A 118,858-nucleotide genomic window follows, 5' to 3' on the forward strand; every position below is an offset into this window, starting at 1 on the left:
CGAGCTGCCCTGGGCTGGAGAGGATTTGGCCCGAAGGCTAGTTTGCCAGTTGCTTCTCTTGTCGCAGGGTATGATCCAAATCTAACCTAGCTCAGGAGGGCTGCAGAAATACCCGAACAGATGTTCCTTTTCCGTATGGGAAAATGCAGAGTAAAACAAAGAAATATTCTCCTGCTGAAGTCCAACATCTGTTTGAAGCTGTCTGGCTTGGGTTCAGACTTTAATTATTCTGACAGGTCTCTTCATGCCTTTAATTTCCCATGAAATCTAATTCAAGAAGCTATTTGTCTGCAGACTGCTCCTCATGTTGTGAAGAGTACGGGTGCACGTGACCCAGACGTGCCTTGCTGAAAATGAGCTGCTCGGGACAGCTTTTAAAAAAAAAAAAAAAAGAAAAGCGATGTTTTTTCCTTTTCCAAAATTCCGCCCGTGTTCTTTACAAAGTGCATTTTTAGCAACACTGTAATCCTCACTTCTGGAGCTCACAACTGTGCAATCCACTAGCAGGATGTCATCAATTAAGGCATTATGGTCACGCCAGACCTCAGGGGCATTGGCCCTGTGAAGGAATTTCTGTCCCTTCTCAGCCGTTAAAGTTGTTCTTTGAAAGCAAGGGAGAACCTTTAAATGAATTGTTAGCTGTTTTGGGACGGAAATGCTTATCAGTTTCAAGGCCAGATTCAGGCACTGTGGGGCTCCCAGGTGAACAATGACATGGCCCAGCCCCAGCCTGAAGCAGTGCCAGCAGATGGGCCCTCCTCCCTGAGAGATCAGAGGGGCACAGTGCTTAGCCCAGCAGCTGGCTTATCCGCTTTAGGGGGCTACGCCATGCAGGTTCCTCTGCTGGGGTGAGGTATAGAGTTAACCCCCTGTTGGGATGTGCTAAACTGGAGTGACTCATGCTTTGGCTTCAGACCTAGAGCACAAAGCAGAACATGGACCTGACTTTTAATGGGATTATGCTCTTGTTACCTGCCTTGGTAGGGATATACACGAATCAAGGAATTGCCGCCACCACCACCAGGCATTTGGTGAAGCCCTTTGGAGCTTTAATATCTGTGCAGAGTGATCCCTTTATTATTTATATTGCCGTAGCACCTCAGAACCCCAGTCGTGACCCAGGAGCCCATTATGCTAGGCACAGTACAAGCACAGATGATCCCTGTCCCCAAGAGTGCTCTTGGTCTATGGAGACTCTCCTATTTTTGGTGGCTTGGTCTGGTAGGGATATGTAAACAGGAGTCTTCAAGGTCAAGAGCCACAGATCAGTCTTGGCTTAGAGAAGCCAATAGCGTCATAGGGGGTGTACTTGTCTCAAACAAGATCCCAGGAATTTGGACTCTGTCTTCCCTTTTTTCTTAAGGATGAGGAAAAAAGACCTGGACCCCTCTGCCTGCAGAGAGACTTCTACAGCACCCAAGTGCTGAAGAGAAGCTACCCCTTCCTCTGCAGCTTCTTGGGAGAAGGGATTTCCCAAAGGGGATGGAGAAAGGCATGATTCATCCTGTCAAAATAAAGACGACAAACCAACCCAGAACCCTGAGAGTAAGGAAGCACGTGTGACAGGTACGATGAGTGAGGAACGGAGCTGAGTGAAAGTCAAGATTTCCACCCTACAGGAAAATAAATATTTCCACATTTGTTCATCCTGAATCGGGATGAAAAATCAAAATACCATTTTTTTTTTTAAATTTTTTAATGCAACAAATTCTGGAAAACTTCAAAATATTTGGTTTTCAGACACTTTGACATTACACTGCACTCATCAATGGGGTTGCAGTACTCATGGGAGTTGTAGTTTGGCTGCTTCAGACTACATTGTTCACTATGGACCAGGCTCCTTGGCTGGACTACATCTCCCATGGTGCACCACACAGCTGTCACAGGGGAAACTGCAGTGCCTCATGGGAGATGTACTCTGGCCAAGGACCTCAGCCCACAGAACAGAGGCACAAGACACCCAAACTACAAATCCCATGAAGCACCATTGCAGTTCAGGCTGTTGCAGTTTAATGTTGAATCAACACAATATGGAGAATTGAAATATTTTGGCAACGTAGACATTTTCCCACAAAGTTTTGGATTTTGAGGAAACGGCATTTTCCACTAAAAATCATTGACAGAAAATTCTCAGCCCACTCTAATGTTAGGTTAATGTCAAGAAGTGAATGAGAACTTGCTATTCACTAGCTAGTTTAACATGCACTGGGAGACAGGTGCAGAGATGAGCCATTATCACACACTTACCATAATGAGTTTTTTTGTTTGGTCTGCATTTTGGAAAGAATGGTGGGGGTTTATGGTTTAAATCTAAAGCCTAATTTATCCCAATTTGTGCAGCGAGATGCCCCTTGTAAAACAGACAGGCTGCAACCACGATTGAGCTAATATTGCTCTTGGGGCCTTGATTTTTACATTGCCTGGCTTTCTGTGATTTTAATTAGGCAAATGCATTGTATTAAAGTAACAATAGGATTTTAGTGTGTGTGCCTGATGGGGCATGCTGGGCAGGTTAAACACCTAGGCAGACAGACTGGATGCTGGATTCTGTTCTGTAATTAATTTAAATATTGGTTTGTGTTTGTTTTTCCTTGGGGCAGGGACATTTTCTTCTCCCCTCCGCAAGTCTTGGAAAAGAGCAGCACCTGGAATGACAGGGCTACCAAATGGCTCAGTCCTGCTGCCCTAGGAATGGAAACTGGCAGCCTTGCTGAGCAGGGGTGAGTCAGGCTATTTTCTACATATGACTATTTGCCCAACTGCTGCTGAGAGGGGAGACCATGTAGTGACCAGAGTGCTCCATTCCCAGAGCTGTTGGCACTACCAGAGAAAAATCTAGGGAAGGTGTGCCCCTAATTCCCAGGTGTTTGGAGCATTACTGCCTGCAGATGCCTCCTTCCTAATCAGTGTCTTCACAGCTGGATTCTTCCTTCCTCAATCTCTGCCAGGCTCTAGAGCAATGCAAGCTTAGTAGGGTTCTTGTGTGGAGAACCCCATCCTAACAGGGTTTAAAGCAGCTGGAGATTGGGATGTAACTCGAGCCCCTAAAATGCCCCCTCTCTGCCAGATAACGAGACACGGTATATGCTGGGGTGGCAAAGAGCTCCTGAGGATGGAGAAACTGAATCTCTCAGAATGTATTTAGCGCACCTTGAGATTCAGATAACCCCCTCTTCCACTCCACCCCCTCACCCGCCTTTCCAGGACAGGTGCTGTTCCGTGTTACTGGCCCAAGGAGGTGAGAGGGGCAGTGCCCCAAGGGAAGAAATGCTGGCTGAGGGGGATGTTTCTCTGGGGAAGGCTCCACATTGAACACGCTCACACAGCAAGTTGCAGCTGCAGTTTTATTTCCTTTTGTAAAAACATGATTAGAGGGGGAAATTTCCCCATAGACTTAACCCCCTCCGCTCCCCGCCCCCCACCAAATAATCAGGGGAGGAAATGGGGCAGATTGTGCTGGCATTGTCCTGGCAAGTCACACTCCCTCCAGGCTGGGGGCAGGAGTCTTGGCCCTCTCCAGGTTGGGGGATGTAGGCTTCCTTTGAGGGGGAGCTGGCCCTTTTCTGGGGCAGGGGTCCAGCGTTTCTCTTTTGTTTCTGGCACTGAGGCTCGCCGGGAATGGCTGTTAATGGGACAGCCTGGCTGGCTGGCTGGCATATGCTGCCCGGGTGGGGCACCGCTCAGATTTAGCGACACCCACCCTGCAAATACCGCAGAGAGAGGCTCCATCTTTACAAGTCCACATGGCTGAGACAAAGGCAGGAACAAACCGCTCAGCCTTGGCTCGCGTGGGATATTTGTTGTTCTTGGTTTTTGTTTGTTTTTAATAAAAACGGTCTTTAGATCGACTACTGGAAACAGCTCCGAGCATAAAGCACCTTCCTCCAGAGTCCACTTACAAGAGTTCAGAAAGGGTCAAATATTGACCAATAATGGTTTGGCTGCTTTTGAATCTCGATTGTGGCTTCAGCAATGTACAGCAGGGATGGCTGGGGAGGGCGGCTCCTCCTTAGTCAGCTGGCTTGGTGACCAGGGAGAGCGGCTGGGCCTGCAGCACTGCCAGGGCAGCCTGCGGGGAAGGAAGGGCAGCCGGGAAGGAAGGCTGCGAGGTCAAGAGAGCCGTGTGGGTCATTGTGGCAAACGGAATGGGTCTGGAGAGAAGAGGCGACGGGCTGCTAAGGCTGGAGGAGGAGACGGCAGCCTTACTGGACAGAAAAGCAGCTGAATGGAGAGACAGCTGGGCCCTGGCTTCCGGTTTGGTGGTGAGCGAGAGGGGCTGAGCTTGTTCAGAGTGGGTGGCAGCTGGGGCAGCGGGCGATGCCAAGGCTGTTGATGGGGTGGCAGGCGAATCCAACATGCTGCCATGGGAGGAAGCAGGACTATCGCAGGGTTTCTCAATGGGCAGGTACTGCACACATGGCTTTTTACTCTTGGAGGCCAGAGAGCCTGTAAGGGGCAGAAAAGACACTGGTAAGCCACACTTCAAAGACACTGTCAGCTGGTCCCCAGGGCCTGGGGTTAGGTTTAGTGGATTTGCCCAGGCCTGGAAAACAGAAGGCGCAAATCCCATCTGCGGCTGGAACCAGATTCATTAACAGACTGTTATTGCTCAGGGCAATGCTAATTCAATAGCCTGCTCTTATCAGCCTCAACCTTACATGCACAACCCAGGTCCATCTTCACTGCAGGGTTCACTGGGGTGAGCGGCACCTGGGTCTGAGCAGCCGCTCTGCAAAGCCCTGCCCAAGTTAAGTGGCCCCTCACTGGGGCAGCACTCCCCTGGGGGTGTTGCTAGGACACTTGGGGACGCAGCCCTGGTTCTTTGTGCTGTGGTCAGCTGAGCAGCTCTGTGATTCTTTCCCAGTGAATTGCAGAATGTGTCTGTTCTTCTGGGCACGGGGAAGGCGTTGAAGGACTACCAGCACTAGTGATTTAGCCTGTGCCCTCACTACAAAGTAGGTGGGCTACCAGCCCGAGTGAAAGCCTCACTCAGGCTTAACCCCAAGCCCCAGATGAGCCAGCTAGCCCAGGTTGGAAGCACCACCATGCTTGAGTGAGAGGGTTATGTGGGGATGGGAACAGCTGCATTGAAGCCAGACCTTAAGGTACTTACAACTTGCAGGGAGTCTGAGCAGGCCAATGGGGCAAAGAGCAACCTACAACTACCAACATTTAGTAACGGGGTCAAAGCGGAGGGCAAGGGACCCATGGGAATGTAACTGTGGCTGTTTTATTTCATACGGTGTGCCCCCGTGGTGCTTCCGAAGTGTCTAAATGCCCTAGGCTCCTAGATGGATCCCACTGAATTTCAGGGCCACTGAGGCTCCTTAGTCAATCAGGTGCTTTTTAAAATCATGTTTACTTTCCTGGGCTACAATTTTCCAACTTGATGAGGCAGCTAAAGCTGACAGGGACAGTTGGTGAATTCTCTACTGGCCCTATGGCTTTTACTCCCCTCCATATCAGACCAAAGAAGGGGAGCAGGCTGTACTTACTCTCTGTGTCCTGGATCTGCTGCTGGGGCTGTTTCTCTCGCTTTCTCTTCTTCTTTTTCCCCTGGAAAAGACCATCCCACTTGCAGCTTTTGTCATTGACTATCAGTTACCCCCCAACCCTCTCCACCATGATCCCCGAGAACTCGTGGGGCTCAGGATAAGGACAGGGCACCAGGTGGAACAGCCCCCAGGGTCTGAGCACCGACCAAGCAGTGCAAGCAGCAGCAGGAGTCAGTGATGTTGGGGGAGGAGGTGACAGTAAATCAGCCGTCAAGAGAACTGAGAATTCACACCTTTATACCCCCCACTCATTTCTCACCCCCCTGGGGTGTTCTTTAGACTGTAAGCTCTCTGGGGAAGGACCTGTCGTGTGTCATACCTCTAGTGCAGCAGGGCTCAGCCGGGTTGGCACTACTGTTAACAGACAATGGGGAACAAGACCCTTCTCTGGAGAAGGGGGCATGAGGCCGTACTGCACTTCTGCATTACCCTGTGGCTTCTCACAGCCACTGACGGGGGCCCTTGGAACTCTGAGCCAGGTTCAACCCCAGAAGAGCAGCTTGGTGAGGCTGCTAAATCGGACAGGGACAGTTTCTTCAGAAGCCCCAGTGTTCAGGAGACCTGCCCTTTATACTTGCTGTTTATTCTGTATGTACGACTCTGCCCCACAGTACAGTACTAGCTCGACTGCCATGGTTCCCCTTCTGCCTCCTGCTGACCTCAGTCACGTGGCTGGCGAAGGCAGAGGGAGGGCGACCAAAGCAGGTTCACGGGCAGGACCCAATGAACGGCCCCTGGGGGCCAGTTTTGCCCACTCCAAGGGAACAAGAATGGGGCCTGCTCTTCTATTAAGTCTGGCTTTGGCATTTGCAGGCCCCCAGTTAAAGGGAGGTCACAGGATCCCAAGCGTGGACACTAGCAGACCCATTAGGTGCCATCCAGCACATCCGCTCGGGGCCAGGGCAAGCGTGTCACTTACAGCACGTTTTCTAGGGCTGCGTCCTGTCCTAATGCTGCACAGTCCCTAACGGCGCACCTCCCCACCCTAGAAGGTCCTCCCCGATCTGGCACCCAGGGCCAGCTCAAACAATTGAACCTGCCTGTTCCTGGCTCTGGAGAATCAGAGAGCGGATGCCTCACACGCAGTTGCACGTGTAAGGATGTCCGATTTCATTTCGATCTCTGTGCACGAGACAGCAGCACCTCCCCGCTAACCCCACCAGGAGTGTGTCATCGGTGTGCAGCCCTTCTCATGCCAGGGCCCCGCTCCGGGCAGCGTGTTCCACCCCTCCGTTAAGGCATTTCCCATTTTCTCCTTAGTGGCCCCCTCTTCTGTGCTGGATGGTTATTGTCCATTTTCTCCCCTGCCTCGAGTCCTATTAGCACTCTGTAGGTCTGTGAACAGCTCTCACCTGGAAAGAAACGCCTTGATTTCCAGAAGCCTGCTTCTGCCACGACCCAGCCCTATGCCAGGTGTGCTGCCTTTGTATGAACTTCGACATCCGTTAGCAGGGCGTTGCGAACCAGAGGCACTATACCAAGGGCAGCTTCCTCCAGATGGGGTTAAGCAACATCCAGGCGTGGCTCCCCCCAGACATCCAATAACCACCCTGAGACTGGCTAAGGGAGCGGCAATGACTACTTCCCTAGGTCCCTCACCGCAGTGGCCCCAAGTTTCCCATCTCTATTCGTAGACCCTGGAGGCCAGATCCTGATTACAGCTTCATACAGAGACTGATAAGGCCAGGAAGGACCATTATGACCATCTAGCCTGACCTCCTGCACAGCGCAGTCCACAGACTGTCACCCAGCGACACCTGCACTGGAGGGGATAATTCAGTGTGTTGATCTCCCTTCCCTCCAGCAGTTATGTGAGGTGGCAACTTACGTAGTTATCCCGCGCAGACCAAGTGGGATAGAGCTGTGAATGAAGCTGTCGCTCCTTCCGGGCTAGCTCGTAGTACTTGGCTTGTTCCTCACGTGACAGCGAATGCCACTAGGAAGGAGAAAAGGAAAGCCAGAGCTGAGACTCGTGGGGGGTTACTCCTCACCCTCCGACGAAGGGCTGAATCTCACCAGTCTGGGTCCCTTGCCCAAAGCCCAGGTCCCAAAGGTGAGGAAGAGGTCGTTCTCCTCACCAGCTCCTCTGAACTGTGGCAGCAGGACAGTGAAGCTGCTGGGTCACTGTTCTGCACCTCTCAGGAGCAGCAGCCCAGGACCGGGGCTCAGTGTGTAACTCAGAGCAGCCTTAGGGGTGCTCTAACTGATGGCAGCCACCCACAGCCCAGAGTAGCTGGAGCACAAGGTGTACTGGCTACATCCTAGCCTGGCTGGGATGATTTAATTGGGTATGGGTCCTGCTTTTGAGCAGGGGGTTGGACTAGATGACCGCCTGAGGTCCCTTCCAACCCTGATATTCTATGATTCTAGGGCTGCCCCCAGGCTGACAGTGCAGCCTATAGTCAGCTCTGTGGGATTTACAGGGAAGAGGTGCCCAAGCTCCTTGTTTCAGTGCTGCTCCCAACCAGGATCCCCAGTCCCTCCAGCTGGTGAGCTGAGAAAACCTGTTCCACTCTGTCTCGATGGCTGGGATCGCTCTAGGCGGATCTCTATGATCAGAGTCTTCCAGGACTCTCACCAGCCATAGTGCCAGATTTTTCACAGTGTTTAGGTGACAGGGGATCTCCCAGGATGCTCCCCAGTTCCCAGGCTGGCCTGGCTGCAGATAGCAGCTGAGTGCTCTGCACTACAGGGGGGGATGCCAGTAAGAGAATCTGGCTAGGTGGACAATTGCAGAGAGCCAACAGTGACCCCCTATTGTGGGTCCCACTTACCCCCTTCACGTGTTGCTTTTCCTGCTACGCTCCCAGCCCCTCAAACTCAGAGGGGATGTGTAATCGCATATATAAAACGCCTTGGGGGAAGCAGATGGGAACCTGAGTCGAAGGGGGTTGGCTAATGAGCCCAAGGGCCTGTCTACGTTAAAGGGATCTGAAGGGGTGCAGTTCTCCTGATGCAACCCCTAGTGCAGACACGCTGCAGAGGTCCAAAACAGGCCCTCCTCCCACAGCCCCCGGCCAGTCAGAAGGAGCAAGGCTGCTCGACCCAGGTGCCACACACGGACACTAGGGGACTGCACCGGCATAACAATTTGGATGTGTTTGCCCCCTGCACCGACTTCTGCAGTGTAGACAGGATCTGGATTCACCTCTGAATTGGGCCCATGGAGTCTAGGGAACGGGGAAGAAAGGACAGAGGAGAAGGCGCCTTTACCCTTCGTCCCAGGATCTGGTTGATGGCCGCGCTCTCCTTCAGCGTACACTCTGCCACCACCTTGGCCCTCATCTCCTTCATGTACAACATGAACGCATTGAGCGGCTTCTTTATGTGGGGCTTTTTCTCCTCCTCCTTCTTCACACTGCCGGGGGATTTCCTGGAACCATCACACGGGCCAGTCAACACCTGCAGCGCCCACTGTTGCCGCACTGCAGAAGAGCTTCCCCTTGCTGCACGGTGTGCAGTTGTGTCTCTTTGTAATGCCCGCCAGACACCTAGCGCTCTGGGGGGACATCTTCTTATTGGAGAAGGTGAATGCAGACCCCTCCCCCCACCAACCCCTCTCCAGACAATGTCACCCTCTGGTTTTATTCTTCAAGGTGGATTTCACACCACAGGTAAGATGGAGAGGAGAGCGCGGGGCTGCTTATCGGGAGTGAAAACACGAGGCACATCCCAGGGGATGGCTAGGATCACAAGGCTGGCAATGAATTCATATGGAACATCTGCTTCCAGGAAAGTCTAGTGAACAAGCCTTTCTTGTTCCCGTCACCACAGAGCTTGCCTTGCCCAGCTAATGTGTTAAAACAGATGTATAGATTACAAGGGAAGGAGGACCCTCCGTGATCATCTACTCTGACCTCCTGCATAGCAAAGGCCATAGGACTGCCCTGAATTAATTCCTGTTTGAACTAAAGCAGATCTTTTAGAAAAACCCTCACAGTAGTTAACAGGTGAGTTCTAGCATGACCCCTAAGTCCTTCTCGTGGTCATTGTTTTCCAGGATACAATCCCCCAGCCCATACGTGTGACCTGCATTCTTTGTTCCTAGAAGTGTGACCTTGCTATTTCAAAACACATGTTGCTTGGCTGCACCCAGCTCACCAAGAGATCTAGGCCACTCAGGACAGCCGGGCTGGGCTGTACAGATCCCTATCCCATTTGCCACTTGCCCCATCCAGCTGGTGCTGCGCTGCTCAATTACTTACAAATTCCCTCCGGGGCTCATGCTGGCCTGCGTGGGCTCCTGTTTGACGATGGGCGAGACGATGGTGGGGTGTGGGATTCCCGAAGGGTGGAGGCCATGCGCGGGAGGCGGGACCATGTGGGGGGAAAACCGACTGGACATCAGACTGCAGCATGGAAATAGAAAAGCAGGACGCAGACGTTACAAATAAAGGCAACAGCCCCAGCCACACAGTGTGAATCTCTCCCTGTACCCAGCTCCTCACACCCCACCCACAGGTACATGCCCTCCCCTGGGGACTCCTCAACGTCCTACCCCTCTTCCTGCCCCGTGGCAGGGGCAGATAACTCAGTGTTGACAGATGCTGGACTCCTAGGTGAGAAATGAGCCCAAATAAGACACAGTTAATGCTGGTAGTGTGGAAGGGCTGGTGAGGATTAAATTAGCCTCCTACAATTTAGGGGCCTGGGTCCCTGCCAGATTCTGAGAGCACCCCAGTAGGATGAAGGTGGTTTTTGGGTGCAGAACCGTGCCACGCTTACCCAGCCCAAGCCTGGATTATTGTAATGCGCTCTCCATTGGAAACATGCTGTTGCTTCAGTGCAGAGCACAGGCTCTCCCGCTGACAACACACACACTCCCGGGAGCTACCGGGGGGATTTTCATCTTTAAACCCCTAAATGGTTCAGGATCCACGAACTGAAGATTTGCCTCTCCTCACAAACCATCCTGCCACAGCTACTATCAGGAGCTGGAAGGAATCCAAGGCATGTGACTACAGAGGGCATGGTGGAGCCCAGGAAAGCATCATTTATGTTTTCCCAATTTGACCCTGCCCAAGCTGGACTATCAGATATGGAGTAAGAGCCTCTCTGCCAACGTTTTGCCCTGGGCTACAGCCTTGAAGCTTGCTTCTGCCAGCTTGCTTCTGTAATAGTGGGGAGCAGTTTGCCCCACCCAGGGCAGAGTCGCCCAGATTCCACCGTCTGGGATGATGTGGTATTGTTCTGTTCTGTCTAGGTTCTGATACTGCCCTCATCCCCACAGTAACCGCACAACTCCCCATCGCATGCAGGTGTTGTGAAAAATGCAAATATCGTTGTCGGATGTATTAGCAGGAGTATGGTATAGAAGACACAGGATGTCATCCTTCTGCTCTACTTGGCATTTGTAAGGCCTCATCTGGAGCACTAGGCCCTGTTTTCGGCACTGCACTTTAAGAAAGACGTGGACAAATTGGAGAGAGACCAGCGGAGAACAACAAAACGTGTAAGTGATTTAGAAAACCACATTGATGAGGAAAGCTTGAAAGAATTGTGCATGTTTAGCCTAGAGAAGAGAAGGCCCCGGGGGTGGGGGACGTGGTAACAGGACAAGTAGTAATTGCCTTCGTTAGCAGCAAGGGAGATCTACGTTCAATCTTAGGAAAAGGTTTCCAACTACAAGGGGAGTTAGGCTCTGAAACAAGTTACCAAGGGAGGCTGTAGAATCCCCGTCACTGGAAGTTTTTAACAACAGGTTGGACAAACACCTGTCAGGGATGGAGGCTGGGTTTACTTGGTCTGCCTCAGCATGAAAGGAACTCTTGAGGTCCCTTCCAGTCCTACATTTCTGTGATTGATCAACATGGCTAACATGTGTCACGTGAGGCTTGTGCATCCATGATCCAGCTTCTATGACACAGCAAATAAAGGATTTCCTGCTCCAGGACTGGTCAGAAATGCTAACCCTCATCAGGCCTCCTAGCAATTGCTTGGAGTGACACTAGTAGTGCCCAAAGGCCCTCTGCCTTTGTCTTGGAATTGCAAGTACATTGAATAACTCATGAAATGGACAGGGACTGGACACAGGGACTGTAGGGCTGTCCAGCTTCTCAAACAAGGTAACAAACAAGCCCCCGAAACGCTGAGCGAGCAGACTGATTCCGTCGGTCACCGTCCCCTACTCTGGTTCCAGCTCCGTCACAGAGATGTGGACAGAACCCTATGAATTCTCAGCCTGTGGCAAAAGCTGTTGCTGTTTTCCTCATGACCACAGGAAGGTGGACAGGGAAATCAACCCTTCTTTGTGGACATGGAGCAGCCACTCACCTGATCCCTAAACACATTGAGATGCTGCACGTGAGCCCAAAGTCTTGTCTAGCCCAAAGTCTCTCGAGCTCCTGGCTTGAATAGGGGCCAAAGAAAGAACCAACCTTTTTGGTGCTGAGTAAAAGGACTAAGAACCAGATGAAGGGGGGAGGGATAGCTCAGTGGTTTGAGCATTGGCCTGCTAAATCCAGGCTTGTGAGGGCCATTTAGGGATCTGGGGCAAAAATAGGGAATTGGTCCTGCTTTGAGCAGGGGATTGGACTAGATGAACTCCTGAGGTCCCTTCCAACCCTGATATTCTATGATTCTGTGATCCCATGGGGGGATGTAGGCCTCCCCATATTTAAACTCTTAGGGACGGGATTTTTCGAAGGGCCTAAGTGACACCGACAATCCCACTATAGAGAGAGCAGACTGTTTGAAATGCAGCATCACATCCAAGACGGATGATGGTATGGGAGCAACTAAAAGTTCTGACACAAGGTAAGGTAAGGGCAAGGAGCCAACAGTGCTGTGTGTGTCTAGGATAAAGTAAGGACAGCTGGCAAGCATCTTCCAGTATGTAACATGGATCCAGCAATTTCTTCGTCTTGTTGTGGTGCTTCAGAGAAGGTCTGCAATGCTCAGGAGTTGGGGTGGGCAGACCTCTCTTGGTGCTCTGGGATGGGGAGTGAAGGCCTCATTCATAAGGAGAATGCAAAGGTCTCTCTCCCACTTCTCCCAAATCCCAGGTTGGCAAAAAGGGAAGGTAGTGCTCCCCCTCAAGGAATGGCCTTCAGCTAGTCATGCAGGATATAAATCGTGCTGGTCCTGTGTGCAGAGAGGCACATCTCAACCCCAACTAGTTGTAGGCTTCAGCCACAATGGCTCGAACCACAACAAGTCTGGAAAACACGTATTCACGGTTATTTTTCCCACTGAAAACCCCCACTGAAGCTGCTAAGAAGAAATACTGAGAAGTTTCATCCTGAGAACCTTCAACATGACATCCTTCGACAGGCAGAGGAAAGAGCAGAGCAGAGATGCAACCCCTCCCACAGGTAATGGCTTTCAGTGGTTCTAAGGTGCACATGGGAGTGCCCCTGGCTTCCAAAGTGGAGACAAATTCACACGACCCATCTCTGGGGCCTGCAGGAGCCACTGGACAGGGGCCTTCCCCATTCAGCTTGTGGGCCACAGGGATTCAAGCTGTTTAGTTGTTAGGCAGAACTTCGCCTGTTTTCCCTTGGCTTTTCTTTGTTCTTCTGCGCTCATGTCACAGACCTTCCCGTTTTCTCAGCACAAATGTTCTTCCAGAGAGACCCCCTATAACCATAACCCCTGCCTCTACAGGGAAGGGGGTTTGTCTGCTTGGCACTGGGGGTCTTAAGCTTTTGAACTCTCTAGTTCTAATCCCGATTGAACCCTACCCCTGCCAACATCCCTTCCGCTCTGATGTGTACTCACCTGGACATTGAGGCATTCATAGCTAGGGCAGGGTATGGGTGTCTGAATCCCCCGGGAGGAATGGAGTACACTGGCTGTCCTTGCCTAAAATGGATGAGCAAAGGAAAACAAAAAGTCCTTACTAGAAGCACAAAAGGAAGAAAAACCATCACGCATAGGGAAGCCACAATAACCAGTTTCCCTCTGATTATGTTCTGAAGGTGCCCGTCACAGCTCTGTACTTCAGGCTGACGTTTGTACTTAAAGCAGGAGTCCCCTTCTTTGTTAGGTGTGCCAAATACAGCATGTCCTGCACAAAATTAAAGCACTTACTCTTTGAACACAGAATATGTTTTCTGAGAATTTACAAGTAAATCCATTAATTTTTTGAGTTCAAGACAACTTTAAAATGGGTCTTTTAAGAACTGAAGGTCCCTCAGTCCTTTTTGAGTATCTCTTGAATTATCTTCACAATAAAACAACACAAGACTCTTCAAACCTCCCGCACAGTTAAAACTCACTGAAATCTTGTTTAGGGTTTGTGATCATTTTTTGCCATGATTCTCCACAATGGAAAGTTTCTTTTTCAGCAGAGGCTGAAGAATAACGTTCTACTTCATTCCACAAAGAACTGGTCTTTCGCAAAATGCTATCCCTCTCTTAGTGTTCTCAATGGGACCGAGACAAAAGGCTGCCCCCGCTCTGAAAATGCCTTTCTCCAAATGGCAACCATCTCACATTGTTCCTATGGGACCGAGGCCACAGACTGCCCTTACCAAGGACGACTCCTGCCTCTAGCCACCTGCTCATTTCCTCCTCCTGACACCCACAACAAAGGGGTTCTACTTTCTCCCCAAAGACACGATGGCTTCACTCCTACTGGCAACACTGGGAAGTGGTGGCCATTTCTAAAAGAGGGCATCTTAACTGAGGGCAGCATGGGTCCTTGATGCCGCTGGATGTGGCCATTTCAAAAGGAAGTAATTCTTCAAGTGTGTGTGTGGGGGGGAGAAGAAACAGTTCTGTTCCTTCCCAGGTGCTCTGGTGATGCAAAGCTGCCGTAAAGCCAGCTTACCTGGCCTATATGCCCAGGCTGCTTTGTGCTGCTCCAGAACAGCCTAAGGTAGCAACAGCATGTCCAAGACTCTTCCCCTGGAAGTTTACTTCCATATCGGGAAGGCTGATGCTGTACATCTTCAAATCATTCGAACTGTCACATGGAAATGTTATTTTGGGTTCCTGGTTCGGGTTCAGGGATGTAATTTTTAATAAGTTAGGAGGGAGTCACGGTTAAGCGTATCTGCTATTAGCAATTCACGGTAAAATACATTACAGGGCTGTTGTAATTAACACAAAAACAAGCACTCTAAACACCCCAAAAGTCCAATGTAAGGCTAAATTTAAAAGAAAACCAAACATTTTACGGTATAGAAATGCACAGGGCTCCCACACAACCGTATTCCGCCCTGTAGGACACAATAAGGAAGAAGAAAAAAAATCTAGTGTGTCTTTTAATATCAATTTAATCCAATACGGAATCGCAGATACTAAAATGCATCATCACGGAGGTTACAGGAGGCAATATAGAAGAAGGAGGGTTAAAATGTATTTAAAAAAGCAGAGCACTGAAGGTATAAAGATCAAATACTAGAAATTCTGTAAGTAAATCAGAAGCATTTACTTTACAGAAAGCCTATAAGAGGACCGGTGGATTTGCCAGATCATCAGGGTTTAAAAAGCACAATTAAGGAAGATAAGGGCATTACTGAGAAGCTAAATGACTGCTCGGTGTCAAAGTTGGAGATACCCCCATCCTGGTCCCGTTCTTGCCTGGTAATAAGGATGAGGTGCTATTAGTGACTGAGGTGGCAGAAGCAGAGGTGCTGGAATAAACTGATAGTTTAAGAAGCATTAAGTCACCAGACCAAGATGGTCCATGCGAGAGTTCTGAAGGAGTTCAAGTAAGAAGTGAATGAGCTGCTAGCAAAGATAAGCAATCTCTCATTAAAAGCAGCTACTGTACCAGAGGATTGGAAGGCTGTAAATGTTATACCTGCATTGTAAAAAGGTTCTACGGGTGATCTGGGGAATAACAGACCTGTCGGCTGTACCTGGTAAATTTGTTGAAAGAATAATTAAAAACAGAACAATAAAACGTGGAAGAGCGTGATATGCTAGGGTCTAACCATCATGGCTTCTCTGAGAGGAAGTTGTGTCTCACTATTTTGTTGCAATTCTCTAAATGTGTCGATGAAGGAGGGGATAAAGGGGAAGACAACATCATTTCTTTAGACTTTTTGAAAAGGGCTTTTGACAAAGTCTCTCAAGAGGCTACTACAGAAGCTAAATTGACATGGATCAAAAACTAGCAGGAGAAATAGTAGGAATAAGTGGACCAAAAAAAAGGTGAAAAGCTGGGGCCACAAGGCCCTGTATCAGGGCCAGTTTTGTTTAATATATTTATTAATGGTCAGGAAAAGGGGGTGAACAGTGAGGGGGTAAAATCTGTAGATGACAAAGTTATTCGGTTTGGTTAAATCCAGACAGGACTGTGAGGAACTTCAGATTGAGGTGACTGGGCAACAAGATGGCAGATTATGTTCAGTATTGATAAATGCAAAGTAATACTCATTGAAAGGCAACACTTTAATACACCGTACAGAGTTCTGTATCAACTCAGAAAAGGACCCTGGGTCTCGGTGTGTGTAACGCAATGGAGTGCTCTGCTCCAGGTGCGGCTGCAGTCACGCAAGTAACCAGGGTGTTAGGGCTGCACAGGGAACGGGATGGAGAATACTATAAAGCCATTACAGAAACTAATGGGATCTGGATCCTGTGTGCAGCACTGGGCACCCCATCTAAGAAAGGAAGTTGCAGAACTAGAGGGGTTCAGAGAAGGGTGAGGAGAACAATTAAGGGCTTGGGAAAACCTCTCCTACAAAGAGAGAGAGAGAAATTATTGGTTTCAGAGTAGCAGCCGTGTTAGTCTGTATTCGCAAAAAGAAAAAGGAGGACTAGTGGCAACTTAGAGACTAACCAATTTATTTGAGCATAAGCTTTCGTGACCTGCAGCTCACGAAAGCTTATGCTCAAATAAATTGGTTAGTCGCTAAGAAATTATTGGAGTTGTTTCCCTTAGAAGGGAGATGAATAAGAGGGGACAGGATAAAACCATATAAAATCATGACTGATCTAGAAGGGAGACTGGCAGCAACTGTCCTTCCAACCTCATAATGTAAGAGCCAGGGGACAGTTCAATAAAACAGAAAGGTGGACAATTCAGAACTGATAAAAGGGAATACTTTTCCCACATGCGATTAGCCTGTGGAACTCATTGCCATGGGAAGTCTTCAAGGCCAAGAATTTAGCAAGACAGAAAACAGGATTGGGCATATAAATGAGTAACAAGAGAAACCAGCGTTAGAATAATTAATTATACAAATATCTTGGGAGGGATAGTAATCTTAGGCTTCAGTTTTAACCCATTCTTTAACAATTAGGGACTACACGGGGGTGGGTGGGGGGGAGGTTATCCCAAAACTGCCTACTGTAGGGTCTCATGCACCTTCCTGTAATGCATCTGGTGCTGGTCACAGTTACAGACAAGATGGAGGACTAGATGGACCACAAGGCTGATCCAGTTTGGCAACAGCTTTGTATAAAAATATTGCTCGAGCATGCAGGGGTGTAATCAGGGAGGACAAAGCACAATTGGAGTTGCAGCTAGCAAGGGATGTGAAGAACAACAAGAAGGGTTTCTACAGGTATGTTGGCAACAAGAAGGTGGTCAAGGAAAGTGTGGGCCCCTTACAGAATAGGGGAGGCAACCTAGTGACAGATGATGTGGAAAAAGCTGAAGTACTCAATGCTTTTTTTGCCTCCATCTTCACAGACAAGGTCAGTTCCCAGACTGCTGCACTGGGCAGCACAGCATGGGGAGAAGGTGAGCAGCGCTCAGTGGTGAAAGAACAGGTTAAGGACTATTTAGAAAACCTGGACATGCACAAGTCCATGGGTCTGGATCTAATGCATCCGAGGGTGCTGAGGGAGTTGGCGGATGCAGATTGCATTGGCCATTATCTCTGAAAACTCGTGGTGATCGGGGGAGGTCCCAGATGATTGGAAAAAGGCAAATATAGCGCCCATCTTTAAAAAAGGGAAGACGGAGAATCCAGGGAACTACAGACGGGTGAACCTCACCTCAGTCCCTGGAAAAATCATGGAGCAGGTCCTCAAGGAATCCATTTTGAAGCAGTTGGAGGAGAGGAAGGTGATCAGGAACAGTCAACATGGATTCACCAAGGGAAAGTCATGCCTGACCAACTTGATTGCCTTCTATGATGAGATAACTGGCTTCGTGGAAATGGGGAAAGTGGTGGACATGATGTATCTTAACTTTAGCAAAGCTTTTGACACGGTCTCCCACAGTATTCTTACCAGCAAGTTAAAAAACTATAGACTGGATGAATGGACTAAAAAGTGGGCAGAAAGCTGGCTAGATCGTTGGGCTCAATGAGTAGTGATCAACAGATGGATGTCTAGTTGGCAGCCAGTATCAAGCAGAGTGCCCCGGGGTGGTTCCTGGGGCCCATTTTGTTCAGCATCTTCCTAAACGATCTGGATGATGGGATGGATTGCACCCTCAGCAATTTCGCAGATGACACTAAGTTGGGAGGAGAGGTAGATACACTGGAAGGTAGGGATAGGGTCCAGAGCGCCCTAGACAAATGGGAGGATTGGACCAAAAGAAATCTGATGAGGTTCAACAAGGACAAGTGCAGAGTCCTGCACTTAGGACGGAAGAATCCCATGCACCGCTACAGGCTGGGGATAGACTGGCTAAGCAGTAGTTCTGTAGAAAAGGACCTAGGGATTACAGTGGATGAGAAGCTGGATATGAGTCAGTGGTGTGCCCTTGTTGCCAAGAAGGCTAATGGCATATTGGGCTGCATTAGTAGGTACACTGGCAGCAGACTGAGGGAAGTGATTATTCCCCTCTATTTGGTACTGGTGAGACCACATCTGGAGTACTGCGTCCAGTTTTGGACCCCCCACTACAGAAGGGATGTGGACAAACTGGAGCGAGTCCAGCAGAGGGCAACGAAAATAATTAGGGGGCTGGGGCACATGACTTATGAGGAGAGGCTGAGGGAACTGGGATTGTTTAGTCTGCAAAAGAGAAAAGTGAGGGGGGATTTGATAGCAGCCTTCAATTACCTGAAAGGGAGGTTCCAAAGAGGATGGAGCTCGGCTGTTCTCAGTGGTGGCAGATGACAGAACAAGGAGTAATGGTCTCAAGTTACAGTGGGGGAGGTCTAGGTTGGATATTAGGAAACACTGTTTCACTAGGAGGGTGGTGAAGCACTGGAATGGGTTACCTAGGGAGGTGGTGGAATCTCCTTCCTTTGAGGTTTTTAAGGCTCGGCTTGACAAAGCCCTGGCTGGGATGATTTAGTTGGGGACTGGTCCTGCTTTGAGCAGGGGGTTGGACTAGATGACCTCCTGAGGTCGCTTCCAACCCTGATATTCTATGATTCTATCACATGGTGTACTTCAGGGCAGAGTTAAGGTTGTTTGAATATCCTATCTGCATTTCCAGACCTTAACATGCTCGGATTTCTTTTAAGATAAAGTTGGTATTTCCTGGGTTTCTCATGCTGGTTTGGGGACTACCCACAAGAGCCCTGTAAGGTATTTGATCCTAAATGACTCAGGTACTCTCCACAGGAACTATAAGTTAACATAGTTTTTGTCTGTAATATTTAAAAAAAAAAAAAAAAAATCGTGATTGTGGAGGTGAGGGGGAACTCAGCGGACGCTCGAAGTGTGTGGAACCTCGTCCAACCCATGGCAGGCCCAGGGAACAACAGCACGGAGCTGGGAAGGGTCCAGCTTTAGCAGCAATTCCAATTCAGTCAGCTGGCAAGGTGCAGAATTCTATGCTCGCAGAGGGAAATCTGACACTGTAGGTGACAAGCAGGAGGAGCGAGGAAGGGAAAGGTTGATCCTTACTGTGGTACCAGCCAGCCCAGTGCATGAGGGATTTGGCCAACAGCGCCAGGAGACAGCGGGTAATAAGGAGACAGTTCTGAAGGGTGAGGTGGTCGTGGAATTCCTATGGTGGGGGAGAAGAAAAAAGCAGGCATTAAATCACCGTAATGGCATCCCGGGGTCACAGCTGTCAGGCTAGGAGGCTCGCACTCCTGCACTACCTCCCCAGGACCTTGTCCCTACGTTCAGTGCTCTATAAATGGGTGTGCATGCTCCCACACCATGGCACGATATTTCTTCCTGGCTAGTCCTGGTAATCTGAGCTGTTATTTCCTGGCAATCTACTCAACACGGGGAGATGTTCTTCCCAAAGGGGCCTTCCAGGCAGGATGGCCGAGCACTGAGCTCACTGCAGAAGGAGGAAAGACCACCCCCTTATACACGCATAACAACCTTTAATGCTGCCCAACCAGGACCTGAGACTCAAAGCTACTACGCACTTTGCCCTCCCTCCCCACACTGCCTGCCTTGTGCTGGTTATCAGGGGCCAGGGAAAGCCGTGGGCACGGGAAGTACATCGGTTCAGAGGGTGTGAGCTCTCCGTTACCGCAGAACTTGCTGATTTCTACACAAACAAGAAGCCCCATGGCCACAGCCAGGGCTTTACAAGCCCTGCCCTGGACAAGATGCAGAATCAGGCTCCTCCTGGGTGTGAAGGAAGCAGGGAGGGTGCAGTACCCCACAATGGGCAAGCAAGCCCGATGTGTGGGCGAGATGGCAGCAGGGAAAATCCTACTGCCCTGGTTTTGCAGCCATCAGAGGAGAGGGCACTTGTGGGTACTCCCAAATCTGAAATGTACTGCCGCTCTTCTGGTAAAGAGACAAAGGACAATCACTTGTCCACAGAGAGTGCTTTGAGCTGAACGGCATATCCCCTTTGTACTGTCACCAGGAAACAGACCAGATGTTCTCCAAAGAGAACGGATAAGGGTCTGATGGTAAAAACCGTCCCAGGCTGTCGGCTCCCTGTCTGACGCTAGCTGTGTGTTTTGGCCAACATCCTGCAGGTGGTTGGCCTGCATACTGCTGCTCCAACTCAACTCCTTCATTGGGTGCGTTTCCTGACAGGGTGAGGAGAAGCAGAGGAAAGCTGGGCGTGGAAGCATGTGTACCACTTCCAGTAGAAAGGCTGTGTCAAGCCAAGCAATCTAGCCATGGAACCGCCGAATTAACAGCTGGTCCCTCAAACGGCAGGTAGCTTCATGTGCACATTGGCTGCCCATGCTGTGTCCAGTGAGGCCTGGGCAGCCTTCCGGGAATGACATGACTAGGCTGGATCCTCTCTGAATGGGAAGTGCTTGACCCAGAAATAAACACTTGTGCCAGGATGGCTTGGTGACTTGCGATCTTCATGGCTAACCCAGCCAACAGGTACATCCCCTACCACGTATGTCAAGCTTTTCTGCGTCCTCAGGCAAACTGGGTCTCGCATCTCCCACGGCCCACTGCTGCTTTAACGTCAGCAGAGCCAGGACCACAGATCCCTTTTGTGTAGCTTGTGGGATTTGGTGGGCTTCCCTTTAAAATCTGATCCAGCAGAAGCTCACTGGGGACGATTGTCCCTGAGTCAGATAGTTAGTACCAGGTGGCATTGCAAGAGTTAGGAAAGGCAAAAAGCCTCTGCAGCGAAGTCTCAAATCTGGAAGGGAAACCGCTCAAACATTTCTATGGTCCTTGCTCGTATCCTAGTACTCTGCCCCATCTGTCCCTGTGTCTGACCGACTCACTCTGGGAACCCCCTTACATGCCAGCTTCTGTGCCCCGACAGCTCACCCGTCTTTGGGTCGATCTCTGGCGAGAGGTGGGAAGGAGGTGAGCCGGGGGAGAAGTGGTCGCTGCTGTACGTGATGAGTGGGGTCAGCGGGTGCATGTGATGTGCGTGCTGCACCACGGGTACTTTGTTCGACTGCAAGAGAAAAGGAAGAAAGCATTTGGACTTGAAAAATAAATGCATAACCCTCTGCAGAAGGAAACAGAAGAGCAGGATCCGGGTACAAATTTCAAAAGGACCCAAGTGACTTAGGAGGCTAAGTCCCCCGTCCAACAGCGATTTAGGGTAAAATTATCAAAGACGGCTCCGTCCCATTTCCAAAGGTGAATTAGACGTTTAGGTGTCCGAGTCCCATGGACTCTCAATGAGATTTAGGCTCCTCCGTGGCAAAGCCACTTTTGAAAATGGGTCTTGGGTGCTTTTGAGAACGTTACCCTTGCTGACTGCAGTTTAGCTGCAGGGTTGACGCATCCCAGAATCACTGCCGCTACACCCACCAGAATCCCCCGCTGCACTCAGACGGTTTCATCTCTAAGAGACTCCACTCCCTCTCACAGCACAGCTCCTCTCCTCACGTCCTCCTGGAATGTTCACTATGTTTTGGTAAAGAGATACCGTGGGGTGCTCTGGAGGTCACCTCCCTTCACAGACTCAGCTCTCTGGCACATCAGGTCCTCCGTTTCTAAAGTTACACCAACCCCAGATCTCACACAGCCGGAGATCTCCACAGTCTAGATGCCTTGTGCCATCCACACCATCTTCACACCAGCAGGCGCGTCACCGAACAGTTCTCACCATCACCACCCCCCCCAGCTGTCTGCATTCCTGATCCACTCCCCGATCACACTGGCCTCTCTGCATCTCCCACCATAACAGCCAGACTGGGTCAGACCAAAGGTCCATCTAGCCCAGTATCCTGTCTTCCGACAGTGGCCAATTCCAGGTGCCCCAGCGGGAATGAACAGAACGGGTAACATCAAGTGATCCATCCCATTGCTCATTCCCAGCTTCTGGGAAACACCATCCCTGCCCATCCTGGCTAATAGCCTTTGATGGACCTATCCGCCATGAACTTGTCTAGTTCCAACTGTGTCCCCCTCCCCTGGAGCAGCCCCTCGGTGCGTGAGGACTCATCAGCCTCCACTAGCGTGGTCGCAAAGAGGTCCATCCCACCTAGATGCCCCTCCGCCATGAGACTGGCTCCCTCAAGCAGCAGTCAGGGATGTTAATTCAGTGGTCTACTCCGCAACGTCTTCCTATGCCTCCTCTGTAGACAGTTCCCTCTCTCTGCTCCTCCAGCTCACCACCTCTGCTCTCCAGATGTTGCACTTGGGCCCTGCAGGCCAGGAGCTGCTCGCTCCGGGTGCATACGTATGCCACTTGGCCACAAGGCAAACAGCTGTTCATTCTGCACTCAGTGCAATTCACTGTGGGCTGGTGGAGCTTACGAATTCAGATGCTGCATCCACAAAGCTTGCCAACACTCCACTAGCTGGCACATGCGCCCCAGCCCATCCTCTCCTGCACATGCACTGGATGGAGTTGTCGAGGGGGCATCTCTGTTCAATCTAAAGCAATTCTTTTCAGCCCAGTCCTGCTCTATCTCACAGGAGATCTACGTCCAGGGCAAGTTCTCAGGTTTCAGGCGTGACCCTTCCCCTGTAGCCTGCAGAGAAGTGTGACGTTAGTCAATCTCCTAGAACTCAACACGCCTCGAGGGATTTTACTCAAACGTACAAGAATGAAAAATTCACTTTGGGCAGCGGCCAACCCTGGAAAACGCCAGGCCCAGAGGCAAACGCTTTGCAGAGCTCACAGCGAGTGGGAACCAGGGGTTATAACGACAGCAGTTTTGCAACCTTAATGATAAAAGATAGAATAAATAAGGGCTGGCAGGGGATGGGGATGAGAAGGGGACCAGTGAAAACACTGCGTGGGATGGGGGGAAGCTGACCAAAATACCAGAGTATCTAATCACTTGTGTGCACGGAGGTTTCCAGTGACAGGTTTTGAATCATGAACTCTCACAGCACAGAGCGAACCGAACAGCCTCAGGCACCAGGTGAGTCTGTCCAGCTGCAGGACTGAAACAGCCATCTCTTGGAGGAAGGGCTGGATTCTCCAGAACAAATAGAGATGGGTATTTCTGTATTCCCTCTCGGCTTCCTCCCTAAGAAAATTATTCTGAACGCTCCTTAAAAGGTCACCAGCAAAAGAAAAATTTAACCAGGGCTTGGGTCCTTTTTAACTCCGTTACGATGCTTATAGAATGCCTAAAAGATTTCTTTTTTTCCTGCTTGCTTTTTACATTGGAAATACAACTCTTGTCTGCCCTGGAAGACTTGATGGCCACTGGAGAATTAGTGAAATTGCGACCTCGCAGAAGAAAGGAAACTGGAAGCCGACCAATTGAGAGGCATTAGGAAATACCCTTCTTATTTGCCTTTGGAGAATTCAACCCTTAGTCCAAGGGATCATGGCCTCAACCCTGCAGTTGCATTTTTAGGTAGACTGATTAAAACTCTTGGGTTTTAATTGTTTTTGTTAACCTCTACTTTGTTCCAATGTTTAATGAACAACTTCGGAGGAAAAAACATCGTCGTTAATTTCAGAACCCTCGGCTTTCAAAGAACAGGGGAGAGTTCAGAAGAAAGATCTGATGCCTCACAACAAAATTCTTCAGCAAAACTAGGAGAGACCAAATCGGTACAATGCCGAGAGTTTAAGAACCACCACCAAACCCGCCCAGGCCTCTTCCTGCAGCATAAAACAGCAAAATAAGGCCCAAGAATAATTACAAAAAATTATTTTGCAGCCACTACCAGTGATTAGTATTTGGCCTGGGCTTGGCAGCTCCTAAGATGGAGGGACAGACACACAGAACCTTAGAGCCTTGCTAAGTGCTGGGAGACTCCACAGAAGAGACTGTCTGGGAATGCAGTTTATGCCACTCCACCCCAAGCATGAACACATGGGAACCCATCTGCCTACTATCCCCAAGGGTCTAAGGACCACTGACCTTACGCCAAAATGCTCATAACTCGGATGCCTGAAGTTAAGACACCTTGAACTCACACAATACTTCAGCACCAGCATAAAACTGGCCTGATTCTCCAGGGCTTGGAGCACACACAGCCTCCACTAAAGGCAGTGGGAATTGTGCTCTCGCCATCTTTGAAAACCAGGCCTCTTATTTAGGTGCCTAATTTTAGGTGCACAGATTTGAAAACGTCATCCTTAATGTGTCATTGCAACCCTTCATCTGCCTTTATCTGTGACCCAGGCTGATCACTGGGTACCGCACCAGCTGTAGGCACCCACAGAAACCTCTTCTTTCTCCTCTTCTGTTGTCTGCAGTCTTGTAGCCATATTGGTCCCAGGATATGAGAGAGATAAGGTGGGTGAGGCCATATCTTTTACTGGACCAACTTCTGCTGGTGAAAGAGACAAGCTTTCAAGCTCCATAGAGCAGAAGAGAGATCACCTCACTTGCCTGGTCTCTCCTTTTCTCCTGTCACTCAGAACTGATGCTGACATTTTCACTTCCTGTTTGACATATTCACAGATTCTAAGACCAGAAGGGACCTTCACAGTCATCTGATCTGACCTCCCGTGGGGCACAGGTCAAAGAATGTCACCCAGCTATCTCGGCATCCAGCCCAAGAACTCCTGGATGAACTAGAGTACATGTTTTAGAAAGGTTTCAGAGTAGCAGCCGTGTTAGTCTGTATCCACAAAAAGAAAAGGAGGACTTGTGGCACCTTAGAGACTAAAGAGATTCCAAATCCATAAATGATTGTTCCTCTGGTTAATTACCCTCATTTAAAACTTTGCTCTTTATGATGTGATTTCAGGAAGGTGTGCACGGTCTGGGGGATAACAACAGAGACCAAACTGGGGGCGAGTGATGGGTGGAGATTCTGCCTGTGATTTGTGCCTGGTCAGGTGGACCAGGTGCAGCTGCAAGAAGAAAAAGCAAGCTGTCTAGAAAATGCATGCAGGGAGTCCTCCAGCCAAAACTGTTCAGGAAGGTTTGAGTACAATCAAGCAGACAAGCACTTACTAAGTGTGCGGGCGATGGAGATCTGCTGTCTTTCAGCGTAGCACCAGCCGGAACGTCAAGAAGCGGCCACTTCATCTGCAGGTACTGGAAGAAACCCAGATTTAAAAGGATGAAACAACATCTCTGTGAGGAAAGGGGACTCCCCGAAGCCCAGCTGTGTTCACAAGAGGGAGTTGTGGGACATGTCAGAAGTTTGGTATTTAAAACAATTCTGATACTGCAGGGCCTGTGCCCCTGCTCTGGTCATTCACTTCCAAGGTCAGTGGAGGGTTACAATAATATAGTAATGCCAAACTATAGTCACAAACAGCCAGCTCTAACCACAGCAGGCCTTGAGGAATTGTGAGTCTGTGAGCGTCTCTTAGCCAGCTCAGCTAGGAGCAGCTGCGAGGCCTCAGCATTGTGCACTAGGGTGATACACTTCTCTCACCCAAACCCTCCTCGCCCCCACCAATCAATGACTCAGCCACCCTGCTGAAGGTCTGGAAAGGACATGGGAACTCAGCGTGCTCCCTTATCTCAATCTGCCAGCATCAAGTTCCCCCTAGCGGATCATTCCAGAACCTCCTGCTCTTCAGTAATAGGCTGTGATTAGCTAAGCTCTTGCCACCCCGGGGCAGATAGGATCTACAGGTCCAGTGTGAACCACCCTACCAGTTACGTTCTCATGTACCGTACCGGAGTCCCAGGTCTCCATGCACCATGGAGCCATATACAACACAGACCCCAATTCCCACGTCTGGGAAACTGTTTCACAATCCTCCCAACTACCCCATCGCCATTTAAGACTGATGCATTTAAGGGCAGCCTGTAAAATCTGCACACAACCCCGCTCCCTGAAAATCTGGCTGGCGACCACGGAAGTGCCGTGGAGGGGACCCTCTGTTCAGCAGCGCACGACACACTTGGCGGAGTTCTGCAGGAGGTCGTGAAGGCTCAGGCATCCTCCAGCAGGACTGAGCGAATGGTCAAGGAGACTGTGTTCCCGTGGGATCTTGCCACGCTGGCTCCTCGAAGACACTGGCATTGTGTCTCAGGGACTCAAGCAGAGTCCTCTGCAGGATTATTTTTTTAAATCCCATTCCCACCCGCTCCTGTGTTGTTTCTTGCATTTTTAGTCTGACCCGCAAAAACCTTAGATCTCATAAATCCCACAAGAGAGAGAGATTCCCCCATGCTACTAAAAAAACCCCAAACACTCAGTTAATACTTACATATACACACACACACGGAATTCAGACACAATTTTTACCACTAAAAGAATAAAACAAATTTTGCTTAAACCATATAAAAAACTACTTTAACTCCTGTTATAAGGGACACCAAATCTCTTCCAATCTCTCGCCTAAATTTAAGTATTAAAACCCTAATTTAAAAAAAGAAAAACTGGCTTTCCAATCGCTGAAATTCTACTTATGACAAACTGACGAGAGATTTAGTGTTTTCACGCAAATTACCTCAGTCTGGGGTTTTTGCCTACCCAGTCCTGCTCACAAGGAAGTACATTTTACCTGCTCCTGCTATTATGGCAGGGGGTCCTGCAGGACCTGCGGGATCCCAGCCTAGGGTCTAGAGCCAAGTCCAGCCAGGCAGCAGACAGCTCATTGGCTCAGGCGGAAGGAGGAGTTTAGACTGAGATCTTTCAGCCTGGGACCGCTGCAGGGCAAGGCCTGGCTTTGCGTATTGCCTAGGGTGGGGCACATGGTCAGTGCTAAAACACAGAGAATTTGAATAAGAGACACCCCCAGTAGAGGATGATGCAGCTGCACCAGCCTGTGCACTGTGCGGAAGCTCCGGCAGCCTGGCCGCTCTTGCTTCATTCCCTGCCCTCCTCTTCCTTCTCTGGGGAGCGATGCTGAATGGGGTGGTGATGTTAAATCGCTGTACGAAGGATCCCCCCTAGAAAGGAGCTGCCTGGCTCTGAGGCGGGAACAAAGCAGGGGCATGGCATCCTAGCACATCAAACTACAACCAGCAAAGCTATTGCTTCACTCGTTCTTTTAGTCAACCCTTTCCCTCTTTTTGCAAGTTGTCCACACAGACCACGATTACAACTTACTTGTTTTTTGTACCTGATTAAAAACTACTACTAGGAACCCTTTACTCTTCTAGAGTGCTCTTCATCAGTAGACCGAAAAGCGCTTTAAAAAGGAAGTCAGCGTCATTATCCCTATTTTACAGATGGGGAAACTGAGGCATGGAGCAGAGGAGTGAGTTGCCCAATCCACTCAGCAGGCCAGGAGCAGAACAAGGAACAGAACCCCGGTTTCCTGAGTCCCAGTCCAGTGGTCTGTCCACTAGGCTACACCACCTCTAGCACAGCCAATCACAAATGTTATAAAATCATGAGTCATCAGCAGCCACACCCACCCCATTACGAGATTGGCTTAAAAATCATGAAATTTTAAGATAATGCATTTTAGGCTCTATTTATTTGCCTTCTGGGTGGGTACTTTTTTTGTTTTGTTTTTTTGAGTCTTAGGGTGCACTGGGGTCACATTTTCAAGATTTTCTCACCAACCAGGAGAGCCAGAAACTTATTTCTAAAAAAACAAACAACCACCACCTCAAAATGGAGATTCTTATGTATTCACATGACTCCAGAAGTTGAGGCTTTAAGAAAAACACCAGTCATCATAAGAACTGCAACATGCTTATTACGGCTGTGTCTAAGGGCCAACCCTATTGTGCTAGGTGCTGTACAAACACAAAGTAGTAGACGAGAATTAGCAACACAGAGTTTTTTATGAATGGACTGGGCTGTTCACCAGTGGTCCCTGGAGTAGTCACTATTCTGGCTGTGCGTTACCACCTAGCTCTCACAGCAGCCCCCGCAGGGCGAGAGGACTCGAGAGCCAAAACTATTTCCAGGATCACTTCCAAGTCCTAATAATAATTGCTGTTTGTGATACTGCTGCTTGACCCTCTCTCCCCAGGGCTCTGGGGACTGAGGGCAGCTGCCACTCTGCTGTGGCAGGCGTCCAGCTGTTCCGGGCGGGTGTTCGGCCAAACAGTGAAGACTGCAGCAGGACAGACGCTTGTGGCCTGAGTGTACAGGAGCAAACCCCTGATTGTGTGTCTGGCGGAGCACCTGCCAGGCAGGCATTACCAACAGCAGGGTCAATGCCGTGCCGCGCAGATTGGAGAAACACCGCCCTGAATGCTGCATGCTCTCCCTGCTGATGCCCTCCCTCGCTCTCTCTGGGTTTGTGGCCTCCAAGAGAAGGCAGCATGCCATGGGCCGGTCCCCCCAGCACAGCCTGAAAGGTCCTCACGCACTTCAGCTGGTCTTAGGTGCATGCGGGATTCTCGCCCGTCACACGGCTCCAGCTCTCCCTGCAAAGCAGGCTCTCACCTGACATGCCTGACCAAGTAAACCTCCATCCCCTGGACCCATGAGCCTAGGAAGCAGGCTCCCTGCACAAACAACCCTGTGATCAATCTGCCTCTAGCAAGAAGGGCTCGGCTGATCTCTCACAAGGCCACCTGAACCAGCGGGCTCGCACTCTGGAATGGGCTCTGGCATTCCTCACTTGTTTGGTTTAGCTGATAGAACACAGTTTGTCCCAGGGACGGCAGAGAAAGAGATTAGGGAAGAATAGATCATAAATCCAAACACTCTGCCAAGGTCTCCTGTTTTCTGTGCAGATGCCACTTCATTTCCAAGGAGGAGGATGGCCCAATGTTTAGTGGCTATCCTAGGAGTTGGGAGACTTGGGTTCAAGACTCTGCTTCACCACAGACTTCCCGGGTGACCCTGGGCAAATCACTTAATCTCTCTGTGCTTCAGTTCCCCACCTGCCCAATGGGAACAGCATTTCCCTACCTCTCGGGGGTGTTATGAAGTGTGACAACGTTCCTGCTCTACCTTGGTGGGTCTTGCACTTATTGGCGGATTTGCTCGCCTTGGAGCTTCACGGAAGCCCTCAGCTTGGCCATTTTTCTGAACCCACAGTCCAGGTCGACTCCTCCTGTATCTGACCAGGAGTTGGGAGGATTTGGGGGGAACCCGGGCCCGCCCTCTACTCCGGGTTCCAGCCCAGGGCCCTGTGGACTGCAGCTGTCTAGAGTGCCTCCTGGAACAGCTGTGTGACAGCTACAACTCCCTGGGCTACTTCCCCATGGCTTCCTCCCAACCCCTTCTTTATCCTCACCATAGGACCTCCCTTCTGGTGTCTGATAATGCTTGTACTCCTCAGTCCTCCAACAGTCCGTGTTCTCGCTCTCAGCTCCTAGTGCCTCTTACTCCCAACTCCTCACATGCACACCACAAACTGAAGTGAGCTCCTTTTTAAAACCCAGGTGCCCTGACTAGCCTGCCTTAATTGATTCTAGCAGCTTCTTGATTGGCTGCAGGTGTCCTAATCAGCCTGTCTTAATTGTCTCCAGAACAATCAGGAACCTTCCCTGTTACCTTACCCAGGGAAAAGGGACCTACTTAGCCTGGGGCTAATATATCTGCCTTCTGTTACTCTCCTATAGCCATCTGGCCCGACCCTGTCACAGAAGCTAGATCCATTAAAGGCTGTGAGGTGCTCCGATACTATGGTGACTGGACCGGATAAATACTTTAGACCAGGGGTGGCCAACCTGAGCCTGACAAGGAGCCAGAATTTACTAATGTACGTTGCCAAAGAGCCACAGTAATACAACAGCAGCCCCTTCCCACTCACCGGCAGCCCCATCGATCAGCGCCTCTCCCTCCCTCCCCATCAGCTGTTTTGTGGCGTGCAGGAGGCTCGGGGGTGGGAGGGAAGGGAAAGGCAGGAGCGAGGGCATGGCAGGCTCAGGAGACGGGGCGGGACGGGGTTGGGGCAGGGCCTAGTGGCAGAGCCAGAGCAGTGAGCAACCCCCCAGCACATTGGAAAGTTGGCACCTGTAGCTCCAGCCCCGGAGTCGGTGCCTGTACAAGGAGACGCATATTAACGTCTGAAGAGCCGCATGTGGGTCCGGAGCCCCAGGTTGGCCACCCCTGGGTTAGACAGATTCTGAGCGCTGTAGCCCCAGTTTGATCTTTAACACAACCACTACACAACCCTCCACAGTTTGGTAGGACGTGCACTTGAGCTACCAACACATGGAGTATGTTCCAAGGCACTCACTCCTACACACAACACCCTGCTTTCCCCTTCCTTGACACCCACACGTCTCCTCCCTCCTACTCACAACCCGAGCTCCACCCACATTGTAACGAGACAGACGTGCACGGTCTATTGCTTTGCTCTGCTCTCTACACGGGACCTGGCGCTGGACTGCAGCCCGGTGGTGGGACAGGGCGAGTGAGGAGAGGTTATTGCTGGGAATTTGTAAGCACGTGTTGTAGTGGCTGGAGAGCGAGCAGGAAGAAGGGCTTGGTTTGCTCATGCCTGGGACATTCCTTCAGGCCCGAATCGATCAGTAGTGATTTTAGGGCCGTCTGCAGTGGGGTTAAGACAGCACGCATGGGGTGAGTATGGGGAGAAGGCCTGTGTGGCTCCCGGGGACGCGATGTGGCCAGACCAGTACGTGGAGGTGGCAGTGTAGCATGTCGGGTGAATCGTGTCCATAGCTGGTGAGATTTCATTGGTTTTCACCACACCTGGGGCTAGGATGTGCCTCTGAACAGCCTTAACTGCGAGCAAACGACCTTTTCTGGGCTGAATTTCCCAGTTTTTACCATAAGCACAACAGTGCATCAACAGGGATGGCTACATATGGGCACAGAGTCAGGGGCATGGCCACGCCCCACCCGCTTAGCAGCCAGGCCCACCCAAATCTGAGCAGGGGTGTAGGGCTGCCACAGCAGCCCGCAGCGTCCCTTGGGCCCCTGAAATCCAGGACAGAGCTCTGCGCTCGCCCTTCAGAAAGCCACGCTCCGGCAGCTCTGCCTTGCCGGGTTCTGAGCTGCCTCGTGCGCGTGCCCAGCCCGGCAGGTGAAGCCCTGTGCCTGGGGGCACCAGGGCTCGGAAAAGGGCGTGGCGTCAGCGGAGAAGCTGAGCTAGCGCTGTCTGTCATTGCCCGTCTATCCGAGAGTCGGGGCCCACCCAAATTTCCACTCCTAGCTACGCCACTGGACAGAGCTTCACGTTCCCCATGCCACCTTCCTGCCCCCACCCCCGCAGAGCTGCACTGCTCCTGAACGTCCCCTCCATTGCTCCATTCCTTAGCACACTCATCCCTGCCAACCTGCCAGACCTCCCTTCCTCCTCGACAAAACGCTCATCCATATATTGCTCCAGAACAGCGTTTCACAGGCGAACACGGAGGAGCAGCCGCCAGCGTGGTGAGTGGGAATGCGCAGGGAGAAGCGTTGTGTTGACAGGACATCTGGCTAATCTGGAAGGGAGAGCAGAATACTGCGCTCTATTTTGGGTGTGGTCTGGGGAACACACGTGGGGGATTTCGACTTGTACGTGGTGCAATAGGGAAGAAGTACTGTGGGGGCGAAGGAAAACACAGAGGAGCTGTGTTCTGATGAGCCACCATAGTTCTCTGTGCTGATGTTCTTACACCCCAGCTGCAGCCCCACTCCTCCACCATGATGCACCCACAAAGCTGATCTCCCCCAAGGGCCAATAATCCCCGGCCACCATCCCTTCTCTCTGCTTCTGCTGCCACCTGCTGGGAGGGTGATGGCAGAAACGTGGGGTTCTTAGCATGGGATTTCATGTGCTGCGGTGGGGCTGGCTGACAGGGGCCCAGTGCCTCTGCATTGAGTTGTCAGCACTCAAACAGCATTCCTGCACACACAAAAGCACCGTCTTGGGGCGCTTTTGGTGCCCTCGGGCCGGCTCAGCTGCCTCGGTGCTGGGACTCTGGTCTCTCACTCTTCCCCGAGGCTCTGCGATAGAGCAAGTCAGCATGCATGCACACGGTGCTTTGGAAGGGCCAATTTCACAAGCTGAAAACAATTATGAGCCAAATCAGATGGGAGAAAAAAAATTTAAAGAGAAAAATGTCAGTGATAATTGGGAACTTCTTAAGAATATTTTTCTAAATGTCCCCAAAGCCATAATCCCTCGATGTTTTTGTTGTTGTTTTTTTTAAACTGCCTAACTTAAAAGGGAAGTGAAAGCAGGAATACAAAATAAATAAAAAACGTGTAACAAATTAAAAAAAAACAATGTGTGACAAAAGGGGAAGTTGATAGCAAGGAATATAAATTGGAAACTAGGAATTGTAGAAAATTTGTAATGGAAGAAAAAGACACAAGGAGAAATGTATGGTTAGCAGAGTTAAGGACAATAAGGAGTTTTTAAAAAATGTATCAGAAGCAAAAAGAACCCCAAAGATGGAAATGGTAGAATTGTGAATAATAATGCAGAAAAAGCAAAAGTGTTCAATAATATTTCTGTCCTGTATTTGGGGAAAAAACAAACCATGTATTTATATCATATGATATATTTTCCATTCCAACAGTAGCTAAGGAGGATGTTAACAGCAGCTACTAAAGTTACACATTTTAAAATTGGTAGATTCAGATTACTTGCATCCAAGAGTTTAAAAGAGCTTCCCAAGGAGTGTTCTTTTAATAAGTCTTGGAACACTGGGGAAGGTCTAGAAGACTGAAGAGCGCTGATATTGGGCCAATATTTTCAAAGGGTAAATGGGATAACCTGGGTAACCTGTCAGCCTAACACTGATCCTGGATAAAATAATGGAGTAGCTGATATGGGACTCGATTAATCAAGAATGAAAGGAGGGTAATATAACTAATGTCAATCAACATCGGTTTATGGAAAATAGATTTTAACAAACTAACTTGTTTTTAAAGAGATTACATGTTTTGTTGATAAAAGGAACAGTATTGATGTAATATTCTATGAATAGACTTTTGTAAGGCATTTGACATAGTATTGCACAATATTTTCATTAAGAAACTATAAAGATACAAAATCACCGTGGCACACATTAAATGGGTTAAAATTAGCTAACCAATAGGTCTCAAAAGGTAACTGTCAAAGAGGACTCAAGCAAGCAGTTTTCTAGTGGGGTCTCCTGGGGATCGGTTCTTAGCTCTATGCTATTTAACTTTTTTATCAATGATCTGGAAGAAAACAAAATCATTACTGACAAAGTTTGGAGATGACAAAGTTTGGGGGAGTGGTAAATAATGAACAGGGCAGCTCACTGATACGAAGTCATCTGGATCACTTGCTAACCTGGGCACAAACAAAGAATATGCTCTTAAATACAGCCAAACATGAACTCATACATGTAGGAACAAAGAGTGCAGGCCATATTTACAGGATGGGGGACTCTAAGGTAGGAAGCAGTGACTCAGAGACTCATGGGTCATAGTGGATAATTAGCTGCACATGAGCTCCCAGTGCAAGGCTGTGGCTAAACAGGCTATCGCGATCCTTGGATGTATAAACAGTAGGTTATTTTACCTCTCTATTTGGCACTTGGGCGATAGCTACCACAATATTGTATCCAATTCTGGAGTCCGCAAGTCAAGAAGGATTTTGATAAATTGCAGAGGGTTCAAAGAAGAGCCATGAGAATGACTAAAAGACCAAAAAACCGGCTCTACCTTGAGAAACTCAATCTATTTACCTTACCAAAGACAAGGTTAGGAAGGACTTGATCACAGTCTGCATGTATCGGTCTACCTGGGGAACAGAAATGTGATAATCGAGGTCTCTTCAATCTAGTGGACAAAGGCTGACAGTAATTAACCACCGGAACATCTTAACAAGGGTTGTGGTGGATTTTCCACCACTTTCAATTTTCAAAATTGGATGTTTTTCTAAAATATATGCTCTAGTTCAGTGATACTCAGACCTCGGTGGTTCAGGAGCCAAATTAGCAGTCAGCATTAACCAAAAGAGCCACAGTAGTAATGCGAAGTCACTGTTTCATTTACTATCGCACTATAGATTCATATTTAAGCAGTATGACATGGGCAATATTTGGTTTGTTTATATATATATGGTTCTCACGGAAAAATGACTGACCAAGTATTATCATTTTATCAACTACAATTGGTTAATAAAGTAAGAAATGCGTCCTGACTGGGTTAATAATGAAATCACGTTTTAATAACATGTGCTGCAAAGAACACGTTAAAGAGCCAAATGTGGATTGGGAGCCTCAGTCGGAGTATCACTGGTCTAGTTCAACCACAGCTACTGGCCTTGAAGCAGGAATTAAAGGAAATCCTATGGCCTGTGTTATGCAGGACACCAGACTAGACGATCATGAGGATCCCTTCAGGCCTTGGAATCAAGGAAACTACTTTACCTAGCTCAGTCACTCCTTCCCCATCCACACACACAACCCATGTCCCCCCTCCGGTCACCCTGCACATCCCCATGCAGCCTTCTTATACTGCCCCAAAGCCCACTGACCCCTGCTCCCCACATACCCATGTCTGCCCTGCACAGTATGGCCCTCATCCCATTGGCTCCCCATCACGGCCTGTGGCACCTGAGAACTAGCAACAAGTCCACTTCTCCAGCCTTCCCCCTCAACACCCACCTCCCACTTTTTCTCCACCCCCTTACCGCTCCACTCTGCGAGAGCCCCATCTCACTCTCATTCCTTGCCAGAGACCACCTCCCCTGCTGGCTCCCCAGGGTCTCTGTGCTGAGCAGAGCAGGGGCTTGGGGTTGCAGCAGAGAACAGATGTGTGACAGCTACCATTTTGGCCAACACACTAGGGACTGAACCGGGAACCTCCCGAGCTTAGAGCAGAAGCTGTTACAGCTTGAGCAAAGGAGCCAATTTTCCCTAACTGGGGCTGGAAGAGAATTATATCCTCTGTGGTTCCGGCACAGAGGCGGGCCTGTAACAGTACGATACAGAGGCAGTTATATAGATACATCGGCTCTTCCTTGCAGAGAATCAATGGCTTACAAAGAGTAAAGGGAACGCTCTCTTTTTTTCTTGTTAAACCTAAAATTTTCAAAAAACCCCAACACCCCAGTCTTATCCCTGAGCTGTTCTGAACAACATGTGTGTAAGAAGCTTAGAGTTTACTGTGCTCCTTGGGCTAGAAAAATCCAAAACACCAAGATACCCAGGGGGAAAATGCTAAAAGGAACCTGAACATTTTTTGATTGGCCCTTGAAGAGGGAGTGTCTTAACTTTGGAACCCATACTCAACAACTGAAAAGTAAAACAGCAAGCATAAATTAAAAACCTTAAGTGCAAATTTCATTGCAACCTTTATTACAGAGCTGCCTACTTCCCTAATGTCTCAGCACCACTGGTTTCTGTCCTCTCTGCCACATGCTGTTATGCTGGTCTTGCATACTTGGATATAGCTTGGAGACAAAATAAAGGTACAGTGAATAGTCTTTTTCAGTGGAAGGAGAAGTTCCTTTCACACCAAACAGTTGGATGGAGCATGTCCTGTGAAATTCCGGGATTTGGGAATGTGGAGTGGATGAGTTGCAGCTGTGCATTGGAATTTCCCAAACATACAAATCTTCATGATGTAAAACAGCTGGGAGGAAATCCCAGCATGCCATGCTCAGAGACAGGACAACCAATAAGCTAAATGGAAGATTAACCCTCCAGCTTCTTCCTTTGACAGGCAGTGCTGCATGAAGTGCAGATGTATTGTGTACCATGAGCAGGTTCCACTCAGAAATTGCCATGACATAACGAATCTCCTTAAAAAGCTCAAGCTAGCAACTGCAAACCCACAGCATGAGCAGCTTTGAGCATAAGCAGAAGATCAGCTTTGCCTCCTCCAATGAGCTGCATGCCTCTCTCCACCAGGTCCAATCAGACTAGAACCGAGCAGAAAGTGCGGTCCTTTGGCATCCCGTCGAACCCACTGAATATGCAGCACTGCACACAGGAAAGGTGAGCCCGTCACCGACATACGCCCAGGTAACTCGCACCTATTTCCCTGACACCTCTCTATTTTTTAAGAGGGTTAAGAGGTACAAACTTGGTACAAAGAGGCTGTTTATGAAAAATCCTCCCCATTTATTTTTTGAATGATAAAAATCGCACATTTCGCCCCCAGGGTGTAGGGACAAATATTAAAAGGCAACAGTATCAACACCGCGTAAGCCCTCTTCAGCTAAACCACAACACCAAATACTTGTGTCATGCCTCCAAGAAGGAACATGCCTTGAAATGGCTCAGGTCCCTTCCTTTCCCCCAGAAGGACCCTTTGGGTTCAGTCTAATGCTTCCTCTTCCTCCTCCACAGCTCTCATCTGTGGAGTCCCACAAGTCTCTATCCTCTCCCCCATGTTACACACTACCTAGAGGAAGCCATTGGGGCCTGCTGAGACAACACGGGCTGACGACGGCTTTGGTGAAAGCGTCATCCCAGCAGGACAAGGACAATTCCCAGTTCTATACACTCTCCTCATCAAATGGGAACAGCACCATCTCTCAGCTCGCTCGGTGCCTACCCAAAACCAGCACTTGGATGAAGAGCAACTGGCCAAGCTGAGCCCAGGCCAGATGGAGGTGATGCTGGTTGGCAAGGGGAACACTTTGGAGAACTTGCTTCCTCTCTAATATCGCTATCAGAGGCATCTGCCCTCAGGTTGTTAGCTCAGTCCATGACCTTGAGCTCCTTTCAGGCTACTCTTCGGACCCAGGTGCTCCAACAGCCAGGGAGCCAAAACAAGCCCACTTCTGGAGATTGTCCAGGAGATTGTGTCTGATGGGACAGGGCACAGCCCTGGCCACAGAGACACCACATTCAGGGCTTCCAGCGTCACAGCTCCACATTTAGCTCTAAGGATGAAATGCCCTGAAAGGCCTCCCGGGGACCACAGCAGCCTGTCTGCTTAAGGAAACCCCAGAAGCACTTCAGCCAATGCACTGGCTCCCCTAATCAGAGACCCTCTGTGGGATCCGCCCTAGTTACCAGAGAGACGCCTCTCCCTCCAAAGACATGACCTGCCAGAACAGCTCTCTCTCTCTCACTGCAGCCATGAACCTGCCGACCACCCGGGGAGACTAGAGAGAGCGGGAGCCAGAACAGTCACCGGAGACTGACCCTGTCTACGGAACTCATTGCCAGAAGACACCCCAAATCTCACCATTGAGAACTTAATGCAGAACTCCCTTCTTCAACTTAGTTTCCCTTCAGTAAGTTCTCTACCCAGACACACAAAACCTCCATGAACTAATTAGACTATTTTTCCTTCAGGCTGGGAAGAGGGAGGGGGAGAGAAAGAGACTTATTTCTATTTTCAGTTACTTGAACTATGCCTCTGTTTCTCCCTCACTATGGGGCTGTGCCATGCTCAGCACATTGGGCCCTGTAGCGGGGTGGTCACCTGCTCCGGCCCTGAAAGGGTCCAAAGCCAGCCCTTGGGGAGGGCTGGGGCTGAGAGCTAGTAAACTGGCCTGATTGGGGCATGGCCCAGCTGTAGCTGCCTCCCCAATCAGGCCACAGCTGGCCTGTATAAAGGGGCTGTGCACCAGGCACTCAGGCAGTCTCCCTCTAGCTGAGGAGGGAGAGGGGCCCAGCTGCTGGGGAAGCCTAAGGGTACCTAGAGTGAGGCAGGGCTGGGGAGCTCCAGGCCGGCAACTCCCCAGGCTGCAGGGCCTTGTTCAAGGCCCCACAGAGGTACTGGGTTGCAGAGGAAGGCAGCAGGTCCAAACCTCCCTTGCCTGTGACGACTGGCTTGTACAGACTGCAGTCAGCTGCAGTGAAAGGGGGCTCGATGGTGACTAGCAGTAGCCCATAGGCTGAGGCAAGGTGGGGATAGAGGGTGGGGGTTCCCCAGGGAGGGGAGACCCAGGAAGCATGTGGGGGTATTGCAAAGGGGCAAGACCCCAGGTAAAAGGGCACTGGGGTCCGGGAGGGACATGGGGGCGTACGGGATGGCGACCAGCAGAGGGCTCTCCGACAGCTGGTGAGCTAATTCCCTGGGAGACCAGCAGGAGGCACCGCAGGGATGAATCACGCCCCGTTACAGGCCCCCAATTGGCATCAGAAATGACAACAACAACAAGGAATTGGAATATGGGGAGACCCCACTGCAGGGGACAATGGAGAGTGAGGAGAGAGATCTGAAAGTTACCACGTTTTAGAATAATTCTCACTGGTGACTACGTTCCTTCTGGCTCTCCCAGTGCATCCCCCCGTTGTCTCTTTGCTTCTTCGCTACGCTCTGTGTCTCCTCAGTACATCATGAGCTCTCTGAGCAGCACCATGTGTATCCGCAGCACTTTACGGAAAAATGAGAGCATACAATATTGAGAAATCATGTGCTTTGGAGGGAGGTCACAGGAGGTTCAGCCCTGGCTCTAAGATATAGGGGAACATGAAGAGCTTTGGGAACTCGGTCGCTTGGTTAGAGGATCCCAAGCCCCAGCCCAGGTAGCCATACGTGCGTTAGCTCTAATCAAACTAGTGTGCTAAAAATAGCCACATGGCACGGGCAGTGGCTCGGGCTAGCAGCCACCTGAGGCACTGCAGCCACCTTGCTATTTTTAGCATGCTAGCTCAATCAAAGCTAGCGTGTGTACATCTGCCCGCACTAGGAATTACACCTCCAGCCTCTGTGTACATGTACCTCGGGGGTCTGCACAGCAAAACGCCTTCCAACGGGCCATAACCGGAACGGGAGCTCCATCAGCCGTTCACACCCACGCTCCCAGCACACTCCCGTGCAGGCTGGGTCATGAAGGAGCAGCAGCAACTCTAGCTAAGCCTGTAGGAAAGTTTCTGTTGAGAGCAGATTTCTCTCAGGGCTGTAACATCCACATGCCTAGGCCCCTCCTCCTTTAAAAGCATCAGGGTCTTATAGTGCTTTTTGGCACACATTCAAAGCAAATGGAGGTGTAGAGCCACCCAAAGCTCCTATTCTCAGGATGGCCTTGCACTTTGCTAGGGCACGCAGCCCGGCACCGGCCATGAGAAATCCAGCAACACACAATCATTTTAGCTGTTTATCTGGTTTTGCAGAACAAGCATCTTTTGGCCCCAGGGTGCCCAGTGCCGGCTCAGCTGGTAGGTGGCTCTTAGCAGCACTGGGCATGCTTGGACTGCTCCCTGTTGAAAACAGGCGGAGCAGAGAAATGAACACATACTACCTGAGGGAGGGAGGTCCCAGCCTTCCCACAGACACCCTCGCGCTTGCTAGCGGACGCACCAAACTATAAACCCAAAGGCCAGGAGTTCCAGTCTCCTCTGCAGACTCGTTAGAAAGTTTCCATGCGCCTTGCTGCTCTCATTATTAGCTCGCTGCTAAGCCAACTTGCATATGGTCGAATCAGGCTGAGCTAGGGTCAGAGCCCAGGTCCCACTTACAGAGCCCCGCTGCCTGTTGGAACACAGGTGCCAAATGCAAGACACACGTGATGGAAGAGCCGTGTAGTGATTGTGTGCAGCGCAAGAGACAGGGGCGCTGGACTCCCCACCTCGCCCCCTTGGCTCTTAGGGTCGGGTCTGGTCGGGTCGGGGGGGCGGAGGGCTCTCTGCACCCTGCCAGCGCCTGCAAGCCTCACTCCGCGGCTCCGGCAGCTCCTGTTGGCGCTTTTCCTGACCAATGGGAGCCACGGAGCTCGTGCTTGTGGCGGGCGCAGAACGTGGAGACCCCTCGGCTGCCCCGATCCTAGGAGCTGAGGGACCTGCGGCAGGAGGGGTGAGTAGGCGAGCGGCGGGGTATGTGTGTGTGTGTGAAGAGGCGAGTAAGCCAGTGGCGGGCGAGGAGGCGGGCGGCGAGCCAGCAGCAGGCCGTGTGGGGGACCCAGCGGCGGGTGGGGGTGAGGAGGCAAGCGGCGAGCCAGCGGCAGGCGGGGGTTCTCGGGGTGGGCATGGGGGTTTCTGGCAGGGGAGTGAGGAGGTGAGTGGCAAGTGGGAGAAGGCGAGCGGTGGGTGGGGGACTGAGGAAGCCAGCAAGCCAGCAGGCGGGCCAGGGAGTGAGGAGGGGGCGGGACCTGGGGCAGAGTGGGGGCAGAGCGTGGGAGGACTGTGGGGGGGCCGACAGCACCCCAATGTGGAGTGTCCTCTTTTTCGAATGTTCAAATTTGGTAACCCTATCACTGCCCTTCTCTAAACCTCCCTCTAATTCTGCTCTCTCTTTTTCCTGAGCTAGGGTGACCACGCCTGAACTCTGGGGGGCATACCACTGATTAATAATGTAATGGCAGTTTGATATTTTCAGGAATTTTCTTTTTATGGCACTCCTTATACCCTAACACACAGCTTTTGGGGACTCGGAGGCACATTATTCCATGCGAAAATCTATGTTGGAAGAACTCTGCTAAGGTTGCAAAGTCAAGTACTCAGAAGTTAGGAAATGCCTTACTTCTGCCCCCTGGTGAGAGTAACTTACGATACCCTCTTTAAATACATCACAAAAATGATAACCTACTTTTTCCACAGGAACCCTGGCCTCTTTGAGCACGTAGGATGGATGGAGCTCAGAGAAAGAGGCAATTGTTCAATGTTTCTTTTTCTCCTCACACTTCTAGTACCCCATCCAAATACAGCGCTGTATACTGGATTTTTAAAATTTCTTCACTGGCTTTTCTATGGCCCTCATCACCTACCTGAGTGCCTCGCAAACATTAATTAATGAATGCATCTTCACAGCACCCCTGTGCAGTACAGATTGCACTCCTGTTCAATTATTCTCATTTACAGATGCAGAAATGAGATAGAGGGAAAATATTTCACAAGCTTCTAAATGACTGAGTCTAAGATCCAGTTCACCTCAAAGGGGGCACGTAAATACCTTTGAGGATCTGGGCCTAAATCCCATTTTCAAAAGCACTTAAGTAATTTAAGAGTGTAAGTGCAGTGGAAAGGGGAATAGACTTCAGGCAGGTTTCCCCAGGGAGAGGAAAAGAGAGTTACTTTTTCCGTAACCGGTGTTCGAGATGTGTTGCTCATGTCCATTCCATATTAGGTGTGTGTGTTTGCCATATGCACCTGTGCCAGAAGTTTTTCCCTCAGCAGTATCCATAGGGGATCAGCTATGGCACCCTCTGGAGTGACACCCGTATGGCACGGTATAAGGGGCGCCACCAGCTTCCCCCTCCCTCAGTTCCTTCTTGACAGAAACTCCGACAGTGGGGAAGGAGGGCGGGTTGTGGAATAGACAGAAGCAACACATCTCGAAGAACACCAATTACGGAAAACGTAACGGTCTTTTCTTCTTCGAGTGCTTGCTCGTGTCCATTCCATTTTAGGGGACTCCTAAGCAGTACCCCTGGAAGTGGGTAGGAGTTCACGGACATGTCGATTGCAACACAGCTCTGCCAAATCCAGCGTCATCTCTGACCTGCTGAGTGATGGCATAGTGAGCCGTGAACGTGTGGAGAGGACCACGTTGCAGCTCTACAGATGTCCTGGATAGGGATGTGTGCCAGGAAGGCCACTAAAGACTCCTGTGCTCTCGTCGAGTGGGCTCTGACAATCGGCAGTGAAGGAACCCCCACCAGATCGTAACAGGTCCTCACGCACGAGGTGATGCAATTGGAAATCCTCTGCGAGGACACCAGAAGACCCTTCATCCTGTCCACTGTAGCGATGAAGAGCTGAGCTGATTTACTGAAGGGCTTGGTACGTTCTAAATAAAAAGCCAACGCCCTTTGGACGCCCAGCGTGTGAAGACACCTCTCCTCACTGGTCTTGTGCAGTTTGGGACAGAAAACCGGGAGGAAGATGTCCTGGCTCATATGGAAGGTGGACACCACCTTCGGCAGGAGAGCCGGATGGGGCTGCAGCTGAACCTTGTCTTTGTAGAAGACTGTGTGTGGTGGTTCTGAGGTCAAGGCTTTAATTTCGAACCTTACCACCACAAGGAAAGTGACCAGGAACCCAGCGGCTCAAAGGGCGGGCCTGTGAGCCTAGAGAGAACCAAGTTAAGAACCCACTGCGGGATAGGAGTCCGTACCTGCGGGAAGAGAGTCTCTCGAGCCCTCTCAAGAATCAGACCGTCATGTCATGGGAAAACACCATCTGTCCTTGGATTGGTGGGTGAAAAGCGGAGACGGCCTTGAGATGCACCCTAATGGAAGTGTGCCTTAGGCCCTGGTTCCTCAGATGGAGCAGGTAGTCCAGGACAGCCTTTATGGAAGAATGTGAGGGAGAGATGCCACGTTTGGATGCCCAGCAGGAAAACCTCGTCCGCTTGGCCAGGTAAGTCAGTCTGGTTGAGGGCTTCCTACTCCCCAGGAGGACCTGTTGGACTCCTTCCAAACAGGTCCATTCCTCCGGGTTCAGCCACATAGCATCCACGCCGAGAGGTGGAGGGACTCTAGGTTGGGGTGTAGGCGCCGACCAGGGTCCTGTGACAGCAGGTCTGGGCGGTTGGGCAGGGGCCAGGCAGGGGCCGCTGACAAGCTCATGAGAGTGCTGAACCAATGCTAGAGAGGCCATGCTGGGGCGATCACGACAACCTGCACCTGATCTCTCTCTTGATCTTTGCTAGGACCCTGACGATGAGTGTAATTGGAGGGAACGTGTACATCAGGCTCCCTGACCACCACAGGAGAAGGCAATGGAGAGGGAGCCCTTGCTCAGACCTTGCAAAGAGCAAAACCGGTGGCATTTCCTGTTCTGTCTGGTAGCGGACAGGTCCACTTGGGAGTTCCCCACCTTTGGAAGATTATACAGGCTACCTCTGGATAGAGCGACCACTCGTGGTGAGAAGAGAAGTCCCTGATGAGCTGGTCTGCAGGGACCTCTACTTCCACTGGTGGTCTAGCACCTTACTCCCCTGGGTCCTCCTGGACTTGTGGGGTCTTACCCCCCGAAGCCTCGAGCACCGGAGGGGGATGGGATGCGGAGGCCGTTGGCCTCTCCGAGGCTCCCTACGCTGACTGGGCAGCCTGGGAGGGTTGGATGAACCCCCAAGAGTTCCACAGGTACCATGGTGCTGGCTACCACACCTGGGGCCATGGGACAGGTTTTGGTGCTGATGATATAGGCAGCACCGCAGGTACGGGGGCTTGTCTCGCTGTCAGGGAGCCTCGCTCCGTGCCAGAGGTATAAGCAGAGCGGTCAATAACGGGCGAGCAGGATTGGGTGGAGTGGTGGCTCTTGTCCAACCGGTGCCGGTCACTGCGTCCCAAAGCCGACCTGTCGGAGTGAAATGGGCGTCTTGGTCAGGATCTTGGGAACTGACAGTGTTCGGCGGATCTGTGTCAAAGACCTGGCAATCCATGCCTCACACTACTTGACCGGTACCGGGAGCTAATACGGGCCAGTTGCTGGGAGGATCTTCCTGAGCAGGTTGACCTACTGCTAGGAGACAGGCGATAACGGCCTGGCAATCTGTGATCTCTGACCCTCAATCGGTCCCGTGATCGGTACTGGGTCCTTGGAAACAGTCGCGTCCGGCCTGGAAGTTCTTGCCGCGTGGCGCTTGCCTCAGAGGTTCTGCGCCAATCCACTGGCAAGGTACGCCTCGAGTCCCTCGATCGGGGACGCTGAGCCTGCCTCTTCAGTCGTGATGGCTTCCGGTGGGTGAGCGATGGCGGGATGTCGCTCTCAATGGGGAACAGTGCCGCTGAGGTGGGGAACACACATAGGTCCCAGCACGGGTTTCCCCCAAGACCGGGGTACCGCTGGAGTTGGTGTGGGTGGCACCAGGAGCATCAGGATCTCTTGAGCTGCTTGTAGGGCTTTGGGCGTCAATGGCACCTGAAGCTGGCCGGGGCCCGTGCTGCTATCCGGAATCACAGGCGAAGTGTGGGATGGGCTGCACCGCTCGACTTGTGCTGGGGACTGACTTCCCGAGGGGGGTGTTGAGCTGCCTGGCATGGGTTGTGGCTCGCCCCCAGCCCTTACCAGTCCCTTACGGTAGGAGATCTTCCCTTCACAGTCTTTTTCGGCTTCTTGACTGGAGCCGTGGAGCGGGACCAGTGCCAGCTCGTGGAGGGGGACCAGCGGAGCACTGCGCATGGAGGCCACGGTGCTCGGTGCGGAGTCGGATCGCTGCTCCGGTGCTGGAGGGAGTGCCGACTCCATTAGAATCATAGAATCATAGACTATCAGGGTTGGAAGGGACCTCAGGAGGTCATCTAGTCCAACCCCCTGCTCAAAGCAGGACCAATCCCCAACTAAATCATCCCAGCCAGGGCTTTGTCAAGCCTGACCTTAAAAACTTCTTAGGAAGGAGATTCCACCACCTCCCTAGGTAACCCATTCCAGTGCTTCACCACCCTCCTAGTGAAATAGTGTTTCCTAATATCCAACCTAAACCTCCCCCACTGCAACTTGAGACCATTGCTCCTTGTCCTGTCATCCGCTACCACTGAGAATAGTCTAGATCCATCCTCTTTGGAACCACCTTTCAGGTAGTTGAAAGCAGCTGTCAAATCCCCCCTCACTCTTCTCTTCTGTAGACTAAACAATCCCAGTTCCCTCAGCCTCTCCTCATAAGTCATGTGTTCCAGTCCCCTAATCATTTTTGTTGCCCTTCGCTGGACTCTCTCCAATTTTTCCACATCCTTCTTGTAGTGTGGGGCCCAAAACTGGACACAGTACTCCAGATGAGGCATCACCAATGTCGAATAGAGGGGAACGATCACATCCCTCGATCTGCTGGCAATGCCCCTACTTATACATCCCAAAATGCCATTGGCCTTCTTGGCAACAACGGCAGACTGTTGACTCATCCAGCTTCTCGTCCACTGTAACCCCTAGGTCCTTCTCTGCAGAACTGCTGCCGAGCCATTCGGTCCCTAGTCTGTAGCGGTGCATGGGATTCTTCCGTCCTAAGAGGACTCTGCACTTGTCCTTATTGAACCTCATCAGATTTCTTTTGGCCCAATCCTCCCATTTGTCTAGGTCCCTCCATATCCTATCCCTACCCTCCAGCGTATCTACCACTCCTCCCAGTTTAGTGTCGTCTGCAAACCTGCTGAGGGTGCAATCCACACCATCCTCCAGATCATTTATGAAGATATTGAACAATAGGAGCTTTCTTAGACGGATATCGTGCTCCTTCTTCGTCCTAAGTTTAAAGGACTTGCAGATACGGCACTTGTCACTTATGTGCCCCTCGCCTAAACACCTTAGACAGCTGGTATGTGGAGTGCTGACAGGCATGGGCCGTTTGCAGCAATCGCAGGGCTTAAAGCCTGGGGACCAGGGCATGACCCATCCCCCCGCTGAGTCCCATTCGGGACTAACCAAGAGTTTGAGAACTATTACTAAGGGTAACAAAGAAACTACTAACCATATACAACTCTATTACAGGTTTTCAAAGTTCACAAGAACGGAGAACGAAACAACGCTAGCCGAAGCAGCAGAAGTTCCAGCATCGTCACTAGCAGCAAGAAGGAACTGGGGCGGGAATCAGTGCCCCTTATACCGTGCCATGTGGGGGCTGCTCCAGGGGGCGCCACAGCCAGTCCCCTACGGATACTGCTGAGGGAAAAACTTCCGGCACCGGTGCATGTGGCAAGCACACACCTAATCTGGAATGGACACGAGCAAGCACTCGAAGAAGAACTGGTTTGCGCTACCCTTGCGCCTTAAAAGAAGAGGAGCCACTCAGACATAGAAGAGAAGAGAGGCCCAATCCCAGACTGTATTTTCCAGGCAGCTAAAAATAATTGCATGGCTCTGGGAGGAAGCTAGAGGTCTGCACGCAGGCTGGACTCTCCTGTTGTCTGACAGCCACCTATTTGGAGAGGTGCATGTGGGCTCTTTACAAGCTGCAGGAGGACAAAGGGGAGCTCTGTGTCGGCCTAGGTGAAGCAGAGGCACGACCTGTGTTCCCTCTGAAAGGAGCTGTTTGCAAACCCGCAGGCTGCATTCACATTCCTCCCTGGATGCAGAGAGCAAACGCTTTAAAATGTGCAGAGAGCACTCTGCCAAGAGGAAAGCTCTGGAATCTGGGAGGTTCTGGATTTTTTTCTTCTTTGGGAGGAGGAGGAAGAGTTGGAAAGCGTCCCATGTATTCAGCAGCTTAGGAGAAAGGAAGCAGGGTTTGTGTATGTTCAGCATGGAACAGGAAGAGCGCTTATCTCATTCCTATAAAACACACAAACAGTCCAGAAGGAACCATGAGCAGAAAGTGCGGCTCTCTCCGTGGCATACACTGCACGGAGGGGCTGGTTATGCTGCAGAGCGTCGAGCAGAACCCAGCCAAAACTAACAACGCCAGGGCAGACAGGAGTGGGAAAGGCACCAAAGCCCCTTGCTCGGCGACAGCAGAGGCAGCCAGGGGGAACAGTCCATCAGACAGAAAGGTGTCTGGACAACAGCGAAGATATGCCGTTTGGTTCCCGGGGATGGGAATGCCACTCCAGACGCCAGAGCCAACGTGTCCGCATCAACACCCTGCCCCTCACCAACCTCATCCCCAGAACCTCTGCTAGTTCAGTGCTCCCACTACACGCAGGGAGGTCACTGCTCCTCCTCCCCCACCCCCCAGACCTGTTTGGCACTCTCAGCACTCCCTCCATCAGCTCAGTGCTCTGGGTCCGCTGGCCCAAGTGGGGCACAATCAGCCCCCCAAGACCAAAGCGTGCGATGTAAAATGGTCTCACAACACCCTGCACCCCAGAGTATGCAACGTGCAAGGCAGCGACGGCACTTCCTCCGTCACATCCCCACGGTGACACAAACACGCAACCCCCGTCACCCACGTGCTCCCCCCTCCAGAATCCCTAGTGACAAACACACAGCCCCAGCCCCCCACACTCCCACCCAGCATCCCTGCAGTGACAAACACAGAGCCCCAGTCACAAATGCTCTCCTGCCCTGAATTCCAGCAGTGACACGAATGTACAACCCCAGTCTCTCTCTCACTCACACCCACCCCTTCTCAAATCGACATGAAGTCAGGTCCCTGGTCCACACGCACTCCTGCTCTGAATATCCCATATTCTCTGGGAATACCCCCCGTACAGGAAAACTCGACACCCAGGTACAGAGCTGTTCTTCCAGCGAAGAGGCAGACCTGCACCCTGGCGATTACGCACTCCTGCAAAGCCCAACTGGGACACGGGCACACCTTAGGGCAGGCCTGAAGACGGGCAGTGCCTGCCCACACAGCCTCTGAACTGGGGAAGCCCAAATTGCCGCCTCCTGTCCAACGCAGGGATGAACCTGACCCGAAGACTTCGCCAAGCATACCCCAGCTGTGAGTTCATCCATTCCGCCAGCCGCCCCAGCCAGCGGCCCTCACATCTCCCGCTGTGAAATGGTCATTCTGCCATGAAAGCAGCTGGATATGCTGCTTCACTTACTCATCTAAGTTCCGTCCAGCTTTTATAGCAAGAAATCCATTCACTGGGTGTCCAGCTGAAGAGGCCCGGCAGGTTTGGCTGAGGCCACTAGGTCACAGTTCAGAGGGTTTGTTGCAGCACAGGTAACTTAGCACATGAAACTAAACCAGTTTAAGCATGATTTAAACCAGATTAAGTGCAACTGATGCAATTGGGTCACTTTCAGTTACGCTGGGGCAGACTGCCCAATACAGCCCTAAGTACAGCAGCAGTGCGTTCAGTGTGCTGGCAACACACAGCTGCAATGGGCCAGATTTTCCGAGGCAAACACGCCCCCCAACCCAGACCCTTGAGGACAACGGTGAATGCCACCCCACGCCTCATTGAGAACTCAGCACTTTTGAAAATCCAGCCCTGTATCTCTCTCTCACTTGACCCACTCATTGCTGATGAACCCAGTGTCTGGCAGGGACTGGGGCAGGGATCCAAGGGTGAGCTGAACTCGCTGATGCTCCCTCTGGATAAGACAGAAACAAGGCTGGTAGGTTGGAAGAGACAGCCTTTAGTTAAGAGTACGGGCCCAGCCTTTGCTCCTAGCACTTGCAGTCCGGGGTCCTGTCTGCAGCGGCTGTCAGACCCTCATGGAGGAGGAAGGAGCAAGGAAACCTTTTTCTAGCTTGAGCAAAAGCAGAGAATGCGACCATCTCTTTCGGACGAGGGGACCTTCGCATGGTTATCCGGGGGCAGCACCTCAAAGTAGCACAGGCATCGGTGCTCGCCTGGAGCAGGGCCCCCAGCCCGCCCAGAAGCGTGAGGACTTGAGGGAGGCATAAAGCCATTGTTACCCCCTGCCCCTGGCAGTGCTGCGCACAGTCCCACTCAGGAACAATTTTACAATGTATACACAGGGAGGCTTTGCCATCAGTGGATTATGGGAGAGAGCAGGGCCCCCGAGAGCTGCTGTCTATAAGGGGCTTGTCGGTGAGAGATTCCTTATCCCCATTGTGAAGCCCTATGGGGAAGGACAATACAGCTGCACATTTGGGCCCTCCAGGGAGAGGCGGCCTGGGTTAAGTGGTGAATCCTTGTCCTTTATGTAGAATCGGGCCTGGGAATCTGTAACCAGATCTCACCCTGAAAAGCTCCTAAAAAGGCCAATTATGGAGGAGGCAGGGAGCCAGGGTCGTCATCTGTACAAGGAGTAGGTTTGGTATGCAGCTGGCCCCGTGACCCTGCACTAGGTCTCAGAGCAGTGACCTGCAGTACACTCTATACTCACACTAGAGTAGAACTAGTTTCCTAAACTGCTGCTTTGATGTTCTCTCCAAACCCGGAGATCAAAGAAGCCGGGATAGAGTGGGGAAGTCCCTGGATCTGGCTGCTGTACACATCCAATCTGTTTCAAAACATTGAGTGGTGATCTGAGTTCACTCTCCTTTACTGCAGAGTCATTTTAAAGGGAGACCACAACACCCATCTCCCTGTGGCAGCAGTCACACATCCCACGGGTGAGTCAGCTTTCTGCTGGCAGTGGCTACAGCCGAACGGGCCGCGAACCCACGTGCCCAGAGAAGACGTGCAGAAAGCTCTCCCCGGTTCGTCATTTTCCAGCTGGTTTATTTACTGAGCCTTCCCCTCCCTTCCTTTCCCCCAGAACACTCCGATCACAAAGGGGGCTTTCTAATCTATTTGGTAAGTGGAGAAGCTGCGGGGGGAATGGGGGACGGTGCCTCTAGGAAGGACGTATAAAGGCTGCTTCTCATTTCAAACAATTTAGAAGGCCGGTGGGGGGGAGGCTAGGGGAAGGGGGGGGCCCTCTCAAAATATACAAAGAGGGGGATCTAGCTAATGGTTCAGTGGCAATGTGGAAAAGTGAACTCCCCTCCGAGCAAGAGACAGTGCCTCTCAGACAGACACTCACTGTACAGCCATGTGCAAAAATGAGTTAATGGCATATTGAAGCTATAAAAGTTTCAAACTAGTTACATTCCAGAGAGATTAGAACAGGCCCTGGTTGCTCGTTACCACCCCCAACGCTCCCCTCCCCAAGGGGAGGGCGATGAATAGGATTTTAACCATTTCTCTGCCCACATGCTGTTGCACCACACACACGGCACAATGCACCCCACTGTCTGCACATTAACCTGCCATTCGCCAGACAGCTTCCCCCTGGCTGGGGATTAACACTCACCAATTCAAACAACAGTCCTGTGGCCCTGCAATCCTGCTCTTGAACAATAGGATGCAGAGAACAAGCCTCGGTCTGCCCTGCGCTGTAATAATCACTCTGCCACTGGCAAGCCAGGCTCTTGCAGGGAAGAAGAGCTCACTGCAAACTTGGGGTGGATGGACACGCTACAGGATTTGTTAATGCCCAATTAGGAACTTTATCGGCCGGATTTCCTGCCCCTTCCACACACAGGAACAGAGTGAAGTCTTTATCCCAACACAAGATGCTAGACAGAATTTAGCCAATGCCTTAAAAGCAGGAACTTCTCTGGCTCTTCCACAGCGGGAACAACTTTCCAACACAGAGATCGCCTTGTGGACATCTTACTCTCATTTGCCATTGGATAACATCCCCAGGGCAATTGCCTAGTGAGAAGTAACACTGGGAAGCATTTCGTGTATTTTTAACACTTTTAATCTATTAGCCCTCTTTTCCACTCCGCGAGACAAAATTTTGTTTTCTCTTCACTTGGCATAAAACCTGGATGTAAAATAGCTTTCTGGACTGTATTGTCATCAAGGTACTGGAGAAAGGTCCTAGTTTGCAAGGATTGTATCATACACACAAAGCCGTAATGAGGGGAAAGATACAGTGATGCCTCTAGTGTGACAAAGTGGGATTTTTGTAGTATTTTTTATGAAGCCAATGTGTGCCTCGATTTCCCCTATACAGTGCATTTAGTAACCAGTGTGGGGCGGGGGGAGGGATTAAGTTTGCTCTCAGGGCAGAGTAGATGTCACCTCCCTGTTTGGGTGGAATGAAGAGTCATTAAGGAGGGGTCTGAAACCAACACGTATCAACAAAGGGGGCCAGAGAGACAACGTAAGGTCCAATGACGCATGGATTTCCCCACCTCTCAGGAGGGAAGCTGAGCAAAGACCCCAGTGTGAGAACAAAGGACTGGAGAGGTGTGAGGAGTAAGAGCTGGCTGCTGGAAGGAGTCGGGGCTCTCACCTGCAGGGATCTGATGAAGGTCAGAGAGAGACACAGCTTGAACAATGGGGTTTACCACAGCGTGGCTGGGCTCTGGGCTGACCAGAATGGTCTATGCTTTAACTTTCAGTTCTCTGTGCTAACGTACGGACCTCCTATGCTGTGTTCCCGGTGATTAATGAACCCGCCTGCTTGGACAACGCGGTTGGAAGGTCCCTGCAAATGCTGGGTGAGGCGCATTAATCCCCGAAGAGCGAACACGTCTCCACCAGGAGTTCCTCAGCTGGACTCGCTGAACAGAGCTCACGGTGTGACGCAGGAATGCTGGAGCCCCAGCACTGCACAAACTCAGACAGAGATCGTCCCTGCCACTTTCCAGGTTTGCCAGAGGAGCAGGTGTCTACTGAGACTGCAGCTTGTATCAGTTTCTCCTTTCCCTCCTATTCTCTGCCTGTGACACAGTAGTTTAGTCTCCTGAGGGTTGTAAATGGGTTTAGTGTGAGGGTGCTGGGTAGTGTTGGTGGCCTGTGCTATACAGGAGATCAGACAAGGTGATCTGGTGGTCCCCTTTGGCCATAAATCTATGACCTGTTCTTCTGAGGAAGCCCTGGTCTGTAGTTCCTCAGCATCCCATGCTCCTTCAGGTTCCTGTGGAGTGAGGCGCCGTAGTTCAGGTTGGAAGAGCTCCCTTACTTTCCTTCTGTTTCGATAGTCAACTCCCTACCGTGTACCTTGCTTCCACTTCTTTTGAGCTGCAGTTTTCTCTCACACGGTTAGGGATTGTGTTGACCTTTAGATGCGAGGTTGATGTCATGTGTGGTTTGGCTGAACCGTTTGTTTAGGGACATCTCAGTCTGGTTTTCTATGTTGGGATTTTTGGTGTTCCTTTGGGTTTTTCATTGCATACTTTTGTCCATATAATTCCTTTGGTCGTTGGTGGAGATTTCTGTGGTGTGTGGTTAGCTGATACGGTTTGTTCAGCTACAGGACGCTTTGGCTATGCGCTGACAGACATGGCTGTGGATTGACTGTTAGTGTATCTCATGTTCCTGGCAACGCTCACCATGCTGGTTACTCACGTGGTCTCCCTGGCAGCGTGGTCTGAACCACCAGAACTAAATCAAAGGAAAACAACTGGTAGCTAAGAATAAACACTGAGCGCCTGTAAGAAAGTGAATCCCAAGAGCCATCCCGCAAATGCACAGGGCAGCACAGCTTTTGCTACTGGCTTTGTCACTGTTCCTGCTTGACACCAAAATTGCTCAAGTAGCTAAAAATGCCTGCTTAGCAAACCGCCTGCTTCCCCTGCTCTCTGCCACAGAGCTGACCAAAATGCTTCAACCTTAGTTACTTCTAGACTAGACTTCTGCAACATGGTCTGCCAGGGACCAGCTGTGAATATTGCCACGGGTTCAACTCCTAGAGCAATGGTGCTCTGCACTGACTCTTTGGCCGCTTTCAGACAGAGTTCGAGGTGCTGCAGACAATTCTCAAAGCTCTTAATAGAATGAGATCGAGCTCTCTCACTGACTGCTTATTCCTGGCCACGCCACAGCAACTACAATCAACAGGGACCACGAGAACTGAAAACATTCTTGGTAGAGGGCTCTGGGCACTGGAACCCCTTAACGCCAGACAGCAGGATGCATCTGAACCTTGACCACTATTAGAACACAGCAGAAGCCCCATCTCTTTTCACAGGCCCTTCCAAGCGAGCTGCTAAATATCCGGCACCATCCTCCAGAAAGACAGGCACCACGGAGCCCACGTAGGGTATCAGATAAATTGAGGGAGGGCAGAGAGATTTTGCCATTTGGGACAGAGCCAGCGAACCTCATACAGCGTCTGTGATGCCTCCTAGAGACTATGGAGATAGATTAGAAAGACAGATACTCCCTCCGTGACTACTTTTTAATGCAGCTATTCTTCGGTTGTTCATGTTTAAGGCTGGCTGTGCCTAGAGTGATAGGAAAAGGGGAAGAAGGAAAGGTGAGTGGCATGGGAAAGTGGGGACAGAAGAAACAGAGAAGTCAGAGAAAACAAAGAACATTTATCTGATAGCAATGACAGCACTTCCTGGTCTTGCACTTGTCAGCACTAAATTTCACGTGCCATTACACTGCCCATTCAGAGGGACCTAACAAAGCCAGGTGAAATTCCTCACAGTCCTCTCTGGATTTGACTAATCTGAATACTTAACTTTGTGCCATCTGTAAATGTTTCCACCTCACTGCTCACCCCCACTTTCCAGATGATGAGTAAAAATACTAACCAAATCCAGCCCTGATACAGAACCTTGAGGCATTTAGCCCCATCATATTTCCCATTTATAGGGGTTAGTCCCACTTTGAAAATTTCTAAAATTAACCCTGTTGCCGCCAGTTGAGAAGGGTAAAGTCCCAAGTCTCCAACCAAAGGCCCTGGCTGTTCTATTCCTTATATTTGCAGTATATGAATTCTGGAATCTGGGTGCTTTAGAGTCACAAAGAGTATGTCTCCACTGGGAAAATGAAGTGTGCTAGAAACCACAGCAACTCGCACACTTTAATTAACATGTTGTTAAATACCACACAGCACCCAGCGTAGATAGAGAGTAACACTTCACTCAGACACTCAGGAGCCTAATCGCACTGAGTAGAGCAAGGTCTGGGCTATACACAGGCTATGTTACACCACTAGTGCTACAGTTATGCTGTTGTAGCACTGTAGTGTAGACATTTGCTACAGCGAAGGAAAACCCCCTACCAATGCGGTAGTAAATCCACCCCCTTTGAGAGGCGGTAGCTAGATCGATGGAAGAACTCTTAGGTTGACCTAGCAGTGTCTATATGGGGGCTTAGGTCAGCTTAACTATGACTCAGATCTTGTCCACACTAGAACTTACTTTGGTATCATTTACGTCGCTCAGGGGTGTGAATACTCCACACCCTGAGCGACGTAAATCGTACCGATCTAAGCGCCGTTGTAGAGAGCGCTAGGTCAGCAGGCGAGCATCTCCCGCCAACATAGCTGTCACCTCTTGTGGGAGGTGGAGTAATTAAGCCACAGGGAAAGCTCTCTCCTGTCGGTTTAGAGTGTCTTCACCAGAAGTGCTACAGTGGCGCAGCTGTGCCCTTCCATCAACCTAACACTGTCCAGACGAGGACTTAGGTCGACTTAACTACATTGCTCAGGGGGGTGGATTTTTCACATCCCTGAGCAACGTAGCTGGGTCGATCTAATTTTCTAGTGTAGACCTGCCCAACGCACCTCTACGCTATTATAACTGCATCCACAGCAGGGTGCGTTATACCAGTGTAACCATATTCCTAGAGTTAAAGCGGTACAACATTTGTGTGTAGACTAGGCAGTAGGCGCCCAAGTCACTTTACGTGCTTTAGAAAATTTTTCCCCAAGAGAGTCATGTTTAAAGATGTGTTAGCTGGTCTGTGGGGAGGGAAGGGCACTGCCTTGCTGATTAGCCCTTTACTGCTAAAAGGATAAATCACTGAATCTACTGGGGACGGCAGAGGGTCCCTTTTGGGGCTATCCAGAAGAGCGGAGGATAAGATCACTGTTGTTTGCACGGCAAGCTGGGGACAAAGCTGAGTGCTGGTGGGCAGGAGAGCTGCTACAGCACCCCCTGACTGACTGGACTTGTCTCTACTAGACTTTTTTTCACCTCATTAAAGCGATTACCAGTTTGTGGACACGCCCCAAACCTTTGTGCTTTACCCGCGGGCTCCCCCACATCTCAAATCCACCTTCGCTCAATCTGGAGGAAAGCACAACATTTGTAGTGTGTCTAGTGCAAGCAAACCTAGAGTGGGGCAATACTAGAGGCTTCACTCATGGGCTACCTTAGACCTTCCCCATGTGGAGGGACCTCACGAGCATCTCTCTTATGAGAGTCACATGACAGAGGCTTGGGAGCCTAGCAGAGGATTGATAAGGGAGGCTTGGATGTGGACAAATTGGAGAGACCAGAGGAGAGCAAGAAAATGATAATAGGTTTAGAAAAAGCTGACCTCTAAGGAACAGTTAAAAAACAGCTAGGCATATTTTATTCCTGAGAAAAGAAGACTGAAGGGGCTGATAACAGTCTTCAAGTATGTAAAGGGACGTTATACAGAGGACTCAGATCAATTCCTCTCCGCAGCCATGGAAGGTAGCACAAGTAGTAATGGGCTTGATCTACAGCAAGGGAGATTTAGATTAGGTATTAGGCAATATTTTCTAACTACGAAAATAATTAAGTATTGGAATTGGTTATCAAGAGAGGTTTTTAAGACAAAACACCTGTCAGGGATGGTCTAGGTTTACTTGGTCCTACCTCAGTGCAGGGGGCTGGCTAGGTGACCTCTCGAGGTCCCTTCAAGCCATACATTTCTGTGATTCTGCAATAACCAATGGGCTAGGTGAGAGCAAGTCTAGAAGCAAGATTAGAGCTGCCTGTCAGAGGAATTGCAGTTGTTTATGGACAGGAGAAGTGTTAAAGGAGAACCCTACTTTCAAAGGACATCCCCATTTGTACTGTGACAGACACTGCTGAGCAGTGGGGGAGATCAGGGTTTGTTTGTTCTGTGAGCAGTGTCAGGTTTGCAGGTTTGACTGTCTATAGAATTAGGGACAAGGGAGGCAAAAGGAACAGAAGGGAGGGAGAAGAGGAGAAGAAAAAGAGAAATAAGCACCAACTGTCCCCTCAGGCAGGGGTGGGGGAGTTTGGACAGAAACAGAAAACAAGTCTTAGCCCCTAGGCAGCATGTTTTCAAAGGAGAAGGTACATAACTAACAGGCTCACTTCATACACCAGCTGCCTTCCCATGTCTTGCCAGATTCCTAGAGATTACAAACCCCACACTGACAAGTCTGAACTGGCTGGAAAACCTGTCCCCAGTCCCCACTCACCTCCCCGCCCCGCCGCCCCACACCCATTATTCATGGGCTCTCCCACCCCACCCCACAGCCACCAGAAGCCTCTTCTTTCCTTTGTCTGTTTACACAGCTGTGAAATTAACTGACAGGTCACCCATTCCCCCTCCCTCACCCCAACTACTCCAAGCCAGAGAGCTACACCAGATCCAGTCGGATCTCTGCTAAACATTCCCATATTCCTGGAGGGCTCAGCACTCAGGCACGGTCTGCAGTTTATTTGGGATGTAACACTGACAGAACACAGGGTTTTCTCTTTTCTTTTGCAAACACAAGCTAACTGTGATTGTTTTACACCCTCTACAGCTCCAGCAAGAGATTCTGCCCCCAGGTCCCTACGCCACAAACCAAGAATCTGACTTTAAAAAAACCCAAGCAAACCGAAAAAGGGAAAACTTCTCCCAACTGGACCACGTCCACAGGAATGAGAGATTCCAAGGCAAAAGTAAAGTCGCCCATGTTCCTGAGCAGCCAAAGAGTGCTGAAAAGTTGCACTTCAGAGGCAGTCCTTCTCTGGCTCACAAGGAGTGTTGTTAGCACATTTCTGCTAACACTGGCTAACAATCACAGCTGAAAAGTCTAACAAAGACACTGTCTTTAGCATATACAAGGCTGGATGAGTTTAAGGGCTTGTCTCCATGGGAGAATTATACTGGCATAAGCCAAAGTTGGGAATGTAAACCTCTATGGTTATACCAGTATAACCCCTTGTGGCCACAAGTATTCTAGTATAAGGCCCTGTCTACACCTAACCTGCATCTACATTGTGGGTTAGGGCAGGGTAGCTACAGCGCTGCAGAGATGCTGCTATAGCCTGTGTAGTGTAGACAAGCCATTACAGTGCCTTTTTTGGTTTAATTTATGTAAATTGGGAAGGGGATTAAGCTAAATCCCCAAAAGCCTCTCTTACATAGGAATTAAGGAGTGTCCACCACATGGGCGGTTATACCAGTATAACTATATTAGCTTAACTTGTCACACTTTCCCACGTGGCCAAGGCCTAAGTCTAGAGGGGGAGCCTAGATTTTAGATAACACATGCTAACACCACACCTAGTCTAGACAATGCCTGAGATTGAAGGGGAGCAGAATGTATTTATTTAAAATAGATATGCCCATATCGCTAAGTTCTCAAGGAACTAGGTGTGCATCCCACCCCCAAGTGTTCTGTCACAGAGGGAACAGACCCTTGCCCCATATTCATTCCCCCTTCTAGTTTTACTCAGAAAGCCGTGAAGAACCTGTATTTTCCCTTGGGTTGGGTCAGGTGCAGGGGTTTTTCTCTTCAACCTAAACTTTATTATTATTTTGAACAGTTCTTGTAGCTTGCAGTGCATTATTCACACACCCAAGCAGTCCCACACCCTCTCCTCCCCCACAGCACACATACATTGCCCTCTAGTACCGATTTACAAATTTGATTAAGATGATGTTAAAATAAAAAGAAAACAGCACAGAGTTTAAGCATAGAAGTTTCTGCTGATTAGGGAATAACGTACAGATTATCAAGGGGTGTGAAGTTCGGTTTAGGATTGGATGGCATAAGGAATACATAATCTGCAATATCCCCAATTGGGGGTTAAAGGTTAACGGGTCAAAGTACAGATATTGAGATATGAGGGTATGTTGTTCATAACGGCTATGTTCAGGTGTGGAGTATAATGAGTGGATACGATGATGAGGATGGATTTACCCTCATTTGGTGAGATTTAATGTTCAGTGAGTTTATGGTTCCAGTTCATATGGTCCAATGGAAAAAGTCTCTCGGTCCCTTTCCCGTAGTTGATGCATGATGTCGTTCCGCCTCATGCCTCCTGATACGGTCGGTGGCCAGTGAGGTGTTTGATGTAGATGTCCCTGGACCATCGGATAGTGTCCTAGTACTAACTCACCCATTGCCAACCCCTCTGATCAGAGCTGCAAGCCACAGCATTGCCATGCGACCCAGCAGACCTGACAGCATGGCAGAGAAATGCAGCAGCCCAAGGCCAAAGCAAACTCCAGCTAGCCACAACACACAGGCTGTTACTCCTGCATGCAACACAGAGCCTTGGGAAGCTCCTGAAAGGCAGTTGGGCCTCTCGCCCCCATGGGAAAAGGGAATGAGACCGAACACCGGGGCTGCAAATCCAGGCATACCAGGGTGGTGGCAACAAGTGGGTCAAAGGCCAGCCGGCCGGCCTGCTCTGGTTTCCATGGATATGTGGCCTATTCATACAGTGCACAGAGGGCTCTTCACAGCCACTTACACACAATTGAGCTATTACTCAAAACTCCGCAGGGCTGTTTCTGGAGCACAAGACACTAGACAGGGGAGAGTTTAATGGAGTTGATTAAAATCGCTGTCGGGGAATTAGCACTGAACAGAATCAGTTCTGGAAGAGGTCGGGGGAGTCAGACTCGCCTCATCTTGGCATTCGGCAGCAGGATAAATCCTAGAGCCTGCAGCTGCCCCCGTGCCCCAGAGAGAACCCTTGTCCCCACCGTCACCTCCCCTCCCGCAAAGGGTGATCCTCGATCATTCATATACCTTCCCCACTTCCCCGAGGGAAACCCCAGACCATACAACCCACCCCTTTCTGGAGAGCCTATGTCATCCCCAGATCCTTTACCTCAGGCCACCATTCCCCAAACTCACCTCCCCAGACAGATTGCAGAGACTGGGTCCCCTATGCCCCACCCAACCCCAGACCCCTCCCCTCCCACATTCATTTCCTCTCACCTGCTTTGCTGGAGAGATTTGACTGCCTCATTCAATCGCCTCTGTCAATCATCCACATCCCTGCCTTCCTGAGAGATTCCAAACCCTACAGCCTCCTATCTCCACCCCAGGGGTATCCCGAAAGGACTGCCATTCCCTTTCCTTTGCTGAGCTTTCACAAAGCGACTCAAAGCTGTGCAAATCTGGCTTGAAAGGGGTGTGCTTATTGACAAGCCCCAAGGTTCACAATGGTTTTGCATTTGAACAAGTCCACTTTCCCCCTGGCTGAATTCCATTGTGAGTCCACAGGCAAAGATAAGGTTTGACAGAACCAGCAGGGAATCTCTGGAGCAACAGAAATGTGATTTCAAGGCAACAAGTTTATTTTATATGACACAAACAAAGTGACACCAAGAATTAAGGCTGCCTAAGACTTTCCATTCTAAAGCATCAACTTAGTTGCATAAAGCTTACTCCAAGCGATCCCTTTTCTGCTGACTTTGGCACGCCGGCTCTCAGCCAGAGTGTGATCTCTTCCTGGAAGTTTCATCAGGAAAGGATTCAAGCATGGAAGGAGTAGGGGGAAAAGGTGTTGTTTTTTTTTAAATTAAAAATAAAAACAGTTTAGCATCTCAGAGGGAGGGAGTAAAACCCTGACATTTGTCAGTGACATAAGCCATGATCCAGCAAAGTGGTTAAGCACATACCTAACATTAGTCCTACTGAAATCAAGCTAAGTCCCATTGAAGGTAAGCTCTTTGGCACTGGGACCATCTTTTTGTTCTGTGTTTGTACAGCACCTGGCACTATGGGGTCCTGGTCTACAACTAGGGCTCTTGTGTGCTACTGCAACACAAATAATAAAGATAAATGCACACGCTTAAGTGCTTTGTGGATCAGGGCCACAGTCCCTGGTTTGTAGCTATCCCTTTCAATGCCTGGAGGAAATCAGAATGGGTATGGTAGAGCTATATGATTTAAAATGTAACTATGAGCATATGCATGGAATTATTATAAACAACAAAACTAATCATCTCCCTGTATTCTGTCGGCATGACCCATGCTGGTGCATAGAACCAGGGAGAAAAATCTCCACGCAATCAGATCATGCTTCAGGATTTCACTAGCTGGGCACATATGCATAAGGAAGTGGTGTGAAATTTCATTTTAATAGGCAAGGGATTATGGAATATGATCTGTGAAGGTGCATACGGAAGGAGGTATGGCTGTGAAGGAATCTTGTCTTGTTCCATGAGATGTATCTTTGTTCCTTTATTTTTCCTTTCAAAAGAGTAGGAAATTCCATTACAAAACAATCACCATGAAGTAGAACTATGGAGGAATGGCACGGTCGGACAAAGAGACAGGTTTTCAAAGTGCTCTAAAATCCACACTCCTACTCAGATAGGCCTGAAAATTGCTAGGAACATAGGAATTTCCAGAGTGGAACAGACCCAAGGTCCATCTCGCTCCGTATCCAGTCTCTGACAGTGGCAGCACCAGATGCTTCAGAGGAAGATGTGAGAACCCCATAGTTAGCAGAACAGGAGTCAGCCGAGGACCCAAGGTAGAGTCTGTGGTGCAAGATTTGAGGTCTTTTGGTCTGGGGTAAATATGCAACATTCAGACCAGCTTGTAATCTAATATTCCAGCTAAGGACCTAGAGTGCAGTTTGTTTGGTCGTGAGGTTTCTGACCTCATGACCTCATTTGGTCACGAGGATCAATTTTTAATTAACAAAATGTTCTAAAATGTACTTGCAGAGCCTGACTGGTGGACAATTGTCGGTAGGTGAATCATGGTAGCAAGTGGTGCAAATCTGGGCGGTTCCCGAGAGAAGAGCCTGTCCTGCAATGACGTATGCTCTAGAGTCTGGCACTCAAACTGCCCCAAAGCTCATCCAATATCTGGCACCAAGAGCCCGTCTAAAACGCACGGATGTGCTGAGATCCCCTTTTCCTCCAGTGGTGTCCCCTGAGTGAAATCCAGGGATCTTCTCCACAGCCTGACTTCCACCCACAGCTGCCCCTCAGTCATGCCCCCACCTCCTAAAAAGAAACAAGGAAAACCCACCCCCTAAAAACATAATTACTGTACAGGGAAGGTTATACAAGCACTCAGCACTGTCCTTCACTCCCCAGACCCTTCCCAAACGCAAGAGTTTAATTCCCAGAACTCAAAGGATGGCAATTGAGAAAACAGTGTTAACACACTTTGCACCCAGCAGAGCCACACACCCTGGGATAGAACAGCGCCTCCCCTTCCTAAACAAACCTGCCATTGTCTCTATGCTCAGCACAGCTCCAGATCAGCTCTCCTAGTCACACAGTCCAACAGGCTATGCTCTGTGCAGCACCATGGAGCTGGAGAGATCTTACTGGAGACTGACAGAGGCACAGAGATCTCCCTGAGGAACTTCTTAGGGCAGGGATCAAAGAGGGCAGAGTTAAGGGTGCCTGGTTGTATTGGGTGCGAAGTGTCACTGTAATGCCACATTTCCTGGTTTGCCAACATCTGAGTTCTGGGCAGTAACTTCTCACACTTTGGAAGGGCATGAGGAGCACAGGCCAGCGCTGTTTGCCTGCAGTCACAGAAGATGTCTGAATATATGTAAATAGATATGGTGCCAGTAGATGGTGCTCAAGAATACGTAGCACAGTTCCTAGGTTTTGCAGGACGAATACAACATCTTCTTGTAGTGCTCTGTGCATTCCCCTCTTTGTGCAGCTCTTTACAACAGTTCTTAACACGGTTTGCTAGAAGTGAACGAGTTTTTACTGCTTTAATTTTTTTGCTGTGGCTGACCTGAGGCATTGGGTCACTTCAGCCATGGCTGTGAGCACATCTCACTCCCTGTTGTGATGCAAACACACAAGGATCCCTGTGAAAACTGGAGATTCTTCCTAGTTAGCTAACAGACGAAGAAAGAGATGCAACTAAAATGTTAGATGTTTTAAGGAAAATACTTCGTGCCTAAACACAATATAATCTAGGAGAGGTATATTTTTGATATGTCTGATCAAATGAAAATGAAATTATCGGTATGCAATTGCAAAGAGGCTGTCCCAGTTAGCCTCTTCATGCAAATCTGGCATACTAACACGTGACATTTATTACAGCTCCAATAGTTTTACGCACCAAAGATAATGAAGCAAAAAGCCATATGCTGTGACAGTCAAAGGCGGAACTTCAACTTGTTATTTTATCTACCACGGCAGCATGCAAGCAAAGAAACAGCAACAAAAACTGAAGGCATTGGAAGCAGAGGAAAATTTGCACCACAAAGAAAGATAGAAGTGGATGGACACAAGCAACAGGGCAGTGGTCTTCAGAGAGAGGCAAGCAATGCATGTATTGAGGGAGAAACTAGAAAGGAAATAGCCCACATATGGTACCACATGAGCTTACTGAAGATCAATCATTTTGCAGCAGAGTTTGGAAACAGAAGCAACAGCCCACTGCAGCGTCTCATCTCCCACTACACATGGACTCTCCTGCTTTCAGCAAAAGACCTTTGAAGCCAGTAAGAGTGGGAAAGGTAGCTGAACCAATTAAACAGCATTTAAAATTTTGGGGGCCCAACTCATGATTTTTCAACATTTGTGGTTCGCAATAAAGGCATGCATGCAGAGTAGCACCACGGCTAGGGTGACCAGATCACGGCAGTAAAATATCGGGACACACTGGGGTGCTGTCAGCCTTGCCCACAGTCCACCCCCACTCCTCCCAGGCTCCACCCAGGTCCCGCCCCCCCCGCCACCGTGCCCTTTCTCATCCCCCGGCCCGCCGATGGCTTGCTGCATCCCTCCTCAGTCCCGCACCCACCACCCGCCTCTTCACCCTCGCTGCCTGCCACTTGCCTTTTCACCTCCCCCTCCCCTGCCTGTCACTTGCCCAATGGCGCCAACTTCCCCTCTACCCGGTGGGTACTCGCCTTCCCCCCCACCTCTCCCTGCCCCTGCACCGCCCCCATTCCACCCCTTTTCCCCAAGTCCCCGCCCCTGCCCTGCCTCTTCTCCGCCTCCTTCCTTGAGCGTGCTGCGTCCCCGCTCCTCCCCCTCCCTCCCAGAAAGGCCTAAGCACCACCAAACACCCGTTAGGCGGCGGGAAGCGCTGGGAGGGAGGGGGCGGAGCGGGGATGTGGCACGCTGGTGGGGGAGCTTGACTGCCAGTGGGTGCGGAGCACCCGCTAATTTTTCCCTTTCGGTGCTCCAGCCCCAGAGCACCCATGGAGTCGGCGCCTCCCTCCTGCTCGCCTCTTTACCTGAACATCGGGACAAATGGGATCCCAATCGTACATCAATCGGGACGCGGGACAAAGGATTAAATATCGGGACAACATCTGGTCATCCTAACCAAGGCCTACCTGGTAGAAATACAAGGAAACCTCTACTGTTGCAACTGTGGTTTCCTAAGAACAACCAAGGAAGAACTAGTCTTGAGGGACAACCCAAGTGAGACCCTCCCACCCCAACATGGAAGGGAAGCAGGGGAGTTTGGCAGCGAGTGTGACAAAAGTTCATCTATCCTCAGGAGCTGGCAAAGGTGATGCCAAAAAAGCCAGCAGCACAGAAATCTCCAGAGGGCAAACGGCAGGAGAAGGGACTCGAAATACAACCACACAAAGTGGAAGAGCAGCGAAGTTACTTAGTAATTTCAGAGACTCTATAATTATACTACAGTTAAGCTCTCATATAGCAGCAAGGGCGAGTAACACTTTCTACCATTTCTAATTGTCTGGGAGACTCAGAGTACGTCTACACTGCAACAAAAGACCCGCGGCACAGCTGTGGCTGGGGCGTGGATCTCAGAACCTGGGCTTCAGCCTGAGACAGCTAACCCAATGCCACAGGTTTTTTATTGCAGTGTAGACATACGCCCAACCCCATCCTGGCTAACACGACTTAACCTGTACAAGCCTTCGTCACCTCCTGCCTGGACTACAGTGATGCACTATACCGATGAAGCCATCAGTCCTTAAGAAACTCCAACTAATAAGGAATGCTGCAATGCATCCCCTCAGCAACACCAGCTACCATGTGCACATCTAACCCGCTCTCCATTTTCTACACTAGCTTCTCAGAGGATATCGAGACAATAACGCACCTCATCGTCAAGGTGCTCAATGGGCTGAACTCAGCATAGAGACGAAAGCTCTGGGACCATGACGGAGGTTGACAACTCTGCTCCTCAGGCCCAGAGGAACTTTCTACCACAAGAATAAAGCTTGTCTGTGCAGAAGACTGAGTGTCCTCTGGGGCTGGTCCCAGATGGTGGAACAAACTCACACAGGAACTAAGGACCAACGCAAGCCTCCTGCTCCAAACGCAAGCGCACTTGTCTGACATCCACACACAACAACGTGGACATATACAACAACTGAAATTAAAACAAAAAAACCCCTGTTCAAACAAAACACTTCCATTGCACACACAATTCTTCCACAGGGAAAGGATGAAAGAATGAACAAACCAGACGACAGATATTAGTCATATTGCTTAATGCATGATTGGAAGGTGCTCAGATGCTCCAGTGAGGAGGGTGGCCAAAGAGCCTATTATAGAATAGAATTGAAATTAGTCTGTTACCATGTATTAAATGTAAATAGATACATGGACAGTAGATGACTCTCAAGAATACGTGGCACAGTTCCTCCATTTTGTAGAATCACTAAAACAGGGACCTACTTAGTTTTACAGAGTAAGGTCAGCACTATAGCTAGGTAGGGCATTTTTCATTAAATGTGTTTTCATCAAAGCCAAAACATTTTGGAGGCATTGCTTTTCCAATGAAGAATGAAAATAAATTTCAAAACCTCAAAAGTTGTCACAAAACTGAATTGCTGTCTTCCAGTCAGTTCTATGCAATACAACAAACGATTCAAGAGATTGTTCGGCTGATATAACTCCCTTCCCTAGCCATAGCAATGGCAGTTCACAATGGGAGGTTACCATCTTTGTTGACTTAATCCACAATTACAATGTGTGGTGCTTTCTGCACCTCTTTGTGGTGAATACATGCCAGGGCACATTCACAAACGAACCGCCCCATTTCAGTGCCTCAAAGCTCTGGGCAACCCTAACGTTCTTGTCTACCATCTTTATTTCACACATTAGGACCACTCACAGACATACACTGTCAACGTTGGCTGCCTGAATTGCTCGCATAAACCCCACGTTCACACTTAAGCAAGTGGTGACCCCATTTGCTCTCACGGTTTGAGTAGTGAACTTTGAAATATGAGTTTTTGCATAAAACCCAAATCACTATACAAGTCTCATGAAGTAACATCAGCCTTCCAACAACCTTCAAAACATGGCAATTCACTCAGCATAACAGATTGTAGGGCTCAATTTTGGTGAGCAAAGATTTTATTTTGGGAGGAGGAAACATGGATAAACACACATGGAAATCTAAAGCTTGTTAAAGTGATGCCTGACTACGCTATCCTTCTGAACACATTGTGGGGTATAATTGTGTTCTCGTTTGTATATTCACTACAAAACTCAACTGCTGATGAACATGGGGAAAGAACATACATCTATTCACATTTTAAAACATTTCTTCAAGCCTGCAAGCAGATGGACCGAGTAACCCTCCCCCAAGCAAGCTATTTAACATGGATCAACGAAGCACCAAGAGATGTAAATGTCACATAGCCTCTTTGGGATCAACGTCAATATGGCGGGGGGGGGGGGAGGGGGAGGGAAGAGAAGACACCTCACCCTCCCTTTGTTTGAGTAACTCTCCATTCATCTCTTGCAAGCTCTCCGTTTTAGGGAGATCCATCTCCCAGCATAGGACTGTGTGTGGAACTATTGCCCCAAAAGCTGACTCTGGGAATGAGCACAAAACAGAAATCGCCCACTTCAAACATTTCATTCTCTAGCTAGGCCTCAGAACCCTAATTTGACCACAAAAACCTGGCCTCTGGTGTTTCTGTTATGAGTATCAGATTCCTTCAGCTGGACTTGGCCGTTTACTGCCTGAACAAATTACATTAACAATGCATAGAAATGTATACAGGGCCTTAAATACACTATAGAGCTGGGACCAAAACAAAGGCCTTGGTGTCCTAGCAACTAGCCTTCCCCCCCTCCCCACAGGCTGGGCTTAGGCCCTAGCTATGAATTAAGAACCATTGAGTTTCACTCTTTTCTGCAAACAATTAGGGACGGAGAAGTCCCAATTACAGCTGGGATTTACAGCCAAAGAAACAATCTATAAATCACTGCACCCGTCCCCCCTCTTTCCAACCAAGTAATCTCATCCAGATGTTCAGCAGCAACTGCTGAAATGTGTGGTACATTGTTATCCAACAAGACTAAGATTTTCTCTGCAAAATGTCAAGGGCTGAAGCACTAGGACTTCATACAGGCAGAAGAGGCCTTGCCAGCCTCAAATGATCAACTACAACATGTGGCTATGATCAAGTATTTCCCAGCAGGACAGAAGAAGGGCTTGATTTACTTCCACAGGTCGCATCGAATACTCCTGCAGGGATGCACCTTGCTCCTGTTGTGAGGAGAACAGTCATTTATCTTGGTCTCGCCAAAACATTCCTATAATCTAATACCTAAAGATGGGAGCTTTTTGTCCTAATCCGTTGGTCTATGTGGTTTCCAAATACCAGCAGCCCTGTCTACCTTGAGCCATTCGCAGCAGTCCTCTGACCAATTTATGGCAGCTGCATTTTAGCTCCAGAGTACAGAGTTGGGTCAACTCATTTGGGGCTTTGAAAACCAGCTGCTACATTCCAGCCAGCTTTAATGGATTTTTGGTCAATTATTTGTTTAAACTTACATACAGGTTTAGATTTCTTTTCCCATCATTTCTGTTCCATAGATTCATAGGTTTAAGGCCAGAAGGGACCATATGATCATCTAGGCTGACCTCTTGCAGAGCGTGGTCCAGAGACTCTCACACAGTGATTCCTGTATCAAAACCATAACTCCTGCTTAAGCTAGAGCTTCTCTTCTAGAAAGAGACACCCAATCCTGATTTAAAGACTTCAAAGGATGGAAAATCCACCACATTGCTGGTTAAGTTGTTCCAATGGTTCATTACCCTCACTGTTAAAAAACATGCACCTCTTTTTCCAGTCTGAATTTAACTCGATCATCAAGATATTTGGGGTAAACAGAACAGTCTCCCTCTTAAAACAGCGTTCTCTTTCCACTCATATCTTTCAGTGATGTCAGAAGCACTAGATTCTGATATTACAATGAATTACTCTGGAAAAACCTGATGTCATAAGCACACCCTACTCTATTTGCGTAAAGCACCATGGGATCTTAAATGACCACAAGTCATCAGGACCTTGGCTTGTTAAGATGTCCACTCTGGCAGCAAAGAAGCCCCTTCCCCCAGATATCCTGAGGCATTGCAGTGGTTTGGGCAGACTCTGAGGACCCATCAGCCCCATTTCCTGTAGAACTTTGAAGGTCTCACACTGAAAATTTTATTAAGACCATGTTTTAAAAAAAGTGAATGGTACAGAGTTTAAGCATAGAAGTTTCTGGTTATCAGGGAATAACGTACAGATTATCCAGGGATGCGAAGTTCGGTTTAAGATCGGGTGGCGTAAGGAATACATAATTTGCAATCTCCCCGATTGGGGGTAAAAGTTTGATGGGTCAAAGTACAGACATTGAGATATGAGGGTATGTTGTTCATATAATGTCTATACTACACCAAACCTTCCCCCGTCCCACCCTGGTTAGCTTGGGCTAATGGATGCCACTGAAAGAACTGGAGAACAGGAGGTGGCTAGTGAGAAAAAAGAAAACGTCTGTTTAGTTACAACTATTCTCAGGAGAAAGGAAAACCCAGAGGTACACCCAGATTCACAAGGTTTGGCAAGATATTTGCGAAAGGTGCACTAGTGTGAGGCAGTGCTTTTTAAAACCCTTACTCTGCCCAACACAGCAACTTGCACCGTATTTCAGGCGCCTCTTACAGAAACAGATCTGGAAGCCGCATGCCCCAGAAAGCCTTTTCCTCCCCCTCTCAAAAGAGACAGCCATAGTCCTTCCTTTAGGAAGGTTTTCCAGATTCACTGGGCAATAGAGCCTCTTCGCTGTAACATCCCTTGTCCTGGGACACAAAGCACGGGGGAAGGGGGGAACCCTTTCACACGGCAAGCCTCTGAGTGCGACCCCCCCGTATACATTAAAAACACTTTTTTATATATATTTTATATATTTAACACTATTATAAATGCTGGAGGCAAAGCGGGGTTTGGGGTGGAGGCTGACAGTTCACGACCCCCGCTGTAATAACCTCGTGACTCCCCGAGGGGTCCCGACCCCTAGGTTGAGAACCCTTGGTTTAGAGCCTTCAATATTGTTTAAACCCAAGCTGAGCCATTGGTTCATCCGGCCCTTGGCAGCAACACAACAGACCGAAACCAACGGCAAAAATATCTGCTCGATTCCTACAATAGCTGGATAACAACAGAACAATCTAGGAGTAAGAACCTCCTCTCCCACCCATACCTCTGAGCCCACATGCCCAAGCAGATGTACAGAGCCAGATCAAGGGCAAAGCTTGGATCTGGACTGCCTACTCAGAAGGCGCCATCTGTGTTTATGAAAGAAGGGCAAGCAAGAGGACTTGACTGAGGATAATTGAGCCGTGTGTCATTACATGCAAGAAGAAGCGACACTCCTTAGTGAGGGAGCATTAACTCCAGGGGTCTGAAAATTCCAAGTGCCATGGAGACAGATGTATTTAAGAGATCTAGGCCCCAAACCATTTAGGTAATTATAGGTCAAAACAAAAACACCTTAGTACTCAGCTGCTAGTGCAGAGCTAAGGTGTCCTATGCTCTGCATGAAACAATTCCGCACTAGCTGCAACTCCTGGAAGTTTCTGATTGAGAGTGCATTGCACTCATCCACCTGAAGGTGCCAAAACCTTGAGTAACCATGGAAGGGTGTTGCCACATCCACAAGATCATAAAAATACTTTTGGCAACAACTGCAGCCCTGACAATCCAACACCACTGGCATATCCAACAAAACTCCCAAGCTGCAAATCTTTGAAACTATTGGCAGGCACATCCCCTCCCATCTGTGACACGGATACGCCCAGGCATTGCTTCCTCCACCAAAAAGCACTCTGGATTGAGTTTTATCCAGGCAGTCCTTACCCAGCCAGGCTTAAGTGCCCAATGCCCAGATCCTCAAAGGTATTTAGATACTTAACTCTCAGTGGGAGTCAGGCACCTAGATACCTGTGAGGGTCTGGGCCTAAGTCACTGCACTGTATCACCATGTTTGGGAGAGGTAGAAACATAGAGCTGATGGAGCTAATAGTCAGCATGAACCCCCGACCTCCGTCCACCAAGAGGAAAAGATCAACCAACACCAGCAGAGCATTCTCCATGCTAGCCCTTGACCTAAAAATCACACTGACTGGGGCAAGAATGCCAGAGGAATCCAAGCACCACCAAAGCTGCTCTGTCACAGCCGTCTCGATAATTTCCCTAATGAGGCCCACTAGAACCAGGGCAATAACTGTAAAGCGTGTCAACCTCAGAGGGTATAGTGTCTTGGACAAGGTCCTGATGGTCGTTTCGAATGGGATGGGATGTTGGGATCCACTGCCATCCAACTCCAATATAGGCCCCACATCTCTCTGCTAGTTTTCACTTGTGGCCCAGGTCTAATTCACAGCTGGTAGCATCCACATCCACCAGCACCTCAGCAAGTATCACCAAAAATCTCAAGCAGAGAAGGCTCAGCATTTATACCCTGGAACAAAGCATAAAAAATGGCGTCCAATGGAGGTGCAAGAGCGCTTTCGCGCGAGGGTGTCATCATCAGCTCTGTCTACGTAAGGGAGCACACCCTCTGCCTCCCTCAGTTCCTCTCCCTAGCCTAGAGTCCTGAAATGAAAAAAAACTCTGAGACAGACGGGGAAGTGGGTGACGTGGGTGGGCAGCGTCAACAAACAGAAGCAACTCTCAAAGAGCGAGTTACTGGGAGGTAACCCCTCTTTCTTCTTCTTCCATGGCCTGTGCACATTCCCAGTACTGTAGCGCACAGACAGCTCAGTCCAGTCCAGCCCAGGAAAAAAAAAAAAAAAAAAAAACCACACATCTGGATTCTTCACAACTATCACCATGTAGCAAAATCACTTCTAATAATTAGGATTTTGGGGATGCTGATTAAATTTTAAAAATTTGGCCTGTTTCCTCCAGATGTAAATGTACAGTAAGTGTGTTTTTCATTCAGTGTCTGGGAGATCATCTTTAGGTATAAGAGGGACTGCATTTTAAAATGAGACCATGGGATATTTGTTTGTTCAAAAAGGATCCAATGCCAGAAGGGATTGTTTAATCTAAACATCAAATACTGGTTTTAGCAGAGCAGAGAAAAAAAATAATGAAAACTGAGACCTACTAAAGCCAAAGCTTTCTCATCTCTCTGCAGATGGAGCCAGCCACTAGTAAATTTCTGAATGACAATTATTCCAAGCGTATTTAGAGACTCTCCATTGCCCATTGTCATTATTTACACCTGTACAAAATAGGTGTAAAATGTTTCCATTCTGATTTAAGCCTTGCCTACAAGGGAAATTTTTTTCAGGATAGCCTAAGGTGTGACAACAACCCAAAGTCCACGTCCCAGCCAAGCTTTCCAAACCTCAGACACTTACAGAGAGGAAAGGTTTTGGTTTTCCCATTGCAACTTAAAACCAGCTGAATGGGTTGTCTCAAAACTCTAAAACACAAAAATGTCACCCTGGGAAAGATCTTGAAAACATTAATGTGACTGTTTTGGAGAATTCAGAGTCATGAAACAGGGAGTTAGAATGGAAACCGCTTTGGAGACTCATCTATAGGGGACACTTCTTGGCATAAATCACCAGGATGGCTGCATGATCCAAAGACATAATAAGCCACTTGGTCTTCCAAAAAAAGATACAAGAAACACCAGGTGGCGAGTTACCCTACACAACCCCCAGCAAATACACCGAACACGAGTTACACCCAACAACCCCTCAAGCACATATACCAAACTCTAGACAGCGAACACCCCAACATATGGAGACACGGAAGGCTTTGGAACAACTGACACAGCGAGTGATGAGAGCCTAGGCTGGTCCCAGAACACTCGCCAACACTCCACGCCAATCCCTTTACTGTTGGTTTTCTTGGCGACGTGTCAAGCCACCTTTGATTAGCAGAGTCATTAAAGGCGACGGCTGGTGTCAAGCCTCATAAGCTAAGAAATGCAGAGTGCTGAGTTGGCCAGAGTATCCCCATTTGCCCCATTCCCACCCCACATCTACCCATCATTCCCCACAATTACCCGTCATTCCCACTGCTTTTCTTGGGCACGGGGGAACAGCATCCACTCAAAGCTCCCCTGCTCTTTGTCATTTGTCAGCCTCTCCTCGGCTACGGGCAAGTCCCCACGCTTAAAGTTTTACTGACTGCCCAGTGGCTTTTGTCTGCAGCTTTCAGCTCCTGTCCGTCAACCTGAATGGCTCCATTCATACCCATTCATCCACAGTCAATATCCAAGCCAACTGGATACAATCAGTCGAGAGGGCTCTCCCCCTGCAAACGAAAATCCCACCAGCTCAGCCTGCCTTCAGAAGCCCTTGATTGTTCCCCTTCTCCCCCCACATCCCCCCACCACGAACCCTCCCCAGCCTCTAGTTAGCTAGACCAGAAAGGACGTGACATGGAATGACCATTTGGAGGTAGTCACTTTACAAACCATGTAATGAGGATTTAAGAATGAAGTGCAATAGGAGCGAGTGCATATTTAAAACCAAATTCAATCTAAAGACTGCTGGGGGGCCTGTGTCTAATGCAGGCCTACTGGGGCAGGACTCGACCTGGCTGGAGAAATAAAGCAGGCACATTGTTTCTCCCCTGCCAGTGCCAAACACCACAAATTCCCAGACCCAAAAATATGTGATTACAAATAAAAATGTGAGAATTATTAGGATTAATTATTTGCGCTACCCTAGGACTTAGGGGCCCCAGTCATGGACCAAGGTCCCATTGTGCTAGGAGCTGTACAAAGACAGAACAGGAAGATGGTCCCTGCCCCAAGACGCTTACAATCTAAATATAAGACGAGACAAAAGATGGATGCAGACAGATGGGGGAGTACAAGGAAACAATGAGACAATACTGGGTCAGCCTGATAGGCAGTGGGCTCTGTACACCAGCAGCCAACCAAACGGTGTGGCTATTAAAAACAAATGAAATTCCAAGTGGGAGGAGAGGTCATGGTTCTTGTTTCCCTGGACCATCCATATTGAAATCCATCCATGTCGACAGCCTGTAGGAATGCTCAGTGGATGATTGGTACTTTTCTCACCTGTACTCTGTGACGATGAGCAGATTACATGCTTTTCTAACGCACCTCCCACTGTGCTATCTCAGTACCCTTTATATGATTTAAATTGGTTCCCTGTTATTCCAAATAGAGCAAAACACTTTGCCTCTCCCCTTTAAGAGAGCAAAGAGATCTATCTAGCCAAGTGGCGAAAGGTCGTCTACACAGCAAAAAGCGCCCCCAAAACCCATTGCAGTGAGTCTCAGAGCCCAGTCAACTGGCTCAGGCTCATGATAAGGGGCTAAAAATAGCTGTGTAGACAGTCAGGCTCGGGCTGGAACCCGGGCTTTGAGATCCAGAGAGAGGGGAGGGTCTCCGAGCACAGACTCCAGCCCAAGTAGAATGTCCTACAACTATTTTTAGCCCCATAGCACAAGCCAGGTGACCCAGGCTTTGAGACTCACTGCAGCAGGGTTGTGGTTTGTGAGTTTGCTGTGTAGACGTACCCAAAGAGTCCAGAACTTGGACGAGTTGAAAGCCTGGGCAAGGAGATGCATCTTGCAACCCCTGCTAATCTCCATAGTCAGATATAAACTCAAGTGTATGTTTGGTAGGAGCAATCTCAAGAGGCACAGGCCCGCTGTGTAGAGTGGTCCAGTCCCACACTTGGGACAGTCAGTTCCAGAGAAGTGTGGCTCATATAGCGAGTAGGAGATGAAATGGCAGCTCTTTTAGGGAACTTTTTATCTAGGGGTTCGCATAGCAACCAGCACCTTGAATTTCAAACAGCAACCAATGGAGGAAGTGAAGCACGGATTTTCAAACCAAAGAGTGTGTGTAGAGTCCTGCTGTGTCAATATCCTTAGAACATGCTGCAGGGGCATCATTTCCCAGAAAAGCCAGACTGGCACAAAAGGCCCTTGAATCCACACCCATGATGCCCCCACTGTTAACAGGAGCAAGAGAGTCATTAAGTCTGCAAGATGTCTAACTTGGGGTTCACCAGGGGCTGTGAGTGAGGCACCCATCTGCATAGCTCACAGACCACACTGAGACCCAACGGAAAGATGGTGAGCAGAACTGAGCATGCTTGAATAAGTAAGTTGCAATGGGGAGGTTGTAAGACCCAGGGCTGAGCAGCTTGCTGGGAACAGAAGCTCTGTAGCTCCCTCTAAAGGTGAAAAGGGAAAATTGAGGGTGTGTTCTGACCTGCGGCCATGTATAATTTGCATATGCTTCAGTGTAGTTTCACAAGTGCTCCAAGCAGTCTTGTTAGGAGTTCCTTCATGTTCTTGTCTTCAGAACAGTGTTAAAAGTGAGGTGTTACTGCATATATTTGAAAGGACATATTAATCTATACCGGTTTTTGCTAAAGGAAAGTGGGTCACCCTGAGCAGATATACTGTAAGCACAAATTGGGTAGCACAGCCCAAAACACAGCAAGCTCTAGAATGGTCTCAGAATTTAGTATTATGTTACAGCTGACTGTGGTGAACTGGGGCCAGTCTGGTCAAGTGACAGCAGTGAACTGGACCGGACCTGGTTCTGATATGGTTGAGAAGCAGCAATGCCTGGACTGGAACTTGCAGCTGTGGGCTAAAGGAGACTTGGGTAAGCAGGGACAGACTAGTCAGAGCATACATCATATGTTGTTGAGTGCAAGCTAAGCAGAACACTTACAGCCCCTACAGTGCAGCACGCCACACAGGAGTTGTGGTGAAGCACTGGAATGGGTTACCTAGGGAGGTGGTGGAATCTCCATCCTCAGAGGTTTTTATGGCCTGGCTTGACAAAGTCCTGGCTGGGATAATTTACTTGGTGTTGGTCCTGCTTTGAGCAGGGGGTTGGACTAGATGACCTCCTGAGGTCTCTTCCATTACTCCTTGTTCTGTCATCTGGTACCACTGAGAACAGTCTAGATCCATCCTCTTTGGAACCCCCTTTCAGGTAGTTGAAAGCAGCTATCAAATCCCCCCTCATTCTTCTCTTCCGCAGACTAAACAATCCCAGTTCCCTCAGCCTCTCCTCATAAATCATGTGCTCCAGTCCCCTAATCATTTTTGTTGCCCTCCGCTGGACGCTTTCCAATTTTTCCACATCCTTCTTGTAGTGTGGGGCCCAAAACTGGACACAGTACTCCAGATGAGGCCTCACCAATGCCGATTAGAGGGGAATGATCACGTCCCTCGATCTGCTGGCAATGCTCCTACTTATACAGCCCCAAATGCTGTTAGCCTTCTTGGCAACAAGGGCACACTGTTGACTCATACCCAGCTTCTCGTCCACTGTAACCCCATGTCCTTTTCTGCAGAACTCCTGCCTACAGTTACACTTTCAAGGCTATGGGGCTGAACGGTTTATCCAAGTGCTAAGTCTGGGGGTGGGGACTGATCACAACTGACCTAAATATGGCAGGGGAAAGGGTAACTTTTGGGACAATGCTGTGCAGTATTTGCATGGTGTATGACCATCCGGGTGGCGTTTATGGAAATATAGTAAAACATATTCATATAAAATATGCAAATTGCAGCATAGTATCATCTGCCTATGCGCTCCAGATTTCCAAATATGACCTCTTGCAAGAGCAAAAGCGCAGCTCCCCTTATGTCCAGTGACAGGATACCACTCTAGGAGTTTGCATTGCTGTATGGAAAAAATCTGCAATAGAACAGATTGTGACAAACTTCCTGCACTGACCCGTCTCTCCTGTAGCATTGAAAGCGTTCTCTGTGCTGATAGGCATCTGGGGTAACAGAACACAGATAGTCACGTCTGCAGCTAGCCGGATTCAGCTTGTGGTCGCTCGTGGAGAGTTAGAGCTTGTGGTGATTATTGCAATATGAGCTAGTACCTTGTTTGGGAAGTGCAACTTTAAGTCTTGTGGCCTAGGAGGCCTCAAGAGAGGAAGTCTGATACAGCGGACTTTAGGAGGTCAGTGACTGGGGGTGTGGGGGGGGGAATGGAGAATTCCCCTTCAAATTTGCTAGCCACAAAGCCACCTGCTAACCTCAGTCCCCATCCACTATCCTGTGGTAAGGAGGCCCAGTGCTATAAACCGGCTAATGTCTACAAATGGGAGTCTGACTCATGCAAGCTATGTAGGTCTTTGGAGCTGGGCTCATGTCCTGGGAGGTGCTTAAGATTGGGGCTCCACAGCTAAGCTCTGCAGGAAGGGTCACTGGGAAGAGGCCTAGGGGTCAGCAAGGCAGGAGAATAAAACATCCCAGTCATTCCTGCTGCTCCCTGCCTCCAAGTTGGGGGGCCACCCTGTGGAGAAAAACGAATCCCCTCCCTGCACCCTCCACCTGTAAGCACTTAATCCTGCAACAGCTTCACAAAGCCCCCCTCTAACCCCCCCCCCCATAAGACCCGTTAGGCCTCTCCAGTGAGCCTTAGGTACCTATTCCCCACCCACCCCCCTTTATAAGCATTAGTGCACAAGCCTGAATCCACAGCTGCCTATGAGAGGCTAATGAGCAGCTTTCCCAGCCCTGAACCAGATGATCCAAAATACCCTCGGCGGTCCCAACCATCCCACAGGGAATACAAAGCTCCCAGACCACCTCTGCACAGCGTTCAGAGCACAACCAGAGATCCCGAGAGGATTAGGTGCCACCCCACACCTCCTGGGGCACAGCGTGCTCAGACCAACCCAACCAATCCCTGCCTATAATGCAGTCAACATCAGACTGATTGCACCAAACTGCCCCTCCACTCCCACCCACGACAGAAGTGCCTGAGAGCAGCCCCCCCCCTCAGCATCTCCACAACACGGAGGGTACAATCTGTGTGCGCTGACTGGCTCAGAGCAAAGCGGATTGGTCAGTTCCCCCCTCCCAAGGCAGGTGACGTGACTCCCACCCCACAGCAGAACAGCCAGGGGGCATTCCCCGGGTCCATGATGCACCCCATTCTACTTTCCAGCTCCTCCTTCCCTGCTATCACCAGTGACTCCAAGGAGGAAACAATAGTTTAGTGACCTAATCAACAGCAGCTGCTCAGAATACCAGAAGGATGATGAATGCATGTTAAGTCCCCTTAACAAAACCAGGTCTTACCAGGGCTGCCTGGAGCACTTATTTCATTGCTTTAATTTGTGAACCGTGTTGGAAAAATGGGGTGGAGGGAACCTCCTGTAGGTCTCATTTAGCCAAAAACCTGGGGTAATTAGCCGAATAGCATAATTAAGGAGCAGACATAAAGGGGCCATTGTGTTCAATGCCCCAACAGCAAGGAGCACCCTTCCAAGCACTGCACATTTCACTATTCTTTGCAGGGATCATAGGTTCTGCCCTGGCCTGCCCAGCCAACACCCCCCTCTTCCCCATTCTCCTCTGCAGAGGAACAATGCCAACGGAGAGAACTCGGAAAACTCCCTGCCACAGATGTAAGGATAACGACACAGATCCAGCCCAGGGCTCACGCACTTTTCAAGACACACGAGGGCCTGAGGATTAAATCCGTGAAAGACGGAGAGAAGGACCCCGCTACACAGGAGCAACCTGCTTGTGAGGATGCAAACGCTACTTTCCTCGCACTTGGGTACTGTCCTGGATACTTCCTGAAGATTTTAGCTTTTCATAACAATGGTCAGCTGGTACATGTCAGATAAAATGTGAAGCCCCACCCTGCCCCGAAACCCCTCTGGCTGCTAGAGGTTAGAAGGAATAGTCTCTTCCTCTGGTCCGCGACCCCCGCCACAACCTTCAGCTATACCATCCCCAGTTTTTTATTCTTCTCCAAGGATCGTGAACTTCCATCCTCCGAAAATATTTACATGGACCCAGCAGATATTTGAAAGTTTTGGGATACAAGAAACATTAGGCTCCCACTTCAATCAGTGACTGGACATTTAAATCTTCTGAAAAGTTATAAGGGAATCAGGGTCCTTCTAATGAAGATTAGGAAACAATATGAAAATTACCAAACCGTCCAGGAGCCAAGGCGGGAATGGGAAGGATTGGTCATCGGACAGAAGAGCACAGACAGTGGGAAGCATCAACAGGCATGGGAGGTTGAAGAGGAAGGAGCTGTGAACTGGTAAGGGAAGCCGGCTCGCCAGAGTTTTGAAAATTCTGGATGATGGGCAGGGCAGCTGAGCATGTGGTTCCATTCAAAGCTGGTGAGCTCAGGAAATTTTTCAGTGTTTATTTTTTTTAAACACCACAAAGAAACACCTAGCTCTTATCTAATGCGTTTCATCTATAGGTCACAAAGCACTTTACAAAGATCAGTATCACGGTCCCCATATTACAGATGGGGAAACTGAGGCAAAGAGGCCGAGACTTGCCCAAGGTCACCTATTCCCCAGTTCCATTATAGTGCTCATGTCTCATTCTAATTACTAAACGTGAAAGCTGCACATGCATGATTAGTGGTCAGTGACTGCCAAATATCAGTGGTGAGTTTATCAGAATCAACAGGCCTTCGTGAAGTAATAGGAAGAAGCAACTGAATGGACTGAAATAAAGAAAATGGATAATTCTTCCAAAGCAGAATGCACACAATGCTGACGGCTGTCAAGGCGCAAGATAGAAAGACTGATGCTCATGTCAAAAAGTGCAGAAAATTCCATTTAAGAATTTGCATAGAATGAAAAATTTATCTGGCCAACTGAAGTGGAAGAGCAGAACACAGAGTTTGAGGATCTTGTGAGAGAGACATTTTTGATGCAGTCATCAAAAAAGTAGCTACAATGACCATTTAAATTCCTGTTCCCACCCGTTCAGCGACTCTTCAATGTCAACTTCATTCTGAAGCATCTTTAACCCAAAAATAGCAAAGATCACTCTGCTTATGGCATAAAAACCAACTGAAAGGTAAAGACTTGAACTTGATAAGCCAGTTGCAACCTTTTTATGCTAACATTGCCTTCACTGTAGCACAAAATGAGCAATTTAGAGAGATAATGGAAGCAATTCACCCTTGATAAACTCCTCCCAGACAGATTTAGACCTGTGGGTCCATTACTAGATACTGCCAGTGTAGTAAGAGAGGAAGAATGAAAAGAATGAACACTGACAACAATGCAAGGACTTGCCAGCCATGAGAAATGACCCGACAATGGCTATGGGCATCCATACAAGGGAAAACTGCATTCCTATGTAATGCTGTGGATTCTATGTCTGCAAGAAGACTGTGTCACAATTTGCTGAAGATGTCAACAAGGAATGCAGGGAAAGTATAACGAGAAGGTGTCTCCTATCTGATTTTGCTGTCTGAGGTAATAGCAAAGACAAGAGGAATTCTCTGGTCCAAGCGCCCTAAACTCCAGGTGTACGACTGTCAACACATTATTGAAACCTTCCTGACAAAGTAGTAACAACTCACAGTCTAAATCGGGGTTGTCTATAAATGGACCATCAGCCAAATCCAGACTGCCAGATGCTTTTGAAAGAACCCCGAAATCTTTTTATTTACTTATCATTATTGGGTTTTTTTATTATTATTATTTTCTCTGGTGTCTGGACCTTGACTATACCTTGATCAAGAAATTTGAACCTTGACAAAAAACAAAAAAAGACTACCAGGTTGTAGTACTGTGGACATGATCATTGTCATAACTGACTACTCCTGGTCTAAATGCACATTGCAGAAACTCAAAAATACTTCCAACAACCACTATTAGCCTTACTAATGAAAAGCAAGGGAACAATCCTCTTTCAAATGACACTCTTAGCACATGTCTACACGGGGACACTCAGGAACAGTTCAGCCGAATTAACTAACAACGTGAATAAAGTTCCTTAAATCCCATCTGGATGCTCTCATTCAGAAGTGGAATGGCCTTAGTTCACCTGCTGAATAAGAGCATCCACACAGGGGTTTAAGGCACTTTAACTAAGGGCTTGTCTACGCAGGGAGTTATTCCAGAATGGCTGTTCCTGAATCACTCCCTGTGTGGATGCTCTTATCACTTATAAGTGCCTCGATTAAGCTAATTCAGAATAACCCACTCTCATTTCCAGGATAAAAGCATCCACATAGGGAGTTAATCAGGAATAATTAATCAGGAATAGCTGTTCTGCTTTAAATTCACACCCCATTTTAATCCAAATTAATTTCCCCATGTACACAAGCCCTAGTGCACTTTAAATTCATATCTCTGGTTAATTTGGTTTAACTTCCCTACAGAGGCAGATTAGAAATTAACAAAAGCAATTGAAGAGAGTTTTGCAGGAACTTGACAGATTACAGGCTGCAGAGATGGCTGTCAAAGTTTCGCTGGAAATCTGTCTTGATCTAATTAATGACTCCTGGAGCCGCCCAAGGACGAGAAGCCATGGAAACTTTCCATTACCTAGGCAACATGACTGAGCCCAAACAGACAATTCATAGGTTTAGCTGAGAACAGGGAAAGGCTGGACTGTGCTTGACAGACTGTAATCCTGATTTCTCTCCTCTTATAGCACGGGTGGAAGATCCAGATTTCTAATCCAAATCTATGTTTTGTCAAGAAGTTGCATCAACATCTGTAGCATTAAGGTGGAAGAAAATTGTGGAACTAGTATCACTGAGCTGAATTCAGATTTCAGTCGGAAGTTGGAAGAGTTGCACCAGTCTAATCAGTTGAGCAGAAAAGTGTGAAACTTGGAAAGAGGCGAGGAGCTGGATTCTCTAAGTGTTGTATCCATCTGTTGCTCTCATTTTATAACAAAGTTCCTGTCCTGAAGTGTTTACAGTGTAAGTGGATGTTTGTACAGTCCCCAGCACAACAGGGCCTGAGCCTTCAGGTACGACTGCAGTACAAATAAATAGTGATGTCCACTTGGTTCCAATCCATCAAAGCGTTTTCACATCTGCTTAATCATGCAAATAGTCCCGCTGAAGACAAAGGTAGAAACAAACTTGTGGTTCAGAGGCTGAACTAACTCAGACTGGGACTCAACTATTTTCTTCTGTTTTACTAACAGAATTGCAAGCTTTCCATTTTGGATCGTGTACGCCTCTTTATGAAGTTCCCCTCAGCATCAAGGAATGGCAAAAGAGGCAGCAAGGAAGAATCATAAAGGGTGTTGAAAGAAGCACACAGCTGAGCATCAGCAGCATTGAGAGAGCCAGGAGAGCTAAATGCAGAGAGGGGAGGAGGGAAAAGTAGCTAGCAAATGGCAAGGGACTGGGAATGCAGCCTTGTAGTATTTGATGGAGGTGTTAGGAGCCAGCAGAGAGAGAGCAGCTACCCAGGCATGAGTAGAACCTTGCAACAAAGGTACCAGAGGGGCCAACATGGCAACCCGGGCAAAACAACTACTCACGTGCGGAACTGCTTTGCTTGATTGGGGCCTAAGAGAAGATAGGCTTGAGGTAAGGGCCTGCCTAGTGAGCATCCTCTGCAGCTGACTCCTTCAAATCCTATCCCAGGGAAAAGCAGGGAAGGCATTCTTCTGAATACAAGTGTCATAAGGGTGTGGAGGGGAAGAGGCATCTCTGAGATCAATGGTCTCAGTCCAGTTAGGCCTTTACAGATAGCAACCAACATCATGAATTGCCAGCCAGGTGTAATATGTTCCTATTGACAATTATTTCTCAAATATATTAGATCATGGAACTTTTTCTACAATCTTGGACGTTCATGTTTCTTCTTGTAATATTCTGTTACGCTTACCCTAATTTTATTTCTAATAGTCTAGTATATAGGCATCCATTTGGAGCCACATCTTGAGAGCTGTTGAGCATCTGAAAGTTCAATTAATTTCAACAGGAATTTGAGGTGCTCTGCCCTTCTTTTGGCAATTAAAACTTTTATAGAAGTTCTCTTCTCGGCAAGGTCTGTATTTTAAAAAAATGTCTTGGCAACCAGGAATGTATGTGTAAGAGGATATATTTTCCTTTGCAGACAGATACACTTTTGTACAGTAGCAGTATGTCAAACTCATTCTCAGACAAATGTATCACTAGGGCAAAAATATGAAAATCTAATGTCATTTAATCTGGGAACACAAACACTAAGATACATTAATTGTAACTCTATGGTTGCATGAAGAGATAAAGCTGTTTGAGTGCCTTAACTGCATTCCCATCTCTTAATATGTTAAGGTAAATCTTAAAAAAGAAATCTAAACTCTGAAATTCCTGGGATGATACTGCTTATTGTGGGGATAATTAAAACATCTTGTAATTTTTTTTTACTCTAAATTTCTAATATGCACTCTCAAACTTACAGTAGAACCTCAGAGTTATGAACACCTCGAGAACGGAGGAGGTTTGTAACTCTGAACAAAACATTATGGTGGTTCTTTCAAAAGTTTACAACTGAACATTGACTGAATACAGCTTTGAAACTTTACTGTGCAGAAGAAAAATGCTGCTCTTTTTTTTTTTTTAGTGGTCAACGTTTAACGTAGTATTGTACTGTATTTGGTTTTGTGTGTCTCTCTCTGCTGCTGCTGCCTGACTGTGTACTTCCAGTTCCAAATGAGGTATGTGATTAACGGGTCAGTTCGTAACTCTGGGGTTCAAAATTCCGGGGTTCTCCTGTAACTCCATTTAAACACAGCTTTTGACTGGGAATAGTAAGAGAGACTATCTGCCTACAATGCTTACATTTACCATGAAGCTTAGATACTCTCTCCTCACAACCGCTCATCTGAAGAGTTAATTACTCAGAGAAAGAGAGAATTTAAGGATCATTCAGTTGAGTACAGCCTTAAAAGTTTTACCAGCATAGTTATGTTGGTTAGGGGGTGCGATTATTATTTTTACTTTTTTTTAAAAACCCAACAGAGTTACCCTAGTAAAATCCTTCGTGTAGATGCAGTTACCCCAGTACAACTATGCTTAGCTGTGAACCACCACAAGCTACATCAGTATAGCACTTTTATACTGAGCGAACTGCACCTAAACAAGAGGGTTTTGCAGGTATAGCTATAACAGCAAACTGTCACAGTGTAGATAAGGCCTACTTCACGTTCAGAACTTTAGAGACATTTCTATTTCTGTTAGCGAGACCTGTCCGCTGCACTTGGCCTCCCAAAATGTTTAGCGTGTGAAATTTCAGAGGTTAAAGAAATCCAGACAGTTAGGTGATGAGATGAAACAGATACATTTCAGTCTCCTGAACCCTGAATTCTAGTACACTGCTCTAGCCTTTTCCCAAACTACTCAGAGACTCTTCCTTTGTAAAGAACCTACATGGCTGTGAGAGAATGTGGGGAGGAAAGGAGGGCTTAACTATTAGAGGCGGCATTACTGTACTCATCTCTGCTCTCAGCAGGAGTGCATTAAGAATTTCCAACCTAGTGCCCAGCACCCAAAGCAGACATCCCTGCAGCTTGTCTGCACTACCCTCATCAGAAGGTGGCAAAGCAATGTCTGAGCGCAAAAGCATACGTAACAGCAAGGAAATGAAGGCGTGTATGACCAGAAAAATGAACACTAGGATTAGCTCCCCCAACTGCCACTCACTCTAGTCTCAACTTGTCCCCTGCAAAACAAGCATCTACTTTGTTCTCCACTTGGAATAAAACAGCAGGTGACATCCATACTATTCATCACTTGGAGCAGTCCTGTCCTTATTCAAGGATATTGTTCCATTGAGGTTGCCATGGCAAAAGAAGCAGGCTAATCTATTTTAGCTGTTCACTAACTAGGAGAGAAAATACCTGAACAATAGAAAAGGCTTTGGAGAGGATGTAACCTGAAGGTGTGTGAGTAACACAAGACATTAAGCTTGCCAAAGCACCCGGGCTCCTCTGCAGCAGACGCCATCTTTCCTCACCAGCAAATGCTAGAGGACCGTACTGCTAAGATCTTCCGCATTCAAGTTACCACAGCCCGCCCTCCTCAAAAAACAACACAGCGCTAAGGTGGCAAGATTTACAGCACTCCCAAAGAAAAACTTGTGACATTATTCCCCACCTAAGAAAGCAACAGAGAAAGAATGGTAGACTTACAGAACACAAGCATGCAAAATCTAGTGCAAGCTTATGAGCTAAGTTAACCAGAATTCATATTCGCGGAGACCCTTAATTAGGAATGTCTAAACTCCACAGTGTTTCACTTTTATGACTAATGCGCACGCATGGCTTTTTGTGAGCGAGACATAATTTAACATGACGTTCACAATTTCCAGTCGGAAACTTCCTTGAATTACCTTGTCTTTACACCCGTGCATGGCGAAGGGCAGCGTCAGGGAGGGAGGTTTCAATGTGTGTGCTGTGGCCCTGAAAGAGATCTGAATGGGAAGAGAGGAAGGCGATTCCTGTGCTCTGCTACTGTTGTCTAAAGGACTCTCCCTCTGCAATCTCTCTACCCTCTCTTCCGGAGGCCTGCAGCGTTATGTCCCCTCTAAGCTACCTGCGTGTGTTCCCATGACGCAGTGCGGCATCCAATGCCCCTATTCACGGTTGCTGGTCTCACCATTATTACTCCATCTTTAGTATCCTTTGTTTATTGTAAGGGAAGATGACTGAGAAGCTTGTGGTAATACTGGAGTCCCCCGATCATGACTTCAGGCCAGAGACTGCTGCCTCCCCAGCCCACAGTCTGCTTTTGGCCACGGACAAAGATCACACATCAGTGCCAATTCCTTTAACTCCATCAACTGGGTTTGATGCCTGTGAGCCACAACAGGGACAGGATGAGTCATGAGCATCCCTCTCTTCTTTCCTCTAGGAGAGGACCCATAAGGTAGGCTTTAGTAACTGCTTCTGTGCCCATGGATTCTGTTGCATAGGACAACAATTTAGTTACCCTTTGTATGAGAGGCCGAGATGGATTAGGTCAAAATTCTGGCAACACACAGTTCTGTGTTTCATCTGACCCAGCGGGTGCAGCTGATTGGCTTTCCCAGGGTCTAGCCAAGACTGGAGCTTGGATGGGAGCAAGCTGCTAAAAGAGAGTTAAGCGGGTTGGGGAAACCACCAGCTGAAGTGATAACTGCCACTGGCTGACATACTCAGCCCAGTCCTCTCAACCCACCACTGCAGGACGTTGACAGAGACTCAACAGTCCTACTGCAGACACACTGCGGGATTTGTCCCTTTTTGTAAACAATCCTCTCTAGCCTCAGGATTTTTATTGTTTTATGTAAATTTTTGAAAAAAGTGAGAGGATGGCAAATTAGCATGGACGGCAGGGAAGTAGGGGGCACTGCAAGCCTCCGGCTCCGCCCACCTTGCTTAGTCAAGCTCGCTGCTTGGGTGTCTTGGATCCACTGTCCTAATAGCAAGCAACCAAGAGGGCTTCTCTGCCATATCCACCAAGGAGTTTGTGACCTTTCCCAGAGAAGTGGAGCCCAACCCAGCTACCCTTGCCTTTATCACCAAGGCTCAGTTACAGACCCATGCTGAGATTACAGCTGAAAATCACTCAAACTTCAGCTGGTGCAGGAAGCGGCCATCCAGCCACAAGTGGTGCTTCTCGCAGGCAGCATGTTGTATAACTGGGTTCCATGTGCTAAGTCATGTCCAGGGGCAGTACAAGTGCTGGCTTTGATCTGCAAAACCCTTGCAGTTTGGGCCTCACATAACTGAAAAGACTCACTACCTGGTAGCCGAATGCGACAGATGACCAACCTAGATTGGTTCGCCCTGGCAGTGCATCCTCAGAAGAAGGCCCCTGATTCAAATTCATGCCCTCATTTGGCCTGAATTTATCCCGCAAATATAATCATCATCATCATCCCTCATGTAATGTGTCACTATGATTTTTCCTAAAAAGCTTAACCTCTCCAATAAACTAAATAGATTGAACTTTAGTCTCTCACTGTAAAGCAGATTTCCCAGACCACAAATAATTCTCGTAGCTCATCTCTGAACCCTCTCCAGTTTATTGTCCATGCCCTCACCAAGCCTGTACGCAAAGGTAAGACCACCACCCTGATCCTACTCAACACCCCAGTCATCTGTCTAAACATTGCACTGGTTCTCTTACCCACTACATCACCCAGGAATCTCCTTTTCAGTTATTTCTCCACCAGGACCCCTACGTCCATGTCAGAGCCACTCCGTTCCAAAATACAGCTCCCCATCCTACAAGCATGAATTACATTCCTTTTTCCCTAGATGTGCAATCTTGCATTTCGTTCAATTGTTCAAATGAGCCCATCCTACACCAAAGAGATCCAGATCATTCTGCAGAACGGACCTTTTATTTTTTTTAAGCCACTCCACCGATGTATGTCATCTGCAAACATTGCCAGAAGTCGTATACTTTTTCCCAGATCACTGATAAAGACACTGATCAAGGCCAAGAACAGACCCCTGCTCAACCCTCTAGAAACACCTCCTTAAGATGACAATTCTTTTTACATTTACTTTTTGAGATGTATCAATTAGCCAGTTTTTAACCGATTTAAAATTGCCTACACTGATTTTGTATAATGCTGGTTTGTTTGTTTTTTTAATTAGAATGTCAAGTGCCTTACAGAATATTATGTTAACAGGCATTTTTATCAGCCAAACTTGTAATCCCGTACAATAATTATATCAAGTTCGACAAGACCTGTTTTCCATAAAACCATGTGGACTGACATGAATTGTGCTTCCAACTTTTAACACTTTAGTGACTGATTTTGCCTGGGATCAGTGTCAGCCTATAGTTAACTGGGTCAATCCCATCTGCTGTTTTCAACACATAATTTGACACAAAATTACCCTTCTCCTCCTCCCCCCCCCCCCCCCCCCGATTCCTCTAGAATTTCCCCAGTATTCCAAGAAAATGGCATTGTGGGATTCTACATTTGCCAGCTGATGATTCTGTAGAGGACACACAAGGAGGAATGCAGAGACAAACATCGGGGGGATAAACTATAACAGGAACTACCAGTAATAAGCCAGGTCTGCACACGATGGAAGTTCCCTGGGGCAGAGACCCGGCTTTCTCTAGGCCTGCCCAGTGCCAGCAAATCTGTGGTACTCACATTTACTGCAGAAAGCCACCTGGGGTTTTACACCAACAGTGTTTCCTACTGGGGGCTGAGCGACATGAGACGCTCCACACTCACTGTCTGCAAAGAATTCACACCACCTCAAGTGCCGCAAAGTGACTGGGGGAATCCACCCCCAACACCCTGGTCCTTCTCCAGAAGAGAGGAAATCACGACACCATCTCAGCACACTGGTGTGCAGCAGGGGCATACACCATAGCAACACCATACTAGGGGCCTTCAACAGTCATGCCATACGTGGACACATTCCACCCAAAAGTAACAGGAAAAACACACAGGAATGCCTCTGCCATCTCCAGGGAAAACACAAGCCTCTCACCCTCTATCCAGATTTAGGCCTCAGGCACAATAGGGTAGAACCTCAAGTTACAAACACCTTGGGAATGGAAGTTGTTCGTAACTGTGAACAAAATGTTATGGTGGTTCTTTTAAAAGTTTACCACTGAACATTGGCTTAATTCTACTTTGAAACTTTACTATACAGAAGAAAAATGCTGCTTTTAATACGCCTTGGGGGAATTCTGCGCCACTGCGCATGTGCAGAATTTATGTCGCCCACAGAAAAATGACTTTCTGACAGGGAAGCAAAAGGAAGCCACAAGAGTGGTCATGCGACTGTCCCCAGCAGTATGTTTCAGGTGCCAGGGCAGCCAGCAGAGAGGTAAATCACGATGGGGCAGGACTGGGGAAGACCGGGCTCCCTACCCTGCTCCGGGCTCAGCTGCTAGTCCTGGCTGGGCTGGGGAGGACGGGACTTCCTCTGCACGGCATCTGGGGCTGGGTCAGACCCAACCCCAGATTTCTCCCCCAGCTGCAGGAAGCTCTGCAAACTCTCTCCCCCTGCACCCTGCTTCCTGCATTCATCGCTCCTCAGCTCCAGGAGGAGGGATACTTGTACAGGGAGCTGCTCCCCCATCCACCCAACCCTCATGCATCCAGACCTCCTCATACCCAGACCCTCCCACCGAGCTTCACCCTCCTCCACCCCGCACTCAGCACCCCCTCCCGATGAGCTCCACTACCCCAGCACCTGGACCCTCCACTGAGCCTCCCACACCCAGACCCCCCCTGCGGAGCTCTGTACCTCCCACATCCAGATCCCCTCTGCTGAGCCCCAACTACCTGCACCTAGAGCTCCCTGCAGAGTCGCATTACCGTTGCACCCAGAACCTCTCAACAAGCCCCTGTACATCCAGATCCCTTCCACACCCAGATCCCCCACTGAGCTGCTCACACTTAGACTGCCCCACACAGAACCCTCTCAACCCACACCTGGACCCCCCACACTAAGCCCCTCCACCCTTGGAACCTGCCTTCCCACACCTAGTACACCTGGCATGGAGGGAGTGGGGGGTGTTTCTGGGGCAGGCCCAGTCCTTGCGCTTTGTCAGGGTTGGGTGCACCCTCACCGTGTCCAGGGTGGCAGGAGCTGTACAGTTATTTCCACCTCTGTGCAACCAGTGGCCTGTGCTCCCCAATGCCATGCTGGAACCTCCATATTTATTTGACAAATAAAATTTGCAGAATTTTAATATATTGTGTGCAGAATTTTTAATTTTTCGGCACAGAATGCCCTCAGGAGTATTTTAACGATGTTAATTTAAATGAAACAAGAAGAGAAACAGTTTCCTCACCTTGTCAAATCTTTATTTTTAAACTTTCTCTTTCTTTTAGTAGTTTACATTTAACAATACTGTACTGTACTTGTAACTTTTTTTGTCTCTGCCTGATTGCGTACTTCTCGTTCCAAATGAGGTGTGTGGTTGACGGGTCAGTTCGTAACTCTGGTGTTCATAGCTCTGAGGTTCTGCTGTACTTTTCCTCATACAAGCTGAGCGACATGCTATACGCCCCATGCAGGTGCATGGTCCAGGAATCATAGTGCATCTGAGGATTTCAGAAGAGCGGGACCTTCTAGTCTAAGTGTGGGCTATCCAAAACTAAACACTCACAACCACTTCCAGGGACTGGAGAGCTTCTTTGGAAGGCTACCATTTCCCTGGGCGTAGGGGTCCGGAATTCAGAAATACTCCTTTTCAACCTCATGGTTTACAACTCCTATACACAGACTAACCTCAGTAATTGTTTCACACCCAGTTCTTGGAGAGAGATGAGCCTCTGCTGCATTGCACTGGAGAAACAAGAAAATGCTCCATCGTCTTGGAACACTTCTAGCACTTTGACAGTTGTTCCTTCAAGTGGGCTGCTCTGTGAATCTCTTGCCAAAATAGAGGGAGAGTCTTGCCTGAAACATCTTGATTGGCAGAAGCAAGCATTCCAATCTAATAACTACTAAATAGACACCTTGTAATTGGTCCTTGCTAAATTCCACAGCTCGCTTAGAGGAGCCTGGCAACATAATGAAAAAGCAGCTTACACTGAAAGCTAAACAAACAGTATATTCAGCCACAATCTGTATCTCTTTGCAGGACATTTTCAGGGTAGGGAGAAGTGTCCACTGTTTAAGAAAGTAAACGGGCCTTACAACAATTACAAGTGGCCCATTAGCACAGCTTCCTCTTGTCACTGCAGCCTCTCAAGATGTCAAAAAAGGTGCCCAGGGACAAAGGGCTACTAAATCCACTAGCAGAAACCCCAGGCTGCCGACAGCAGAGTTCTAGTTAACCCGTTTAGAGTCCGGTTACTGCCTTCTTTGAACGCGCCCTACAGGGCGGACTTCACGTTTGCTTACAGCTGCATGGAAGTTTGGGGGAAATGAAGACGGTGCAGCGGAGAAGGGGTGTTAAGTTCCTGTTCTGTGATCTCCAATCCCTCCCACCCCATTCCAGCTATGACTGCATGGGCAGGGGCAGTGAGTTATATGGGCCCGTGGTGCCCGTGCTCCAGCAATATTCAGGGCCTGAGGGCTCCACCAGTGTTCAGGGCCAGGTCTCTCCCCCAGCCCTGCCTGCTGTCCCGTGTGCCTCCCCTGGAGCGTCCCCCAGCCCTGCCTGCTGGACCTGAGGGGACCCTTAGGAGCACGTGGTGCAGGGCGAGTGTGCTGCGGGGGGGAAGAGGGGGGGTCTTCCTCTCTGGCCTCAGCCCTGAAGCAGCCTGCCTGCACCCCAAACTCCTCATCCCCAGCCCCCCCCCCCCACCCCAGCACCCCCAGCCAGAGCTCTCAACCCCCGCCCCAGCCCTGAGCCCCCTCCTGCAACGTGAACCCCTAATCCCCAGACTCACCCTGCAGCTCTCATCCCCTCGCCACATCCCAACCCTCTGCCCTAGCCCAGAGCCCCTCCCACACCCCAAACCCCTAATCCCCAGACTCTCCCCAGAACCCTCACCCCCAGCCAGAGTCCTCATCCTCCCCCATACCCCCAAATTATGCAATATAGGGAAACTGTTAAATGCTTACTGTTTCCAGTCCATTTTTACATTATTTTAAAATATATATATATATATAGGGGCTTACAAGGCGGGGGGGGGGACGGGGGGACTTGGATCTGTTCTGGGCACCACCAAAAATTACACAAACCTGCTGCCCTTGTGCACGGGGAAAAAGCCCCTCTTGCCCATTTCCTCCCACACCCAGCCAGAATGAGGTCTTTGGCAGGGAAAATGGACTGGCCTTCTCAGCGGAATCCAGTCTCACAGGGTGTGGGAGGAAACTGCAAAACAGCTCCTCTTCTTCCAAAGAGGCACCGAAAGAATCAGGCCAGATTTTTCCTCTCCCAGCAAGGAAACATCATGGTTCAATCATGCTGGAAAAATCCACTTCCCCGCTCACCCGCGGCGAGCAGGAATCCTTCCCAGGCAAGGCCAGCAGTTTCTGCAGAGTCTCAGCTTACATTTAGAAAAAAAAAAAAAGGGAAAAAAAATGTTCCGTATCCAGCCCTCCTGGTTGTGAAGGAAACCTCCCAGACGTGGCTGGAGCGCGTAGGCAATGCAGAGAAGGCCGGCTAGTGTGCGGAGACACCACGCTATTAAGGAATGGGTGGGTGGAGGGGGAAAGGCTGAGCTGCCAGTGCTGTGAGGGCAGCTCTGAGCAGGAGGGGGGCCCAGCTGGAATGGTGAGTCATAGGTTGCCCTCAAAGGCCGGCTTGACACCCTTTTTCTCTGGAGCAGATTGTGAGGGGATCCCAATTACCCCAGCAGTGGGGCAGTGAGTGGGCGCAGCTGGAGGGGCTAGCCATCCCAGCAGAGGGCTCAGTGGGGAAGAGCATAGGCTGATTCACTGGTGAGGAGTCTGCCCAGCACGGATTTCTTGTGGGGGCAACGGCATTCGTTGGTTTATTTAAGGGCTGCGGGAGGAGGAGGCAGCCCAGCATCAACTGATTTACTGGGACGGTGTCACTGATTCATCAAGAGGTCTGGGGGAAGGCACCCATGCTCTCACCCCACTCTTACACAAGGTGGGCAGCTTCCACCCCTCACACAAGCTCCTGGGAGGAGCTGAGCAGACAGCCTAAGAGAACACTGTCCAGAAGCTGTGGGAGGCCAGAGGTGGATTGATTTTGGGAGTGGGGCGGGGGGGGAGACACACACACACGGGACATTGTTCATTTCATCAGGCTATTGGGGTTTAACTGGGCGAGTGCATGTCTATGGGACTTTTTCCATTCTAAGAAGTTACACAAGTAGCAACATCACTTCTCGTGAAAGCAGGCCACCCTAGTCCTAACAGGGACCAGCTGAATTCTGGGAAAGGCTGTTTAGCTACAGAAACCATCTGTGAAATCTCGCCCGCAATTACTGACCAGTAAGTGTCTGTTCCATAGACCCATCTGTCCATGTTCCCGATCTCCAGGTCTATTAAATTCATCACAAGGGACTGGGAAGGCACAAACCTCTAGCATTTACTTTGGAGTCCATGAGTGGACTGCTAAGCAGGACAAGCTAGCGGACGGGACACTGGACTAGGGTGCAAGACACTTGGCTTCACTTCCTGGCTCTGGCACAGATTCCCTTGAGGCAAGTGACTTGATCTACCCTGTGCCTCGGTTCCAATCTGCACCAGAAGGGTGGTACGTCCCTACCTCACAGGGGTATTTGAGAGGATAAAATCCATTATGCTTGCCAGGCGCAGATACTAGTGATGACAGCCACAAAAGTATTTCGACAGAATAGTCCATCAGCCCACTGCTATCTTCCAGTCATGCTTTCCTTACACTGCAGGAATGCACTCATCCAGAAAGCAGCAGCATACCCACACAATAGCATTGGCTGCTTTAGAGAGTCACTGGTTTAAGACCAGCTTCTTTCTTCACCTCCAGCCCGACGATGTCAATCATTCCTTGTCCATGCACAGGCATCCGTGCACCCAGATCACATTCTTACAGTCTTTAGTAACATTGAAAAAAAAGCCATCCCAGAGTTCACTCACTCCTCATAAACCATTACATGAGTTCTGTGCATTTATTAGGTACAGAAGCAGCTGCAACTCATCCCATCAAGCCCTGTTCCACTGTTGTTCTGAAGTCAGAATGTACCTCAGGATTCAGGGGTTGAAGCAGCTACAGTAAATATGAGAACATAACAAAAGAGCAATTCAAAATATAAAACAGACTTTCAACCTCAGTTAGAAAAAAGAAGATACTCTGGAGACAAAAGAGGCAGGTTCAGGCCTTGTCAACATCCACACAACTTCCAAAGAGCTGAATACATTACAAAAAAGTTGAAAAAAGCAAATCCAGCTCCCCCAAACATACCAGGGAATCTAAACAGGGACTAGTCAATCCCTCAGCTAGGATCAGCCAGCAAAATTGCTTGTGGCAATCTTTATGACTTTTGCAAAAGAACTTACCCATGGAATGAACTTTTTCCTATCTTTTCTTTTTAATTACTATTCATCCCAAGTCTGCCCCAGAGCAAAGCTCAAATCTTCTCTGTGCAGAGTCTTCTGGGAATTCCATGCCATATTTTAACAGTAACAATTACACCTCCCCAATAGAAGGAGAAAAACAGCACCAGGATGGAAAAGGCACCACAACTCAGGACTACAGCTGAGCAAATACCTGATTTTGCAGTTTGGCCCCTGAACCAAAAAGTCCAAAAAGATTCAGTTTGTTTCAAACCAAAACTGCCAATTTTTTTCAGCTTTTCTCATCAAAACACAAAACTGGTAAGTGTTTGTTCAGGTCGATGCACAACCACACTTTGACCTTTTTGAAAGAAACACTTTCCTCATTTTTCATTTGGCTGAAGCTATTCGCCAAATTCAACCTGAATCCATGAATTGTTTCAGTTGCCCTGACACTGCGTTTTTCAGCAGATTTACGAGTTGCCAAAAAAATTCCACACAGCTCTACTCAGAACTCGCTTTCGAGCCCCTCTCCACCTTCTTGTTCCAGGGATCCTGATTCTTGCACTGCCTACAAAAAAGCCAAACAAAAACAAACAAAAACCTATTTTAAGAAAATGTTAGGGTTGTAAAGTCAAGCACTCCCAAGCCAGCAAATACTAGAATTACGGTTGCCTGTCCAACATTAATTCAGCTCCCTTGTGCGTGTGCATTATGATACAGTCTTTCATTGCATGATCATATGCTATCTTTTCCACAGAACTTCTGCCTCACTGAGTGCTGAATGGGTAGTTACTTAATATTCTTTATATCCTCACTGTTAAATGTGTGGCCTTAGGCCATATTTACTGCACACCATCCAAAAGAATTCATTTCCTCCTGGGCTTTGCCATGGCACTCATTGCCATATCTCAGTGCTTCATAACCATTAATCAATCTACCTTCACAACACTCCTGTGAGAACACATGGTATTATCCCCGATTTCATAGATGGCGATCAGAGGGCCAGAGACATTAAAGCCAAAATTAATAAAAGTTCCTGCTCATTTTGGGACACCTGTTTGTTTTTTAATTTACTCAGAATTTTTATAGCATTTCACATGTTCCAAGCCCAGCTCCTCTTGACTTCAGATGCAGTGCAAAATTTGTGCAAATCAGATCCAGGGGACTCTAGCTGAGAACCCAGAAAACAAGGTTACCACTTACTGTGCAAAGTTTGGTTTCAGCGACTTGCCCAGAATCACACAGAAACTCGATGGCAAAAGCAGGGATACAATCCAGTCCTCCAAGGCAGCGTTAAATTGCCTTAACCATGAAACCATCCTCTCTCTTCCTGTAATCTCCTGCCTCATCCATCAAACATCTTCCAACTTCTCCAACAAATGAGGCAGGGGTCCCACAGAAATACTCTTCTTCCCTGCACCTGTTTCACCCCCAGAGTAGGTCCATCCTATGCACTGAACGGAGGTCCTTTTGGTCCCCTTTGGGGATCCATCCAGAACATGGGGACCAAATAGATCTGTACACTGAATGAGACAAAGATTCTATGGAAAAATAGCATGGGATGAGGTATTTGAAGACTGGCCAAAATGTTCAGAACTAGGTGCAACCAGTGCCTAAACTAAAGCTTCTAAGTCTGGATTTCGGCACCCAAGGATGAGATTTAAAAGCCTAAGCCATTTAGGAGCATAAGTCTCATTGAAGTCAATGGGACGTGTGCCCCTAAATCACTTACCTTAAATGTGAGATTTTTCAAAAGCACCTAACATTTCAGACTGCATCACAACACACACACAGGGAACTTTAAATCTGGAATTTCCTGCATTTGCAGTACCTAATTTTGCTACCTTAATTTTCTTGTAACCATGTTTGGGTATGTAATTTCCTAGCTTTTTAAAAAATGAAACTAAAAAGAAAGAAAGAAATCCTGTCATGAGGAACCATATTGATGAATCAGCAGCAGCACTGGAAACTTCAGATCCACAACACAGACCACTTTGCTTGAGCTAAAAGGATAACTGGTAACAGCAGTAGACTGTTATCCTCTATGCTGGATGAGCCACTAGACAGGATGAGCCATGTTTTGCCAATGTGCTTCATAGCTATTGGCTGACAGCAGAGGAATGCTGGCACTCAGGAGGAGCCCCAAATTCTATTCCTAGTTCTGGAGAAGAGTTTTTCTCTAGTGGTTACAGACCCTTCTGCACCAGCACCTCCTCCCTTCTGCTCCTGTTCCCCCATACATCTGCCCCTGTCCTTATCTGTCTTTGCGCCTCACCCCTCTTTCTCTTCCACCCTGCTTGGGCACCCGCAGGAGGGAGCACAGGAGAGTCTCCCTATGCTCAGCACCAGTGCTTGGCGCCACAGCGGCCCCGCGCAGGCAGGAGAAGCAACTGAAGGGAATGTCCTGCTCAGCCCCTTCTGCCCTAAGACAGCGCATGCTCAGTACACATGGACTGTTCCGCCAGCGGGGCGGCCAAACGCAGAGAACTCACACAGATTTTGATGGAATTTCACAGGGACAGTCTGAGGCGCTTCTGTGACCCCAGGACAAGCCCTCTGTCAAAATTCAAGCCTCTTCTCCCAAGCGCAGAGGCATCCGGGCTTCCCAACAAAACGGCTTATAGACATTTTTTAGCATTCCCAACACAACACACATTTTCCCCGAAGGTCATCGTCAGAAGCACTTGCAACATTTTTGCTGAAATGACGAAAAATCCGATCCGCCTGAAGCACGGAAAACTTCAGCCTGAATAATTAATATTTGGCTTCTAATTATCAGCAGGCTTTATCATTAATAAATAAGGTTTTTACAATGGAAACTGTGAGGAAACCTTAACTCTAAGAGTTGCTGCCAGCTCCACCTATAGCTCAAGGTCAGGCCACCTCCCAGCACATGAGCTACTGAGTTTGAGCAAAACCTGGCGCAAAGCACTGTAATCAAAACGAGTGACGGTCTTTACCCATCAGCAGGTCTCCTAAGGGCAACAATAACCCGGCCCAGCAGTTATAGTGCACTCCGCACTTACTTTTTTTATTTAATTTGGAGTTTTTTATTCTATTCGAGTTACAATAAGTTTACCTTTTAAAAAATAAATCTGTTCAAAATTAAACCCAAATTGAAAACAAAATATGTTAAGGACTAAAAACGCCTTATAATCTCTTCAGACAGCTAAATACAAAAGGCTGAATCCATGAGCTCTGTCAGGAACTTTGAGTTAAAGGCTGCTTTTCTGTATAAAGAAAGAATCAGGGGGAAAACATCTAATTTTTGAAGTCAAGATTTACAAATATGGCACAGTAGGTCATGCACTGTATTAAGGGATTGTTCAGGTTAACGAAAATAAATTGTATATGCTGTTTTGTGTGTTTAATTAAATTTTCTGTTACCACCCTAATGCAGCCTGACACAAATCATGAGCAAAAAGTTAATTATCTAGTAAATAAGCAATATATCATTCGTCATTTTCTAACACACTAAAAATGTTTAATTAATAATCTGAAAACAGGTATATAATTGCTTAAATAAATATATATAGTTATAGCATATCTTAAGTAGCAAAAAGATGTACCAAATCTAGCGTGACAGCACTATTTAGTTGCAAAGCAACGATGCTTCAATGGTGATATCAACCAATCAGAATACACCTTTCTTCGAAAATAACTGCAGTACAAATGGAAAAGTTGATTACAACTGACTATTTAAATCGAGGCTCTCCACTTGGTGATTTAATCATGATTTAAATTGCTTATTTAAATCAATCCATCCTGCCACACTGAAGGAGATATTTTGCTTTGGAAGTAACCTGCTACTTGTCCAGCTGGGCATCTTCCTTCCAGTACAGTTTGCATTGCAAGAGTAGGCAGAAAACCTCAAACATTTACGCTGCTCTACACAGGACTTGTCTGGGAACTCTCCCACTGACTCACTAACACCTGTGCAGCTCCACGGGTGGCCTTATCAGAGAAACTGAGGCTTAGGCATTCACCGGTGTTTTTATACGACTTGCTACCATTGTTCCGACCAATCGAGAAGTTGCACAGGGGAATGGGTCTTTTTGCAATAGCATATTGAGTGATTATATAAAAATCGCTGCCTAGAAAGAACATCCATACTCCGAGTCACACTGCATTGGCTCTCCCTATAACTGGATATTAGAAGACAACTCGTCATCATATTTACCCCAGAAACTAGACCTGTATTGGTAACACGATGCACAGTAACAATATGACAGTTTCATATGCCATCGTGTCTTTCATACAAACTGTATCCCAAAATATCTTAGGGAGTTAAATGCCGTTAGAAAGCAATATTAGAAACAGCACCATCATAATTATGGCCCACATTGCACATGAAATATTTTCCAGTAGTATTTGCAAGATAACCCTGACGGAGACGCTGAACTCTCTCAACTCCTGATCTAAGCATCATGTACTATATAAGTATGCAAGGCAAAGGTTTGGATGCCACTGGAAATATAGAGAAGATATGTGATGAGCAGTAAGGAGGGTTTCTGATGAATAAGTATATAACGGACATTGACCCAGGGTCAGAGTGAAAATGGTAGATGGAACCTTAACTTCAAGTTTCCTAGCGTTAAATGGAATAGAATACAGACCCAGCTTTTCATTTTCTTATTTGTTACATCATGTTAATGGCTGTATTTATCAGTAAGAGACTGATTTTTCCTTCAGAAATACAGATTTGACTTTTCTGATATTTTTAAAGTTAAAAAAAAGTAGAAAAAAATCTCAGGCTTTTTACGTAATAAAGCAGCAAAAAAAGGGGGGTGGGGCGGGAGGGGACAACCCCCCATTCTCCCCCCCTTTGCAACTCCGTGCTTAGACTGGAACTGAGAGGGTCTCTTAAATGTGAGTTCATTGAGAGGAGGGAAGAACCCAATGGAACTAAAATGTTAACAGGAGTGGAAGTCTGCATTCCAAATGCAGCTGCAATCATCAGCTGTCCTGCTTGGTACAAAATGCACTACAAGGCCTGAAAAAGGCATCCAACCTTCCAAGTACCATAGAGTGCAGAGATGTAAGAAAGCTAAGTCAAGCAGAGTACCCCCCCAAGAACCTACTGAACTTTTACCTAAAGTATTACTAATCATGTTTATTACAGAAGAGCCTAGGGGCCAACCAGAATTGGGGCCCTGCTGTTGTAGAATTTAGCTAGTCTAGTTTTAAGTGTGAAATGTGATAGGTCTTCTACCCTCCCCCTGAAATGACTCCACAATGCAGAACATCTTGTCAGGATGGCTTTCCTGATAATATTTTTTATGCTCATGGCATATACATAGAGAATTTAGATACAAACATCTAATGCTATTTCCAGAAGGTTGCAGTGTAACACGACTTCGTTGGAATCCAGAACCTTAACACGAGAACAAAAACAGAGAGAGAGAAAGCAGGCTGCTCCCTAAGGCAGAACTCCCCCCACCTTGCTCTAGGCTGTCTCTTTGCAGACTGATTGCACAAAACCCGGATTGCATGTTCTGCAGAGCCCTGAAGCCTGCAAGCAAGACCAGAAAGTTCCTTACACTTAATATAACAGCTTGTAATTTTAAGTTTTCAATGCATCACAGTATTCCTCTACTTAATTTTATACCATTGTTCCCAGTTCTGTTCTCCACGTATTGTCCTAAATAATTGCTCCCTATCCTCAGCAGGTTGGAGAGGAAATATTCGTTGGCTTTTACACTCCTTAATTGTCTCACAGCCAAGCTGTACATATTTGGCTCTTTTAATCTCTACACAGTCAATCCCTCCAGCAGCTAGATACCATCATTATAGGTATCATATAGAAACACAAGACAGACAGACGAATCCTGATCATTTTGGTTGCTCTTCTCTGATCCCCAACCAGTCTGTCAATATCTTTCTCATAACGTGATGCCTCAACAGTGGATGCCATTCATATATGGGAGCTGCTAGTTCCCTATCTAGAGAGCTGTAGCCCACAAAAGCTTATGCTCAAATAAATTTGTTAGTCTCTAAGGTGCCACACGTCCTCCTGTTCTTTCTATCTAGAGATAATGTCTCTGCAGCTCAAAACAGCACTGCTGATACTTAGGGCTCTGAAAACTCATTTTTAATTTGCTGCCCATCATCACTCCAAGAATCTTTTCCTAGCATCTTCCTCCTGTTGAGTATCTGTTTCCAAACTCCCACACCCACCCCACAGCCCAGAAAGATTAATTACATATTTCCAGGAAGAATCTCAATTTGTCCCCATATGGGTCCCTTCAAAACAGACGCTAAAACCTTTAAGTGGCCTGATCACATCACCCCTTCCATTCCATCCTCTGACCCCCCACCCGTTCTCCACTGCATCCAAGATAAGCTTCTTGCATTCATCTTTAAATCCATTCCCAGTAACCCTGCCCTACTTTTCCACTCTGTTACCTTACTGCTTTGTCAACCTTTCACTCCATCAATAACAGTTAACCTCTATCATGCATGAGCCTGTTTCTCCCACAATCATCTTTGAGCTCCACACCCCATGCTTCCCTTATGCCTGGAACATCCTCTCTCTCTCTCTCAAAAAAAAAAAAAAAAAAAATCCAGAAAGCCCCACCCTCCTTCAAGTCTCCTTTTAAGACTCATTTCTACTGAGATACCCACAAAACACCAACAGCGAATAATGGCCAGTCAAGACTAGGGCTATCCCTTTATTTGTCTCAATTACTAAAAACCCTCTCTGTGCCAAAGGATGCTACTGTTCCTATTACCATCTCCTTCCTCCCCATTTGCTGAGTTCATCTGTTCAATCTTGTCTTAAACTAAGCTTTTCAGGATGAGGACAGGGATTATCTGTCTGTACCGTGCCTAGCGCATTGGCTAGGGCCTCTAGGCAGTATTCTAACAGTTTTGGATTTTAAGGCCAGATGGGACCATTAAGATAGTCTGACCTCCTGCGTAACAACGGCCATCAAATTTCACCAAGTGGTTCCTACACCAACTTCACAAGTTCTGACTGAGCTGTCACATATCTTTTGGAAAGACACCCAAACCTGATTTAAAGATGTCAAGCGATACACAATCCACTACAATCCTAGGAAAGTTGTTGCAAAGCTAAGTTTAAGAATGTGCACTTTACCTCCTGTTTGAATTTGTCTAGCTTCTATTTCCTACTATTGGATTTTTTTTTTTTTATGCTTTTGTCTGCTGGAATAACAAGTCCTCCACATATCCTCATCTTGGGTGGTTAATTTAGACTGCGATCAAATTGCTTCTTAACCTTCTGTTTGATAGGATAAATAGACTGAACTTCTTAAGTCTCTCCATGTAAGGCATGTTGTCCAGTCCTTAGATCCTCTTGTAGCTCTTCCCTGAACATTCTCCAAATTTTCAGCACCTTCTTTGAAGTGTGGTTACCAGAATTGGACACAATATTCTAGTAATGGTCTCATCTCTGGTGTATACATAGATACACCACCTCACTGTTCCCCTACATATGCATCCCAGGAATAACGTAGCTGAAGTCGATGTACTTAGATCTACTTACCGTGGGGTCTTCACTGTGGTAAGTCAACGGCTGACCCTCTCCCATTGACTCCGCCTGCGCTTCTCGCCCTGGTGGAGTACCAGAGTTGACGGGAGAGTGCTCGGTGGTCAATTTATCACGTCTAGACGGGTAATGTAGACAAGCCCTTAGCTACAGCATCACACTGGGAGCTGAAGTTCATTTGGTGGTTCACTATCACCCCAAGTCTCTTTCAGAATCACTGCTCTCTAAGATGCAGTTTCCATTCTGTAAGCATGATCTCCTTTCTCTGTCCCTAGATGTATCATGCATTTGGCTGAATTGCATTTGATTGTGTCAAGCTTACCAAAAAAATCCAGATCACTCTGTATCAGTGACCTGCCCTCATCATCATTTACCGCCCCACCAATATTAGTCACATTTGCAAACTTTATATGAAATTTTATATTTTCTTCCAGATATCTGATAAAAACATCCTCAACCTAATCCTGTATGAGAAGTCCCTGCTGAACCCCATCAGAATACCCCCATTCAATTATTACTCCCCATTAACAAATATGTCTTGAGATCTGTCAACCTGTTTTTAAACACATGTGCTGCACTGGTTTTGAACAATGCTAGTTTTTTAGTCAAAATGTTGAGCAGTACTAAGTCAAATGCCTAAAAGAAGTCCAAGCATATTACATCAACACAGTTACCTTTATCAACCACTTGTAGTCCCACTAAAAAATTGTATCAAGTTGGAAAAGAGATGGTCTTCAGCTAAGTAGCCCTCTTTACCAGCCTTAGTTATATGACCATCCCTTAGTTCTTTTTTGATTGACGCCTGGTCTACACTGGGGGGGGGGGGGGGGAGAGAGAATTGATCTAAGTTGATCAACTTACCGTGGTGTCTTCACCGCGGTGAGTCGACTGCTGCCGCTCCCCCGTCGACTCCGCCTGTGCCTCTCGCAGCGGTTGAGTACAGGAGTCGATGGGAGAGCACTCGGGGGTCGATTTATAGCGTCTAGACTAGACGTGATAAATCGACCCCTGCTGGATCAATCGCCGCCCGCCAATCCGGCGGGTAGCGTATACGTACCCAAAGTCACATACTGCTGTTCCATTATTTTGTCTGAGATCGATGTCAGGCTAACAAGCCTATAATTACCCAGGTTATCCTGTTTACCCTTTTAAAATATGGGCACATTAGCTCACTTCTGGTCTTCTTGAATTTCCCCAGTATTCCAAGATTTATTAAATAAAAATATTAATTATTTTATGGCTAATGTTTCTAATCTTACTTGGTCCCTTTTTATTATTTCTTAGTCCTCACTGGTATTTGCAATTCCTCCCAATCAAGTATCATCTGTGAAATTTATTAATACAAATAATGGTGACAAACTGCAACTATAACCTTTACCCATCACACAACTGTCTGCCACACAGGCATATTTGTATAATCATGCCCTCGAGGCAAGTACAGTCTAGCTGTTAAGATCTAAATGAAAGCCCAAAAGTTCTAATGCCTAATTATCAGTAACTGTATAATTAAAATACAGTTATGTCATACAGCTGAATGCAGTATTGACCCATGTTAATGAACAAACAACCAAATGGCTAATAATTCAAACATCATTTAACACTAAATGATTGTTCAAGCCAGCTGGTTTTAGATAACGTATTTTAGAGATAGGTGTAAACAAGCTAGCATTAATTTAAGTCACAGCTTAAAGGAACAATATCTTGTTCTATGTTCTCTTTGTAGAAATGCATGTAAAATCCTCCTATCAATAATTTAGCAAAGGCAAGTGTGAATAATGGATTCATTAAAACCTGGCCGAACAGTGGACGTCACTAAAAGCATTTCGTTTCAAAGCAATAAAACATACAAGAATTGAGAAGCCTTCGATGCTAACTAACCCTATTAGTTTAGAGCATTATTTGTACAAGTCCTCGTGCCAGTTGCTTTCAGGCATACAAGGAAACAAGCCATCCATGCCCCAGGTATGTTTTAATGCCACAAGTGAATAGAGCAGCTTCCAATTGCTGAAAAGCACGATGACAGCAGAATTAACCGGTTCTGCTGGGAAAGTTTCTCAGGCTTCTCTTAATCATTATTAAGAGCCAATCAGGCATCACATTTATCTTGTTCAGGCCCTTCACCTTAAACGACAAAAGTTCCAGAATTAAATCTGAAGCCCAGAGGAGGGCACTGATCATTGATAAAGGTGTGCACCTCACCAAGGAAAGGATAATAATAGGTTCCTGTTTGGGGATAAGCATGCAGGCAGGGAACCTCTAATGGCCACCGGAACACAATGAGCTCCTGAGGGCAGAGAAGGATTTGGGGATGGGGCATTGGTTTGTGTTCTGGGGAATTCCAATTTGCTCTCATTTGCACTCTGTCTAACGCTTGGTCAATTTGCTTAATCACTTCTTTAAACGCAGATGGAGAGACAGACAATGTCAGCCCATTAACAGCTTTAAAAAGTCTAAAAGATCCCTTTAAATGAGAAAAGCAGGGCAAACAGAAGAAAACCATGGTCAGGTTTCTCAGGTTTACACATGTAACAGGGCTCCCCACTGGATTCTTTATTAGTTTTCCATCCAGAATTTACATTCAAGTTTTAAACGGCAGGAGTCAGAAATCAAACAGCACGCACGTTTCTTTTGCGTGGAACTTAAAGTTATTGCAGAATCAACTGCTCCACCCCAGCAGATAAGAGCTGGGGGTCTTGCTCTGAAACTAGTTAAGGAAAACAAATACACCACCAAGTGAGAATCTCGGATTTTCCCCTCAAATATTCATTAAAGAGACACTGTCAAGTCAAGTCTATCCCTTATTTTTTGTGCCTGTGTGGTAAAAAAAAGTTTTTACAACACTCAGATCCAAGAGAAACGACTCCATGAAATTACAAAACACACACCACGGCCCTGACCCTGCAATTTGTCACACACAGGCAGACTGCTGTGTCCACATGGGCCGCCCCCATTAAAGACACTGGGGGTCTGCGCAGGCAGAGAAAACCACGTATGAGCAACAAATTGCAGCACTGCAATCTTCAATTTTAAAGCAAACGTTCCTGAGCAATGTTTGCAACCCAAGCATCAGAGCACAGTACTAATGCATTATCATTTGTATTACAATAGCCCCCAAAGGGCTTCTTAACATTGAATCCTAGAATATCAGGGTTGGAAGGGACCTCAGGAGGTCATCTAGTCCAACCCCCTGCTCAAAGCAGGAGCATGATACAGAGGGCCCAATCGTGCAATCAGATCAGCACAGGAGCCCCTGTGCCATCTCAGTGAAGTCACTTGGTCTTCCCTTGTCCATTCAATTGCAGGATTGGGGTCACAGCATGAAAACATGGGCCTCACCCCCCAATGAAACTGCGGGTCAGCAAGCGAAAGGGGCTTACTTTCACCTTCCAAGCTGAGAGAAATGCAAAAAGTGAACAAACAACATCAAAGAAGGAAAATTAGATTTGATATTCTGGAGTTCTATTTTCATAATCTAAGGGGATATCAGTCAAATAAACTAGGGCATGTGCATGTTTGTTTGAAATATATGATCATTAACCTGACAACGTATAACTTCCTAAAGAGCAATAGGACAAGTCTGGGCCCCATCCTTACAAACTGATCCTCGTGGGTCATGGGGATGGACCCTGACTTTAGTGGGGATCTACTAGGGTATTACACGCTGCCTGCATCAGCTTGAATGATCAACCCAGGAAGGAGGAAGAATGAATCAGGGAGCAAAACTCTGTCACTTTCCTCATCCTTGCCAATTCTTTAGAGGTCTCGCTTTGTGAAGAGGAGCATATGCACCCCATGGAAACGAATGAGGATACGAAAAACCACCCAACTCATCTCTTCAGCTTCCAAAGAAAACAATCTAACTTCACCATAGGGGCAGTCTCCCCAGCACTCATGTTGTCAGATCAGTAGGATGAGAATGCAGCCTCAAGCTACTTTATAAAAGACCACTTTTATGCAATCAACGCCGCAAAACAAGAGTCAGAGCAGACACTTCTACTCCGCAAGACAGCAAAAGGTCCCCCCGACCACATACACTGTCCCTGGACATCAGGGGTCTCTCCTCAGCTAGGGTGAAAGAACAGCTGAACAGTGTCTGCAGGGAGAAAGGAGTTCTCCTGACAGCAGAGGGGCCAAACCAAAGTGAGCAGCACTTACTGTGTGAGCACCGCCAGGGGACAGGGCTCCGTTGGGCAGGTAGGGACTGCCCAGCTCTGGGATCATCAGGAAGGGGTAACCTGGATAGGGGGGCCCCTTAAAGAAACCTCCATCTTGCTGTCTTCTCACTACTGGGGAGAAAAGAAAAGGCTCAGCCAGGGGCTTTCACAAGGGTGGGGCTGGGAGCAGGCCAAGGGCCTGGGGAGTGGGAAGATGGTAGAAGCGGCTGAAGTTGTTAAAGCTGGGGTGGAGAGAAGGGGGGGAAATAGGTCTTCACTGCAGAGTTAACTCGAGTATCTACACTCAGGTTACTTCCCTTGAGTAAGCCTAGCTCAGGGAGGAAGGGGTGGGTAAGCAGGGGGGAGGAGGAGAGAGTCCGAGGGCGGGCGACGGACACGGACGAAGAAAACAAAGAGGTTAAAAGTCTTGCTAAGCGTCTGCAAGTATCCGAAGGATGTAAACACCGAGGAGGGCTGCAGGGCTGGGGGATCCTCCAGGCCGGGGCTGGGACCCTGAGCCGCGCAGGGACCCGAGGGAAACTTCCCGTCCAAGGCGAACTGCCGGGGGCGGCCCCGGAGAGGGGGATCCGGGGGGAAAGGGAAGCGGAGGGAGGGTGAGCACAGGCGCATGGGGCGGGGAAGTGGGGAGCAGGGGAGTGAAGGAGCAGAAGGGGGGCAAGCGGGCAGGGGTAACTGGGGAGGGAAGAGAGCGGGGGGCTGTAGGGCAGAAGGGGTGGGAAGAGGGCTGGGGAAAGGGGCACGGGACAGGGGGAGCAGAGGGGGCAGGCTAGGGAAGGGCAGGGATCCCAGAGGGAAGCCCCAGGGGGGCGGGTTGGGGGGGGCAGGAGGCCGGCCCCGAGGGGAGCAGCGGGGGCGGGGATCCCGGGGGGAAGCCCCAGAGAGATGGGGACGGGTTGGGGGGCAGACGGCCGGGACAGGAGCCCCGACGAGAGCAGCGGGGGCAGGGATCCCAGGGGGGCGGGCTGGGGGCCGGGACAGGGGCCCCGGGGGGAGCAGCGGGGGCAGGCACCCCAGGGGGCCGGGACAGGGGCCCCGGGGGGAGCAGCGGGGGCAGGCACCCCAGGGGGCCGGGTTGGGGGTCTGGGGGCCGGGACAGGGGCCCCGGGGGGAGCAGCGGGGGCAGGCACCCCAGGGGGCCGGGACAGGGGCCCCGGGGGGAGCAGCGGGGGCAGGCACCCCAGGGGGCCGGGACAGGGGCCCCGGGGGGAGCAGCGGGGGCAGGCACCCCAGGGGGCCGGGACAGGGGCCCCGGGGGGAGCAGCGGGGGCAGGCACCCCAGGGGGCCGGGACAGGGGCCCCGGGGGGAGCAGCGGGGGCAGGCACCCCAGGGGGCCGGGTTGGGGGGCTGGGGGCCGGGGCCCCGGGGGGCGCAGGGGGCCGGGGCAGGGGTCGGTACCTTCGGCGAGATAGTCCCGCGGCTTCTGGAAACTTTCGCGGGGCTGCGGCGGCGGCGGCGGCCGCTCCGCCTGCGGGGGAGACACAAAGGGGAGAGGGGTGAGCGCTGCCCCGAGCCCCCCCGGCGCCGCCCGGCCCCCCAGGCCCCCCGGCCCCTCACCTCCGAGTCGGAGCCCGAGGCGCTGGCGCGGCGGTTCTCGGACTCGTGGACCAGCGAGGACTTGAGCTCGTCCAGGTCCCCGTGGGCCGAGCCGCGCCCCGCGCCCTTGTCCTGCTCGTCGCCCTCGTCCTGGAAGGGGATCAGCTCGTCCGGGGCGCCCAGGTCGTCGCCGCCCGCGGGCGGCAGCTGGGGCATGGTGCGCCCGGCCCGCCCAACTTCGAGGCGCGGCGCCGGCCGAGTGCGGAGCGGGCAGCGGGCGGGCGCGGCTGCCTCCCCCCTCCCCGCTCCCCCGCCGGCGGGGCCGGCCCCTCGCTCGCTCGCTCGCCCGCCCGCCCGCCCGCTCCCTCCCTCCCGCCGCCGGGGGGGTCGGGGGGGTGGAGCTCCCGCTGCAAGCTGACACCGGCCGGGGCGGGACCCCCAGATCCCCCCACCGGGCCGGGACCCCCAGTTCCCCTCACAGCCCCGCCCCCCCCGGGCCGGGACCCCCAGCTCCTCACACAGCCCCCCCGGGCCGGGACCCCCAGCTCCCGCGATCCCCTCACAGCCCCCCCGTCCTCCCCCGGGCCGGGACCCCCAGCTCCCCTCACAGCCACCCCGCCCCCCCCGGCCGGGACCCCCAGCTCCTCACACAGCCCCCCCGGGCCGGGACCCCCAGCTCCCGCGATCCCCTCACAGCTCCCCCGCCCTCCCCCGGGCCGGGACCCCCAGCTCCCCTCACAGCCACCCCGCCCCCCCCGGCCGGGACCCCCAGTTCCCCTCACAGCCCCGCCCCCCCGGGCCGGGACCCCCAGCTCCTCACACAGCCCCCCCGGGCCGGGACCCCCAGCTCCCGCGATCCCCTCACAGCTCCCCCGCCCTCCCCCGGGCTGGGACCCCCAGTTCCCCTCACAGCCCCGCCCCCCCGGGCCGGGACCCCCAGTTCCTCACACAGCCCCCCCGGGCCGGGACCCCCAGCTCCCCAGATCCCCTCACAGCCCCCCCGCCCTCCCCCGGGCCGGGACCCCCAGCTCCCCTCACAGCCACCCCACCCCCCCGGGACCCCAAGCTCCCCCCACACCCCTGCCCCCCCGGCCGGGACCCCCAGATCCCCCCACAGCCCCTCCTTCCCTGCTGTGCTTACAGCCTTCCCCGTGCCCTCTGCCCCCCAGGGTCTGGAACCCCCAGTTCCTCCCACAGCCCCCTAGTGCTGGACCCCCAGCTCCTCACAGCCCCCCCCCCCAGCCAGGAACCCCAGCTCCTCACAGCCCCCCTGGCTCAGACCTTAGCTCCTCACCGCCCCACCCCCTTGGGCCCGGACCCCCCAGCTATTCTTACAGCCCAGCCACCCCAGTGCTGTGACCCCCAGCTCCTCACAAAGCCCCCCAAATGCTGGGACTTCCAGCTCCTCTCACAGCCCCCCACAGTCCCATCCCCCTGGGCTGGGACCCCCAGCTCCTGTTACAGCCCCCCATGGCCCTACCTGTCGGGGCTGGGACCCCCAGCTCCTCACACAGCCCACCCTCCAGGGCTGGGACCCCCAGCTCCTCACACAGCTGCTCCCCAGCCTAACCAGACCTAGCTGGGACCCCCAGCTCCTCACACAGCCCCCACACAGCCCAGCCCCCCCCCCGCCCCGCCCCAGGCTGGGCCCCTCAGCTCCTCTCACAGTCCCCCCAGCTCGCCTCCTTGGGGCTGGGTTCCCCAGCTCCTCACATTGCTCTGCCCCATGGGGCTGGGACCCCAGCCCCTAGCACAGACCTGCACTCCTAGGGCTGGTACTCCCAGCTCCTGACAGAGCCCCCCCACAGCTCTGCCCCCTGCATTGCTCCCCCCCAGTGCCCCCTGATACAGCTATCACACCGAGCCCCGCAAATTACCCCTCACTGTCCCGTCTCCCTATACTGCTACCCCCAACTCCTGCCCCTGTGCTGCTACTGATCCCCCAGCGTTGCTTCCCCCAAGTGCCTCCCTGACATTGCTACCATCACCCCTGTTCCTATAAGTACCCTCCACCCAGCAGATGATCTTCTGCAAATGCCCCCTCTTGCTCACCCCGCACCAATTTAACCCTCTCTGCACCCCTCCTCCCCTCCACTGCTACCGCCCCCACCCCGTCCTGCTGAGCTCTTGCAGCCAAGCATACTCCTCCCAATCCCTGCACTGCCAGCTGCCTACAAATGTTTCCTCCCACAGGCCAGCTCCTCTAATTACCCCCAACACAACCCCTACCAGTGTTCTCTCCCTGCCCAGCTATCCCCCCACATAGCCCCTGTGAGCACCACACACACACCTCCTGCAAGTGTCCTTCCCCACACCTCACTACTACCCGCTTTCCAGCTCTGTTCCTCCCCTGCAGAACTCACGCAGGTACACCTCTCAGGTGTACTGGATTTTGCAGCATGGTTCCACATTTAGGCTGAATCAGGCTGTCTCTGCCACAAAGGCAGGCTATGAATCATAGAATATCAGGGTTGGAAGGGACCTCAGGAGGTCATCTAGTCCAACCCCCTGCTCAAAGCAGGACCGATCCCCAACTATATCATCTCAGCCAGAGCTTTGTCAAGCCTGACCTTAAAAATATCTAAGGAAGGAGATTCCACCACCTCCCTAGGTAACGCATTCCAGTGTTTCACCACCCTCCTAGTGAAAAAGTTTTTCCTAATATCCAACCTAAACCTCCCCCACTGCAACTTGAGACCATTACTCCTTGTTCTGTCATCAGCTACCACTGAGAACAGTCTAGATCCATCCTCTTTGGAACCCCCTTTCAGGTAGTTGAAAGCAGCAATCAAATCCCCCCTCATTCTTCTCTTCCGCAAACTAAACAATCCCAGTTCCCTCAGCCTCTCCTCATAAGTCATGTGCTCCAGCCCCCTAATCATTTGTGTTGCCCTCCGCTGGACTCTTTCCAATGTTTCCACATCCTTCTTGTAGTGTGGGGCCCAAAACTGGACACAGTACTCCAGATGAGGCCTCACCAATGCCGAATAGAGGGGAACGATCACGTCCCTCAATCTGCTGGCAATGCCCCTAGTTATACATCCCAAAATGCCATTGACCTTCTTGGCAACAAGGGCACACTGTTGACTCATATCCAGCTTCTCGTCCACTGTCACCCCTAGGTCCTTTTCTGCAGAACTGCTGCCTAGCCATTCGGTCCCTAGTCTGTAGCGGTGCATGGGATTCTTCCGTCCTAAGTGCAAGACTCTGCACTTGTCCTTGTTGAACCTCATCAGATTTCTTTTGGCCCAATCCTCTAATTTGTCTAGGTCCCTCTGTGTCCTATCCTTACCCTCCAGCGTATTTACCTCTCCTCCCAGTTTAGTGTCATCTGCAAACTTGCTGAGGGTGCGATCCACACCATCCTCCAGATCATTTATGAAGATATTGAACAAAACCGGTCCGAGGACCAACCCTTGGGGCATTCCACTTGATACCGGCTGCCAACTAGACATGGAGCCATTGATCACTACCCGTTGAGCCTGACAATCTAGCCAACTTTCTATCCACCTTATAGTCCATTCATCCAGCCCATACTTCTTTAACTTGCTGGCAAGAATACTGTGGGAGACCGTGTCAAAAGCTTTGCTAAAGTCGAGGAACAACACGTCCACCGCTTTCCCCTCATCCACAGAGCCAGTTATCTCGTCACAGAAGGCAATTAGATTAGTCAGGCATGACTTTCCCTTGGTGAATCCATGCTGACTGTTCCTGATCACTTTCCTCTCCTCTAAGTGCTTCAGAATTGATTCCTTGAGGACCTGCTCCATGAATTTTCCAGGGACTGAGGTGAGGCCGACTGGCCTGTAGTTCCCAGGATCCTCCTTCTTCCCTTTATGCTCAACCTGTACCCTACAGCAACATGCTGTGAGCTGGAACCCAGGTAGCCATGAGTACCAAACTATTGGGCGAAGCAGCAGATGTGCTATAGCTTTTGACACAGTCCCACAAGACAGTCTAGTATCGATGAAATACAGTCTAGTATCAATGAAATGAGTATAAGGTGGGTGCACAACTGATTGAAAGACCGTACTCAAAGAGTAGTTCTCAAAGGATCGCTGTCAAACTGGGAGGGCATGGGGTTCCACAGGGATCAGTCCTGGGCCTAGTACTATTTAATATTTAAATTAATTACTTGGATAATGGTGTGGGGCATTTGCTTATAAAATATGCAGAGGTCACCAAGCTGGGAGGGGTTGCAAGCACTTTGGAGGACAGGGATAGAACTGAAAAGGACCTTGATAAATTGGAGAATTGGTCTGAATTCAACAAGATGAAATTCAGTAAAGACAAGTGCACTTAGGAAGGAAAAATCAAATGCAGAACTACAACATGGGGAATAACTGGCTTGTTGGTAGTATGGCTGGAAAGGCTTGGGAGGGGGTTATAGTGGATCACAAAAGGAATATGTGTCAGCAATCTGAGGCAGCTGCAAAAGAGGCTCATCATTCTGGGGTGTATTAATGAGTGTAGCATGTAAGGTAACTGTCCCACTCTTCTTGGCACTGTTGAGGGCTCAGCTGGACTACGGTGTTCAATTCTGGGTACCACACTTTGGGAAAATGTGGACAAATTGGAGAGAGTCCAGAGGAGGGCAACAAAAATGATCTCATGTTTAGAAAATCTGACCTATGAGGAAAGGTTAAAAAGTTAAAAACAACGGGGCATGTTTAGTTTTGAGGGAAGCGGACTGATAACTGTCTTCAAATATGTTAAGGACTGTTGTAAAGAGGATGGTGGCCAATGGTTCTATATGGCCACTGAAGGTAGGACAAAAGTAATGGGCTTAATCATTAGCAAGAAAGGTTTAGGTTAGATAGTAGGAAAAAAATTCTAACTATAAGAGTAGTTAAGCTCTGGACTAGGAAAGATGTTGCAAAAGGTAACTTCAGGCAGAGGTAGGACAAGAACTCAGGTCTGTAATAGGATAACTCCACTATTTATCCATTCAGTCACTTTAAATGGGCTTTGGTTACATAGCCATAGGAATTGCCAGACTGGATCAGACCCGTGATCCATCTAGTCTAGTATCCTGGCTCTGACAGGGACCAGGACCAGATTCTTCAGAGGAAAGTGCAAGGCACAGTTGAAAGATGTGGTGTAATCTGTCTCCCAGGAAAACCTGGTTCCTGATCTCCCAAAGCATTAGAGATGTGTTTGAACCTTGAAACATGAGGTTGTATATCTCTTCCAAAACTCTTAGTTTGCATTAACTGTTATAACTCTTGGTGTTGTTATCAATATAAACATCCAATCCGCCTTTGAATCTTACTAAATTCTTGGCACCCATGATATCCTGTGTCGGTGAGTTCCACAGTCTAGTGATGATTTGAGTGAAAAGTATTTGCTCAGTTTTGAATCAGTTGCCTTTCAGTGTCAAATGTTTTCCTCCAATGTGCATTACTTTACATCATCAACATGGAACTTCATCTGCCATCATGTTACCCATTCACCTAGTTTGGTTTCGTCTCTCTGAATTTCCCCACAGTTCTTTCTGATTCTGACTAACCTAAACAACTTTGTGTCAGCTGCAAATTTTGCTACCTCACTTGCTAAATAATAAATATATTAAACAAAACTGGACCTAATACGGTACCTTGTGGTCCCTGCTATTAACCTTTTGCCATGATGAAAATTGGTCATTTGTTCCTATTCTTTGTTTCCTCTTTTCTAGCCAGTTTTTGATCCACCTCCACAAAAGTTTTCTTCTCACCCCATGATGATGTAGCCTCTTCTGAAGTACTTTGTGAAAGGCCTTTTGAAAATCTAAATACATTACGTCAGTGGTTTTCCTTTACCTGACTTCTAACAGATTATTATTTATATCCCCATAGCACCTAGTCATGGATCACGGTGCCAGACGCTGGACAAGCACCGAACAAAAAAACAGTCCCTGCTCCGAAGAGCTGACAATCTAAGACAAAATTTCCCTTTACAGAAACCACATTGGTTAGACCCTATCATATCATAACCTTCCAGGTGTTTTATTCTTCTAATTTTAGTTATAATTTCAACAAAATTATCAGATACACATGATGTATGGTTCACTGGTCTGTCATTCCCCAGCTCACCCCTACAGCCTTTGTTAATACAGGTACAGTAGAACCTCAGAGTAACAAACGCCATAGTTACGAACTGACCCGTCAACCACACACCTCATTGGGAACCGGAAGTACGCAATCAGGCAGCAGCAGAGACAAAAAAAAAAAGAAAAAAAAAAAGGCAAATACAGTACAGTACTGTGTTAAACGCAAATTACTAAAAAATAAAAGGAAAGCAGCATTTTTCCTCTGCATAGTAAAGTTTCACAGCTGTATTAAGTTAATGTTCAGTTGTAAACTTTTGAAAGAACTACCAGAACGTTTTCTTCAGAGTAATGAACATTTCAGAGCTCCGAACAACCTCCACTCCCGAGGTGTTTATAACTCTGAGGTTCTACTGTACAGCATTTACCATCCTCCAGTCCTCTGGTACAGTAGTTCTTTTTATGAGCTATCACATATCTTTGCTAGCAGCTCAGCCATTTCATACTTGAACTCCTTCAGACCATATGGCTGGATCATCTGGGCCTGGTGATTTGTTACTTAAAAATATCAGTTTGCTCCAGCACCTCTTCTTCTGACACTTCAATACAGCACCTCATCGAACCACTATACTACTGTGCCAGAATCAGGGCTAGACTCTTGGAATCCTGATCTGCAAGATTATACTGCCGTCTAGCAAACTGTTCGATAATCCACTGGTAAAGTGTGTGTCAAATCCACCTCTAGTGGCTGCTCCCCATAAATGACAATTACTCATGTATGAAGCAGTAGCGCATTGTGCTGGGGATTGGCAGCCCAGAGCTCAAGGCCTAAAATAACCCATGGAGGGGAGCTGTCATAGTTGGCTAGAATGTAAGTTGTTTTCCCAGTTTTCTGTTTTAAAAGAAACAGGTTTATAATTGTCACGGTGAGAAGATAAGCTTTAAAAACAGGTTTTATAATTAAAAGAACATTACAATCAGTTAATTAGGGCATGAGGCACAACCAAACCCAGGTGTTCCACATATTTGGTTCCTTTTCATATATTGCAATTGCTGGTGTCACATACTGGCGAGGTGGAAGGTTGAGAGGTGTGCTCGGCCTTCCTCTGCCACTCAAGTCAATGACAGTCTCTGCAGGGGAACTCCATCGTCCCATTGGCCTATGCAAAGTACCGCCCCGCTCTGTGCTTCAGCTCCCCCCATTTGTAAATGAGGGATAATAACACTTCCCTACCTCACATGGGTGTTGTGAGGACAAATGCATTAAAAATTGGAAAGCGTTTTGAGATCCACAGATGAAATGCACTATACGAGAGCTATACGCAGTGGTGAGGCCTAGCCTCAATTTAATAGAATTTACAATTCTACTTTCAGTCGTAGCACAGGGGTGAGGTAATATCTTCACCAGCAGAAGTTGGTCTAATAAAAAAAATTAACTCACCCACCATGTCTATGTAAGAGCTAGGCATTATTATTATTAATTATAATTCTTACACACTGCGCTGAGTTCCCTACACAAATGTCAGAACTAGCATTGGTCAGTATAAGGTAAATATATTGAAAGAAAATTTTAAAAAACGGTTTGTTCTGTATCGTTCATTTCTTGACAAAAAATTGAAATTAAATTTTTCAATAACATTACTTTTTGTTTTGGTGGGAAATGTCCCGCTTTCTCTATTTTTTCTCCTTGTTTTACTCAGGTGAATAAAAGCAGTGTTGTTTTTTAAAGTGAAAGGAAAGGGGATTTTCTCCCACAATCATGAAACAAAGAGTTTTGGATTTTTTGTTTGTTTCAAAATCCTGTCAAAATCTGAAAAAATTAACATGATTTTTTCCACAAAATGTAACTGAAACCTCAATGAAAAAGTAATTGAAATAATTTCAACCAGTTCTTGTCATAATCAAAATAGACCAATGGCCTAATTCTTCCTACTTCCCCAAATCAGTGGGGACTTTGGCTTTTTCCCCCTCCTTCTCTCTTGTCTTCTCCTCTTTCTACTTTACCATTATCATTCGTTATTTTAATTGGGGTAGCGCCTGTGAGCCAAGGGTGCCAGAACCTATGTAGAAGTGGGGGGGTGTGGGGGGGACAAGGCCAAAATGCCCCCTCCATCTCTGCGCCGGGCTGCTCCAAGGGTGAGCCAGCTGCCCTCTCTTCTGATGCCACAGAAGCCCCTGGTGGGTGAAAGGTGTAATTGCAGCACCTCCCTGACAATGCATTATTCTGAGGGGGGCTGGGGGGAATTTGTGGGGGACATGAATTCTGCACTAATATTTCTTTTGTTAAAAAGATGGGGCATGGCTGTGAGCCCCACTTGCGGGTCAGGAGCCCATTGTGGTAGGCGTTGTACAAACAGAACAAACAGATGGTCCCTGCCCCAAAGAGCTGACAATGTAAATAGAAGAGAAAAGACACAACAGAGGGTCAGAGACTACAAGGAAACAATGAGACAATATTGGTCACCACGCTAGGCAGTGGTCTCAGTACTTGTCAGACTTCTAGTCCTTGGTTCGATTTTGACTGAGGAAGCTGAAGAAATAATTTAACTCTTTGTTCTGAAGACTGTGAGCTTCATGGTCATCCCTTCCTCCTGTGGGAGGGATTTCCAGACTGTCGTGCAGACATGCGCCATTCTCCTTCAGAATGTATGGTTCCATAGTTTTGAGGAACTTGGCTCTCAAGAGGAGCAACCATGGAAAAATGGAGGCTCTGTGACGTATCTTGGGCTAATTCCACTGAGGATCTTGAAGAGTAATAAGAGATCTTGACCTATTAGTTCACAGCCATGTCAAAGAGCACCTACCATATCTCTTTCTTTGTCCATTTTACTTCAACAGCCAATACAATCTTAGTTAACGACAAACAGCACAGACAAAATTCAAAAGAAAACAATAATTCCCCCAAATATCTTCTGATCACTTGGGCTCCTACATTAGAAAATCAGACAGTGACCCCCTATTCCTCAAAACAGTGGCAAAATAAAGTAACACCTTGAGTACAGAGGTGCAAGATGCATGCACAGTGAAATACCACAACACAGCATTACAGTGAAAATCGGGGGGACAGACTCCACCATCTGATTGTCTCGACCTTCACCCCTCTGCCCTTTATTCACAATATTGTGATCCAAGAAAAGCTTGAGCTTCCAAATCAAAGCAAACATTTTCTCCCCTGCAGTAGATACAGGTTTTGAAACAGAAAGTGCTGAGCTAATGAAGCTGGTTGATCGAAAGCTCAGACTCTTTTTGTGTGCACCTATGTAGCTCAAGCTATATCAAGGAAAACATAGGTTGGGAGAGCGCCCTATAACCCCCATATTCATCATTTATATATAATTGTGATATTTCACATAAAGCATGCCGTGTGAGGTATCAGGGGAAAGGTTATGATCTGCTGAAAGCCACTGTTCTATCTAAATATGTTTATTATTAGTGCATATGAAGTTATGAGATTGTGTTGTATCGTTGTCACTAAAATATGCTGTGGGTTTGGGAGACGCCCAGATACTAGCTCTCCAGAGACAATGACAAGGGAGGTAACCAACACCCGGGTGGGTGCTGAACAAGCATCACCAGCCATTGTCCAGCCAGGGAGCTACAATTCCATGACTCATTGGCACAAGGCCACACCAGAGAAATCGCTCAACCTTGCCTGGGGACATAGCAATGTCCACCAGACATGCCTGCACTTTTGTTCTCCAAGCACATGGGACTAAGGGTATAAAACAGAACACAGGGGCCCCATGCTTAGCCTTTTCTGCTCCCCATACCTATGCTGAAAGCAACAAGGACACTGAGAAGACTGAAGATTCCAAAAGGAGACTGGCCTAGGTTTCAAAGGTGAAACCTGTGTACTATGAACTGCAGTATTCAGTGGGGTGAGAAAAACTGCTTAATCTAGATTTTGGCCAGTCTAATAGGGTTGAGAGTTTAGATTGTGTGCTTATATTTTCTTTTCTTTTGGTAACTAACTCTGACTTTTTGCCTATCATTTATAATCACTTAAAATCTATCTTTTGCAGTCAATAAACTTGTTTTACTGTTTATCTTTACCAATGAGTTTGCCTGAAGTGTTTTGTAAATCTGCTCAGGTTTACAAAGGCTGGTCTATATCCACTTTCCATTGATGAAGTGGTGAACCAATTAATAAATCTGCATTGCTCATCTTGAGCAGTGCAAGACAGTACATTCCTGAGCTACAAGGATGGGAGCTGGAGGGGATTTGCTTTATGCCTTTCTCGGAGTGATTCATGACCGGCTCTGGGAGCATTCCTGCACTCTAGCTGGGTGTGGGGCTCCACATGCTGTTGTGCTGAGTGATCACAGCACCTGGAGGGGTTTGCTGCTTGTCACTAGCAAAGCATTCTGAGAGAGAGCCCAGGCTGCAGAGTGAAGGGGGCACAGTGGTCCCATAGTCCCAGGCTGCATCCCGGGGATCCTGTCACAGTAGTTTTTATTTAAATGTGATGGATGCTTGGGATGTTTCCCGTCTTTATCAGTTACTGATGCAAATGTAACTATCAGTGTTTGGCAGAAGGAAGCAGAAGCCACAGGTGAAAATATACGTGGAATACGGAACACTGAAACAATCTTCAAAGATGACTCACATTTTCTTCCCAAAATTATTTCCGTCAATGAATGACATTTATCACAGAGATCCATCTCATTGGAACAAACCATCAAGGAAAGTGATCGATTCGCCATTTTGTGATGTCCTTAAATCAGTGGGTGCCTTTCTGGAAGATGCTTTAGCCAGATACAAGCTACTGGGCCCAGTGCAGGGGTAACTGGGTGAAATTCTATAGCCTGGGCTATTCAGGAGGTCAGGCTATGATCTCATGGTCCCTTTTGGCCTCAAAATCTATTAATCTGAATCTTCTAGATGCTAACAAAAGGTCCAACATACTAACATTACATGAGAAGAACACAGGAATTATCAGACTGGATCAGACCCAAGATCCATCTAGTGCAGTATTCTGCCTCTGACACTCTGGCACTAGATCTTACAGACAAAGGTGCGGGGACAACCTGGTGCCTGGAAAAGTTGCTTCCCAACCCCTGTTAGGGTTTAAATTCCTTCTAAAACTCTTGTTGTTGTTTGTAATCCTTCCTACTATAACTCTGAATCCTCTCAGTATCCATAGAAATGGCCATTTAAAAAATCCTATTAACTCTTGACCTCTGTGGTATCTTGTGGCAGTGAGTTCCACAGTATAATTTTGCATTGTGTGGAAAAAGTATTTCCTTTAACCAGTTCTGAACTAGACAGCTTTCCATTTCATTGACCATCCCCTTGTTCTTGTTTTATGAGACAGGGAGATCTGGAGCATTCGATCTTCCTTCACTAGATCTGCCATTATTTTGTATGTCTTTATCAGGTCTCTTCTTCTGTGCCTTCTCTCTAATGTTAACATTCCCAATAATTTTCAGCATTCTTCAATAAGGTGGTTTTCCCATGATTTAATTTCCCAGATATATATGTTGCAAAGTGAAGGTCCATTAAAACACTGGAACAACTTACCAAGGCCTGTGATGGATTCTCCATCTCCGGAAATTTTAAATCAAGATGGGGTGTTCTTTTCAAAGATCTGCTCTAGTTCAAACAGGGATTAATTCCGGGAAGTCCTACAACCTGTGTTAGACAGGAGGTCAGACTTATTACTCATAATGATCCTTTCTGGTCTTAAAAGTACTTCCAAATGTACTGGGAAGCCCAATCCTTGGCAGATGCTGGTTGTATTATAGCTTCCACTGATAGATATCCAAAGTTTATTTCTCTTGTATACTTCGGGAATATTTGTTTCGTTTAGCACGTCAATAAAATACTGTTGAATTGCATTGTTTGGAATCTCTCTCTCTTTCTAAGTCAGAATAATGACCCTTCCTGTCCCTTCTCCATGGAGTGGGTACTCCAGACCCACAATTCTGAAAGTCTTGAAGTCACATGGCTCATAGATGCTGGGGAGAAGGTGTCATGTTTACAGGTTTTTCCCTTCCTGAGGTGTGAATCTGCTACTTGCTGTATGTCTGAAACAGGGAAGCAACTAACATGCTTCAATTCATCCATCTCTGATCTGCCTGTGCATCTGATGAAGTGAGCTGTAGCTCACGAAAGCTCATGCTCAAATAAATTGGTTAGTCTCTAAGGTGCCACAAGTACTCCTTTTCTTTTTGCGAATACAGACTAACACGGCTGTTACTCTGAAACCAGATGAAAACTGTAGTCCTACTGCCCTCCATTGTACTCCACCCTGGAGAGGACAGCCTGCACCAGGTATGTCCCCAGAATCTGGCTGTTAGTAGCTGGAATTGCAGAGATTGCCTGGATTTGGGTTGGAACAGGTGTCCTCAAGCAAGCAGTGACGTGGAAACCTCTGGGGCTGCATGAAGCATGCCAGAGCTTGCAGAAATAGTCATTCCCAAACGCTGCAAACAGGGCAGAGATCCAGAGCCAACGCATTGTAGCACCCTGGAGGAAAGCAGTGCAAGCAGGCTTCTGGCAGCTGGCTCACTCGCTGTATCCCTGCTGGGACCATGCCTGAAACAGGCTCCAGAGACATCCTAGAACATACGTGGCACTTCCCCAGGAGTGCTGGAGACATTAGGCTGGCCTCCTACACTGCAGTGCTCAGAGTGGGATGAAACAAGCCAGGGAATTCCTGGGACTCACAGCCAGGTCTGAGCGGGGAAGCGGAGCCCAGAGGAGATGGCAAAGTCCGAAGGGAAGTGCAGCTATTTCAGCACCACCAAACCCAGCCATTCACAAATCATCTGTCAGGAGCAAGGGCCAGCAGCTAGCTTGGTTCCCTGCTCGCTTAACCCCCCAGACAGTCTAATGAGGGCAGCTGGCCCCAATTTGGCCGCCTGAGTGGCCCAACCTCCCGACTGGCTGAAGGGATCAGCAGACCTGGTCTTGAGGCGAGCATCACAGTGCTGGCTGCTCAAATCATTTGCCCATGGCTGTGACAGCTTCTGTGCCTGCTTGTGCCCAGGCCTGCACCTGCTTTTTGCAGCCTTGGACCCAGCCCTGCTCCTGCCTGCCTCAGTCCAGGTAACCCAGCTCTGGTTCCTGATTTCTGCCTCCAATTCTCACCTGGGCTCCAATTCCAGACGGCTGATTCATGCTCCAACCACTAGGCAAGACTGCCCATTTCTCAGTCCTTGCAACCCTCCCCGCCCCCGCTCCAAAAGATTGGATTAAAAATCATGAGATTTTTTTAAAAAGTCCAATTGTGGGTTGTTTTAATTTGCCCTCTAGTTTCTGAGCCTTTAGGGCGCGCTCTGGGTCATGTTTTCAAGCTTTGCTCTGCCAACACATGGCCCAGAAAGTTTTGTATTAAATGAAGGCTGAGAGTCTCACTTAAGCACCTGAACCCAGGAAATGCGGCTTTTAGCGAAACAGCCCGTATCGTGGGGCTCAGGTACAAACGTGAGTTGGCAACGCTGAGTGATTCGGCTCTTTCAGTATCCTTGCCATTTCACGCTGCCTTCTTCTCCGAGCCTGTACCTGAATTACTGTATAAAGAAAAGGAGGACTTGTGGCACCTTAGAGAATAACAAATCTATTAGACTCTAAGGTACCACAAGTCCTCCTTTTCTTTTTACGGATACAGACTAATACGGCTGCTGCTCTGAAACCCATGAATTACTGCAGGCTCCAGATATTTACAGCACTCCGCTCTCTCAAGCTCACCATGGAGAAGCGGCCACTGATCCAGAATGAAGGGTTGCAACTCATTTTCCTTTACGAACCACATTTTGTCCCCCAATCTAAAATTCACACCACGCTCAGAAAAAATTAAAAGCAATATTGCCCTCAAAATGTGCGTGTAAGGTCTATGGGCAGTGTTTCTTTATACTACATGTGACAAAAGAGAAGTTATGAGACATGAACAATTATCAGTGTTCGTTAAATCTACACATGTTTTCTGCTATGTAGCATGAACCGAAAGTATAATTTACTGGACTCCTCAAGCTGAGATCTGATGCTCAAAACCAGCACATTCTAATTTTAAAAGTGATTACCTTTTAAGTAATAACATGCCAGTGGCTTTCACATTTAAAAACATAAGTCTCTAGAGATAGACGTCAGCATATAACCCAATCAGCTTTGGAGAAATCTTCCACCAAAATGGAAGCTGATCGGAAAAGCTGATCGGCAATTGAAGCAGATGAGAAAAAGAAGTGATCAGCCCACATAGGAGGTGCCCTGGGCGGGTCTTTTTGCCAGAACCTAGCTTGAGAACAGAGAGATGATGAGAATTCAGATTCCATGGGGTGGATTCAGTTGGTTGAGATGTGCAGCACGGACGCAAATGCTGAACTTCACCACCAGGGTTTAAGTTATTAAATGCTAAAACAGGTTGGTACTCGGAGCTACCCTAAGGTCCGGGGAGCTCTGATCCTGGGGAAGTTCACAGGGGTGCTGAGAGTTTTCCTGACCTCTGGTTCAGCTACAGTGTGCTCTGTTACACCTGCCAGCACCCCTCCTAGGCACAGTAAGGCCCTGGGAGTGGCACACTTCTGCTGGGGACTGTCTAATACCCCCCCAGAAAGTGGAGGGGGGTGAGGACCCCCCCAGTGACATTTCAGATGCACTTCTCCAGGCTTCTGGCTGACAGACACACAGATTTCAGAGTAGCAGCCGTGTTAGTCTGTATT

General features: G+C 48.7%; 1 protein-coding gene across 1 annotated transcript; it reads right to left on the reverse strand.

The window, feature by feature from the left end:
• Positions 1–3,403: 3,403 nt before the first annotated feature.
• TCF7L1 (transcription factor 7 like 1) lies at positions 3,404–104,388 on the reverse strand. Its single transcript, XM_077805627.1, has 12 exons — positions 104,194–104,388; positions 104,035–104,104; positions 102,619–102,746; positions 25,139–25,222; positions 21,078–21,210; positions 19,266–19,368; positions 13,275–13,358; positions 9,761–9,904; positions 8,769–8,928; positions 7,384–7,491; positions 5,496–5,556; positions 3,404–4,446 (listed from the first exon to the last, which is right to left on the reverse strand). The coding sequence occupies exons 1-12, from the start codon at positions 104,386–104,388 to the stop codon at positions 4,010–4,012; spliced, it is 1,707 nt and encodes a 568-aa protein (XP_077661753.1). The 3' UTR covers positions 3,404–4,009.
• Between the last annotated feature and the right edge of the window lie 14,470 nt (positions 104,389–118,858).

Source organism: Eretmochelys imbricata, chromosome 26, assembly GCF_965152235.1.
Source record: "Eretmochelys imbricata isolate rEreImb1 chromosome 26, rEreImb1.hap1, whole genome shotgun sequence".
In the NCBI taxonomy this organism is placed as follows: domain Eukaryota; kingdom Metazoa; phylum Chordata; order Testudines; family Cheloniidae; genus Eretmochelys; species Eretmochelys imbricata.

Excerpts from the sequence above, each read along its gene's own strand:
- TCF7L1 (XM_077805627.1), bottom strand. The coding sequence starts at position 104,388 with ATGCCCCAGCTGCCGCCCGCGGGCGGCGACGACCTGGGCGCCCCGGAC. Across the intron at positions 19,369-21,077 it reads AGAGATCGACCCAAAGACGG|GAATTCCACGACCACCTCAC; the intron begins GTGAGCTGTCGG and ends CCCCCACCATAG. Across the intron at positions 8,929-9,760 it reads ATGAGCCCCGGAGGGAATTT|GAAATCCCCCGGCAGTGTGA; the intron begins GTAAGTAATTGA and ends TGATGGTTCCAG.